Raw genomic sequence first — 144,179 nt, 5'->3', positions numbered from 1 at the left:
CAATTTGGGACATTACACAATCAGTTATGCAGGGATACATTTGGCAGACAGACAGTCCATCATTGACTAAGTCCAATCTGGCTTGAATGGAAAATTGATAAAGTTGGTATCAACCAGGAAGTGATAATGTGTACCCAGCTGTGCATGATATTGGAAGAATAAGCAGGAAGGGTGTTGGGAGACATCTCTTTCCTTCAGTATGCTAGGATCTTTCTCTTCTTGTCGGTTTTAATCTACCTTTCTCTTTAAGCCTCTGATCTCTAAGACAAAGCAGTCCTTTCATGATCACATGTTTCCTTGCTTTCTTTTGCTTCCCTATACTCATATCACACACTTGTTTCTTTTGGCAGTATTGGGGATTTTTATTTTTGTTTTCTGGAGTTGGAGTTTGAACCCAGGGCCTTCTGTATACTAAACATGTGCTCTACCATGGAGTTACATCCTAGTATTGGGGAATTTATAAAGTCCTGAAGCCTGTTGTGTCTTTCCCACAGAAATTCTGATATAGTTTGTCTGGATGTGGTCTGTGCATCCAAGATTTTCAATATGTTAGGTTGCTGATTCCAGTGTGCAGCTAAAGTAGCAAAATTCCTTGATTTACTCTCTGTAAATGAGAAAGCTGACTTCCAGAGAGCTTAACCTTTCCTATTGCTATGCATAGTGGAAAGAAATAAAGACTTGGATCTCCTGACACTGTTCTAACATACTTCCTATAAGAGTACTATCTGTCTTTGCTTCAAATGGACACCACCTCTCTCTGTCTTGGGCACTGAGGAGCAGCCCCCCAGTTCACAGGCACCATGAAGCCTTCTCACCTTCCAACTTTAGTACAAAGTATTTTAAAAGAGTTATAATTCTGTATCTAAAATATTACCAATTTGTGTGTTTGTGTGTACAAACAGTATCATATTCCTCTTTGTCATTTTATTAAAGGAAAGAATCTTACTTTTTATGATATTCTATTTCCCCTTGTGGGACTTAATACAAATAATTTCATTCTTAATGAAAACAAAGTGCCATCTGTAAACATTTTAATTTTAGACTGAATTGGCCTTTGTATGTCAAGAATATTTACCTGCAACCTAGAATACCAGTGGTTGCCTCTGCCTAGGTGAGGGAGACCAGTGTCATACACTCTCCAAATAGTTCTCTAAACCCCCAAAGCCCAGCTGAACACTCCTAACTCTTACCACTCTTCTAGATACTTAGTAACCATTAGGTTGACTCATTTACAGAAAGTAGAAGGAGCATGTCCTAGTTTTCTGTTGCTGTATGATGATTATTCCAAAACCTAGCAGCTCAAAATAGCAAGTATTTTAATATGTCTCATGATTTTGAGGGGCAAGCTGGGCTTACATAGGTGATTCTTCAGTCCCAAAAGACATCACTTGAGTCAACTCAGCCATAATCAGATGGAGGTTAGGCTTCTCTAGAGGGCCAAGACAGCCTCATTCACTGCTGGCCCCCATGTAGGCATGGTTTGAAGGCCAAGATTATCTGCAACTGCAACCAGACATGGCAACAGCATGTGATCTTTTTAGCATGCTGGTCTTAAAGTATTAGGATTTCTTTTTTCTTCTTCTTCTTCTTCTTCTTCTTTTCAAGAAATATGATATAGCTTGTTAATTTCTTCTTATTTTTTAATTGTGGGGTAAAATATACTATTTTTTGCCACTTTTAAGTTTCAGTTCAGTGGCAATAATTACATCACACAACCATCTATTTCAAAACTTTTTCATTATTCAAATAGAAATCCCATAACCATTAAGCAATTGCTCCCCATTCCCCAGCCCCCTACCCCAGCTCTTGGTAACCTCTAATCTCCTTTATGCCTCTATGAATTCACCTATCCTAGGTACTTCGTATAAGTGGAACTAAAAATTGTTATCCAAAGTGTCTGGCTTATACCCAGCATAATGTCTTCAAGGTTCATCCATGTTGTGGCATGTATCAGAACTTAATTCCTTTTTGTGGTTGAATAATATTCCATTATATGTATCTGTTATATTTTGCTTATTCACTAATCTGTTGGGGAACACAGGTGTTTCCACTTTTTGGCTATGCTATTGGTGATAATGTTGCCAAGAACATGAATGTACCTATAGGCTATAGTCCCTGCTGTCATTATTTTGGGTGTACATACCTATGAGTAGAATTGCTGGTAATTCTAAGTTTAGCTTTAATAGGAAACCCAAAACTGTTTTTCATAACAGCTGCATGATTTTACATTCCCACCAGCAATATGTGTTTCCCTACTGATTAGTAATGCCAAGCACCTTTTCATGTGCTTATTAGTATGCCTTCTTTAGACAAATATGAATTTAAAACTTTTTCCCATTTCTTATTTGGGTTTTGTTGTTGTTACTGTTGTTATTGCAGTTGTTTATTTATATTAAGCTGTATATTCAAGTTTCTTTCATGACAGTCCAGGGTTTTCAGAGAGATAGTTTCAGAAATCCAAGTAGAACTTGTAAGACTTCTTATGACTTTGCTCTGAAGTCCCAGGGCTTCACTTATGCCATATTTTACATAGGTAATGCAGCTCATGAGGTCAGCCTACATTCTAGGGAAGGAGTAGCAAAAAATTTGTGACCATTTTTAATCTATCAAAGTACTAATTTTAAAATTAACAAAAACAATTAGTTGTTTGAGTAGCAGTGACAGTAATAATGAATATTGCTACAATTCTGGATTAACACAGCTTCTTTTCTCTTGTAGTCTTAAAGTGTTTTCACCCCTAAGAGCCTTCACTACCTTGGGTGTGGTGGTGCATGCCTGTAATCCCAGCCACCCAGCAGCAGGCTAAATCAGGAGGACAGCCAGCCTCAGCAACTTAGTGAGGCCCTAACTAACTCAACAAGACCCTGTCTCTAAATAAAAAATAAAAAGGACTGGGGGTGTGACTCAGTGATTAAATGCCCCTGGGTTCAAACCATGGCACCAAAGGGGGGGGGGGCTTCACTATGGCATTCACACACATTTTAGAGATCTTTATGATGTGGAGAAAAGCACAGTTACATTATTTTTCAGAATCACCTAAACAGTCTACTTTATAATAATGGGGTGAGGCAGAAGGACTAGTTTTTAATCTTGGCTCTATTATAACTGCCTGAATACCCTCACCTGGGGGATAAGCTAGGTGGCGTCTAATTTCTCTTTGATATAATATTAAGAAGAATGATAAATTGACCATTAAGGTAGGTAAGAAGAAAAGAGATAAACTTTTAATCAAATTCTTAAGGACTAAACGTGGGCTAGAGTATCTGTTTACAATAAATGGGATCCCCAGACTTTTTCGAGGAACTTCAAGTCCTTATCCACCAGGTGATCACTAGATAGATCAAGGGAACAGTAGGAGACAGTTGAGAGCCTCCCTTGGGGTCCCAGGCCAATAGGCAACAATCCTCCTGTACTGTTAAAGGTGAAAAATTCATGCATCCCCTTTCTCCCTTGAGTCGGTTTGTTACTCTTGGGAATTTAGTTCATTTAGTTGCCTTTTGTCCTCAGACTCTGACGGGTTCAAGAAAATGGTGATTTTCGTAGACAATCTGACTTTCAGAAAGTATGTACATTATGGGTAGATCTCAAGGATATTATGCTGAGTGATGAAAGCTGATCCTGTATGATTATATGTATTTACAGCCTCAGAAAAATTATAAAGATAAGAACAAGTTTTTAGGATTAAGTGATGTCCTCTTGAAGTTTTCTGAATTCTAAGCAGAAGTGGAACTCTAAATGGTGTTTTATAAGTCCCCCCCCCCCTTTTTTTTTTTTTTCTTGCAGTGCTGGAAATTAAACCCAGGGCCTTGTGCTTGCAAGGCAAGCACTCTACCGACTGAGCTATCTCCCCAGCCCTATAAGTCCCCTTTTAATAGAAATTTTGAGACATTCAAAAAAGTGTGTGTGTATATATGTATACACACACACACACACACACACACACACACACACACACATATATATATATATATATTTTTTTTTTTTTTAAACAGTGCTGGGGATGGAACCCAGGGCCTTGCACATGTTAAGCAAGGACTCTAACCACTGACCTATGTCTCTAGTCTTGCATCAAACATGTACATATTTTCTTGTTATCTAATGTGAGTTTTTATTTGGAATGTATTTCTACATGTGGACTTAATGCATCAAAGGTTACACATAGTTTACATTTTGATAATATCAAGTTGTTCTTCAAATAGTTTGTACCACTTAAATTCTCACTAATGTTGTATAAATGGCATCAAAAATCTTAGCCTAACTAAAAAAGCTGATGCTACTAACTCTACAGAAAAATATAAACTAGTTATGTATCCAGTTGAATACACTGAAAGACATTTCCTATACAAGAGTCTATTTGCCATTTTAAAAGAGCATTTCAGGGGCTGGGGAGATAGCTCAGTCAGTAGAGTGCTTGCCTTGTAAGCACAAGGCCCTGGGTTCGATCCACAGCACAAAAAAAAAAAAAAAAAAAAAAAAGAGCATTTCATAAAGGGAAGTAAATATTGGTCTTCAGTGGTTTTTCAATCTAGTATTTACAGCTGAAGCTCTCTAAATGCAATTATGCAATTCACCAAAATTTAGTGCTTAACAACAGGAATAGCATTTCTGGTTTCCATTAGCTGGTATGTTAGTGACTGATGAGTGGCTCTGATGACTAATGTCTTGAGCAAAGAATGTGCTTAACTTTAGGCATTAAAGGAAAAGTGCCTAGATGGCATTCTATAGCTTCTTGGTTAAAAAAAAGAAAAACATAAGACAACATTTGCTTCAGTTCACATCCTGATTATTTTAAATACTTGCATCTTATGCATATTATTTTTCATTCAGTGAATTCATATGTAAGTTCCTACAATGTGCACCCTGTTTTATAGTAAGAGGACTTAAAAATTAGCTGTCATTCCTTTTTCATAAGAACTTAAATATATTTATATCTATAAATATTCATAAATATCGACTTCATCTATCTATCTATCTATCTACCTACCTACCTACCTATCTATTGGAATCTGTCCATCATCCATTCACCTATTCACTCACTTATTCATTTAATAAATATTTGTCTTTAATGTCCACTTTGTTATAGTCATGCTGTGGACACTTGAAGATGAATAAAAGATAGTCCCTGTTCTTAATTCAATACAACATAGTGGGAGATAAACATGCTGAGAGCCTACTGGGGAATTAGTAAAAACTTTTCCAGGGGAGGTGGCTTTATAGACACGTGAAGGTATGTAGGATTGACCAATGGTCTTTGCTTGGTCAGAATTTGGTTAAACTTCTGAAGCTTCTCCTAGGCCCATTTGTGCACCTCCTTGTAAAATTTAGTTTTAGGAAAAGAACCCTGCTAAGTCAGTTCAGCCAGAACCCCCCATCCTCAACATCTGACCATCCTTGATATCTCTGCTCAGGTTTCTCATCCTCCATCATCCCCCAGGTGATGTCTCATCATTCTGGTCAGTTCTCAGCAAGAATCCTGTTAGGTTGGTTTAACCAGAATCCCCCTCACCCCTGAGATTTCCTATTAGTAATTTTCTACTCACAACCCCCACACTTCTCCTTATTTATAAATTTTCTCTTGCTTATGGTGTATTCAATGTCGAGTCCAATCTCTTTCTCCATTGCAAGATCCTATTGCAATGGTCCCTATACATAATATGATGGACCTAAATAAAGTCTTCCTTGCCATGCTTTAACAAGTATCATTTAAAAATTGTTTCTTTAACAATGTCAGTTAATGACCCAGGTTCTAAGAAGTTCATTCCAGGCTGAGGAAGTATGCTCCAAAAAGGCATGTGGTAAAAGTTCACTGGAGAACAAGTTAGGGGGTGTTGAATGATAATAGCAGATGCTGAAATAGAAATTATTAAAAAAATCTACTACAGTTAATAATGAGAATGGGCATCCTTATAATAAGAGTTGTTAGAGAAGGCTTGTGGAGAAGGCAGAAGTACTTAAATAAGACTCTGAAGACTGGGTAGGAGTTGACAAGCAGACTGATGGTAGAAAAAATACCAGAGGCAGAGAGAGCAATATGCACACAGTTCTGGAGTTGGTCAGGAGCCCAGTATTGTTAGGAGGCCAAAGGAATGAATCTGTGTGGGGAACAAGTAGTGTCCAGCATTCTATTACATTCTTTTCTACTTAAAGATTTTTTACATAGGCTTGTTTCTCTGCCGAGGAACCTCTTTACCAATAACAGAATGCTTTTGGTGGCCATTAACAGAAAACTAAAGCTGGAAAGACCAGAGGGTGGCTCAGGTTTCAGTTCATATTGCCATCAGGATTCTATTTCATTGTGATTATTTCTGATTTGACCTTCTCCAGCAAGGTGGCTTTTCTCTTTGGTAGCAAGATGGATACTGCTGGCTTTCAGGATGCAAGTCCTTATTCACATCCAAGGAAGCAAAATAACTCTTTCTCTACCTTCAAACAGAATCTGAGTTTTACTCTGGTTGATACAGCTTGGGTCACATGCCCATTCATGAACCACCCAGTTACTATAACTTGTAAACACTGTCATGTCCAAATGACCGAGGTCATTCTGTCTTAGAACCAATTGCCACATTAAAGAGATTTAATTGGACCAATCAGGACCAAATTCATGAGATGAGGGCAGGCTCTGTACCAGATAAACCTGAAGATATACTATGTGTGTAAGGAATGTCTGGGCAAAGAGGAGCAGAGGGAGATAATGGCAAATTCTATAGCACTGTTCCACTTAGTGCCAAGTTGACTTATTTTCTTGAGTCCTCATCTTAGATGTCAGGTCTGCAGAGAGACTCTCCCAGATATCCCAATCTAGATTTTACAAGTCCTGTTCTAGCTAATGGCACTGTATAGTGTTCTTTCATAATGCTTATCACCTTTATACATTATTTTTAGGATTATTTGTTAAATGTCTGGTTCCTGCACTGGACTCTAAGCTATGTGAGAGCAGAGACCATGACTTTTCCTCAGCACAGGTCCTTTGCTAGCACATAATATGCATGCTATAAACATGTGGGAATGAATTAATGGATTTGTCTTGACTCCTATTCAATACTAAGAACTCTGGGCATGGGATGTAGCTCAGTGGTAGAGTGCTTGCCTAGAATTACACAAGGCCCTGTGTTTGATTCTCCAATACCCACTCCCCACCCACACACAAAAGAATAAATTAGCCAAGTGCAGTGGTACATGCCTGCAATCCCAGATAATGAAAAGGCTGAGGCAAGAGGATTGCAAGTTTGAGGACAGCCTAGGCAACTTAGGGAGATGCTGTCTTAAAATAAAAAAGGCTGTAGATGACTTGATGGTAAAGTGTGCCTGGATTCAATATCCAGTACACCCTCGACCCCCAAAAAAGAGAATTGTTAACTTCAACTAGCTTCAGAATTGACATGGTACTGGGGAGGCAGGAGATAAAAATGAATACTAAGCTTGGGGCTATGTTATAATGTGACCAAAAACTGGTAAGTGCAACAGAAAAGATACTCCAGGAATTACACGGATTAAGAGACTCAATGTTTTTGTAAATGATACTGTCAAATGCCAGTTCTGTGTAAAAAAATCTTGTCATTTGTAATGATATTCATCCCGGCTTTCTTATTATCAAGGTTATATCTCAGAGCAGAGAAAATTTTAAATGCACTTAAACAGTCCAGGACTATCTTGCTCTTCTTCTAATAAATTACATGTACCAGAAGTGCATAGTCAAAGAACTGAGGCAATAAAGAACTGAGGCAGATTTTTATCTGGTCTGAAGAAATTATCATCAAACAATGGAACTCAGGTCATTCAATATTTGCATTTTGACTCCTGGCTGTTTGAAATTTTATTTTCATATTGATTTTGGTTCAGTTTTCAAGTAAATGAATTTAGGAAAAATCAGGTTTCAACATTTCAAAATATTCATAACACTAAAATGTAGGTCTACTCCATCTCATCAAACCTCAGCATTTGGTTAAAGATATTTGGAGACTCCATTTATAGAACATCAATTAAAGTAGTTGAATTATTTGGTCAATTTTAACACAATTTCTTCCTGTTTTTCAGTGGGAAAAACTCTCATTATTTCATTGGTCCCAGATAGACAAAGAAGTGTTTATTGACCACTATTTATGATTTTTTAATCACATTTTAACATAGACATATTTTTGTGTTATTGTACATGACAAAGTATCATGCTTCAATTTTTATTAGAATATGTGAAGAAATTATATTTACTTTGATTTCATATAGTCTTTTATCTGTCATGTCATTTTGTATTTACAGAAACTGAAAATTTTAGTTCAGTAGTAGTGCTACAGTAATTAAAGATTTGAGTGATATTTTCTCCATAGGGAATCTTTTATTAATATTTGATATGGAGAGTGTGGGCTAATCTATTAAATATAATAATTTCACTTTGTTAGTCAATCTTCAGGCATAACTATTATTTGAGAAAATAATCAATCCAAAGGGCTCCTTTCTCCTTTTGTCCTTAACCATTATTTGTCCTTAGTATTGGTTAAAATTTATAAGGCTCCCATTATTTGAAGAAATAAAGACCATATGTACACTTAAAAAAATAAAAATACCAGGACATTACATTACAAAAGGTGTATATATATATATATATTTTTTTTTTTTTTTTTTGATTGTGTAAGACATAGGTAAAGCAAAGAGGTAGATTTCTGTGTATTTTAAGAATTTGTTGGACTGGGATATAGCTCAGTTGGCAGAATTTGTCAGCTTTTTGTATATATGGTGGGGATCACGTTTATATCTAAATTTTATTTTTTTCACAAAATACTACAGATATCTTTGAAATCATAACCTTTACAAAACCAAAGCAAGAAATTGGTGTTTCTTGAAAATATTTTATTTTATTTTATTTTATATATTTATTTATTTATTTTTGTGGTGCTGGGGATTGAACCCAGGGCCTTGTTGCAAGCCAACCACTCTACCAACTGAGCTTGTCCCCAGCCCAATATTTTATTTTTGAGATGCTCTTGGCTGTTTTCCAAATCCAAGTTGGGTCTTCAATATCTTGTTAAGAAAATGAGCTTAGTGTGGCAAGATAAAATTTAACTTTAGGACTGTGTCCCAGTCCTATGTTAGTGGTGACTTTGTGAAACTATGGGAATAACAAATTAAGTTGCTTCTATATTTGCATAACACAGAAATGCTTCTGTGATTTTTAAGTGTGTGGGGTTTCCCACAACACCAAGAAAGTAGTCCTTCATCAGTAAAGACCAACTGGGTATATTCTAGTTCAGTTCAGTTCTGATGCTGTTTACCTGGAGACAGCATCAGTTTCCACAAGTCAAAGGCCCCAAGACTACCCTCACCCCCACTTCAGATGCCAATTACAAGCCAAGGTTGTGGTTTGTTTTAATTGTGCTTCTGACTGACTCTAAATTGAGATTCTCATAACCCCCTTCTTGCCTCCAATTAACGTAATAGAGTGCCTCAAAGTACTCAGGGAAATACATTTCCCAGTTTATTATAAAGGATATTGCAAATGATCCAGATAAAGAGATGCATAAGCCAAGATATAGGAAAAGGGACACCGAGCTTCAATGCCATCTCCAGGCACATTACCTTCCAGGGACCTCCACATGTTTTGCTATCTAGAAGCTCTCTGGTTCAGGCTTTTTTTTTTTTTTTTTTTTTTTTTTTTAATACAAAAGCTTGATTATGCAGGCATTATTGGTTAAATCATTGGCTGTTAGTGATCAACTTAACCTTCAGTCTCTCTCCAGTTTAGAGTTGGGGGTTGGAGCTCGAAGTTCCAATCCTCTGATTGATTCTGCCTTAGTCTTTCTGATGACCACACTCTGAAGTCGTTTGTCAACTCATTAGTATACAGAAAGATGTTTGTCACTTTGAAGGTTCTAAGGATTTGGGGAGTTGTATTCCAGGAAATGGGGACAGGACCAAACAGATATTTCACAATATCATACTTCAGGTAACGGCCTAATATTCCTCCCTCCCTCCCTCCCTCCCTCCCCCATCCCTCCCTCCCTCCCTCCCTCCTTCCTTCCTTCCTTCCTTCCTTCCTTCCTTCACTTCCTTCCTTCCTTCCTTCCTTCCTTCCTTCCTTCCTTCCTTCCTTCCTTCCTTCCTTCCTTCCTTCCTTCCTTCCTTCCTTCCTTGTTTTTGTGGCACTGGGGATCAAACCCAGGGGTGCTCAACTACTGAGCTACATCCCTAGCACTCCCACCATTTTTTGAGACAAGGTCTTGCTAAGTTGCCCAGACTGGCCAAGAACTTGTGACTTCTTGCCTTTGCTTCTGGAATAGCTGGGTTTATAGGAGTGCACCACCACTGGCTTATTACCCAGTATTTCTGTGCCTCTGTTTTTGCATCCATAAAATGTTTTTTAGTAGGTGCTCAATGTTTGTTGAATGAGTGAGGGAATGGATGAATGAATAATAACAAAAACTTACTGAGCGCTTTATGTTCATTGTTTCATTTAAGCCCTATGAAGCAGATGTTGTTTTTAACTCTAATTTAGAATGGCTATTATCAAGAACACAAACAATAATAAATTGCTGGTGTGGATGTGGGGAAAAAGGCACATTCATACATTGCTGGTGGAGTTGCAAATTGGTGCAGCCACTCTGGAAAGCAGTGTGGAGAATTCTCAGGAAACTTGGAATGGACCCACCTTTTGACCCAGTTATCCCACTCCTCAGTTTATACCCAAAGGACTTAAAATCAGCATACTACAGTAACACAGCCACATCAATGCTTTTAGCAGCTCAGTTCACAATAGCTAGATTGTGGAACTGACCTAGATGCCCTTCAACAGATGAATGGATAAAGAAACTGTGGTATATATACACAATGGAATATTATTCAGCCACAAAGAAGAATAATATTATGGTATTTGCAAATAAATGGATGGAATTGGAGACTATCATGCTAAGTGAAATAAGCCAATCCCAAAAACCAAAGGCTGAATGTTTTCCCTGATAAGTGGAGAATGATATATAATGGGGGTGTGGGTGTTTGGAGTTAGAGAAGAATGGAGAAAGAAACTTTATATTATGTAGAAGGAAATGAGAGGGGTGGGGTATGAAAAATGATGGAATGAGACAGACATCATTACCCTATGTACATGTATGAGTACATGAATGGTATGAATCCACATTGTGTACAACCATAGAAACGAATGATGTACCTCATTTGTGTACAATGAATCAAAATGCAGTCTGTAAAAAATTAAAATATAAATAATTAAAAAAATAAAATAAAAAATTTTTTAAAAAAGAAGAAACTTGGGGCTGGGGATATAGCTCAGTTGGTAGAGTGCCTGCCTCGCAAGCACAAGGCCCTGGGTTCAATCCCCAGGACTGCAAAAAAAAAAAAAAAAAAGAAGAAGAAACTTGAATTTAATGAACTTGCCTCACATCATCAACTTGCAATGAATGAGATTTGAATCCAGGCTTTCTAAGGGGGAAAGTCAGATAAAGGCAACTGGCAATACTCCAGCGGTCCTTTGCCTGGTGAATTTGACTCTGCCTTGTAGTGTCACATCACACTGAAAAGGAACTCAGCAGGGCTGGAATCTCTCACTGTGTGGTCTCTAATCTTGGATGAGGAAAACTCTTACCTTTTGTATCTTGAAGAGTGCAAAACTAAAGTCCTTCTAAACCAAAGTGACAGGGTAATCTACCTCAAAGTATGTACTACCCTTTGACCCCTTTGGGGATAAATGAGGGGCATGGAGCTAAGTATTACTGCTCTCTTGTTCAGAAATCTAAATATAACACTCTCAAAGAGAAATTTGAGTCCTGGTGAAACCAATGGTCAATGGATGCTTCAGACTCAGACAGATGTCCATGCTCCACTGCTATTTATTGAAGCCACAGATGGTATTCTAATTAATATTTAGAAAGCATATGCATGGACATTGAGATTGAGTTTATATAACTCTGAAAACCTTCATTTCATTTTGCAAACAACCAGTGGCATTTGAAATGAGATTCTGTGTTTTTCTCTGATTTAGAAATGTTCCATATTTTTTAATCATATGGAAATCTTATTATATAACGAACACATTCTAGAACATAAACAGAACATTTTTATAAAGCTGCAGTTAAGCGAGAGTGACTCTAGTAACTCTGTGTCAGGGTACTTTGTGCATCTCCAACAAAATTGGAGCTTTGACTATGTGTGTGAAAGGTCAGGGGATCTCCCAACCTATGGGTCCAATGTGAGAAGCAGCACAACTGAGCCAGGTTGTATTTTCACTAATCTACCTTAAAAATACCTTTTAAAAGTGTGGGATGAGGGCTAGAGACATAGCTCAGTTGGTAGAATGCTTGCCTAGCATGTATAAGGCCCTAGGTTCAATTCCCAGCTACGCATGCACACACACACACACACACACACACAAGAGTTCCTATCCCAAGTGAGCAAACAGGTTGAGATAGTTAGGGAGTAGAGAACTGAAAAGAAGACAGAGGAACTCAATTTCTGAGCATTTTCTTTTCTTTTTCTTTCTTTCTTTCTTTCTTTTTTTTTTTTGCCTAAAATCATTCATCTAAAAGTGTTTAATGCATCATAAACTCTCACAAGTACTTATCAAAATACATAAGATATTTTTAGTCTCCTTTCCACCTTCCCTTCAAAAAATTATATTAAGACTGATGCTAGCCAGTAGGAAGTAAAATACTCTGTTAATTTTGGAAGCCAACCATATGTCATCTTATACAATAGAATGCTGTTTTAATGGCTCTCTTAATATCCTGTGGTGTCTGAGTATTGGATAACACACTATCTTTCTGGTTTAATTGTGCATTTCCTTGCTTCCTTTGATTTCTGCCTGTCAAAATAAATATTCTAATGTTGATGCCTATACATATTAAAAAGCTTAATGGTTAATAATGGAACAATTTAAGATGCATTAAATATTTTTAGAACTCCAAGCAAAGTATACACAAATTTTTAAAAATTCTCAATAGGAACTTCTAAAGTTTACTATGTAATAATTTATTTTTCAAATTAGATTTGAGAGAAGTTTTTGTTTGTTTCCAATAACAGGTATGGAACCTAGGGACACTCTATCAATGAGCTATATCCCCACCCCTTTTTATTTTATTTCTTATCTTGAGACAGAGTCTTGCTTCAGTTGCCCAGTCTGACCTCAAAGCTGCAATTTTTCTGCCTCAGCCTCCCAAGTAGCTGGGATTACAGGCATGTGCCATCATGCCTGGCTGAGATAGGTTTTAAGGTGGATTATAGGCATGTGCCTGCCACCATGCCTTGCTGAGAGATGTGGAAAAATGGAGAGAATGAGCTCTGAAGAAAAGTGTAAAACTGTTAAAAAACAATAAATGGAATTAAATTGTTAACTCATAAAACTGAGTGCCATAAATATGTACCAATGAACATTTATGATGTCTTGGCAAAATTACTTGCATTTACTCCTTAAATGGCATTCTGTTCTTTTCCGTGAAAAAGGCAAATACAAGTATTTACTCCTTACTGCCTTGTGCAAAATCTAAATAACGGCACTTTAATGGTTTAAAATACATTTAAAATGTACATATTTAAGATACTATGTTCATGGAATCAAAATCTAATGATGATGTCTAAATGTTTAATTATATTGCTGTTTATTAGGGAAAGTTGAAAAAGATGAGAAAATTTAAGCCAATATTAATACTAATACACTTAAGAATGAGGACAAACATAATTCTTCCTTGTAATACCAGATAGGCCAAGATCATCTTTCTTCCTCTCGACCAGCTTTCTCATTTCCTTGTTGAACTAAAAAGAAACTGTTTTATTGGGGGCAGGTACCAGGGACTGAACTCAGGGGCACTCAAACACTGAGCCACATCCCCAGCCCTATTTTTTATTTTATTTAGAAACAGGGTCTCACTGAGTTGCTTAGTGCCTCGCTTTTGCTGAATCTGTCTTTGAACTCATGATCCTTCTGTCACAGCCTCCCAGTTGCTGGGATTATAGGCAGCTGCCACTGTGCCCAGTTTAAAAGAAAATTTTTAAAGAATTTCAGGATAATGAAATGTTATGACTAATTGAACAGTCTGAGTAACAAAAAATCAATTGCCACACATATGAAACTTTTAGTTCTGAGTTACATTTCAAAGAAATAGAATTAAGATGATCTTAATATTAAGATTAAATCAAATGCTTGCTTCTAGCGGCACATATACTAAAATTGGAATTATACAAAAAGAAAGCCTAAATAAAACACAATTTTAACTGCTCTGTGGTTTAGAAGGCAGCTTCTTTGCGCAGATTCTTAGGTCATCCACAGGAACCTAAGTTGTTATTAATGACTGCAAATGATTTCGGTTATTTAGCTTATGGTATTGGCTTTGATTCTACTTTTGACTCCATATACCTTCAGTGAAATAATTTAGAAATTCTCAAGCTCTTCCTACAGTACAGTAGTTCCTTCTTTTGCCAAATATTTTCTTCAAAACTAAAAATCACAATAATTTATTTACTAATTTAATTCTGATTTAATACACTGTATTATTAACTAAAATCATGATATTTCATTTAATATATAATACTACTACATATATTAAACCAGAAGTAAAGATTTCTATCTGATCTAACTATATGTTTTGGAATCAGGTAAATCAATGTGAAATTACATTCATAATGCTTATGATTGGATTCTGCCTTGAAGTTAAGAGTCAAGTTTAACTGGAAGATCAGTGAGGTGAGCATATCCTCTTGAACTTTTCAATTTTTAAAAATATGTATCATGTATTACTTTTTTGAAAGAAAACAAAATAATTAGCATTTTATAATATTAGTTTTACCACAGGGAAGATGACTTATTTAGAAAAGTATCTTGCAGAGTTGAATTATAATTTTATTTAATTCTTTTATAGCTTTTTCCTTTTATAGTGACTTTCAGTTGCTAAAATTTAACTATATCTAAAAGAGATTAAAGTTGTGATCATCGATTGTATAAAAACATTATGACCAATATTAGAGAATCCTGAAAAAATTCTTTAATGTTTTGGAAAAGTACAAACATGTAAGTAATAAAAAACAAAAACAAAAATGAAAACTTATGTTTAGGAAAATATACATAGTTACCAGTTTCACAGGGGTCCTTTTAAGAGAGTTGACATTTCCCACATTGGAATACACAGAAAACAGGTGTATGCCTGCAGGGGAGTTTATTTTCCAAGTTGACTTAATAAAACCACAATGTATCCATTTATATTTTATTCATGGGAAGACACAGGACATGTATATTATTGTTAAGTTTAGGACAAAAGGGAAAACCAACAATTCAGTGGAATTAAAAAGGCTAAATTATTTTAGATACTTGATTTTTGTACCACAAGTTGAGATTTGGAAACGGATGACATTTTATTTTATTTATTTAAATTTTGCAGTACTGAGGAATGAATCCAGGGCCTTGCACATGCTAGGCAAGTCATCTACCACCAAGCTATATGCCCAGTCTTTTAATTTTAATTTTAGATAGGGTCTCACTGAATTGCCCAGGCTGCTTCAAACTTGCCATTCTCCTGCCTCAGCTTTCTGAACATCTGGGATTACAGGCGAGTGTAACAGTACCCAGCACATCAATCTTTTGTATTGGTGGATGGGCAGCCTAAGTAATGACAGTCATATAATTCTTACTTGGTTATGTCTCTAAATTTATTAGAGATTTTTGATACAGATATTACACTGACTTCACCAATGAGATGACTTTGTAAGAAAACTTCCTAGTGAATCTGGCTTACTTCTGAATGTTTAGTCAAGTACATGTATATCATTGAAGCAGTGTACTTTTTAACTGAGTGCTTACCACGAGCAAACATTTTGCATGAGTTATTTCACTCAATCTACATAAAAACTTTATTAAAAATCTCTAAATGCTCTACTATATTGAACAGTAGGTCACATTTTTTCAAGGGTTAGTTTTTCCTGTACATTGTTAATTCAGGTTTATTTTCTATATTTCCTTATATTTTTGCAGACTGGATTCCAATATGTACAGTGATACTCCAGATCTTCAAAAACAACTTATATAATAGAGCATTTCACATTTCTAGTTTCTTGTGGAGTTTTGTAATATCTATAGTCCTTACATCATCAGGATCCTAATAAGATCCTGATTTCATTTTTATGCCCTTTTTTGTAGAAAAGAACAGAATGCCAAGAAACACTGCTAATATACCACTCACTTAAAAAGAATTAAAATCAGAGTTTGTTTTTGTAATAAAACCATCAGCAACATGGAAAAACTGCTTCTGATGAAGGAAGTAATGAAGGGGAAAAATCAGCTAAGGTCTACAGATATATAATTACTCTATTTGATATGCCCTGGACACGTAACAATTTCTGTCATATTATTTTCTGTTTATTAATTTGTTGTTTTCCACTGTTCCACAATTTCAGACATTCCTCTTTTGTCATCTCGATTACTTTATATTCTTTCCAGGGAAGGAACTTATCTTTGAGGGTGTTTTTTTTTTTTTTTTTTCTTAAGAGTAAATCAGTACTTCATGAAAGTGGACTGAGGAATATCAAAATAAATAATTTCTGTGTTAAGGGAATTATTAACACCACAAAGAAACAGTAATTTAATTTTGAGCCAAAGTAACAAGATACAATTCTAAACTTATGATGTTCTTTAAAATGTGTGTCTCTTTAAGAGGAAGAACAAAAGGATTAAATTATCAACACACTTAGTTTTTCATGGAAAAATCATGAGGAAGAAAATGTTCATTAATTTTATAAAGGTAAATTCTGGTATGCTGTAGCAGGGTAAGATGACTATAACAGCAATGTGTTACATATGCCAAAACCTAGAAGAAAAGATTTCAAAAGTTTTCACCATAAAGAAATGATAAATATTGAGGAGATAAATATGTTTTACCCTGATTTAAACAGCACACAAGATAGACATAGCAAAATAGCATATGGTACGTGTTTATAATTTTTATAATTTTATGTATCAATTAAAAATAAATTTGAATTTAAAAAGTAAAAAGAAAAGAACATTTATATAGGTGAAGTCTCAGGTTGTGGGTAGTGAATATTTCATGGGTCTCAGATGTAGAGTTTTTAAAGTAGAAATATAACACAAACACCTTATTGTCATGTCTTGTGACCCAGAGTGTCACACTGGCTTCCTAGAAAGTCATTAGAGTGTTCATTTGTGGGTATGTTACTCATCAACACCCCAAGAACAATGGTTTTACTACATAATTTGTCTTTGTGTATTAGACTTATCTGTAATTATTTGCAATGACTGTAGATTCATTATTTGAATCTAGAAAATCTAGACTAAACCTTTTTTTACTAGAGGTAACCAAGGCATAGAAAGAGTGAGTGACTTGGGGCTGGGGTTGCAGCTTGATGGTGGAGCTCTTGCTTCGCATGCGCAAGGCACTGGGTTGGATCCTTCGGCGCCACATGAATAAATAAAATAAAGGTATTGTGTCCATCTACAACTAAAAGCAAAAAAAATTTAAAAAAAGAATGAGTGGCTCTCTGCAGCTGTCGAACTGTGAGTGGGACTCTATCAGATACAAATGTTACCTTTCTTATTCTTTGAATTATTTATAGGTATTATGCTTGTAAAATAGCAAAGTAAAGTTGTTTCCTGTGATATTAATTTCTGGTGACTTACAACTAGGTAAGTGGGAAGAAATTTAGCATTAGTCCCACATGGAAACAATTCAGAATAGAATTTCCACATGGCAGACAGATTTTAAAGATATTAACTGGAGGAAATTATTTTAAAGAAGAAGTAATTCTTTTTTTACCCTGATTTAAACATTACACAATATTTCCCTAGGTATAGCAATAGCCTACTCTGATTTAACAGTGATGCTTCTAGAAGAAAGTGATGTTACTTTCTCTATGGGAACAAGAAGATTCTGAAGAATGTGGTATCCACTCTTCTTGCTGAAGAAAGAAGTTGAAGTGACCTGGTTGTTGGAATTTCATTTGCCCACTGAAAATACAGACATTATAATGCCAATAAGACCAACTTAGGCATCCTTGGTCTTTTTTTTCCCTGGAAGAGAAAATGACTCATTTTCCTTGTCAATTTCTCTGAAACTTCCAGTAGCTTTTTTCTCTCTACTTAAATCTAATCTTTTAAGATAAACACCAGATTCAGCTAGCAATAAAACATGCCTCTCAAGACCGCAGAAAAGATGTATGGGTTCTATGGGTGGGTGTTTGATTTATAATTCAGACAGACTCTCTGGTGTGGATAATGATTGAAGTAAGGTCTTCTGATAATGGCTAGGATAGTCTTTCCTCTTTTAACAGTCCCCTACCCTACACTTTACCAAAGTACTTGCTGAATTTCCTGAAGCTGGGACAGCAATTAGGTCCATAAAAATGAAGTTCATTAATGAAAACTAATTGAAAATTAATTCACCATGACTCCAGGGAAGTGCTTGCATTTAAAATGTTGTGTTGTTAGCAAGCAAGTCTCTAATCATCAGAGCATGGCAAAATACTTCAGAATGACACACAGGTTAATGAGGTGGTGAAGCATCGGAAAAACAAAGTCTTGTAATATTAAAATACCCACCATGCTTAAAATGCTGCCATGCCCCTCCCTTCTGGCTTCCTTTTCTGCCTCATTCTACCTTCTTATTTTATTATCATGAGACAGAGCAGATGCCATATTATTATCCCTTCCCTCAATAAAACTTTCCCAGAGAAGAATTTTTATACTAATTCTCCAAGTTTTGATTACTAAATATGAACTTTGCAAATGCCAGTTTGTCTACTACACAGACCTTAAGGAATTTCTCTCTTTCTGTCTGTCTTTTAAACTTTTTATTGAGGAAAATTTCAAACATATACAAAAGAGCTAATGCTATAGTGAAAGCTCCCCACCTCCCAATTCAACAGTTATCTCCAGGAACTAGTTTAAATCACATTTCAGTAAAGTTGAAGGAACAAATATTTATTTAGGATACTTCCTTTCTCACATGATACATATTGCATCATGATCTTTCTCACTCAATTAAAAAATATTTATTAAAGGTATCATATGTCCAAGAGGGACCGTAAAGGATAGGCTATTTATCCTTTGAAAAATCTTTTTGTAGCTCTTCTGAGTACTCCTGTAGTGTTCTTTTGAGGACTCTTTTTATGCTAGTTTCTAATTTTATGTTTATATTTATAGATTTAAAATGTTTTTTAGAGTTTTAAAATTTTTTTAAATTTTACTTATTCTTTTTAGATATACATAACCATAGAATGTATTTTGGCATATTATACATACATGGAGTATAACTTATTCTAATTAGGATTCTATTCTTGTAGTTGTACATGATGCAACATAACACTGGTTGTGCATTCAAATATAAGGATAGGCAAGTTATGTCCAATTAATTCTACTGTCCTTCCTATTCTTCTCCCTCTCCCTTCCTTTCGTTCCCATTTGTCTAATCCAATGAACTTCCATTCTTCCCTTCCCCACCCTTCCTGGATTTAAAATTTTTATTATTAAAATTTTACTGTGCTTTTGGTCACTTCAAGTGTGATTGTTCTCCATGGAAACATTTGTTTTCATTTTCCTTTTAACATAATTCACAGTTATGTCTGATATTAAAGATATTTGTAAGTTGGTATATGAAAGAATCTGATGAATCACTCTTTCATATTTTATTATTTTTGAAAATAAGAAATTAAGAGAAGAATTTTGAAGACTTTTTTTTTTTTTCCATTTGGTTGTTATCAGAGTCAAGTTGCATTTGCTTTATTATCAATTCTTTTGGCAAATTTCAATGTCTTGACTTCTCCAAAATTTATTATTCAAGTATTTTAACTTCAATCTCAACCAAAAATAAAGAATAAATACACTCTCTTTGCTATATTTTTAAGAAAGTTTTAAAACATTTCTGAAAATCTTTTGTACTTTCAAGGTATAGAGCTTGTTTATTTTGTGTTGCTAGGGATTGAATCCACAAGGATAGAGTTTAGATAGATTTAATTTCAAGGCAGAGAAAGGTTGTATTAAAACACCTTTCTTCACATATTCCTTATGTATATGAATTTAATTCTTTACTTCTTACAAGTCATTGTGGAAGAATTCTGGTTTTTTTCGTATCTTATTTTTTAAATTTCTTGTTCATATAGAGTTCCATATTACATTATTCTGAAATGTTTGATAAAATGATTAGGCAAATATCTACCAAGGATATTGTTACAGTATTTTGAAACAAGATATTTAAAACAAAAGAAAATCTTGCAGAATAAAGAGTTAAACAGCTTATGAAAATACCTAGCACTGTGCCAGTTATATAGCAGATTGGTTTGGGGTTCCAAATTGTGAATTTTTTTTTGGTACTGGAATTGAACCCAAGGGTACTTTACTGCTAAGTCCCCAATCCTTTGAGATAGGGTCTAAGTTGCTGAGGCTGACCTTGAATTTGGAACCTCTTGCCTCAGTCTTCCAAGTAGATAGGTTTCAGGCATGTGCCACTGTACCTGGCTGTGACTTTTCTTTTTTAATTTAGTTGTTATGAAAAGTTCTTTTGAACTTCAACTTTTTCTTCTTTTGGTGGTGCTAGGGCTTGAACCCAGGGCCCCATGAACGCTAGGCAAATACTCTACCACTGAGTTATATCCCCCAGACCTGTGTACTTCAATTTTCAAAAGATTCTATATAATCCTAGCATCCATGATCTTGCAAGTACTAGAGTCAATTTCCAAAGGGAAATAGAGACATAAAAAAGACATCCAAGGAGGTTGCAGTTGTGGCTCAGTGGTGGAGCACTTGCCTAACATGTATGAGGCATTGGGTCCTTAGCGCCACATAAAAATAAATAAAGGTCAAAAATTTTTTTAAAAAGACACCCAAATTACTTCAATTAGGACTATGTGTATTAGAATTACATGATATGTTTGGTCAGATATTTTCTTTCCCTGACTGAATTTATTCTAACAGTTATTAAATTAATTAGTTTATTTATGTATTTATTTTGTAGGGATATGGGGGAGAGTACTGGGGATTGAACCCAGGGCACTTAACCACTGAGCTATAGCCCAGCAATGGTTATTGATTTTAAGGAATATTATGTGTCTATTTTGTTTCTTCCTTGTCCTGCTCTGGAATGTGTACATATGCCATACTTAGTAAAAAGCACAAAGCGATGAATTAGCAGGAAGCAGGAACAGGAAAGGAAGTATTCTGTTGAACTGTAGAGAGGAGTCCAAGACTGAAGGCAAGTAGCAGCACATAAAGTTGTCTTCTCCTTTACAGAAACATGAGCATATATATAGCATGTGTGGCATCTGAGCTTTTGCCAGATGAAATATATGTACACAGCATTTCTTGAATTTCTGCATGAATCTTTATGTCGTAAAAGTCATACCCATTTTTGCATATCAAAGTCCTTGGCATATGCCCATACAGGGAATTTTAGGATATAAGGAAAGCACTTGAATGACAGTATTAAAGAAAATGTGACTTTTCCTTTATTATTATTAACAAGTAGTCAATTAAATATCTCTAATTTTCCTTAGATAATTGACAATGGAACTTATAGTTGAGACTTGATCTCATAAAATTTTTTTTACTGGTAAAAATATGAAAAAAATCCTTGGCTTAATTTGAGTTTGAGCATTTCAAAGCTGGTATTTGCAAACTCTGAAAAAAAGAGCTTTTCATTAATCCACGATTTTGGAAACAGTTACTCTTAACCTACAACCACATACAAATACAAAAATCCTAATGGGACTATTTTCTTACTAAGCCCGTAACAGTTTACATTCACCTAATGGCCTCGGGTTATGAGCAAACTACTCAATTAGAGAATTTAGGCTGGTTGCCCACATATTTTAGAGCAAATTATCCCTTCACAAATGCAGAACCCTCTATATAAAACGCCTAACCAGTATTTCCTGTAAAAAAATACTATTCCCTAAATTCCCACCTTGAACCTACTAAGAATTTCTTTTTTTGCTAGGGCAAAGATTTTATGGAAATATTTGTTTTTATATCACATACCTTACTGTTGGTCTTCCTGCTGGCTTGTGTTTTGACCTTAAAGTGGCTAAGAAATTATAATCAAAACACTTCTAAATAAGACATTTCTTTTCTAAGTGCCTTTGCTAAGTACTTAAGCTGTGAATCTTAAATTGGAAGGTGTAGAATCTTGCCAAATCTTTGATAACAGATCTTCTGCTTGGGGGGTTAAATGAATTTCATGGTTATCCTTAACACATACTATTTCTTCTTATGCTTCTTTCATTTAAAAGGGGGCCGGTGCTTCCAATCTATAAACACCCATTAAAAGTTCTCCACCCTTTTATACTTGACTGCTGGTCTTAATTGTCTGCAGATGGGTGGATCACTGCATTTTTTTTTTTTTTTTTTTTTTTATTTCAAAGGTAGAGATTTGCAAAATTTTAAACGGGCCTAATAAAAGTTCTAAATCAAGACTCAACATCCATTAAAGGGATCCACGCGTAAATGGGAATAGAAGTCAGTGGAAAAGTATCTTTTGCTAACATTTTCACCCTTCTCTAGGAAAAAGTGTGTATCATTGCCAGTGTGCTATACGGAATCAACACATACATGCTTTATTAATGTGGGCTATTTTAAAAATTAATGTAAAACTTGGAAGTAAGGAAAATAAGTGTTTGTAAAACATTATTATTTTTTATTTTCTAATAGTGGATAGGTAGAGATGCTATGTAACTTATCCTACTTAGAATTTTTCACTGGTCATCACATTTTATTGTGTTTGATACAAAAATCTTAAAATCTATTTCCAGTTCACCTTCTGAATTATTATTTTCTGTCCTGGTAAAATTCCTTTTTCAAAAAATTAATCTCCATTCCCTCAATTTGTAGTATTGCTTGTGACTGAGAATAGAATCCAAGCTTGCTGTTCTTGGCCCTGTGGTATTCTTGCTTATCTTGCCTAAGGGACTGACAGTTTATCTCAGATTCTACAGTTTCTTCCATCCTTTTTTCACTAGCTTTCCCCCTCAGTCGTCCTTTTCATTAGCCCACCCGGATGGCTGACCACTTCCAATCCATAAATTAAGCAGATGGAAAACACAAAAGTGTGCTTCTTTTATCTCTGAAAATCAAACCCATCACAAACTTAATTTAGTTTGATTTTCTTGGATCTAAAATAAAACATTGCAAGTAGCACAGAATAGAGCTAGAATCCCTGCCCTTAAAAAAACAGCCTTATGTAGTCACCTTACAGTGGAGGATGGAATGGAATTGCTTTGGACTATTTTATTCACTTTGGCTTTGAGCTGCATAATCTGTACCCAGGAGTCAAATCAGGGTTTGAACATCTGACAAGTACATTTTCCTTATCTTTTCTCTAAGCACAATGAACAATTCATTTTATTTTGCAGGAATGGTGCTTCCCTCTTAAGTCCATTTTTAATATACTGTTTAAGATCACATCTTTTATTTTTTGCTTAACTTATTTATATGTGACAGAGAAGCAGAAATTGGGCATCTAAATAGAAAGCAAGCAAAAAAACAATTTGAGTTATTTTCCTTCAGCTTCCAAAAATACATTACAAGCTCTCAACAAAATTTTACTTTTTAAAAACCCATCTTAATATTTGTTATCTTTTTCAGAATAAAATACGCTGATGCTTTTACATGTGGATCATATTATGTGAATAGCTGTCTAAGCTTGCTATTGAACATAATCATATGAATTACGAACTGTGACTTTATTTCTTTTATAATCTTTGTAGTTCTTGCCATTGCTTTTACATGTCTATGTCTGGCATTATGTAGCTTTGAAACTATGCCAAAAATATTTATTGTCTTATATCTGGCATTCTCGTACTATGCTCTTGAGTTTGATTTCCAAGCTGGGTAAAACTTATTAGCAGATACAGTTTTTGACATTTGTGTGAAAAAAAATTCTAAATAATTTTAGTAACCCCCTAAACTATAGTCTTTGCACTCCTTTAAACATGTATGGAATTGAAATTTCAGTACTTGAGTTATCTCTTTTTCTAGCTTTAAGTAATTCTACTTCAGAGATAAAGTAGGAAAAGTGGAACAGATTAACAAAAACAAAAGGAAACAGAAAATGAAAGAATGAATTTAACTGCAAACTGATATATTCTGAAATCTTTGCATAGGTGGTCTGGGTGAAATATTTCCCTTGTATGCAAATCCCAGAGAGCTGGGGCAGGGTCCAACTGGCACTACATAGTGCTAATACTTTGTGGTTGCATGAACACAATAATGGTTAAAAGCAAAATAAACATGAATAATCTTGTTACTAATATCTTTGCAGCTTGACTAATAAAATTCTTTGTAAAAGTGTTATGAAGATACTCAGTTCTCACCCTTGGGTTTTATATCCCAGACTCCATCACTGTATTATTTTTTACTATGTTCAGGCATAGCACAGTGCTCTTCATGTAGTATTCTATCTAGGTATTTTTGTGTACTACAACTAGCATGATTTAATGTGTTATTAAAGTATTGTTAAACTGATAAAGATTATTTTCTAAAAGATAAAAATATGACTTTCATATAAGCATAAACACCTATCAAATAGTTTAAGGAATAATTAACTAGTGAACCAGTGAAATGTTATAACTAATTCAAAGAACCACATACAAGTGGGCAATAACAAATGCTGAAAATAGATGCAAATACATTTATAAACAGATGCAGAATTGATCTATGCATATAGTGATAATCAATTGCATACTACTGGATACAATTTACTTGCATTTCTATAGAAAATAATAATTTGGATTATCCATTTCCTATAATTTATAGAATACAAAGTAATAATACTTGCACCATATATTGAAAATTAATATAAAATTTCCTGTATTTATATATTCATTATTTTTTTTTCAGTCAACAGTTTTTTGAATACCTATTATGTGTCAGACACTGTCTTTAGTGCTGGGGATTTACAATGGTGATCAAAAACAGTCCTCATAGATCTATTGTTAGTAAGGGAGACTGATCAAATGATAGCAAAAATAAATGTATAATCGTAACTGTGATTGGGATTATAAAGAAATCTTCCGAACTCTGAGAATGTACGTATGCTGTAATTTCAAGGCAAGTTAATTTTACTTTAAGTAGCATCTGTATTTCTGATTTTTGTATTAATTAAAGGTGACACTTTAAACTAGAAATGTATTGTAATGGTTTGGATCTGGAATGTCTCCCAGAGTCTTGTTTTGAAAGCATGGTCCCCAATATTTCAGAATGTGGGGATTTTAGGCAACGATTGGATCCTGAGGGCTCTGACTTCTCTTATAGCTTAATAGACTACTGGGAGGTGGGACCTAGTTGGAGGAGGTGGGTTACTCAGGACATGTCCTGGAAGAGTTTGTCTTCTCCCTAGCCCTTCCCTCTCCTCTGCTTTTTGACTGCCTTGAATGGAGAAGTTTTCCTCTGCCACTATGATGTTCTGCCTCACATCAGGCCAAAAGCAAGGGAAACAGTCCACCATGAACTAAAACCTCTGACACCAGGAGCCAAAAAAAATTTCCTCCTCTAAGTTGTTCTCATCAGGTATTTTGTCATAGAAAAAAACCCCCAAACCATATTTATCTTTAAAATTCTATCTTACTGAGTTAATTACTTATATAAAACCTAGTAATTCTGCAACACACAAATGAGCCTAATATTGACATATTTTAGTATTACCGTAAAAATACTGTGGAACAGGTGTGATGGCATAGGCCTGTAGTCCCAGTTACTGGGGAGCTTGAGGCAGGAGGATCACGTTTGAGGCCAACCTGGGCAAGGTGGTGAGAACTGTCTCAAACAAACAAACTGTGAAACATAAGTTTCTGGCTAATTTAGTTAGGATCATTGAAAAGAATCATAAGAAAGTGGAAATTTAATTAGTTAATCTTTGCCAGTTGCCCCTTCCAGAGTTTTATCGTCCCTTTCCCATCTCCTGCTCCCAGATTTTATTATGGTTCTTCAGCCAGCTCCCTTGTACAAAACCATTGTGTGTGATGTATTGACCCTCAGGAGGACGCATTGTTCAGTGTCTTAGTTGCTTCCAAATCCACACTGTACTGTATTCTGACGTGTGCCATCTGTTGAGTTGTGTGTGGCATGAAGTGCTACTGAGCACTTTGGTTGCACATTGACTGCATTCGCTTAACTATACTACATTTATCTTAAAAGATTCAGTTAGAAGATATACTTTCATGAGAACTAAATTTGATAATACAGAATATGAAACCAATGCATTCACTTTTTGACTAGGTTGGAGATATCCAAATCACAAAAGCTGAATTTATATGCTATAAAAGAATGTGATTCTAGGAAAACAATGAAAATACATATTCTAGGGTTCTTTTCATAGTAGTAGTGATAGCTCTGAGCTGAGGCTTTCATATTTGTAAAAAACAAACTCCTTTTAATATTATGTGTAAAGTCACTAAAAATGATCTAGCACCTTCTGTCATACTTTAATCCTTTATATTGTGGTTTAGATTAGGTTTCCTAGAATTAGACCATCAGATGAGGATTTTGTGCTAGTGACCTATTAAGAAAGTTCTGAATATGGGTGTAGCTTAATGACAGAGTTTTTGCCAGCAAGTGGGAGACTCTGAGTTTTACTCTGAATACAATACGCACACATATACACACACACGCACACACATGCACACACACACACACACACACTCACACTCACAATGTTCTCCAGGGAGAACTTTCCAGTAAGGGAGTGTGTATGTGGAAAGCAAGCCCAGAAAGAGAAAAGAGCCAAGCAAGATGAATCTCAGGTTAGTGCCCCAGAGCCTGTGTCTACAGGGACTTCTGGAATTTCAGTTATGCCTCAGAGTTGTCCTGACCAGAGCCTAAGGGAGCTGGTCTTTCATACTCCTGTACCCATCAGTTCCCTTGCAGGTGATTTGAAATACCCCCAGGCTCTTTCCTGTGTTGGCAAAATGGGATACAATGTCCCAAGGGCATCCTAAGAAAAACAGCTTAATGTTTGCTGTTGGAAGCAGAAACACACAAAGAGGTAAAAAGGGATATAAGGTTATTGGGAAGAAATATTAATGGTGTTTCCAACATCCTGTCTGCTCCCCTCTACTCCTGCTCATTGTCCTTTTCTTCTGGGTAGTTAGACTGCATCCCAGCTTTCCTTGCCAAGTGTGGCCAAGCAACTGTTCTTTCTGGTAGAGTGGAGAGGAGGTGATGAATACCACTTCAAAGACTGAGGAAGCCCCATCCATACTGTCTTTCTGCTCTTTGCTGTCTGGAACTCAGGTTGACTCAGCTCTCTTGTAGAGATAATGACAATGAACTTAGGATCATGATGCAACATGATAGAAGAACTGGGGTCCCTGAATGATTTCATGGAGCAGAGCTTCTTGATGATCCAGGACATTCATTTTGGACAATTAGGTAAAGTAGACAAATCTTTTTTTCTAACCACTGAATTATTTTGTGTCTCATTATCAGAGGAGCCTAATCTTTTTTTCTAGTTACTACAAAATGTTTTATTTTTATCATAATATTATTTGGTATCATAGATCCATTTTTGTACTTTATTTTGATTTCTTCTACTAGAATATAAACATTATATGAGAGCAGGAGATTTTTGTTGTTGTAGGCATCCAATATGAAATTATTTAGTGAATAAATGAAAATGTAGGGCTGGGGCTGGGGGTATAGTTTAGTGGTAGAGTACTTGCCTTGGAATGCTTCAATCCCCAGGTTCAATCCCCAGTACTGGAAAAAAGAAAAAAAAAAAAAAAGGTAATTCTACCTTGCAACGTTGTTCTACAATAATGAAAATAAAATACATTACAAAATTAAATAACTTATTATAATTCCATGTTAGGAGTGATATATAATGAATAGAAAAGCTTACATGAAAAGTAATCCAAATAATTAATGAGATAAAATACTGATGTATTAAAAATGGAGAGAAGATAAATTATATACTCTGAAAAAACAAGGCTGAAAGACACCTTGGTAACTGTCTTTGTGTATTGGAAAGGTGATTATAAAGAGGTTGCTGAACAACTATTTTCCATGTCTGCAGAGGAAAAACTAGCAGGAAAGAGTTTAAACTGACCTGACAGTAATAGTGATTAAACATTAGAAAAGGCTCCAGAGTAATATTGTAGAATCACTGTCCCTGCTGAATTTTAAGGACAAACCATCTGTCTTCGACATTTTAGGCAGAGCCTTGCAGGAATAGAGAGACCTGGATTAAATGACTCCTTGAGCTAGCTTTCTTTCAATTCTAGGACTCTGTGTCACTACACAGGGCATTCAGAGCATCTGGTGAGCACATCTTTCACTGCATTGACCAGTCTGACTGATTACTTGGCAGGTATTATCTGTGACTTGAGAAAGTCATTTCTCTGGGTGACGCTGCTGAGTTGGGGAGTAAGGAGAAGAAAGACTATCCAAAATAATGATATTAAAAATATATTTTTGGGGGCAGGGGTTGTGTCTCACTGGTAGAGCACTTGCCTAGCATGTGTGAGGCACTGGGTTTGATCCTCAGCACCACATAAAAATAAATAAATAAATAAATATATAGGGTCCATCTATAACTAAAAATATTTTGTAAAAATATATTCTTTACCTCTAAGATACTAAATAATTCCCACACAATCAATAAAACCTGAAAAAGTCCTAAGAATTTTGATATATTTCAAGTGCTGTGTTTTATTTAGATTAACTTCTATATCAATGATGGAAATATAGCAACAATGTTGACAGTGAAATTCCACAGAACAAGAACAACAACAAACCAAAAAAAGTCAACAAATTGCTTCAGCAACTTAATAAGACTTTGTCTCAAAGGATGTAGCTCAGTAGTAAAGAGCCCCTGGGTTCAATCCCCAGTACAAAAAAAAAAAAAAAAGATTTATTTACATTGGTGTTGCAATACTAGCAACGATGTAACAATGTCATTTATGGATATTGCATTACATTTTATACTTTTTTTTTATTAGTCACTAATAATCATGTTAGAAGGTCCCTAAAGACAAACCTTTATTATAAGAGAGAACTCCTAAGTCTTAGAAGTTTGAAAGATTAACTTCTTTTTTCTGGTACCAGGTTTGAACCCAGGGTGCTTAACCACTTAGCCACATCCCCAGCCCTTTTTATTTTTTATTTTGAGACAGAGTCCAGCTAAGTTGCTGAGACTGGCTTTGAACTTGGGAGTCTTCCCAGCCACTGGGATTATAGGCTTGTGCCGCTGTGCTAGAAGGTAAACATTTTCTTGATTGGTACTGAGACAAACATATTTTGGGGATTACCAACTTTATTAATAAAAATTAATTTAGTGAAATTTTAAAGGTTTGTTATAAACCAAAGATGAAATTTTGAATTCTTCCAGAAGTGGTGGAAAAATCCAGATTTTATATTTTAAGCTGATCTACCATTTTATTTGTTTTAATAGTATATGCTACAAAGTTACAACTCAGTAGGAGGTTTTTATACATTGAGGAGGAAAAAATCTAGCCAAATTTAGAAGGAAATCATTGACTGTTCTTCAAGGAATAAAGCATGAAACTAAATATTGTTCTTTTAAACACACAAAGTGATATTCAACCTCACTCATAATTTTAAAAACACAAATTAAAATTATGGTATCCTTTTTGTTGTTTTTTCTGTGGTGCTGGGGATGGAACAAAGGGCCTTGTGCATGCTGGACAAGCACTCTACCAACTGAGCTATATCCTCAGTCCCTACAGTATCCTTTTTTTTTTTTTTAAACTATCATATTATTAAAAAAAAAAAATAACTGATCAGAAACTGTGTCACCCAGGTTGGGGAAAGAGGAACCTTTCTGGTGGGTGTGTAATTTAGTATGAGTTCTGTGGAGGGTAATTTGGCAATACCCATGAAAATTATGATTGCATGTATCATTTAACCCAGCAATTTTACTTCTAGCAATTCTTTAATACAAATGTATACTGACACATCAAGGAAATGGCATTCCTTGCACAAGGTCGCAGACTGCTGTGTTATTTGGAATAGTGAAAGAAATAACCTAAGTACCCATCAATAGGAGACTAGTTAAAAAAGACTATGTCCTTTCAATCAAATACAATACATCCACTAAAAAGAATGTGAAAAATTCTTAAGATATGCAGAATAGTGCACAGAATCAACTATTTTTTGTCTTAAAAAATAAAAGGGCTGGGGATGTAGCTCAGTGGTACAATGCTTTCCTAGCAGGTGAGAGGACCTGTGTTTGATCTCTAGCACCAAAGGAGGGGGAGGGATAAAGAGAGAAATAAATACATATATCTGAAAAGCTATATATATATATATGTATATATATATATATATATCTTAGATCTTATTTTGAGGAAGGAGTGGGAGAGTATTTCAATTTTCATTGTGCATGTAGTCTTTTGAACTTTTAAATTTTGTATCATATGCATGTATTACCCATTCAAAAAATAAACCAAATAATTAAAAAAGAAATATGGACAATACAACAACTCTTTTATTCTTTGAAGATTTATTTACATTTAATGTAAAATTATCTTCAATGTCAGAGTGTAAAATTAATAATTCCAAAGTAGACTCAGCTAACATTTTCAATATGGGTTATAACTGATATTTAAATACAAAACACATCAAAAAACATTAAATATTGCCTTGTATAAATCTCACAAATAATCTTTATCTTTTATTTTAAAGTGTGAGGTCTTTGAAGATAGGAATATTATACTTTTTCATCCAGGAGGACAGAACTGGAAAAAATGAATTCTTAAAAGAGTTGCTATTTTAATTATTAAAATAATATTTGTTATGCATATTTAAAATCTGATACATATTTACATATGACATAAATTATATATAAATGATAGATATAAATTTGATATATATATTTTGTTCTCTTTAATTATACATAACAGTAGAGTATAATTTGACTTATACAAAAATGAAGTACATCTTATTCTAATTAGGATCCCAGTCTTGTGGTAGTACATGATGTGGAGATTCAACGTGGTGTACTCACATATGTACATAGGAAAGTTATGTCAGAATCATTCCACTGTCTTTCCTATTTTGTCTTCCTTCCCTTCCCTTCATTCCCCTTAGTCTAATCCACTGAATTTCTATTCTTCCTCTCTCCCTCTTGTTGTGTGTTATCATCCAAATATCAGAGAGAACATTCAACTTTTGGTTTGGGGGGATCAGCTTATTTTGCTTAGCAGAATCATCTCTAGATCCATCCATTTTCTGGCAAATGTCATAAAGTCATTCTTTTTTATGACCGAGGAATATTCCATTGTGTATCTATATCACATTTTCTTTATCTATTCATCTGTTTAGGATACTTAGGTTGTTCCATAGAATAGCTATTGTGAATCGAGCTACTATAAACATTGAGGTGGCTGCTCAGTTGATTCCTGTGTCCCAAGGAAGGGATAACTGAGTAAAATGGTGGTTGGAATGCCAAGTTTTTTGAGCAATCTCCATACTGCTTTCCAGAGTGGTTGCACCAATTTGCAGTCCCCACATCCTTACCGACATTTATTGTTACTTGTATTCTTGATGGTTGACATTCTGATGGGAGTAAGATGGAAACTCAGTGTAGTTTTAATTTGCATTTATCTAATTGCTAGAGATCTTGAAGTTTTTTCTCATATATTTGTTGATTATTTGTATTTCTTCTTCTGTGAAGTGTCAGTTCAGTTCATTTGCTCATTTATTGATTGGGCTTTTTTTTTTTTTGGCATTAATTTTTTTTATTCTTTGTATATCCTGGAGATTAATGCTGTATCTGAGGTGCAGGTGGCAAAGATTTACTCCCATTCTGTAGGCTCTCTCTTTGCACTCTTGATTGTTTCCTTTGCTTTGAGGAAGCTTTTTAGTTTGATACCATTCAATTTATTGATTCACGATTGTACCTCTTGCACTTTAGAAATCTTGTTGAGGAAGTTGGTTCCTAAGCCAATATGATGATGTATTGGGCCTACATTTTCTTCTAGTAGGTACAGATTTTCTGGTCTAATGCCTAGGTCTTTGGTCCACTATGAGTTGAATTTTGTGCAGGGTGAGAGAGAGAGGTTAAATTTCATTCTGCTACATATGGATTTCCAGTTTTCTCAGCACCATTTGTTGAAGAGGCTATCTTTTCTCCAATGTATGTTTATGGTGCCTTTGTCTAGAATGAGATAACTTTATTTGTATGGGTTGTCTCTGTGTCTTTTATTCTGTTCATTGGTCTTCATGTCTGTTTTGGTGCCAGTACCATGCCATTTTTGCTACTATAGCTCTGTAATATAATTTAATGTCTGGTATTGTGATACCTCCTGTTTCACTTTTTCTCACTGAGGATTGCTTTGGCTATTCTGGGCCTCTTATTTTTCCAAATGAATTTCATGATTGCTTTTCCTATTTCTAGAAATAGAAACATCATTGGAATTGTATTAAATCTGTATAGCACTTTTGGTAGTGTGGCTATTTTGATAATATTAATTCTGCATATCCAAGAACATGGGAGATCTTTCCATCTTCTAAGGTCTTCTTCAGTTTCTTTCTTTAGTGTTCTGTAGTTTTCATTGTAGAGGTTTTTCACCTTTTTTGTTAGATTTATTCCCAGTTTTTTGGAGGTTATTGTGAATGGCATTGTTTTCCTAATTTATCTTTCAGCTGATTCATCATTAGTGTATAGGAATGCAATTGATTTATGGGTGTTAATTTTATATCCTATTACTTTGCTGAATTCATTTATGAGTTCTAGAATTTTTTTTTTTTTTTTTTTTTTTCAGTGCTGGGGTTCAAAGTCAGGGCCTCCTGTAGAGAAGGCAAGTACTAAAGCTGTACTCCCAGTCCTGATGTTCTTTTCTTCTTTCTTTCTCCCTTTCCTCCTCCTCTTCCTCCTCCTTCTCCTCTTCCTTCTCTTCTTCTTCTTCCCCTCCTCCTCCTTCTCCTTCTCCTCCTCCTCCTTCTCCTCCTCCTTCTTCTCTTTCTCTGTCTCGCCTTCTCCCCCCACCTTCTTTTTTGTTGTTACTGGGAACTGAACCTAAGGGCATTGTACCACTAGGCTACACCCCTAGTCCTTTTAATTTTTTTTTTTTTTTTAATTTTGAGACAGTCTAGCTAAGTTGCTGAGGCTGGCCTTAAATTGAGATTCTCCTGCTTCGGCCTCCCAAGTAACTGAGATTAAAGGTGTGTATGAGACAGACATTATTACCCTATGTACATGTATGATTACATGAATAGTATGAATCTACATCATGCACAACCATAGAAATGAAATGATGTACTCCATTTGTGTACAATGAATCAAAATGCAGTCTGTAAAGAAAAAATGGTGTATACTATCATGCCAGGCTGGTATTTATTTTCAAGTGATCTAAAGCAAGTATCAGTTAATGCATCCATCAACTGTGCATAAGAGTATTCCTTATAGAGCATATCTAAAGCAAAATATTTGAAGTGTTTTATTCCATTATCTCAGAAAGTCATAAATAAATTTTGGCTAAATAATTTAGATGGAAAATAAGAATGACTTATTGACATGTAGGTGACTGCCCATAAGAAATACAAAGCCTCTGGAATATGCTGAATGAGTCACCTTGCCAAATGGCTTCAGTGTAAGTGAAAACATAGTAGATAATTCTAGAGTGAAGTTATCACCAACAGAAATTTTTTAAGATTTTCAAAACAGTAAGCTATTTTTTAATACCACAAAAAATTTATGAGATAAAACAAAGAAAATTTGCTTTTATTAATGTGTTATGTAGAACCAACCTTAATCCTATGAAAATTAGTATTGGAGGTGTTGAAGATGGGATCTGTAAGAACAAATGAAAGTGAAAATAACAATTTAACTTTTTTCCAAAATAATTATAGAGAAAAATTAATCCAAATCCTCCCTTCAACTTTTGATCACCAGTACCAAACTGATCCATATTGAATACTGAGACAAAAGGAAAAATCAGTAATACTGATTCTGTGTCTTTACTTAAAACTTTGACATTTTGTTTCATAGATTTTTTTAGCATTGATTAAAAATATTGAATTAAAAAGTGATTCATATTGATTACTAATTTTTAAAATACCCCCTTATATTTTGTGCCTCAGTCATTTAATCCTACTTCATTTTAATCCTGTTTATCACTCAAATAATAAAATCATGTGAGGAGAGAAATAAATGATTTAAATAAGTCTCTCTTGAGTAGTCTCCAATATTGTCAATATTTTCAGTATATTATTGAGAGAAATTAAAATGACAAAATAATTGAATGAAATATTAAATTTAAAAAATTCTGTCAACTCAGCAAGGTATAATTCTTATGTTTTATAGATCAAGAAAATGAGACTCAGAGAAATTAGTAATTTGCTTATGACACAAACAACACTTCAACACAGCCAACATTGAAACCCAGACTATCTTACATAAGAGCCCCAGATATACTAGATCTTTTCTCAAGGAATTATTGGCATTGGAATCAAGCTTTGGAAGAAGTGTCTGAATTTGCCAGAAAGAGAACAAGGAACATAACATTCTAGGCAGTAGGAGAAATTATGAATTAAGCATGGAGGTAAAGTTCAGAGGCAGATTTACCCTGAAGTTAAATGGAAGTGGGAACTCTAATGTGTTTAAAACATCACATAATTTTGCAAAATTTGCCCATGAAAGACATTTTAACTCCAATTATTTGAGGATTGCTGAGTCTTTCCATCCTGGCTTTCCCTTCATCACACTTCCCTTGTATTGGGTGGTTTTGGAACTGCTCAGGTGTTTTAGGGATCCAGTTAAGAGGTAGTTGAGGACTGGGAATATAGCTCAGTGGCATAGTGCTTGCCTAGCATGCGCTAATGGCTCTGAACTCAATCCCCAGTATGGGGGAAGGTAGCTACTTGGAGATATGGTACTTTGGTACTAGTGGGACACATTTACATGTTTTACAATCACTTTTGTGGTTATTTAGCTTTCTCAGGGTAAGAAAAACTTCTAGGGATACTCTACTTGCTCAGTGTGTCAACTTACCTGGCATTGTGATATGTTATGATTGGTAGTTGGATAGTGGGAATAGCTTGGTAGCAGAGTAGAAACAAAGTTGCAATGTAGGGAACCAGATGCTAGTCTGCAGAAAATACCTCCATATTCTGAGTGAAATTTTAAGAGGTGGATTGGATTGAGTTTGTATTAGCATCTAGTAAAATTAAAAGTTCATTCCTATCAAGAATATACTTAATATGTAGCATATGCAATTACATGTCTTACATATTTTTTCTTTTTTGATAGGAATTATGTAAAATAAAGTTTATCAGAATTCCTGTGTTTGAAGGGCAAATACTTTTAGAAATACTAAAAAAATGAACATTCTGTGCAGGTAAATACATGTTTTATGTATCTTGATGTATTATAAGGTATCTTAGCCTGATATCTCTTACACGAAAAAGTTTGGTGGTTCAGGGGGCAAGGCACGCAAAATTGCCACCAACACAGTGAACAGGTACAGAAGAATTCTAGTGTAAAAATTTCTGCACAAATTTATCAATAAACTAATGCATGTGATATGGGTGATTTGATGACATAATTTTCCAGTTCATCACAAGTTTTTTAAAAAAGCAAGTTTAAAAAGGCATTTGAAGCTAGGTGTGTAATCTCAGCAATTTGGGAGGCTGAGGCAGGAGGATTGCAAGTTCAAAGCCAGCCTCAGCAATATAGCAAGGCCTTAAGTAACTCAACAAGACCCTGTCTCTAAATGAAATATAAGAAAGGGCTGGGAACCTGGCTCAGAGGCTAAGCGCCTCTGGGTTCAATCCCTGGTAAAAACAAAACAAAACAAAACAAAACCATTTGAAATGCTCCTTCATCACACTGTTTTAACTTCAAGCTTATTTTGTACATCTTTTCAGAATTATTGATTATACTAATATTTAAATATACTGGAAGAAACTATTCTTTTGGAAACCAAAATTTAAACTGAAATTCAGAAGATTTGCAAAAGCTTTAAAATATCAAAAATTTTCTGGTTACAATGGAATTATTTAGAGTATGCTAAATTCTGTCAAAATCATGACAAAAAGAAGGATTTCATGATGACCAAGACAATATAGATAATTAAAATAACAATAGAAGAAATAAAGATTAGGAGACTCGAGACACTCCCAAAGAAGAAATGAAAAAAAAAAAAAAAAAAAAAAAAAAAAAACTTAAGAACTATGAAGAGATAGTATAGCAATTTGTATGGTCAACAAAGGTAAGCAGCAGTTATGTGTTGATGATTTCATTGACTTTTATAAGGTTGTGGTCATTCATTATACCTATAACAAAAAGTATTATTGTCAGTTAAAGACAACTTTTTTTTTAAAAAAAAATTGATTTCAATTGTATACATACAGAATCAAACAATGTAAAATGGGTGTATTGGGCTGGGGATCTAGCTCAATGGTAGAGAGCACTTGCCTAGCATGTGTGAGGTCCTGAGTTCAATCCCCAGTACTGTAAAATAAAAACAAACAAAAACCAAGGTGTATTGGTCTGTTAGGGCTGTCCTAATGTAATACGGTGGGTGTTTTTAAAAGAGAAATTTATCTTCTCACATTATGGAGAAGTCCAAGATCATGGTGCTGGCAGGGGTGGTTTCTCCTGAGTCCTCTCTCCTTGCCTTGCAAAGGGTCATTTTCTCAATGTGTCATCATATGGCTTCTTTGTGTGCATTCACTTCTGGTGTCTTTTCTTCTAAGGATACTATTGAAATTGGGTTAGGGTCCCACCCTTAGGATCTCATTTAACATTAATTATCTCTTTGAATACCCTATCTCCTCAAGAGTTAGGGTTTCAACCAATGAATTTTTGAGGGACACAATTCAATCTATAACAATGGACAAACTAAAAAAAAAAAAAAAAAAAAAAATAGCCAGCCTTAAGAGATTCTAGCTATCTGATTCCAAAGTAAAAATGTTCACAAAAAACTGTTTTTTTAAATAAATTATTTTTAACAAGACAAACATTATATTTATATTTATATTGAGAGAGTTTATGTTGTGAGCTTTTGGACTGAAAGAATATAGTGGAAGAACTCAAAATCTTTGACTATTACATGGAGCACAGGAAGGCTGTTTTCTTATATTACCTATAAATCAAAGAACAGATAATAACATTTCTTATTATTTTGAAGTTTTGTAAAGAGTAGCTGAGGCTATTACATTTAAAAGGGAACTATCAGAGGTTATTGATGAAAATAATGATCACTATTCAAATAATAAAAGTTTAATGGAAAGTCTAGAAAAAATTAATTTAACTCATTTTTGTTTGAGAATTTGGAAAGATGTTCCAAAAGCAAAAACAACAGTTTATGAAGAATGAATTCAAATAAGGGGAAAATATGTGCATAATGAAAGAGTTAACAAAAAACAAGACCCCCAACTACTGCTTTATTATGATAGATCCTATGTCAGATGTGACCAACACTGATTACTTAGCCATTATTGTACTCTACTGCTGTGATCAAAAACTTTATGAGTGGTTTTTAATGTTTTCATCAACTGAAAACTGACCCATATCTTTATTCAAAGATGTAGAAAAAAATTTTTGGACACTAGTAACCTGCAGTTGAAAACATTCATGGATAATTGTCTAACAATGTGGCTGCTATGAAAGGGGAGGAAAAGAACTCCCAGCACTCTTTAAAGATATTAATAAGTGTGCAGGATGTACACCATGTGCAGCCCATTCCTTTAGTCTGGTGAGGGAAAAAGTTTCTCCACAGTTGTTAACCACATTGGTATTTTATGATAGTTACTTTCTTTTCAGGTTCCTCTCATAAATGGAGTATTTTAAATACACATGTCAACTTGGATTTTTGAAAAAGTTTAAGTGTAATAGAATGGGTTACCCATTATAAATCTGTTCAAGCCTTGTAATACAAGGGTCAAGAACACTTAAAGATTAAAAAATGTATTTTTAAAAAATGTGGAAGAAAACCTCAATACAAAAGAGTAAAATGCTTATTCAGAAAGTTAATAAATGTCAAATACATCATTTTAACTGCAATTCAGAAAGACATTTTGGAACATTTCAGTAAGACATTTAAAGAATTATAATCATCTTATTTGAATTATATGAAGGGGATGTTTTGTGGTCATTTAAAGTATATACTTAGAAAGAACCGAGAAAAATTCAACTAAAAATTAATGGAATATGAAACAAAAGCAGAAAAGATGAATAATGACATCAGTAGAAATTATCTGACAGACAGATGTACATTTTAACTAAAAATGGATTTCAAATCATACCTAATGCAGGACTTTACTAGAAGGGATACATTTCAAATAGAAGCAATGACGAGGCTCTTAGATAATTTGGTAATCCAATTAATGAGAGGAAGGAATCCTATGAACACATTGAAAAAGGAATGAAATTTCTTCTTGATTTGACATAAAATAGTTACAGTGAAAAAAAAGTGATATAAAACTCATGTTATTATAACAAGAACATCAAGCATGGGTAATAATTATCATTGGCTTAAAAACTATTTCAGATTAATTGCTGCACACAAATCGTAGAACCCTGAAGTCTTACAGTACATTTTAAAATCCCTGATTTCCCCCCCACAGTTGATAGCTATCAACATTTCCTAGTATTAACACAGAACTGACATATTTTCCTAAACTGTCAGTAATGCAAAACAATTTAATAAACCAAACGATTGCATGATATTTCTACTATTTATAGAAAATTATATTACAAAATCATTGTCAGATGACGAGGTGATCAAAAAGTATACTAGCTGGGGGCAGAGGGGATAGCCCAGTGGCAGAGCACATGCTTTGCATGTGTGAGGTCCTAGGTTCTATCCCCAGCCCCGCAACTCCCCAATAATAAAAGTATGCTGGATGAATTCTGATGAGGCTAAGATGGAGTAAGCTCACTAAGGCATACCTCTGATGATTATAACTAAAATCTCTAGACAAAATACATACAGTAGTGATCTGAAAAGTAAACAAAAGTGGATAGATAGGGGAGATGAGTCTGAACCAAGAAGTATTAGGTGAGATTTCCATTTTTTTCCTTCTTTTTGCTCATGGTTTAAACCAAAGGTGGGCCCCTGGTAGAGGTAGAGCCTCCACACTAGATGGCTACAACTCTGAAATACTAACTTTCTGTCCAGAAGGTCAGGAAAAGGGATCTCTGTGGGTCAGTGTAGAGGTATTCTTTTTTTTTTTTTTTTTTTTGTCTTTTTTGGCTTATTGAAGGCAGGCCAATAGTGGAGCCAAAGCAGTGTGCCCCCTGGCTTTATGTCCAGAGAGTTGAGGAAAGGGAACTTGATTGGCTAGAGTGTTTCTATTTTTAAACTCTCTTCCCCTCCACTCTGCCTTGCCCTGCAGGTGGGCTCAATTGTGGGAACTGCAACTTGGGCAGCTAGGAGTTAAAAAAGATATCTCATCTTTCTGGCCAGAAAATTAATTTCTGTGGACTAGAGAGTGTGGGAGGAAATCCTGGAAGGTATTCTATTGATAAATCAGGGTAATGCCAGGTCTCACCTGAGTTGCATATGTTTGGAACAAATCCAAAACTGCATAGCAAAGTCTTTGAGAAATGAGTTAGAAAGCTCCAAGCTCAAACAGTATGTAAGTACATAAGACAAACACAACATCCTAGCAAAACAAAACAAAACACCCGAACTCGTTGGACTGTAGAGGAGGAAAGATGAAACTTGCTTTCCTGAACTTAAACAGGTTGATGCTTGCTAATCAAACTGTGAGGTTTGGAGAATCAATTTGACCATGCAAACATTCAATCTGAGGGTGTAGTTCTCCAGAATGTCAACTTCACCTGAAACTTCTGGTATCAATTTCAAGCTCAGGGAATTCGCCAAACCAGACTCAGTTTTGATAATTCACTAGAAGGACTCACAAAACTCACCCTGAAGGCTGTAATGCTCATGGTTATGAGCATATAGGGAAAGAATATAAATTACTACCAGTCTAACAGAGAGATGGCAGACATGAAGTTCCAAACATGAAGCTTCTATTGTTCTCAGGTTGTGTTATCCTTCTTGCATCAATGTATGACAATATGCATGAAGTGTTACAAAACTGGGAAGCTCCCTGGAGCTTTGGTGTCTAGAGGTGTGTGTGTGTGTGTGTGTGTGTGTGTGTTTTGTGAGGGTGTGCTTTATTATGTAGGCATGATTGACTGACTGTCTACATGATTGAACTCTGTCTCCAGCCCTCCCCTTCTGTAGAGGTTGGGCTAATATTACTTGGCAGGCAGTGGGTTCACTATGACTCAACTTGTTAGCATGAACTATTCTTGTATCCCCAGCACTGAGTGGTGGGTGGGGACCCAAAAAGGTAAATAGATAAATTAAAATAGAATACTAAAAAAAAAAATCTAAATAATCAAAGTGATACACAAAAAGGTGAATAGGTAAATATAAAAAAAGAACAACATAAAATAATAAAATGGTAAATTTAAATCCAACATGCAAATAACAATCTAGAATGGAAATGGTATAAACCAGGGGTTATCACACTTTTTCTATAAAAGGATTAAATAATAAATATTGTAGATTTTGCAGGCCACATAAATATTTGTCCTCTTCTTCTTCCTCTTCCTTAAAAAGTTAAAACCACAAAGAGACCATAAGATGAATTTTGCCAACCTTATTCAATAGATCAGTTAAAAAATAGACATTGTATAATACATCACCTCAGACTTATTAGGATGGTTAATAAAAAAACAACCACCACCACCAAATGATAATGAGTATTGGTGAGGTTGTGGGGAAACTAGAACCCTTGTACATTGTAGGTCGGAACGTAAATGGTGCAGCTGCTATGGAAAAGTTTGGAGATGTCTCAAAAATTAAAAATAGAACACTGTATAATTCTAGCAATCCCACTTTCTGTGTACACTCAAAATAATTGAAATTAGGATCATAAAAAGTGGTATCTGAAGTCCTACATTTATTGAAGTGTTATTTTCACAATAGCCGAGGTATGGAAACAATTCCAAACATCTATTGACAAATGAATGGGTAAAATAAAAAAATATATACACATACGAAACCTAAAGAGAGGAGGAAAATCTATCATTTTTGACAACATGGATAGACTTGGAAGACATTAGGCCAAGAGAAATAAATCACAGAAAGAAAACAACTACCTGATTCCCCTGCGATAGCTAAAATAGTCAAACTTATAGAATGGTAATTACCTAGAGATGGAGGAGGGGGAAATGATGAGTTGATGAAGCTACATTTATGCAAGATGTATAAGTTCTAGAGATTTTCTGTACAATGTAGTGCCAATAATTAACAATATGGTATTATGCTCTTAAAAGTTTAAGAGAGTGCATATGTGGAAGCTGGACTAAAATAAGGGAAAAAAAAGGGGGTGGGAATCTCATGAAAATAGAAGAGAGATCTACAGAGCAGAGAAAGGGGATTGAGGGGGAAGGGAAAGGGATGGGAAAAGAGAGGAACAGTAGGATGAAATTGACCAAAATATACCATATACATAATATGATATGCTACAGAAAATTTCACCTTAAGTATATCTATACAGTGCTAATTAAAAAAATATAATTAAGTAGAAGAAAAAACAATAGAGCAGAGGGAGGGAATGGAGGAAGAAGAAGGGGAGGGAAAGGGAAGTACTAGGGACTTAAGTGGAGCAAATTATATTCCATGCAAGTATGATTATGCCCAAATGAACCCCAATACTATGTATAACTATAATGCACATATAAAAAAATTAACAGAGATTGGAAGTTTTCTATAACATAAGTATGTGTAAAGAAAACTAATACCTTTGAATATGTATCACATAAAATTTTTTTTTCCATATTATAGCTCAAAAATTCCTATTCACAATTCAGCTGCATATAGGTCTGTATGGAATTTAATTTATACATAAATGTTATAAATGGAATAATATAGGTTGGAAATGAGATTTCATGTCTATTATTTGGTGAAATCATTTCTTAAATTTTATAAGAAATCATTGGTACAGTGACAGCCTTGGTGGCACAGGACTGTAATTCCAGAGATGACTTGGAAGGCTGAAGCAGGAGGATCAAGTTAGAGGTCAGCCTGGGCTGTGAGACCCAGTATCCGGAAAAACAAAAAACAAAAAATAAAAAACCTCTGTGGTAGAATGATCCTTGGTTCAATCCCCAGCACCTGGAGAAGGGACAGGAAGAGCAAGTGGAGGAGAAGAAGGAGGAGGTGGAGGAGAAAAGTAAGAAAGAAGAAAAAGGAGATGGAGACACAGAAGGAGAGGAAGAAATGAATTGTATAGTTAGAATTTCCAGGTGTCTAATTTCAGAGATTTACCAAGTAAATCAATTCTACATTCTATAATTCATGTATTGATTCAACAATCTTTTCTCTATGTTTTCCATCAGTTTTCATCATTTATTAGAACTTTGTACTTTACTTCTCTCTTTTTCATTTTCCTTCAGACTTTTGCAATAGGAATCTTCAAATCCCAAGCATTTTCTAATACTTATATTTTCATGGTACTGGAAGTGAAACCTAGGACCTTGTACATGTAGAGTGTCATTAAGTTGCCCAGTTTGGTCTCAAACTTGCAGTCCTCTTGCCCCAGCCTCCCTAATCCGTAGGATTACAGGTGTGTGCCACTCTGCCTGCTTCCTGTTCTCTCCTTTTATAATATATCTTTCTTGTAACCAGTCTACCATTGGTGACCACTTTGTAAATCACAATGACTTAGTATTTTTCCTGTTAGCTACTGCCTGCACATGTTTTACTAAGCTCCTCAGGGCAGGAAACCTGTCTTCTATATTTTATGTTTTGTAAAACTCCATGCACTCTATGACTCTTATTAACAATAAATCTCATATGAGTTAGCTAATGCTACATCTTGTTTTATGTGTAAGTTTTACATGCATACTAGACAAGACTCAAGTTTCACCAACCACCTGATTTTCCATGTTTATCATAATTTTTTAGGTAGCCATTCAATGTTACCTTTTGGAGTTACTGGGCACCAAGCCAAGAATATATTTGGGAAACTTGCCTAGCTTATATATATTTTTTTCTTGGAATGATAGTTTTTTTAATTGTAAGAAGGAAATGTTCTTTTTCAGTAACTAGATTGAGATCACATGTTTTGAAACAGATCTGCATGCCAAGATACATTGTGTTAATTTTATTTTTCCATGTTTTTAATTGATACATTATAACTATACAATTTAGTGGAATTTGTTACATGTTCATATGTGCACATGATATAACAATGTAATTTGGTCAACATTCCCCAGTACTTCCCTTTTGATATAATTTTATTATGCATTTCAGGCACAGTGGTCTCTGAAATTATGCACTATTTATGATAACAAATCTTTGTTAGACTTCGTATATGTCAAAATCAAAATGCATTAGATATTTTCAGACTTATTTCACTGAAATCTAGACTTTATTTTTGTGCTTTCTAAGAATTGGAAAATGGGAAACATTTTCCACATATTTACTTCACAGAGTGTGATGGGCGAGTCCAAATCTAAAGGGAGCAAACAGAGACTGAGGAGCCACACTGGTGGTTCTGCTGCACAGGATGTAAGTAATGTTATTTTCCTGGTATCATTCTACTTTAAGGCCTACCTGACGAGCTACCAAGCAGTGATTGAACCCAGGAGTACACTACCATCAAGCTATATCCCATATCCCCATCCCATTTTAATTTTTTATTTTGAGATAGGATCTTGCTAAGTTGCCCAAGTTAATTTCAAACTTGTGATCCTCCTGCCTCAACCTCCCAAGTCACTGGGATTATAGGCATGTGACACCATGCCTGGCCCCACTAGTAAGAAAGGTACATATTAGTTTTCTTTTCCTTCCATAACACTTCTTCATGAGTGTAAGAGCTTACAACACCCACTCATTATCTTATAGCTCTTGTAGGTCAGACACAGTATGGATCAGCTGGTTCTTTCTGGAGCCTCTAAGGAAGGATTATTCAGTTTGTTAGCAGAATTGAATTTTATGTGCTTGCAGGACTGAGTTCTGCATTTGCTTGCTAGCTGGCAACTGACTGAGCTTCTAGAGGTTGCCGGTAATTCCTTTGCTCATGGTCCTTTTACTCTATTTTCAAAGTCAACAATGATGCATCAAATCCTTCTCACAATCTAAGTATCTCCAACCTCACTTTCTGTCTCATCTTTTCTCTTCAGCTACATTTCTCTGATGAACTTCAAGCTGGAGAAACTCCTCTTTTTGCAAGGGCTCAAGTGGTTAGATTGGGCCCACCCAGATTATTCGGGATAATTTCCTTTTCTAAGTCTATAACTTTCATTTCATCTGTAAATTTCCTTTGTACAGTACTTGGATTAGTGTTTTACTGACTAGCCAGGGGTGGGAATTTTAGAGGGACATCTTTAGAATTCTCTCTATGTTAAGGCATGAGATGAAAATGAGAAAAAATTTTGGAGAACATATGAAGACACTTGAACGAATGTAGTATGCCATATTCCAGAAAAGTAAGGTTCATGTGGAATAATATTACTGTTCCTGAAATTAACATACGTGAAGAAATTTTAGTAAAAATTCAAATGCGTTTTTTGGGGGAGGGTCTTAAAAACTGATTCCAAAGGTAAGAAAAATAAATGAGTAAGAATAATGACAACTGATCAGAAAAAAACAAAGCATATTCCCAACTCATTTTATGATATTAATGAGCATAACTTGGACACAAAACCCAGAGAAAGACATTACCAGAAAGAAAAATGACAAGTCAAACTCATTTGTGAAAGCCCTCCCAATCTTAAACAAAATATTAGTATATCAATCTAGCAATATATAAAAAGGATAATAGATCATAGAAAAGAATACCAAAGTCAGAAAAAAATCCACAATGTATGACTACTTGTTTTATGACCATGTGCTGTGGTTTGGATAAGTGTTCCCCAGAGTTGTAAGATTTGGTCACCAGTCTATGTCTATATTGGGAGGTGGGGCCTAGTGGAAGAAAGTTAGGTCATTGAAGCTATGCCCTTCAGGATATTGGGACCCTGGTCCCTCTTTTTCTTCTTTCTTTTGCTTCCTAGTCACCATGAGGTGAAGAGTTCCTCTGCTACACATTCTCACCATGATGTATTCCATTGCCACAGGCCCAAAAGTTATGAGCCAACTAACTAAGGAGTGAAATCTCCAAATAAACCAATGAAGTCAAAATAAACCTTTCTATTTTAAGCAGATTATCTCAGTTATTTTATTATAGTAATGCAAAGCTAAGACATCTTGATAGTAGGGTGGAGAGCATCTTTAAATTAATGGTACTGTTTTAATTTTCCACATGGAAGGGATAAGGAACTATAGATACCTCCCTTTCTCCATGCACAGAAAACAAAAATTCTAGAACAAAATTTAGAAAGCAAAACAATAAAATTTTAGAAAACAATATAAATGTCTTAGTGACATAGGTATAGGAAGAGATTTCTTAAGTAGGATACAGATAACACTTATCATAAAGGGAAAGAGTGGTAAGTTGATTCCACTGAGAACTTTTTTCATCAAAAGACATTATTAAGAGAATGAAAAAATAAACTGCAAAGTGGGAAAAACAAATATATTATCTATAATCAACAAAGGATTTGTTTCCACATTACATAACAAAAGAAAACAAATCAATAAGAAAAATACAAACAACCCAATGTGTGAATGGGAACAGACTTGAATCATGACACAATGCTTATATGAAAAGATGGTTTTCTTCATTACAAATCAGGAAAATGCAAACCAGAGCCCCAATACACTGGTATTACATATCTATTAGACTGCCAATCATTAAAATGTGTGAAAATATCAAGTGTTAGTGAGAATGTGGAGCAACAGAAATTTTTATGTTGTTACTGGTTATATAAATTGGTACAGTCATTTTGGAAAATTTTGGTATGATCTTATAGCATTAAAGATCTACATGTTCTACAAACCTAGAATATATAAGAAGGTAAACACAGATTTCTGTGTTTATGTGCTTTAGAATGTGTGTGTATGTGTATATGTGTGTGTGTGTGTGTGTGTGTGTGTGTTGCTTATGATAGCTGAAAGCAAGAAATAGCCTATATGCCATGAACAGTAGAATAAATTATGCTATATCTATGTAATAAAGTAACATCCAACAATGCACATCAATAAACTGCAGACATATCAATATGACTAAATCTTAAAGACATAAGGTTGAGCAGCAAAAAATTCAAGACATAGTAAAACATACTTATTCTATAATTGTATTTACATAGAACTCAAAACCAGACATAATTAACTATATTGTTTAAGGCAGAGTAATTAGGCAGTAATACTGTAAACAAAAGCAAGCAAGCAAATATGGTAATAACATGATAATGGCTATGTCTAGGCACTTGAAAGTTATGAGGGGGTACACTGGAGCTTTTGAGGTGTTGATAATGTTCTAATTATTGGTGTAGCTGGGTTATTATAGTGTGGAATAGTACACTTCTGTCTTATGAACTTTTCTGTTTGCCATCACCAAAAAATAATTCTGATCTTCTTCCTCCATACTTCTCATTCTTCCCCTAGTAAGAAGAATCTACAATACCTCACACAGACAGAGTCATTACAGCAAGACTATCAAGAACAACTGAAGGGATGCAGAGTAAGCCACTGTGGCATAAACATTATTTCGTGTTGAAGGTGTTTGAATTCCTGAAATCCCTATCTGCCTAAAAGCAAAGCCTCCTAAAAGAACTCAATCGTCATAAATCCCCTCCTGGAAGTAACTCTAATATTATTCTCTTCTCAGAAATTGGTATCATGCCCAGACATTGTTACAAAAATATCATATCTTTCATCTTTTCTCCTAATGGCCCATTTATCATTCCAAAAAGCCATTTGTTTTTCCATAGGTGTCCTTTCTCTTCCTCCCCCTCCTTTGAAGAAGTTGTTTTCTTAGAAGTGCCTCCTCTGCCCCTCTCCATCCCTTATTAAGATGGTGTGTAAGCCCAAATTCTAACCACCTCTTTTGTGTCACATTTCTTTGTGAATTCCTATGTGTGTACATATCTAATTAGAATTCTTTCTTTGCTAGTCTTTTGTTAGTTTAATTTTGCAAGTCCCTAAAGAAAGAACCGAAGAGAACATAGGAAAAAAAATCTCCCTGACAGAGCTCAGTCTTTAAAAACATTTCCAAAGTAGGTTCTCAAGAATAAAAAAGCCTTGTCAAGATGAGACAGCATTTGACCCCATTTCCCTTCCAGCCCTGGCAAGCGTTTTCCCTTGAAAAACACTTGAATTAAAGAAGAATGGAAAGATAAGGTGCTGGAGCATAATAGTGAATAAAATTCTGGAGTTAAGGAGTGAAGGGTGGGCCTTGATGGAGTAGGGGAAAAAAGACAGTTTGAGTGGTTGAGTGTCACTTCAGTGATCAAGGCAGGAGCGCTGGACTAAGAGCCTGGAAAACCTTTATCAATTCAGGACTGCCTGCTGCCTAAATATAGTACCTACCCAGCAAAGGACATCCACTTTCTTCCTAGCTGCTTGGTGTGGAGGGCCTAGGACACCTCTGCCAAAGATGAAGAATAAAGATATCAACTTTCTTTCTCCATTCCTCCTATCCCTTCTATCTCTATAAATTTTAGTTCACAGGGCCCAAGAGTCTATATTTCAAAAAGCACCTTGGTGACTCTCATGTTATTAGCTTCTGGCACTGGAATGCCACTGCCAAGAGAAACCTGGCAATAAGAATCACCAGTGGCACTAGTTAAAATACAGATTTCTAGATCCCACACCAGACAAGAAGAACCAGAATCTCTGGGGTGGGGGAGGCTTAGAATTTGAATTTTTAATAAGGATCCCTGGTGATTCTCAGGGAAGTCTGGGAAGGTGCTCTAGAGACTTTTAATTTTTCTGTTCTTCCAAAATATTGAAAAATAAACATCTTACAGTAAAGATAGTTGATTTGGAAAAGAATAATTACCCCAAACAGGTATTTACCTCTAACATATTGGTTTTCTCCAGTCCAATATTTTAGTGTTGCAGATCCATAAATCCAACTGTTTGCATCTTCCCTGGAAGCCACAAAAACATCTTAAACTCATTGTCTTCCAGTTGAAATCATTTATCCCCAAACCTGGCTCTTCTTCAGTGTTCCCCATTTCTCAGGGATTACATTAGAGCCCATTTACTGAGCCCACCAAAAACCTGAGTCATCTCTGACTCCACTCTCTTCAATCACTATCTCATCCTACCATATTTAAATCTGTCACAAAGACCTTCCATTTACTTCCTGAATTCTTCCATTTCTCCTGCTTGTCTCAATTTCCTTGTTTCTATCCCAATTCACTTGAACTACATCCAAACCATTCACCACTCATAGATCCTAATCAGTCCAACATTGGACTTTCTTGTGTTCTCACGCTGCTGCTGAGATGTTTTAAAAAACACAGATTTGATCATGTCAAACTCCCTTCTAACCTGTGCTCTTTTGAAAAACAGATTTTTAAAATATATGACCTTGCTTAACCCTCATACTGAAGCTCTCTTTCCCTGAAATCTGTACGGGTCACAATGACTTCCTTTCAGTCCCTTAGGCTTGCAGTGTTCTCTTTTGACAAAAAGCTTTCAAGTGATATTTCCTTCCTCCATTCTTCAGTTTCTTATCCTTCAAACCACCACTTAAATGTGCCTTCTCAAGGAAGCCTTCCCTAACCCCTCTAACCAGATCAGTGAGTGCCCCACATCTCATAATACCCAAACTGAACTAATTTGTTGAATTAGACCACTTAGTACTCCATTGACCAGGGCAATTTGCTTCCTCTCTCAAACTGTTCTCTGGTGTTCTTTAGATTTCACTTCTTTATTCTAGAATGATTTTAGACTTAGTGGGGAATAATTAACATTTAGACTCTGCTAAAGCAGCACAATCATTGGCTGCTTTTGTCTTTTTCTGATACCTTGGACTTTAATCTCTGCTATAGCATTTATTTACTGTGTAATTTTTTTTAAAGGTCTCTCCCACTGTGTCCAATACTTTAGGACAATTGTTTTATGTCTGTCTCTTTAGCGCTTAACACAGGGACTTGTCCATGAATGTCTGGAACCACCCTGTAGCCTGTACTCCAGTCATATGGTTCATATGTTGATTTCTCTGCCTATAATTAGTGGCTTTTCCTCAGTATTTATTTGGCAAATTCTTACCTCTCTCCTTTGTGTGTATGAGCTGGAGATGGAACTTAGGGCTTTGGGCATCCTAGGCAAGTGCTCTACCACTGAGCTATATATTCTTAGACCAGATTCTTATCTCTTGATATAAGAGGCAGTGGTGTGTGTAGTGTTACCTTTAACAATGTACATAATCTACTTTTCAGTTTCCTCTTTTGAAAAATGATACTTACCTTGAGGTGTTTGAAAAGATCAAGAAAGTTAATATTTCTCTCTCGTCCCTGGCCAAGCTAAAGGCCTTCTTTCCTGAGAGCAGTTCCCTAGAGAATTTTGCCTCGGGATTGAATTTTTGCATCCAACTAGCTCTTCTCTGTCTTCCCCATTATATCCCTCCACTCCCTTTACAATAGAGCTTGATGGCTGAATTAAAACTAGAGGACAAAACATTAACAGTGTAAAAAACATCCTTCTTAGGAAAGGAGATCTTCCTGTGGTGAGAGATATCTACAGAGCAGCACAAAGTTTTAACATTTGAAACCAAAAAGAAAAACAAAATGGTTAAATTTCCAGGGCAAAACTTTCTTCTACATTTGTAAAGCGACTGACCAAGTGGGTTCTCTCAATCCTTTTAAACTTAGGTGACTAAAGATCTTAGTGTTGGGACTGGGGTTGTGGCTCAGTGGTAGAGTCCTGGGTTCAATCCTCACATAAAAATAAAGGTATTGTGTCCATCTACAACTAAAACAAACAAACAAAAAGAATAAAAACTTGGATCTTAGTGTTAAGGCAAACAACCACCCTGAATCATCTGGTAGCTTCCAGAATAATTATTCTTACTAACTAGATACAATGTTCAGTTTTCTTACTTAACCCTTTTGTGTTATCAGAGTATAAACGTAGAACATGTAAACGATTATGCTCTTTGAAAATCACAGAAACTATTTTATAACATATGTAACTAAAGTAGAAAAACAACATGAAAAATGTTTGCACACAGGGTAAAACATCATAGGGGTAAAACATAACAGCTTTCGCTGAAGATTCCCTACTCTTATCCGCCTATCTCTGGATTTCGGCTCCTCCTCATTCAATTATCATTTGTTATTGAGACTTGTCTTTCCCAGTTAGCAGGAAGCATAACACTCTTTAGGAACGAATGTTTAAAATCTGAGTCCAATACATCCTAGGTGATTTTTTGCGGGCCTCGTACTAAGGCCTCTGTAGACTTTTTTTTTTTTTTTTTTTTTAGTATTAAGATGAAAAACTCAACTTTGTTGTTACCCACGGGTTTGAAATTGCCACCTCACACCGGTGAGGCAAGCATCATCAAATGACCCTTTTCGACGTTCATGAGTGACAAAAACCTCAAGCAATCCTGGGGGTCTAGTATGCATTTTCTCCATTTGCTCGTTTGGGAATTGGCCTCTTTAAAGTTGCGTAGTGTTAACTTGCTCTGCTGTCGGTTGGATGGCTGTTGATACGGGCCTCTTCAGGACCAGACTTTTCCAGACGCACTCATCTCCACTCCCTTTTGTCCTCCCCATTCTTGTTTTACGTAGCCCTCTGGACCACAAATATCAGTTTCATGGTTTTGATTCTCCAGCGAGACTCGGCAGAACACGCTTTAAAAGAAAAGGGAGCAGAGGAAGAGTAGGAATTAAATACATTGGTAAGAGTCGCGATAAATGGCAGTACACCCCTGTGATGCGACGACGAGCAGCCTACTGCTCTCGGAAGCCACAGGGCAAAGCGCCGCAGGCCAAACGCCCGACCCCTCCGCCCCAACCGCCCGCCCAGGCTGGTCACGTGACGGGGAGCGGCGCGCGTCGGCTGCGGCGCCGATTGGCTGGCTGCGGGAGCGCGGGGTTTGATGGGAAGGATTGGCCGGGCCCAGTGCTCTGTCAGTGGCGGCTGTCTGCTCCGGAGGCTGGCTGCGCGGTGGCGGCCAAGGTTGGCAGGGGTGGACCCCAAGGCCGGGCTGAGCTCGTTTCACGCAGGTAGAGCACTAAGGATGAGGGCAATTGGGAGGGCTCAGCAGAGGGGAGGCGCGCTGGTCGTTTCCCAGGGGACATAAGCCCCGGGTTCTCCCGCTTGTTTTCCCAGGTGCCCCCGCCCCATGCCGAGTGGCCTAAGAGCTCTGCGGCTGCGGCTCTTCCCCCGCTGTGGTTCGCGCCAACCCAGTGTAGTCGCCTCGCCCCCTTTGATTTCCCAGCACAGTGGCAGGGGTAGCCCTGGAGTGCTCGAGACCCGGTTCTCCCCAGGCTGGTTTCGTTAGCACTATTCTCGGAGATCCCAGGTAGTGACTGACTTGAGCCTCAGCTTTTGGCCCACCTGTATTGAGAAGAGCCAAAAGGTCCTCACACTAGCCCATCCTACGCTAAACTATCCGCTTTGAGTGTTCTAAATCACCTTTTCTTTTTCTGGACTTGTGCGGAGGCCCCACGAATTGGAAAGATCGAAAGGGATTGAAAACTGTCAGTGTCATGCTGCTTAGCTCGCTTGTGGGCGTGGATTATGTGCTACTTAGAGAAGCGGCTCTACAAACCATTGTCATTGTTTGAGGGACAGCGGCCGGGTGGAGGGAGAGGACGAAGAAGCGTAGGTGTCATAGGCGTGGCCGAAAGAGAAATCAAATTTAAAGTACATGAATAGGTTAAATTTTTCAATGCTGTGTTTGCAAATTAGAGAGAAAAAAAAATAGAGAAGAGAGGAGAGAGAGAGAGGTTTGGTGAAGTCAGTTTTGCTCATGGTATTCACACAGTGCTAAGTAAGACTTGTGACTCACTAAGTTTTCCATGTTCCGCTTTACCCTTTTGGCTTCTGGTTTGTGGTGTTTAGAGTCTACTATTTTCTCCTTTCTCTGTGGCCTGGGTCTCACCATTGACAAAACTGTTAAACAGCAGTGTAGTGGATGTAAGTTGACTTAGTGTCAGGCATATATATTCAGACTGGCAGGGGACCCTAATCCCTTGCCCTTAGCCATCCCTATAGTGTCTTCTTAGGAGAACCAAATTGATTTCGAATACACTTTCTTAAACAAGATTGATTGTGTTGAAAGTTAGAATTTTAAAGTTTTGTCATTTATTGAGATCAGTTCAGTAATGCTATTCATCAACTTAAGTGTTTATTATTAATTTGAAAGATTGTAAGAAAAGGGAGAAGTTATGTGGCTATCAACAAGGTATGTTTTCATATATAAATATCTCTAAAAGTATTTTTTTGGTAGTATTTAGTTCACAATGAAAATTTACTTAACCATAAAAGCAATACTTAATAACTATATACTAAAAGTACTTTCAGAGATGTGCTTCTTTTCATTAGTTGTTTTGGGGGGGTGATAAATGTGGTGGTTTCAGAATTATGTTTTCTATTAAGACATTTGAGAGTTAGAGTTTTAGAACAAATCACCATTAAAATTTTTGTGTTTGTCTTTTAAAAATTTGTTCTTTTTAGATATACATGACAATATATTTTGGCATTATACATACACACCATTAATCTTAAATCGTAAGATGTTATGGAAGTGCTGTTGAGGGTGTCTGTATAGTTTATATTGAAGTCTGGAACTTGCTAAATCAAACCTGAAACTAGACTTTACTTGCTATTTTCTCCAAAGGTCTATAAGGTTATTTTAAGGGAAGTGTTTGTGGAATATTTTGCTTGAGTTTTTCATACTAGAGTAAATGAGAACATAATACAATGTCAGGAAAAATACAAACTAATTTTATTTTTCAATTTTTGAATTATTAAATAGGTGCTTTTTAAAATAAGCTAATAGAAAATGTGTTCCATTTAAGTATCACATGTGTTTTCTGGTATTGGCAATGATAATGACTAAAATTTATTATACTCTTACTAAGTGTTAAACACTGTGCCAAGTGATAAATGATTTCATGTAATCTGTACATTAATTCTATGAAGTGTTGATATTTTCACCATTTTACAAACTGAGAATTAAAGAGTTTAAGTAATTTTCCCCAGATCAATTAACTAGTATGTAGTTGAGCTGTATTTTGAGTCCAGATCTATTTTAGTACATGTTTTAATGTGGTTTGAAGTGAGCTGAAAATTGAAGAAAAAATGTTTCTTAAGATTTTAAATAATGATACTCAAACCTGAGTACCTGTTAGAAGAAAACATTCAATTAATGCTGTGAACATTGTTATCATTAAAAAACACATTTAGTTGCATCCAGCCTTAAGGTTCTATTGTGATATATGAGTGGAAAGAGACTACATGTCTTGGGGAGTTCTTGGGGACAAACCACTTGAGGTTGAGCCATTTGTCCACTTGAGGGCAAGGGAATTGATTTATGTTTCACAAGGAAACACTAGGACTTATTTGGTTTCCATGTATTTTCTAAGTATTGGAAAGAAAGCAGAGTGGATTAGAAAACAGCAGTGACCATGGCAATAAAAAGTTTCTACCAAGTTTTGACTTTTTGTCAGGCACTGTTGTAAATAGTTGAGATATGTTATTTAAGCCTTTGACTAAGAGGATGACTTTATCCTTCTTTTGCCGATGAGAAAATTGAGTAACAGAGGTTAAATAATTTATTTGCCCATTGTTTCATAGGAAGTGATGTGCCATTGGAATTAGAGTTAAGGTGTTTGGGTGGAAGGAAGAGAACCAGTGGTTGAAAATAGAAGAATGAAATCAAAGGGACTGGGGTTATGGTTCAGGGTAGAGGGCTTGCCTGGCACGTGTGAGCCACTGGGTTTGATTCTCAGCACCACATATAAATAAATAAATAAGTAAATAAATAAATAAATAAATAAGAATAAAGGTCCATTGACAACTAAATTTTTTTTAAAGTTGTGCTTTTTTAATTTTTTTTTTTTTTTTGGTTGTAGATGGAAACGATACCTTTGTTTATTTGTATGTGGTACTGAGGCACACCACACATATTAGGCAAGTGCTCTACCACTGAACTACAACCCCAGCCCTAAAAATTTTTTTAAAAAGTAAAAAAAGAAATAAACTAGACAAAATATTTAATTATTTAATTTTGTTACACCTTTATGTCTGTTGGAAAGTACCACCACACGTACGTTATAGTAAATCAACTTCTTTAACAAATACCAAAATTTGATAGAAACATTGCTGGAATAATGAGGGTTGACTGTTTCTTTGATTACGATTGTGAAAGCATGGAAATGGCATTTAATCACTCCCTCTAATATTGTTTTAATGTTCATATTTAAAAGCACAAAAATAAAAGCACAATCCCCTGCCTTAGGAATTTTTGGAGCTAAGCCATAGTTTGTTTTATTAACACCAAAACAATTCTCCAAGCAAATAATTGATATCAAAATTGGTATTAATTGTGATATTATTATGCATATACTTCAAATTATCATCATTTAAAAAGTGATATGCCGTGCAGTAAAAGCTACACTTTAACTTTCTAGTACCAGTTCTGTTTGTAGCTAGAGCTATGTGACTTTGGTAAGTTATTTAGCTTCTCTTTAATACACATAGATCTGCAGTAAAGCATTAAAATTGAATCAAATAAAGGAATTGAGCTGCATGATACACTGTATTAAAAGGATCTCTTAAATTTTTAAAACACACACACACACAAAAGGGTCTCTTGTGCTGATAAGTTACTTTGCACATCAGTACTTTTTACCAATCATTTGAGAATGTTAGAAGTGCTCTCATATTTCACATATAAATATTTTAAATCTACATAAAGCTGCCTTTGTTTCTGATTTTGTATTATTGGGAATAATTGAAGACTTTTTTAAAAATTCAAAACTACAATGCTATGTCTGACCCTGCTACTTAATAGCTTTAAGATGCTACTTATTACTTCACTTCTGTGGGCTCAGGTTCTTCATTTGTAATATCTAAATGATAGAATTCATATAAAGCATGTTACATGTGGTTTGTAGATTAAAAATTATAGAGACAAAATCCTGATGAAGTGATAGTGATGCTGGCATTCTTTTCTTTTCTTTTTCTTTTTTTTGCATTATTTTCAAATACCAAAAATTCAATCTCAGGGTGATTGCTATAAACTTAAACTGGAAGAATAGAATTCTTCTACAAACCAAAATATATAGGTCAGTTGTGTACAAAACACTGTGCTAGATACCAGACACAATTCCAAAATAATGGGATGATGTATAATTTGAGAATATCTAGTTAAGTGGTTTGTCCAAATCTCCCCTCTTTTACCTTTCTTAGTGATTATTTTTAGCATCTTAAGAAGGTTGTGAGATTTATTTAATATCTTGACCCAGAAAGTTTTACTTTTGTTACGTTTCTGGGTTTCCCACAACCACATTTTAGAAATTTGAATATTGGGCTAATATTTAAGGATTAATAATAACTCTTGAGATCAATGCGGATTGTAATAGTCATTATATTTATATATTTTTAATCTTCAGAGTTTTTCAGTACAGGATATGGGTTCTTTTTTCTTTTTTTGGTGTACCAGGGATTGAACCCAGCGGTGCTTAGACACTGAGCTACATTCCCAGTCCTTTTAATTTTTTATTTTGGGACAGAGTCTTGCTAAATTGCTTAGGACCTTTGCTAAATTGCTGAGACTTGTTTAGCCTCCCAAATTGCTGGGATTACAGGCATGTGCCACTTTTGCCCAGCAGATTACTGGTATTTTTGTCCTTAAAAATCACTTTGTAATAAACATATTTTATAAATGGGCTCTTTGTTACTTTTCTGAGAAACTCTTGAGATAGACATGTCTTATACTAGTTCCAATATATAAATAGTGTTGTAGTTCTTACTTGGTACTGATATTATTTTATGGTTAAGAAATTTGTCCTCAGTAACTCTGTGTGAGTGTGTGTGTGTGTGTGTGTGTGTGTGTGTGTGTGTGTGTAAATGTGTTAGTTTCACACATTGGCAATTATATACCTCTAACCTGGTAAAAATTTATCAGTTTGAAAGTAGATTTTTACCATTTCAACTTAAAAGAATAAAAATTTATATAATTATGTACTGATAAATTGACTTGGAAAGGTCAACTAGATTGAGGAACTTATTTAAATTTCAGACAGAAATGTTTATTTGGGGTTGTTGAATAGTAGTGTTTAGTGGTAGGGACCAAAAGTCTGAAGATAGAGAGACTTTAGGCCATGTTTCTTTGCTTATTTGGTGAATCACTAAACCTATAAGGTGATAATATTAAAGGATATCCTGTGAGAAAGTTTTGATGTTATGAACTCCAGTTTACAGAAAAAAATTAGATTCGACATCATTAAATGATTTGCTTAAAGACACAGATAGCTTTGTAATCCTTATTTTCTTATTCAAAATCCAGTTGTCTTTAGCTGGGTATGGTGACCACAGGCCTATTGTCTCAGCAACTTGGGAGGCTGAGTCAGGACAGTGGTAAGTTTGAGGCAGTGAGATCCTGTCTCAAAGTAAGAAAATAAATAAATAAATAAAAAGGGCTGAGTATGAAGCTTAATGGTAGAGTGCCCCGGGTTAAGTCTCTAGTATAGAAACAAAACAAACCAAACAAACACAAAAAAACCCCACTAGTTGACTTTCTGTAATTATAAAGTGATGTTACTCTGAACATTATAAAACACCTGGAATTCCAAATAACTAATTTGGTTGGAAGATAGTTGATTGATAGAAATGGTTTCACTTAAGTATATAGAATGAAAGTAATATAGTAAAACTTTGGTTGCAAGAACAACATAAGGAACCTAGATTAAAGAGCAGAAAAATCATAGTCATATGAATACACTTCTGACATGCTTTGTCACTTAAAAATCCTTTCTAGCTCTATTTTTATCTTTAAATATGTCCTCACTTTTGAAGAATGGATTTTAAAAAGGTGGACTTTATCCCAATGACTATCTGAATTCAAGTTCCATGTAAGTGGAGGCCAAAAAAATTAATATTTTATCGTATTTTTAGGTGGTATTCCAACATCTAAATTTTATAGTTATATTTTATGGTATAAAATACGGTATTTTTTTGGGTATGCTGTATGTTTAACTTAAAATTGTAAAACACATGCTTTATTTCTAGGTGTGACTTCCTGTAGACAACTGATGATATTTATCATTGTGCCAAATTTCTACAAATAAAAGATGGGTGGATTATTTTCTAGATGGAGGGTAAGTTGCTTTTCTTTATTACTACTTCTTAAGTCTGACCTAAGTGTTACATCAAGCTACTTATGAAAGTCTTTGTGATGTAGCCTTCAGTTTGATATTATCTATTCAATTTCTTTTAACTTTCTTTTTGTCTTCTGAATTACTTTTTAATTTGGACTTATAGTTTTATAGGTGTTTAATGTCTCTAACAATTATTTCACTTTGACTTATGAATTTATTTCTATATTTGTGTGCAAATGGTTATCTTTTCTTGTTTATTTTCCCTACTGCCTAAATTTCAAACTTATTTCAAAGTTAGTCGAAATGAAGTATTCTATACCACACTTATGTTTTTTATAGACTATATCTTTTTACTTAAAACTTGTAACAAATATGTATTAAAAGCATACTTTTAGGAATTATGGGTTAAACAAAATTAGAAAGGTAGTTTGAGTTTATTGAATAAGCCTTCAGAGTAAGTGTCTCAATTTTAGAGCTAGGAAATATGTTACATTGAAAAGTGCTCTTTTCAAATGGAAGAGAATAAACTACTTATTTCTAATAATGGGATCCTGCAATAACTTGGTATGTAATTTAATTTTTGACTATTGCTGGAACAATCTGTGTTTTATATTGGTGTTAGCTGATCCCCGGTGTATGTTTCTTTATTTTTCCAGCTGTCAGATAAAATTATATGTTTGCTGTTTTGAAGTAGATACCTATTATGAAATGGTTAAATATAGCTAATTAATATATGCATTGTTTGACACACAGTGATCTTTTTTTGTGGTGAGACCCTAACCTCCATTCTCCTAGCATTTTTTCTATAGTATATCATCATTAGCTATAGTCATTATGCTGTATAACTGATCTCCTGAACTTATTCTCCTTGTAATTCTCTTGCAATTTTGTATGTTTTGACTCCCACAAACAAATTCTCCAAACTCTCTCTCCACCAATTTCCCTAACCTCTGGTAATTATGATTCTGCTCTCTACTTCTACGAAATCAACTTTTTAAATTCCAAATATGAATGAGATGACCCCCTTCTTTAAAATCTTACGATAGTTCTGAGGATCAAATTTATCCTTTGTTTTTTTTTTTTTTTTTTTAGAAGGTCGAACCATATGAAATTGCTAATTCTACTACTTTGGCTTACCCAAAATGACATTTTCATATGATTCAACCTAATGTTATCAGCTCTGATAGGAACTGCAATGAGTGTGATACACTGTGTTCTGTTCAGCTGTTGAGTATGTAATTGGTAAATATTTTCTCAAGTGTTGTATGAACCTTTTGTCTTGTTTTTATTCTATGTGGTGTAAACATATCTTTGTTAAATAAGCTCTGCCATAATGAAGTATTCTTACATGCCCTTTAAAAATTTGATATTTCAAAATAAGTCTATTCTTTAGGAATCGGAATGAATGTAGCCTATTGTTTTTGACCTAAGTACTAAGTGAACTTTTAGCAATAGTGAATTAGACAGTCCTTGGTCCACATTTTTTTTTTTTTTTTTTTTGAGGTACTGGGGACTGACCCAGGGTCTCAGACTAGGCAAGTTCTCTACCACTGAGCAATAACCCCAGCTCAGTGGGGTTTTAAATATGTGAATGCTTTTGAATAATATTTATGTAAGAAAATTTTTCTTGGCTAAAAATGTATTTCCCTTTGAAAGTATGTTTTGTTGAGTTAAGAATGGTAAAAGTTGAGCTATCAGTTGAAAGTCCTCTGACTAAAAAGAAAGTAGAAAAACGCTTATATTTTAAATCTTACATAGTTCTATTTATAATTATAATTTTCATTTAAATAAATCTCAGTTATAAATAAATAAAAATACATATAGCTTAACAAGATTTGAGAAAACCCTCATTTTTGAATTAGCATTAGAATAAATTTTTTTTTTTTTTTTTTTTTTTTTTTATTTTTGGTGGTATTGGGGATTGAGCCTAACACCTTGAGCTAGTCACATGTTCCACAACTGAACTATATCCTGAGCTTTTTAAAATTTTATTTCAAGATGTCTTGCTAAGTTGCTCAGGTTGGTCTTGAACTTTTGATCTTCCTGCTTCGTGGATTTGCTGGGATTACTGGCATGTACTGCCACATCCAACTAATATGTTCTTTATTTTTTATTTTTATTATTCTAATTAGTTACGTGACAGCAGAAAGCATTTTGACTCATTGTACACAAATGGAGCACAATTTTTCATTTCTCTGGTTGTACATAATGCAGTCACACCATTCGTGCAATCGTACATGTACATAGGGTAATAATGTCTGTCTCATTCCACCATCTTTCACACCCCAATATCCCTTCATTTCCCCTCACTCCCTTCTGCCCAATCCAAAGTTCCTCCATTCTTCCCTTGCCTCCCCCTCCCCGTTATGTATCAACACCCATATAGTAGAGAAAACATTTGACCTTTGGGTTTTTGGGATTGACTTATTTTGCTTAGCCTGATATTCTCCAACTCCATCCATTTACCTGCAAATGCCATAATTTCATTCCTCTTTGAAAATGAGTAATATTCCATTGTGTATACATACCACTTTCTTTATCCATTCATCTATTGAAGGGCATCTTCAATAATTGGTTCCACAGTTTAGATATGTGAATTGAGCTGCTATAACATTGACGTGACTGTGTCACTGTAGTATGTTGATTTTAAGTCCTTTGGATATAGATTGAGGAGTGGGTCAAATGGTATTTCCATTCCAAGTTTTCTAAGGAATTTCCATACTCCTTTCCAGAGTGGTTACACCAATTTGCAGTTCCACCAGGAATGTATGAGTGTACCTTTTCCCCCACATCCTTGCCAACACTCATTGTTGCTTGTATGATAATTCATTCTGACTGGAGTGAGAGGAAACAACATGTTCTTTTGTGATTGTATAAATTAAAGTGTTTCTAAGTTTACAATAGTAAGTTTTATTATTTTTTTCAATAATAAGTTTTAATGCTGTCTCATTTCTGTTTTTCTATAACAGACAAAACCTTCAACTGTAGAAGTTCTAGAAAGTATAGATAAGGTATGTTCTTTAGCTCTGAGGCATTTTAATTCATTTTAGATGTTAAGTATTTAGTATGTTATTTTGTAGACTGAATCTAGTATGGGATTTTAGAGATGATGTCCAGTAAGCCTGAGAACTTAAATGTTCTTTCAAGAAGAATCCAAAGTTTCTCAGTGACTTATGAAGTCTCTATCAAGTAATAGAGATGTTAGAATGAAATTAAATCTACAGCATGGTATATCAGTAAAATGAAAGAGGTCTGCAAGAATTTCAGTCTGCAAAATTTTTATAACTTTTTATATTTTTTATCATTACAAAAAATGTTTATTCCCTTGGAATATTAGGAGTGATAAATAGAAATAATCTAGTATGGGTTACTATTTTAATTTTTATCAATTTTTTTATTGCTAGATTATTTTAAGGCCTTATATATGAAGTGTTAATACTTGTTTGACTCAACAAATATTTACTGATGTCAATTTCATTCTTCTAATGTTTACCAGTTATGTTCAAGATAGTCTTTAATTTTTCATTTTAAAAAAGTAATTTGTCAGAATAGACAAATTTTAAACTTCATTTTTAGTTTTTTCATATTGTTTTAAAATATCAGGGTATTATAATTCATTGACTTCTAATAGCTCATTCTAAAACACCTTTCATGTTAATTTTTAACAATTTAATTTTATATTGAAGTTTGAGATTTAATAATATGGAATAATTTTCTTTTAACAGGAAATTCAAGCATTGGAAGAATTTAGGGAAAAAAATCAGAGATTACAAAAATTATGGGTTGGAAGATTAATTCTCTATTCTTCAATTCTTTATCTGTTTACATGCTTAATTGTATACTTGTGGTATCTTCCTGATGAATTTACAGCAAGACTTGCCATGACACTCCCATTTTTTGCTTTTCCATTGATGTAAGTAAATTGTTCTTTTTGTTGACCTTTCTGTAGTCTAATGAGATAGTTTTAATATATTTAGTCTTTATTATGAAATGGTAGTGTCTCAGGTTGAATAAATTTGGATTATTTGCAATTGGAAAAATATTTCTTTAAAAAGTAGAACAATTGTCTTGAAGCTTTATTTGTAATCCAGCGTATCTGAGGGGTATCACCTACTGTTACTGATAATTATAACTCTATATGACAGTGTTTTATGATTCTCTAATAGATAGCTGTGATCCCCTAGAGGCTTTGAGCATGGAGAAGGTTTATAAAAACAAAATAGCAACTGCACATATGAATCTAATTACATTCCATTCTTCCCAGCTATCCTCCTTTCTTCAGTCACTTCTTTAAGGCAGTTGCCTCTGAAATATTTTATAATATAATACTTTACAGGAAATGTATTGTGATTAAGAATTTTGAGAGACAATTGAATAAAAAGCAAATTAAATCAACAAACATGGGTATCAATTTTGTAGACATTGGATTATAATGGTGTTTGGTGCACAGAATACAATATTTCTTGACTATAGATTTTAGACTCAGTACATTAAATCAGAAGTATGACAAATGCTATGAAAGAGAAGTACAGAATGCTATGGAGTTTTGACAGGGCTCTAACCCAGTCTGGAGTGGAGAGAAGGATCAAAGAAGTTGGTATTATTAGTTTTCCATTGCTGCCACTAATTGAGTAGCTTAAAACAACAACCAATTATTATATCAGACCTCTGTGGGTTAGAAGCCCGGGCAGTTTGACTGGGTCTTTGCTTATAGTCCATGTATCAGCTGGCTGGGGTCCTGTCTGGCGTCTTTGGGGGAAGAGTCTGCTTTTCAGGCTCAGTCAGGTTGTTGACCAACTCTGCTGTCTTTGAGTTCCTGTTTTGCCCTGAGCTGGGAGAAAGCTCTCTGCTTTTAACAGTTTAAGTGCTTATATCAGACCCATCAGGATAATCCAGGATAATCTTCCTATTTTAAAATCAACCAAGTAATGATCTTAATTACATCTGCAAAGTCTCTTCACAGCAGTTTCTACATTACTGTGTGACCATGGGACTTGAGAGATTGGAAATCATTGGTATGTGGGGAAAGATATCTTTAAAATTCTGCTATAGATCCTCTGAGGAAGTGACATTCCCCCCACCCCCCGAGCATACTGGAGATTGAACCCAGATCCTTGTGCATGCTAGGCAGGCATTTTACCCCTGAACTGAATCCCCAGCTTTAGGAAGTGATGTTTGAGATCGAGACCTGAGGATGAGTTTGTATATATAGGGTGGTGTGACATGATAGGTAGAGTGTTTTAGGCCAAAGAAGGCTCTGAGGTCAGCCAGAATATAGTAGGTTTAAAGAACTGAAAGAAGGCCAAAGAATGGAATATAGAAAAAAGGCTGAGTAGTTAGGCAAACAGTATTTCATGGGGGTCTTAGAGTTCATGATAAAGATTTTACCCTATATTCTAAAACTAATGGGAAGCCATTATAGCTACTAAGGGTACAATATAGAGAATAAATTAGAAATGATTAAGAATGGATCTGGAGTGGTTATTATAGTTGATAAGTAAAGAAATAATAGATGATAATTTTACAAGAGTGGTAGGGTCGAAGAGAAGCAGATGGATTAAAAAAGATTGAAGAGATTTAGGAGGTTGGATTGATGTAATATGGAGAGGCTTTTGGTAATTGGTTGGATATGGGAGAGATCAAAGATAAAACTCAAGTTTATGTCTTGGGAAATTTGGTTGATGTAATGTTACTCATCTGAATAGGAAACAACATGAGAAGGACATGTTTGGTGACTCACTGAGAATAAAATACTGCATATTTTCCATATGGAGTTGTCAAGTGGATGGTTGGGTATTAGTATGAAGTTTAGGAGAGAAAATTGAATGGGAATATAAATTTAGGATCTGGTAGCTTATAAATGTTAATCAAAGCCATCATTTTTCCATCCTTAAATATTAGACATCTGCATTGTGTTAGATATTGAGCTAGACCCTGATGATGGAAAAAGTAGTAATAAGATTTTTGCTCTTGCTGGGTGGGTGCAGTGGTGCAAGTCTGTAATCTCAGGAACTTGGGAGGCTGATGCTGGAGAGGCCAGTCCCAGCAATTTAGTGAGACCCTGTCTCCAAAATAAATAATAAATAAAGAACTGGGGATGTAGCTCAGTTGTAAGGCAAATCCCAAAATGATTTTTGCTCTCATGTAGCTTGCATTCTTTTGGGGTTGGAAAGACAAAAATAAAGAGAAGCAAATAAAGAAACAGCTAATTTAGAAAGAGAAATGCAGCGAAGCAAATAAACAGGGTGATATGATAGAAATAGGCTACTTTGATAGTTCTGGAAGATCTCTTTTGAGGAAGTGGTATTTGAGTTGAGAACTAAAGCACGAGGAAGAAAGAACCAGGACAAAGTTGGAATTTATGAAGATTATTTATATCCATTATATAATGACATATATAGCCATAGATACATGAAAGTCTTATCCCCAAAATATTAATGGCAGTTCTCTGTAGCTGGTAGAATTTTAAGTAGTTATTTCTCTCTATGTATTTTTAGGTAGTGTTTGAATTTTTTATATCATTATGTTTCTCATTTCCTAAAAACAAAAACCCAGGAGATTAGAGAAAATCTTTCCAGGGACAGAGAACCAAAAATGCAAAGGCTGTGAACCTGAAACAAATATGACTTATTTGAAGGGCAAAAGATAGACATATTTGGAATGTATGATGGAGAGGAAAAATAATTTGAACTGAGCTTGTTTAATTAGGTAGGATCCACATCATAGTAGGTTAGGGTTAGGAGTTAGAATTTAATTTTAGATGAAACAGGAAGCTTATATAGTGGAAGAATAGCATAATGAAATTTGAGTGAAGAGAATCATGCATACTGCCATGTGGGGATTGGATAAGAGGAGGACAAGAGTAGAAATACCTATGAAACTATTATAGAAGTTTAGAGACGGCAATAGATCAGACTTCCATTAACTTTGGAAGTCAGCAGATCATCTGAAAATATTTTGGAGGTAAAACTGATAGAATGATTTTTCTTTTTTGGGTACCAGGATTTAACTCAGGAGTACTTTACCACTGAACTGCACCTCCGGCCTGTTGATTGGTTGACTGATTGATTGATTAAGGATAGCTAAGTTGGTGAGGCTAGCCTTGAATTTGTGATCCTCCTGCCTCAGCCTCCTCACTGGGATTATAGTTGTGTGCCACCATGCCCAGCAAAATTGATAGAATTTGATGGGAGTAAATGGGAGGTAAAGGAAAAGAAGGAATCAAGGCAGATACTCAGGTGTTTGCTTTGAGATTTAGTGGGGGTAGGAGCTTTTCTTTGGGATGACTGTAGTAAAAAAAAAAAAAAAAAAAAGATTCATCTTGAGTGCTGGGAATATTTTAAAATGGGAGCTCCTGAAATCTGTACAAAGTTGAAAATAGATTTGTCTGTTCGAATGGGAGAGCTGAAATTGAGTGCATGCATAATATTGCAGAATAATTGTCTCTGCTAGTCCCCCCACCTCTTTTTTCTTTTTGTTTGTTTGTTTGTTTTGTTCTGTTTAGATGTTGGGCGTTGAACCCAGAGCTTCATACATTTTAGGCAAGTTCTCTATCACTGAACCATATCACCAGTCCCTCTGCTAGTTTCTTCATTTTCTTAATTTTTAGAAATCTTTTAGAATTTTTTATTTTTATCATCCCAGGCATAGTAGTGATTTTGTAATGCTGAACTCCTTTCCTTTGTTTCTTTTCATTTATTTTTTAATAAAAAGAGAAATTCTACTTGACATCCATTTCTATATAGGAATTGATTTCTAATTCTAAAGGATTTGTTTCAGTTGCAGAAGAATGTCTGTTAGGGATCTCTACTCTGCTAATCCTAATGACTGTGTACAAGTTGTGAGCCATTGATCTGGTATTGATTTATAAGAATTTTTTTATTGGCAAATCACATACTAATTTTTTATTTTTTTTAAAACGGTGCTAGGATTTAACTCAAGGCGTCATGCATGTTAAGCACCACTGAGCTACATCCTTAAACCTAATTATTTTTTAAAAGTAGAAAAATTTCATTTTTTTAAAAGCATAACTTTTAAAATTTGACCTATTTTGAGTATGAAGCTTTTTAAAAATTTTACCATGTCCCCGTGACTTGTGTGTCACCTGCAGCTACAATTTCTCAACTCGTTAAGCTTCAGGGCCATTTCTCACTTTATCTCATTCACATTTATGACCTTGTTTTCAACTGTTGGAGCTTTTATTTCAGTAAGCTCTTCACTTTTGGAAGCACAGAGTAGTTATCAAACAAAGAATAGAATTGTCCTCCTGATTGATGATAATCAAAAAAGCATGAAATAGAATACAATAATGTGAAAGTGGATGTTGTATAACCACAAAATTGTTTTGGCTGTGTATAAGGTAAGTGTTGACCCATCTTGGCCCTGTATTTTTTTTTTTTCTTTTGAAATAGTTTGAGAGCTGAACTAGAATTTACTTAAAGTATTGGAGGCAGAAGAATTAACAAAATGTATTGCTTTACTCTTCATATTTTACATGGATTATGTAGCTTAGAAATCTGTCTGATCCTCTCCAAAATGGGAGAGCTGTTTATGCTTTCCCACTTTCCCAAATGCTTTCCTTGAGAGGTCATGGATCAGGACTAAGCTATTCTGAAATTGTCTTTTATGGTAGAATATTAATATTCTACATAAGATACTTTGAAATTTTATTGTATCTTCTATTCAGTATGTGATATGAAAGAACGTGGTATGTTTCTGTTGTTTTTCTACCTTTCAGTTTGAAAGTTTGAATAGTCTATTTGTATTTTTCTTATATTTTTAACTTTTACTGAAATTTAAATTATAATCTAAATGCCAGATTTATGTCATAGGATCATAAAGACTATAAATCATAGTGGGGGAAAGTTTGGGTTACAATTAGTTTTGTATTTATGCATTATATTGGCAGATACACATTACTTTAGGAGTTGGTTGATTTTAAAATCTAAGTAAATGACCATCAAGTTTTATCTCTACCATTAATTTTTTTTTTTTTTTTTTTTTTTTTTGATGGACTGGGGATTGGAACCCAGTTCTTTGTGCATGTTAGGCAAGAGCTCTACCACTGAGCTCTACCCAAACTTACAAACTTTTACTCCTGGATACCTTATTTTCATAAATTTTAACCTTTTTAGGTATTCCATTAACTATAATTTCAGAGATCAAGTTCCATAAAATGTCGACTTTCCCAGAGGACTCATTGTATTTTTCCTTAAAATTGGACTTGAAGGGAGAAAATTTAAGCAAGGGAATTAAGGTAGAATTAAGTTTTTCTATTTCTTTTCTGGTATCTCTATTTAAATTGAAAAAACCTTAAGGATAGGGCTTTGCTCTTGCATGGTTTTAGACTTCTGAGCCCCCAGAACCACAAGAAATAAAATTCCATTGTTTATAAACTATCCTGTCTCAGCTATTCTGTTATAGCAACACAAAACAGACTGAGACAATAAGTTGGTACCAGGATTGAGGTTGTTGCTATTACCAATACCTGAATTTGTGGGAGCAGCTTTGAAATTATTAATAGGTAGAAAGAAACTGGAATAGTTTTGAGGCAAATAAAGAAATAGGCCCATATTGCTATGAATGGAGTGTTAAGGCCTATTCTGGTGAGGGCTCAAAAGAAGAGAATACCTGTAGATAAAGTCTAAAACTTGAGATTATTTAAGTGGTTGTGAATAGAATGTTGGTAGAAATGTGATTGGTAAAGGTAATTCTGATGAGGTTGCAAATGGAAATGAGTAAGAAGGTACAGGAAACTGGAATAAAGGCCATTCTTGTTACAGCGCCAAAGAATTTGGCAGAATTGTTTCCATATCTTGGGCTTTATGGAAGGCAGAATTTAAGAGTGATAAACTTGAATATCCAGGGGAAGCTAAATAGATTACATTAAATATTGAGTCACTCTTGAATTCCAGAAAAAATTTCTACTTTCATTATTGTGATCATTTAAACAAACACCTAAAAGCCTTTTTTTTTTTAATATTCTTTAATGCTCTAAAATAGTTTAATATTGACATGATCTGTTCTCTATAGTTTTGGTAGATACTGTGATTTATTTATTTGGTTTGTTTTTTTTTAGAGAGAGGTTATAATATAAAAGTTATTTTCTAGTGGCAAGTATGTGTTTGTATGTTTTTGTTTTATTTACTATTTCTAGTTTTATTGTATCACTTTCAGAGAATGTTGAGTAATATATCTATTTTCAACTTACTGGATTTTTTTTGATGGCATGCTTTTGGTTACTTTTTGTGAGTGTTTCATAAACACTTGATGTATTCTGTTTATTCAGGTATGTAGTATTATTACTGAAAGTACCTTATATTATAAAACTTTCTGTATCCTAATAGCAATCTACTTCTACTTTTCCATTTATTTCTTTTTATTTTTTTAGAGTTGATTCTTTTTTATTTGATGTTTAGATACTTCCATTATATCTTCATTGTAAACACATCCTTTTAAAACAATTTTACTTCATTGTATTTTATTTTTGCAGTACTGAGGACAGAACTGAGGGCTGCACACATGCCATGGAAATGCTTTAACATTGAGCTGCACCCCTAGTGTTGAAATAATTTTTAATTTAAAAATAATTATAGACTTCATGATAAGTTACAAAAAAAAATACAAGCAGCTGTGAATCATCCTTTTGTCCACATTGTATATACTATCCGCTTAATTATCATTTTGTAGTCCTCTTGATTATCAGAGCAATTGTCAGTCATAGTCCTTGTGTTAGGTAACCTGTATATTTCTTATTGGCTCTAAAGTGTAGGAGTGGTGTTTAAAAGGAGGGGCACTGTGGCATAAAATATGGAAGGGTAGATTAACACTGATACTGTGTGGCAACTCTATAGAAGATATAAGAAAAAACAGTGTACATAGTTTGTTACCTCTGTGGTTTCAGACATCCACTTGGGGTCCTAGAACATATTCTCTGTGATTAAGAGTATAGTACTTTATGGGACTTTTCTATTTTAGGAGGCTTGATGAAGGGTGTGCTTAACTTTTTTGTCTTTAACTCCTTTTCCATCGATAAGGGCAATGTTCAGTATCTTTTTTATTGTTTGGGTAGTTTTCCAGGTACCATATAGGAATCCACTACTTACTTGGTATTTTCATATAAAAGTAAATCATCACAATATAAGAAATGTGTATTAGTTATCTATTACTGTGTAATAAATTCTCTCAGAATTTAGCTTAAAACAACAAATGTTTATTATATCTCAATTCCTGAAGGGCAAGAATGTTGGGAGTAGCTTAACTGGGTGGTTCTAGCTCATAGTCATTTTATATGAATTGGAGTTAAGCTGTTAACTGGGGCTGCAATAATCTCAAGGTTTAGCTAATTTGCACAATCACAGTAGATAAAGTTATCGCAGAAACTTTTTTTCTTCTGTTGGTATCCAATCTCCAGTTATATTGCTAGATACTGTTTTCTTTTTTCTTTTGCCAGCATCAACATTGTCTTTTGCCTGATTTTCTTTATTCTGAGCTTTGACTATTTCCTTGAGATCTTTTTCTTTTCATCAGGTCATATTTTGTAAGTCTGTGTTTAGGTTCATTTTTCTTTGCATTATCCAAAGAATCCTAAATTATGGTTGTTTTGCCATCTCCAAAATGGGTTCTGAATTCAAATACAAAGATAATATCTGGTGTAGTCTTATATACATTTTGACTAATTTTTCCTGTGTTTTCTTCTCAGCTCTCACATATACACAGTTGTTAGCTGCTTAGTTTCTTTGCTGGGTGTCTAGCACACCTTTGGTCTTCACCATACAGGCTGTTCTATAGACTTCCTTGACTCCCTCCCAACCCCCCACTTTTTGTGGGGATTGAACCTGGGGGTGCTCATCTACTGAGCTACATCCCTGGTCTTTTTTATTTTTAATTTTGAGACATGATCTCAAGCTAAATTGCCAACATTGGCCTCCAACTGGGGATCCTCCTGCCTCAGCCTCCCCAGTACCTGGGATTCCAGCTTCCCTGACTATTCTCATGGTAACACTCTTTTATTAGAGCAAGTAATCCAAGAGAGAAATAAGAATGAATGAAAGAGGAGGCCTCATGTGGAAGCTACAAGACTTTTATAAATTTATCTTGAAGTGACATATTATTACCTCTGCCATATGCTGTTGGTTACACAGACTGGCACTGGTAGGAGAAGACTATACTAAGGTCTGAATATAAGGAGACAGGGATCACTGGTGACCAGAAGATCTGATGAGAACAATTTTTGTGAGCAAAGGTTTATTTTGGGTCTCACTGTTTCAGAGGTCCCAGTCAATAGAAGGCCAGCCCCATTCCTTGGGGCTGAACATCATGGTGGAAAGGTGTGGCCGAGGGAAGCGCGCGTGTGAGTGCACATGTGTGCGTGTGCTCAAGCACTCCTCTCAACAAGGACCAAATATATACCCCCAAAGGCATAACCCAAGGGACCCACCTCCTCCAGCTGCACACTACCTACCTATAGTTCCCATTTAATCCCCATCAGAGGATTATTAATTCACTGATTAGGTTAAGGCTCTCATAACTCAATCATTTCACATCTAAACTTTCATTGTCTCACACATGGGCTTTTGGGGGGGATACCTCATATCTAAACCATAATACTCCCCAAAATAACAATAGTGTGTTTTAGAGTGGAAAATAATTTTCATACTTATATTCTGAATGTATATCCAGATGTATTTTTGTTTAAAATGAGTAATGTTTGTATATATTCTATAGAGAGAAAGTTTTTTTTTTTTTTTTTTTTTTTTGCTGTATTTATATTGAATTTAAGAGAGGACCTTGACTAGTTTATGATTAGGATTATTTTTGAGTTTCTTTTAATTCTTTTAATATCACTTGATATCTTACTCTAATGCAAGGCCTCACTTATTCTTATACCATCTTTAGTAGAAGGAGGTATTTAGCTAGATTTTCTTAGCAAGTTCTTATTTGAAGGTGAGTTTTTTTTGTTGTGTATCTTTCCCCAGATAGCTTACTCTATTGAATAGAGAAGATTCCTCCAATTTTAAATAGTAGGAAAGGAATAGCAACTTACATTAATGTAATGCTGTTAACATTTGTAAATGCAAAACATGCTTGCCCTAATACATGAGAAAAAGATGGAAAAATATTTTGGAATGATACTTGGTATGAAAAGATTTTATAATATTGTTCTTATTCTTTTAGGGGTTTCATGGACCCCTTTGGAATTGATGAAAGCAATGATTTCTCTAGAGAAATGCATTCAGGCACACCAATGCAGTTTTGCAATTCAGGGGCCCCTTTAAAATGTCCATGAGTGTCAGGTTGAGACCCCCTTCTTTTAAAGCTCAGGTACACTTCTAATGCTACATGACAGAAAGCAGCACATTTTGATTTTTATTATATAAAGGGAAATAGTATACCTAACTGTGGAAATACATGTTTTTATTTTATATGGTTTCTAATTCACCTAATGATTTTTGTTTCTGAATTTTGCTTCTCCTTTAGCATCTGGAGCATAAGAACCGTGCTTATTTTCTTCTTTTCCAAGAGAACAGAAAGAAATAGTAAGTTTAAATTCCAAGATTTTATTAAAAAAAAAAAAAAAAACTATTAATAGGTACCTATGGTTTGTAAGGCAGGTTGTGAAATGATATATTGAAATGTTAATGTGGTAAACATTGAAGAATTTTTACCAAAAAGCATAAGCAATGTTAAGAATGATCTGGATGGTTCTATTGTTAATTTGTGTTATTTCTTATTCATTCAGAATTTTTTTGAACAAAACATTTCTTTAAATTGAGACATTATATTTACTAAATTCATCTTTATAGGAAACATTGGTATAGAGTAAATTATACTATACATCTTTTGACTTGTTCTGTCAATTGCACCTCTCTATTTCACTTCACAGCCCCTTGACTTTTGTTTTAATTGAAATATACAAAGAGTGATAAAATCTGCTTCTGTTTATGTCCTATAAATATATTAAATTTGAAAGATTTTTCAGGTCTCAAATGCATGAATTACAAGTAACCAGAGGTAAACATGTTTCATTTTAAGTTAACTTTCTATATGATGTGCTTTTCATTTTTTTTTAATTTTAACTTTTCACTACCCAAAAATAGACTTAATAGTATCTTGAACCCTCATATACCTATAACTCATCCTAAATAGTTATCAGCTCATGGTTGATCTTGTTTCTTTTTTATCTTTACCCACTTCATCACCTGTATTATTTTGAAGTATATTCCAGATATATCTATCTACAATGGACTCTTAAAAATATTAAGTACAATGCATTATCACACTTAGAAAAGAATTCTTAATATCATAAAGTATTAAATTAAAAATATTAAATTTCTAATTGTTTCATGAACATCATTTGCTGTAGAAAATATTTTGTCTGTTTGAGCTAGGATCCTAATAAGGTTTGTACAAATACAAGACTCTGAAACTACCCTCCTTGCTCATGATCTCTCTTCTACCCAGTTTACGGCCTGTGGTGTAAGCCAAATGACATTTTTTCTTTTTTTTTTGCAGACACCCTTGACTCTTTTGTCCCTTTCCACATCCTATTTATCTGGCAAACCCCATCCTGTTTACATATAATTATATGCTTAATTCATATTACAACTACTACTTAATCGTGTCAGAACAGCTAAACTTGTTAGAGGAAAATCACACAGCATACTGACCAGACTCATTTTAAATAGACTGTAGATAACAAGTATACAACACTGGTTCTATTATAGTTCCCTAGTAAATTCACTTTTTCCTATTGAATCACTTCTGCTGACAAATAATCCTACTTCAGTACAACCATGGGAAGGAAGGGACCTATCCTGACCCCATATTCCTTTTAAATTATCACCTATTTCTCTCCTTCAAAGTAAACTTCCTTAAACAGTTTATAGTTGGTAGCTCTTTTCTCACCACACCTATTGCTTCTTGACCTGTTTTGTTGAGGTTTTGTTTTCCCCACTTTTTACTGCAGTGGCTTATTTCAAGGTTGCTAATGCTCTGTTTCTTGTCAAAGTTAGTTGTCAGTTTTCTTTTCTCATTCAACTTGATATCTTAATAGTAGTCAAATTAATTCGGTTATCATCTCTTATTCTTAAAACATTTGTATCTTTAAGCTTTTTTTTGACACTTCACTAATCATTTCTTTCTTAGTTTTATTTGCTTGTATGCATCTCCTATGCTGAATTTCTATCTTTGGCGTTTTCTTTTTGGTAATTTGTTTAAATACATGTTATCCAATAGATTATTCTATAAAAGTAGTCTGTATTTACTGTTCAGTATGGTGTCTGCTAGTTATTTCTCTTGAATTGTGGCTAATGCAGCTGTTCAGCCTGTAGCTGAAGGCTTTTATACCTAGTTGTGTAATTGACAGTTCCACTTGGGTATCTAGTAGTCATCTCATACTTAACATAGCCAAAACAGAATTATTATTGCTTCTCCCCTTTACTCCCTCTTTCCCATATGTGTTCCTCCCTCATCTTCCCCATTTCAGTAAACAGTTACACTACACAATTTTTTGTTAATATCTCCATTAATTAGGCTCTCCAGAGAAACAGAACCAATAGAGGATCTATTTGTCTCTGCCTGCCTACCTATCTACCTATCTATAATAAGGAATTGCTTTATGTGATTATGGAGGCTGAAGTTCCAAGATTTTTAGTTAGCAAGCTGGAGATCCAGGAGAACTAATGATTTATTTCCAGTCTAAGTCTGAGAATCAAGAGTACCAATTTTATAAGTTGTAGTCTGAAAGCTGGCAGGTTTGAGATCCAGGAAGAGCCAGAGTTTCATGTTTAAGTCTGAAAGCAGGAAGAAATGGATTTCCCAATTCAAGGTAGCTAAGCATAGGGAGTTTCCTTTTACTTTGGGAGAATCAGCCTTTTTGTTTTATTTAAGCTTTCAACTGGATGAGGAATACCTCATTTTAGGGAAGGTAATCTGCTTTACTAAGTCTCCCAAATGTTAATCTTGCTTCAGAACACCCTCAAAAATATCTAGAATTGTGTTTGACCAAATATCTGGACACCCTGTAGCTCAGTCAATAAACATATAAAATTATCATACTTTATTTTTCTTTCATATTCATTTATATTACTAGCAAGTTGCTTCAGAACACCCTCAAAAATATCTAGAATTGTGTTTGACCAAATATCTGGACACCCTGTAGCTCAGTCAATAAACATATAAAATTATCATACTTTATTTTTCTTTTATATTTGTTTATATTACTAGCAAGTTGCATCATCTTTACCGCCCAAATTATCTTGAATCTGACCAATTCTCACTGCTACTATTACAGTTCTAGTTTAAGCCATTGTCCTCTCTTCTTTGTGCTATTGCAGTAGCATCTTCACTAGTTTACCTTTTTTTTTTTTTTTTTTTTTTGCCAATACTGGGATTGATCATAGGGCCTTGCATATACTAGGCCAGTCCTCTACCACTGAGCTACATGCTCAGCCCTTTTAAAATTTATTTTTGAAACAGGGTCTAGCTAAATTGCCCAAACTGACTTTGAACTTGTGATTCTCCTGCCTCAGCTTCCTGAGTAGCTAGGATTACAGGTGTATACAACTGTGCCTAGTCCTTAACTGGTCTATTTTTTTTTTTTAATATTTATTTTTAGATGTTGATGGACTTTTGATTTATTCATTCATTTATATGTGATGCTAAGAATCAAACCCCCTCACACATGCTAGGCAAGTGCTCTACCACTGAGCTACAGCCCCAGTCCAACTAGTCTATTTTTAAGGTGTAAAGCAGATCTTGTGTTTCTTTTGCTTAGAGTTCTCTAATGACTTTTTGGTTATAATCAGAATAAAATCTGAATTCTTCCCCTGACTCTATGATTTATACTCTTTTTTCTGACTTTATGTTCTTTCACTTTCTTTTTTTTCACTTTTGCTTCAGTTATACTGATCATTTTCTGTTCTACAAACAAGTTTTCTGAACCTCAATTTCCTAATTTATAAAATGGGAACAGAAATACTGATTTTGACAAGACTGTTACAAGTATCAAATGTAACTATGTGAAAGCCCATAAAAATTGCAAGATGTCATACAGATATGAACTGATGGTACTGAGTCTTCTTTTCCAATCTTCATTCTTTTAGTTTTTTGCACTGAGTTAGGACCCAGTACAATATTGATTTGAAATGGAAATAAAAGCTGTCTTTATCTTGTTCCTGATTTCTGTGGAAACACCTTTAATACTTTATAATAACTATGACATTTACCCTAATATTTTAAAATACTGCTAATTTTATCAGATTAAGAAAATTAATCTTATACTGCTTTCAGTGATATTTAGTGTTATAGTAGATGATGATAGGATAGGAAGAAGTTTAAAGCAAATATGCTCTCTGACTTTCAGAAATAACAAAATAGCAAATGATATGAAAAAATTTATTTCTAAAGAGTCCTCAGGAATACTTCATTATGGAAAATACATATTTGAATATTTTAACTTATAAACAGTCAAATCTGAACATGGTTATTATATAAAAGAGTCACACACATGTATTTTTTTTTTTTTTGCTTCAAAAATTTATTTCCAGGGTCCTTTATAATTTTTAAAACCTCACTAATTCATTAGAATAGGCATTGCATGTACACTTAAAGCAGGTTTATAAAAGATTATCTTATATTCTTACACATTTTTTAAAAACAATGTCAGGTACCTGGTATATTTTTTAAAAACTGAGGTTATTAGTTGTATATTGTTTATTAGTTTTAGTTGAACCCAGTGTAGATTAAAAGCAGGGATTGGCAAAATTATAGCCTGTGAGCCAAATTCTGTCCACCACTGTGTATAGCTTGTGATCTAAGAGTGGTTTTTACATTTTAAAATCTTTGGAATAATTAAAAAGAACTATAATATTTTGTGATTGTGATTCAATTTTATGAAATTCAAATTTTAGTTTTTATTGGAACATAACCATGACATTCATTTATGTGTTGTTTATAGAACTCATTCATTCTACAGAGGCAGAATTGAATAATTATGATAGACTGTGTAGTTCTTATCACATTATACTGTTGTAGAGCAAATCATATCTCATTTCAGATTATTCTATGACAAATCACAGTGGTACACTTATAACTTGACAGTATTTTAAGTGCCACATGTATTTGGTGTACTATGATAATTTTATTTATTTTAATTACCATGCATATTTACCATGTGAAAACAAGAAAAGAAAAGTAGACTTTGAGTGTTTTTTAGGACACAATGGAATGTGGACTGTTATCAAAATGCAGAGGCATTATAGTTGTGCTAAAAGAATATAGTATGTATTGATACTACCATACTAAGTATTCATCATGATATTCCCAACTCACAGAAAAGCAATGCTCATAAAAATTAGAAAATTGAAAATGAAGTATCTCATTATAGTAGAATTTATTCATAAAAATAAAAAGTGAAAATGTGGTTCAACTAAAGTAAGTTTCTAATTGGCTTGTTTCTGAAGCATGGAGAGCCATTTACCATTGGTGAGTTATATTGGTTTGATTGCAGAAGAAATGTATTCTGAAAAAATCTACTTAAAACTAGTAGCCTTTTGGCAAGCACAGTTGCTTGGAGAATTGAGAAAATTGGGAACTGTGTGAATAGTCAATTAAAAAATGAGGCAAATGATTTCAAGTGGTCTTCCTTGGCTCTTTATGAGTTGGCAGATAATACTGATATAGATCACTTGTAATTTATTTGAGGAATCATCTCTGACCTTGAAGTGGCTTCTATAAAAGTTCTGTATAGACCAACTTCAAGTGAGAATATTTTCAAAGAAATTAAGAAGACAGTAATTCAATCTGAAGTGGAATTTGCTAAGATGTGTTACAACTATTGATGGTAAAAATATGTATGAAGCAGAAACAAGCTTAGCTGGACAAATTTTCCAAGACTCACAAAACTGAAAGGCATTTAAATTCTGTGTTTATTCATTGTCTTACTTTGCAGAACCTATTTGAATCAGTCATTGTGTTACAGTAGTTCATTTGTTAAAGATTTATCTTTGTTTAGATCAGAATGAAGGCTGAATAATTTGACTTGCCCTACCACACAGCAATTTGATAACAAAGCAGTAGTAATATTTTATTGTGAGATTTTGAACTTAGAGCTTACTAATTTTGGAATGAGATCTGTTTTTGGCTATTGTGTTTGAATAGTGAATGGCTTTGGAAATTAGCTTTTACTGCAGACTTGATAATGGTTCTTTTTTGTTGTTGTGATGGTGCTGGGAGCAAACATGGCTATGCACGTGTGGTTTGATCAAATTTTTTGCTGTTGTGACTAAAAGATCTGACCAGAACAATTATAGAGGAGGAAAAGTTTATTTGAAGGCTCATGGTTTCAGAGGTCTTAGTCTATAGAAGGCTGGCTCCATTCCTCAGGGCTGGAGGTGAGGCTGAACAGCATGGGAGAGTTCGGCATAATGATCAGGAAACAAAGAGGAACTCCACTGGCCAGATATAAATATATACCCCAAAGTCACTCCCCAATTCCCGCCTCCTCCAGACACACCCTAGTACTTCAGTTACCATTCGGTTAATCCCTGTCAGAGGATTAATTTCACTGATTGGGTTAAGACTCTTACAACCCAGTTGTTTCTCCTCAGAACCTTCTTGCCTGTGTCACACATAAGCTTTTGAGGAATACCTCATATCCAAACCATAACAGCATGTTAAGCAAGCATTTTGCAGAACTACAACCCCATCCCTGTTTATTTTGAGACTGAGTCTCCAAAGTTGCACAGGCTGACCTTGAGCTTGAATCCTCCTGCTTCAGCATCTCAAGTAGTTGGGTTTTCAGGCATGCCCTACCATGTCCAGGTTGATAATGGTTCTTAATAAATTCAACCTAAGATTGCAAGGCAAGAGAATGCATACATGCAAAACCTGTGCCGAGACAAGTCACTTCAAAAATAATAACATTGTAATGACAAAAAGTAACTTTTAAAAAAATGCTATGAAAAGTTAAGAAAAGAACCAGGTTTTCCATTCTTATACAGATTTGCAGCAGATGCATTTTCTGTGCATTATCTGGTGTTTTTCAGATCTCAGTGAAAGTGCAAAGGAAATTTCTATATTTATAAATCCATTTAATTGTCTGTCTGAGCTTCTACTAGTCTTTGATCGGAAGTCATTAATTTGCATTGTGATGACGTGCTGAAAGACAAATATTAAGTGTAATAGACTTTTATATATGTATTCTATATGATGAATATGCTCAATCAAGATCATATATTCCTGGAGTGATATCCATATTTGGCAGTACCTAGCTATGTGAAATTTTTAAAAATCAAATTTGTAAAATCTCATTATAGATCAGCATTACAGATCAACATATGTAATCAATTATGATGATAGAGAACACTGACTTTGAATCTCAATTAAGTGAATGGTTATTTCCCATGTCCCAAAATTCTATTCTTATATTGATCTATTTTACAAAAAATTGTTATATTTGAATATTGTTAAAATATTTGTGGATTTTTTTTTTTTGTTGTTGTTGTCTCTTTTGCTTTAAAAATACTCAAATTTGCCTTTTGGCCCATACGGCCTAAAATATATACTGTCTGAACATTTAAGGAAAAAGTTTGCTGACCCCTGAATTAAAGGATAGATACTTGTGTTGGTCTTATCTAACTAAAAATTGATGTTTTATTTAAAGATATTGGCAGATTTTTCCCCTTTAGTAATATCTGTTAGGACATGAATATATTTTGAAAGAATCATGTAGTAAAATCATCTTTTTATGTTTGTGTTTCTTTGAATTTGTATATACTTTGAATTATTTTGGTGTTTGCTCCCCAAAATTTTAGTGAAAGGATAATAATTTTATTTATGCATTTAATTAGAAATTAGGAACAATTACTTAGATCCCATTTGATAAAATGTTTAAATCAAGTCATAACTTTTCTTTCCATGTTTATATATGTTAAATATTTCTAGAGGAAAAATTAGAAAATTAATTTGTTTCTTAAAAATTTTTTTCATTTGTTCTTGTTAGATATACATAACAATGGAGTATTTTGACATATTATACATACATGGAGTCTAACTTATTTTAATTAGGATCCCATTCTTGTGGTTGTACATGATGTGGAATTTTACTGGTCGTGTGTTCATACATAGGAACATAGGAACATAGGAAAGTTGTGTCTGATTCACTTTACTATCTTTTCTGTTTCCATCTCCCCTCCCTTCCCTTCATTCCCCTTTGTCTAATCCAGTGAACTTCTCTTCTTTCCTCTCCCTTCCTTATTATGTGTTAGCAATCAAATATCAGAGAGAACATTCAGCCTTTGGTTTTTTGGGATTGGCTTACTTCAGTTAGCATGATAGTGTCCAGTTCCATCCCTTTACCTGTATGGCTGAGTAATATTCTGTTGTGTATATATACCACATTTTCTTTACTCATTCATCAGTTCTTTGGGTATAAACCGAGGAGTGGGATAGCTGGGTCAAATGGTAGTTCCATTCCAGGTTTCCTAAGGAATCTCCATACTGCTTTCCAGAGTGGTTGCACCAATTTGCAGTCCCACCAGCAACATATGAGTGAACTTTTCCCTCACATCCTCACCAACACTTATTTATTTATTTAAAAAGATTTTTAAATTGTCAATGGATCTTTTATTTTTATTTATTTATATGTGGTACTGAGTATTAAACCTGGGGCCTTACACATGCCAGGCAAGTGCTCTACCACTGAGCTACAACTCAAGCTCCACCAACATTTATTGTTACTTGTATTCTTGATAATTGATTGGAGTGAGATGGAATCTTCAGTGTAGCTTTAATTTCCATTTCTTTAATTGCTAGAGATGTTGAACCTTTTTCAACCATTTGTATTTCTTCTGTGAAGTGTCTGTTCAGTTCCTTTGCCCATTTATTGATTGGGTTATTTGTTTTTTTGGTGTTAAGTTTTTTGAGTTCTTTGTATATTAATGCTGTATCTGAGGTAGATTTTCTCCCATTGTAGACTATGTTCATATTCTTAATTGTTTCCTTTGCTGTGAAGAATCTTTTTAGTTTGATACTGTTCCATTTGTTGATTCTTGATTTTATTTCTTGTGCTTTAGGAGTCTTTTTGAGGAAGTTGGTTCCTAAGTGGACATGATGGAGAATTGGGCCTACTTTTTCTTCTAGTTGGTGCAGGGTTTTTGGTCTAATGCCTAGGTCTGTGATCCACTTTGGGTTGAGTTTTGTGCAGGGTAAGAGGGGTTAAGTTTCATTCTGCTACATATGAATTTCCAGCACCATTTGTTGAAGATGCTTTTCTCCATTGTGTTTATGGTGCCTTTGTGTCTAGTATGAGGTAACTATATATATGTGGGTATATCTCTGTGTCTTTTATTCTGTTCCATTGCTCTTTATGTCTGTTTTTGAGCCAATACCATGCTGTTTTAGTTACTATAGCTCTGTAGTATAATTTAATGTCTCATATTGTGATGCCTCTTGCATCACTTTGGAAAATTAATTTATAAAACAGACGCTTATAAGTATCTTTGAAATGATTCTTCCTGTTCCATCATGCCAACCTAAATAAGTAGGCATATCTTAAAATGTTTAATTTGGAGAAGTTGTTAGTATTCCTTTCAGTCCCTCTTCAGGTGTAGTAATAAAAATTTACAAAACTGGACTTTGTGTCACATGCCTGTAATCCTAGCTACTCAGGAGGCTACAACTGGAGGATTCAAATTCAAGGCCAGCCTGTGCAACTTATTGAAAGCCTGTCTTAAAAAAAGAAAAAGGGATTGTGGGTTGCTGGGGATATATCTCAGTAGTGGGCACTTGCGTAGCGTGTGTTAGACTCTGGGTTCAGTTCCCTTATCAGGGGGGATAAAAAGATTTACAAAAGTTTTTTTTATTAGTGCTTAGCATTTTGAAGTTTTACTAACTTATTGAAATCTGTTATGCACTTCTTTCCTCATAAACAAAATAGTTTATCAGTATAAAAAAGATTTGGCATTTTATAAATTAATGTGGGTGGAATATTGAAATAGAAATGATAGGAAGTGTATTTCAGAAAACATTTAAATATATATGTACATCTTGCCGCCACCCTCTAGTCCACCATCTTGAAACCCCTATATGTACATCTTTTTAAATTTTGAAAGGTGCTTCTTGTTACATAAAGTCTATTAATTTTTTTCATAAGTGGCTTGTAATTTATAATGTAGGCAAAAATATGAAATATGTATGGGTAAATTTTTGAAATATGAATGAAATATGTATGAGGTAATTTTTGTCTCTACACATTAGGTCCATATAGAGAAATCCTAAAACAGAAAAGTTTTCTTGATTACTTAACATATCATTTGGCATGGTTTTTTCTCATATCTAAGTATCTTAATATCTAATTTAACTTTGATTTAAATCTTTTTTTCTAGATGAAGCACTGGATGATTTAAAGTCCCAGAAGAAAAAAATAGTAAGTTAATTTTTATTTAAAATTAATTTATTTAAACTAATAAGTTAGAACTGGATAATTAATGTTTATATGTTGTAACTTAATGACTCTCCAAGGAACAAGTGTGCTTTTAGATAGCATTTTAATGATGAAGTTAAATTATGAATATTTTTTTCTAGTTAGATGGACTTTTGAGATTCTGAGAATCTGTGTCAGTTGGAAGCTGAGAAGTAAGTAAATAAATCATATTGAAGAACTAAATGAGGCAGAGAAGGTAAAGAGTTGGCTGTCCACATAGTTTATTACAACCCAAAATGAACTAAATAGCTACATATGTCAGTTCTTCAATTTTCTTAACACCATAAGATCAAGAGAGAGGAATGAAGATTGGTCATAAGAAACACATTCAACATGAAGTCTAAAATAAGGAGGAAGAAAAAAATAAATTTTTTTCTTTAGCATTTTCTACTTTCTCATAGCAGTACTGATCACAAGGAAATCTATTGTAGGCAGTTAAATGCCTCCTTTGGATGGTTTACAAAGAAGACCAAGAGTAAGAGGAAGGGCTGTATGTATTTAGAAATTGATTTAGAATAGTCACTAATAATGAATTGTTCTTGGTATTTGACTTGGTGATTTCACCTGCTTTTTTAAATGTTATTTTTGAATTATGTAAGTGATAATTGATGATAGTATTATGTCATGTGGAAGCTTATTTAATCAAATTTAATTGGGTATAAATACATTGTTGTATGTAACAAGTTGTGTTAACTAGCTTTCCATCATTATGAAAAAATACCTGAAATAACCAACTTACAAGGAGGAAAGTTTTATTTTGGCTTATGGTTTCAGAGGTTATAGTCCATGGTCACTTGACTCTGTTGGTTTGGGCCTCTGGTGGCACAGAATGTAATGGTGGGAATACATCATGGTGGAGGTCTGTTTACCTCATTGTGGCCCGGAAGCAAAGAGAATGAGACGAAGGGACTGGAGTTCTAATATCGCCTTTACAGGCATGCCACCAGTGACCTAACTTCCTTCTAGTTGGCCCTTTCTCCTAGAGGTGCCACTACTTCCCAGTAGCGTCACAGACTTAGTGGTCACCAACTCTTAACACGTGAGCATTGGGGATACACTCCAGATCCAAACAAGTAATCATTTTGTATGAAACAAAAATTATGAAGGTTAACTTTAGCATTAAAAATTATGAATTGGTAATAAAAGACACTAGTTGAGAATATTAAACAATTGAAAAGTAAAGGAATTTCAATACTGAAAGGATTCCTTATGTTTATCTAATTCTTTTTAATGTTTTGTGAGCTATTTATCACAATTGCATTGACAGTTTTGGTGGTCCTACTTTAAATTATAGAAGTATGTATTAACAAATTAAATTTTATCATAGTTATGTATGTATGTATCGGTCACACATAGAATACAATATTCTCTGAAGTTTCAGCCATTCGCTCGGAGTTTTGGAACATATCCCTTGTGGTAAAGGGGGAACTACTCTAGAAAAAAACAAGGAGAATGAAAAAAAAAAAAGAGAGAGAGAGAGAGAGAATGTCTTAGTGATGAAAAACAACCCAATGTCACTAGTATCCCATGACCAGAAAACACAATTTTGAAGAACATGTGATTGACAGAAATCTCTTAAGAGTAACAGAGCTGACTTATAGGATTCTGTGAAAGGGCAAGCCAAAGCCAAGCTATTTACTACTTCTTTAATAGCCCTTGAAGGAATCATGGCATAATAGATAACTTGTAAGTCCGGCAATAGTTGGGAAATTCAGGGTTCAGTACCTCTGTATATTTACATGATTCTAGAAGCATCAGCATTACAGAATAGTTCAGTATGACATTTATCTTGCACTATGACTAAAAAATAGGTTGGCTCTAACTCACTGTATTAATAAGAGAACATAATTTGCATTGACTTACTTGACTGTTGGTTATAATACTGTTGCTATTGGGAGCTAATCCCTGGTCTTACTGCTGAAACCCTTAACAGAGATACTTTGTTGGTGTAGCTTTCGTTATACTTTAGAACAATAGTTGTTCAGGTTGAATTAGCAAACTAGTGATCATGCTAGCAGTAAGAAGCAAAAGAAGGACATTGTTTTTCAGCAAAAGATTTTATTGATGTTTGGTTTTAAATATTATACTTTTGGTTTTAAAAATACTTCTATTGTAAGAAATACCTGCAGGAAATATAACATCAGTCTAAAATTATTGAAGTCCCAATCCTTCTTTTTCATTAATTAAATTAATACAAATTTACATTGTTACTTGGTACTTTATTAAGGTGATTTCCTAAGGAATGCACTTTTTTTGTATTTTTTTTAGTTGTCAATGGACCTTTATTTTATTTATTTATATGTAGTGCTGAGAATTGAACCCAGTTCTTCACACATGCTAGGCAAGCACTCTACCACTGAGCTACAACTCCAGCTCTAGGAATGCATCTTTTTAATCTGAGTAGATATATGATAAAATTAGAAATTTATGAAAGTGTAATTTGTGATGATGAATATGAATTATCAGTTGATTAAAAAGTTAAATTACTTAGAAAAGTGAGTAGTATTTTAATATCTTAAATTTTAAGAACTTAATGTTATTATTTACTAATGAAAATAAGGCTAGGAATTAATCTTGAGTTATTTTAAAAGTTCCCAAGTCTGGGTATGTACATTTTTGCTACTCCCCTATTTGGTGGTCCTTTAAAACTTTTTTGTATTTTTCCTTTTGAATCACTAAGTAATCTGTGGAATATATAATCCTTCTGTATCCATGATTATTCCTTCAAAAGAGTCTAAAGTCAAGATCCATTAGTGCATGAATCAGAATTAACCTCTTTAAGTGACTTCATCAGTGTTCTGTGCTTTTTCTAGAATAGTGTTTCTATGTGATAATTCCTCTCTGGCATTTGTCAGGAAATTTATGTTGTGAATTTGAGAAAAATCGGTTGAGAAATGTGGGGAAAAATGCTGTAGTTATAATTCTCTGAGAATTTAAGTTTTATCAAGTAAATACAGATGTTACATGTTCAAAGGAATCTGCAAATGTCATTTAAAAGCAAGAACAAAAAATGTTGTAGGCTAATGTTAAAATTTCTGGGTGTAGAACAGGAGCATGTCAAAGGAAGTAGCATAATTTAGTAGTTATTCTGGCTTTTGTGGCCATATTGTAACATGCTTTTATGACCCTTTCTCTTCTTAATGAAGAGTCATTCTTGCAAATAATTCTTAATAAGTTTATAAACATAGTAAAATTTAAGTAAATCTTATGAATGATATTCCATGAAATAAGTTTGGAAGCAAAAAGAAATTCATAAATTGGTGGTTTCAACCCGTGATTATGTGTAGGTCTGTTAACCTCACTAGACCTTGTTTCAGATATTAAGTTTTGTATTATTCAATAATATTTGCTGGTGTTTTGAGTGTTCATTGTAGACTACAAATTAACAGAAGAGAATACGAAGAGAAAAGAATGTGGAATACTCATGACATTAGAAAGTGATATAAAATCTGAATTAGTAAAAACATCAGTTTCTACAGCAAATCAAAATCAGAGTAAGCAGATGCTATTTTTATCATTATAATGAGTTTATATGATATAACGTGTTCCCTGATACTCAGAGTTGAAGATGCTTTTGGATGCACTCTTAATTTGACCAATGTAAAGTGAAAGATATCTGGCATATTTGTCATGAATCAAAGATTTAGAATATTGGATAGGGCAATTAACACTTTGTGTGTTTTAAAATTTCAAGAGTTCTAATGTCAAGAACTAGATATCCTAGTTGCAGAATTATCTTTCAAGATTTACATTTTTTTTTTTTGATACCAGGGATTGAACTCAGGGTTGCTTAACTAATGAACTACATCCCCTGCCTGTTTTTATATTTTATTTTGAGTCTGGCTTTTACTGAGTTGCTTAGGGCCTTGCTAAGTTGCTGGGGCTGACTGTGAACTATCCTCCTGCCTCAGCTTCCTGAGCTGCTGGTATTACAGATGTGTGCCACCATGCCCAACCTTAGAAAAGTTTTTGACATTTATTTTGTGTTAGTATTCCTTTCTTTTAATGTTTTCTATGATGATGTGACTATATCAGGTATAAGTAATTTTTTTGTGTTATTGAAATATATAATCTTGTCCTAATAATGATGATTCATAATAATCTACAATGCATTTGTTCTGTCTTTTAAAATAAAAAAATCCATGAAACTTTAAGTATAATTGTATCAAAGAAAAAGGATTTACTCTTTGTTATCCCATTCATTATGTTTAAAGTAAAATAATATGAAAAGTACAGAATAACTCATGATTAAAGAAATTTCTATGAATTCCAATTTCTAATTCCCAAATCCTTGGATTAATATGTTGGGTACTTAGAAACAGTGTTTCAGATCCATTCTGAATAACTGATGTTTCACTGAAAATTATGTCAGTGTTTTATACACTGTTACAGACTCTTTCTGTTACCTTATTTAAATTGTATGACAGTGCCATGAAGAGAGTATAAGTATATCTGTTATACAAAAGGAGAAACAGACTCACCAACTTGCTCACAATCTAAGAAAGAACAGAAATGTGCTTTGAATCCAAATCCTGTTTTACAAGGAGGGAGGGTGCTGGGGATTGAAGCCACTGAACTACATCTCTAGCCCATGATCTAGATGGTTCTGACTTCTAAATTTCAAGTTCATATTCTTTTCACTGATCAGCGTCTTTGTATTTAAAAATCTTAAAAACTTAAAATATGGTGTGTGTGAATTAAAGTATTATACGTTTTTGTAGGAAGTAAAATGCAAAAGAATGAATTTTTACCTTTTAATACTTTTAAAAATGATTTAATATAAATAACACACACACACACACACACACACACAGATACTCATTGAGTAATCCACCAAAAATTGCAGCCATTTGTTGAAATAGCATTTGGTCTTGAATTTTGTATGTAAATTTAAATACCACAGTTGTATCTAATTTTCTTTTTAAATCTAATAGTAGTCTTAGTCTGGAGTTGTGCCGCCAAAATCAGTAGCCATTTGCTACATGTGACTATTTAAATTTATGTTATTTAAAATGAAATAAAACTACAAATTCAGTTCCTTGGTCACACGAGCAACATTTTAAGTGCTCATTTATCATATATAGCTTAGTGGCTTCTATTATGCCAATACATCATTCCATAAATCTCTACTGCATAGCACTAGTCTAAAACATCAGGAATTTAGTTCTTTTATATTCCATGTAGATTATGTTGATTTTGGGATATATTTTATGATACCATCTCTCTACTTCCATTCCTAGTTTCTTCCCAACTCTAAAGTGAAATTACAAACATTTCTTTTACGTGAGAAAATTCAATTTGCTTATCTTGAATTTATCATAGTTTTCAAGTAATTAGGAAAATATTTTAGTTTCACTAAACAGGTTAATAAATCATTCATGTAAGTATTTAGCTTTTTAAATGTTGAATTGAGTGTTTAATGAGAAATCTATTAACAGCTATTGTGGCAGCCTATTTTTAACTGTGTTTTAACTGTCTCGGTTGCATTTTAAAATAAGCGTCCTTTTGAATGAATATGACGTTTTATGATTCTCAGTGGTTAACAGTGGTCCCTGAGAAGGAAAAGGTCCTGTTCTAATTGTTCCACAAGAATTTTATCTTACACATTGGGTATTTGACATAACTATGTATGTCTTGTACTAAAGATCAGCTTTTTTCTGATGTTGGGCTAAAATGATACTTTACTAGTGAGTACTTTTAAAATTAAACCATTCATTAAGATATAAAGAACTGGAATGCATTGTATATAACATTCTATAACAATGAAGTTATTTCAGTTATAGATCATGTGGTGAACATGGAATTCAGTACAGTTTTTACTTAAATTGTGTTCAATTTTTTCCTCTAATGTTTGAATCTTAAAAAAAAAAAAGCAGGGGAATGGGGGCGGGTTTTAGCTTTTAAAGTCATTTGAGTAAATTCCATGGCTGTTCTCCCAGTTAGTAAGTTTTCACTGCATTTGCAGCAAGTTAATTGCTTCTGCTAATAAATAATCTAAAATCGATGCTGACAGCAGTTAATTGGCACAGAGATTTTATTTTGTAAAGCTCTTGGCTAACGACCTTCTTTAAATTAATAGCATTAAGTGCTTTGAGGAAATAAATCTGAGGAATTGCCTGTCATTTGCTTGTCATGTCTAATAACTTCCAATAATGATGGCTGATAGATTTTTGCACATTCCATTATTGAAGTTGGTGCATGTAATTATTCTCCTCATTATATGTAAACAATTAGCAATATTTGGTATTTCCTTGCAGTAAAGCTGTTAAATACAAGTAACATATTAGAGATTAGAAGCCATTTTAAAATCTAGATTTTAATTATTTTCGGGAAGTCTTTAATTCTGTCTGGATATATTATGTGCTGGGTGTAAGTAAAAATAGAGTAGGGGTTTAGCTCCTTCATTTTAAGACTAGTACTTGAATTTTTTTGAATAGAACTTTTAAAAAATCGTACTGGGTGTGTTTTAAAATGTGACAATTTATGGAAAATTTTGTTTGTAGCTTGAAGAAGTCATGGAAAAAGAAACTTACAAGACAGCTAAATTAATTCTCGAAAGGTTTGACCCAGATTCAAAGAAAGCAAAGGTAAGACTGTGATATCATTAATATTTTACTATAAATTATACATTATGATAGATGTACTATAATAACATTATTATAATTGATAGGAGTTTGAGCCGCCATCTGCTGGAGCAGCTGTAACTGCAAGACCTGGACAAGGTAAATAGCTTTGTAGAAACTGCTGCTGCTGTTGGAAAGATCCCTGTTTACCCAAGTGAGTTCACAAGTGTGTTGGTGGTGTGTAAAAACTCATGTAGAATGCTTTTATGTTAATTTACACTTTGTAATTTGAGATACGACTTAGGACAGAGGGCAATCATTTTATTTCATTTTGATTTTTGTGGGAATATGTTGGTAAGTTAGGATTTTGAATATCTGTTGAAATTAAAATATATAATTGATTTTAACCTTTTGAAATTTAATAATTTCGTCAACTATTTGTAAGATTTCTCCCTTTTCAGATAATACTCTCTTGAAATGTGTTATGAAAACCCTAACAATTTAATTCTTTAATTAATTGATAAATTATTTTTGTGGTACTGGGAAGTGAACCCAGGACCTGGCATATGGTAGGCAAATGCTCTACCACTGAACTACACCCCTAGCACTATTATTTATTTTTGAAGAATATAATGAGGATCTTGTCAAATTTGGAATTTCTTCTAAGATAGCCCTTTTATTTAGAAAAAGAAAATAATTTACAAATGGAAAAAGAAAAGTTATATTCTACATAATGTGGCTCTTCCTTTTTGAGGTTTTATTACCATGGTATTAGTCATTACTATTACCTTAGTAAGTGTTTTATAATATTTTAGAAGTCATTTTAAGTGGTTCCATAAAATATTTCTAAGACTGGTATGTGAAAAGATATTTTTGAGTTTTTATCGGTTTTCATCTTTGTTCTTTTTTCAAGAATCTATTCAGTAGAGTTTGTAAGGCTTTTGTTGCAATGTAAGAATATATTACTTTAAAATATTTAACTGCCATTCTTATTTTTAATAAGAATTTTAATAAAAATTTAGTTACAATTCATTAGCATTGTACCCATTTGTAATGTTATAATGGCATTTAGAACTTTGAAAAGTAAATCTCTTTATAAATATCCACAAGACCATGGTTATTAGATAAGCCATAGTTTTAGGGTTTCTAATTGACATGAATATGTGGAAAGAATTCTACCCTCCCTTTCCATCTTCCATAAGTAGGATTTTGTTTTATACAAATATTAGCCTGTTTTCTTTTTTATTTTAGACTCTCTTTTGACAAAAAATTGACATGTAATTAAAATAAATTATGTGTATACTTGCAGTGAAATTACTACTTTCATACTTTAAATTTTTCTACAATTTATACTTTCAAGAAATTTTCAAAACCTGGCCTACAGACCAGGTTTCCATAACTTCTGAGGAATTTTTGTATATCTAGTTTTAATTTTTCAAAAATATTTTTTGATTGAATTCCTAGAAGCAGAGAATTGTTTCCAAGGGTGGGAAAGGAATGGGGGAGATGGGGAGAAAGGTTCAAAGGATAGAACTATAATTTCAGGTGAATATAATTTAGAGCTTTAATGTATAGCACAGTGACTATAGTTAGCAATACTGTATTGTATACTTGAAATTTCCAAGGAGAGTATATCTTAAGTGTTCTAATTACACACAGGGAAAAAGATAACTGTGAGATAATGAACATGTTAATTAACTTGACTATAGTAATGATTTCACAATATGTAAAATATACTTTGAGTAAATAAAAGTAACCTTGATGAACGTGTTTTGAAAATATGATATTTGCAGAAACCTACTGATACTTTGTTTAAAAGTCTGTTAATATTAAAAAAGAATAGAATTATGACTTCCTTTACTAACATTTTGTAAGTATTTATTAGTATTTAGGCACCTAAGTTATTTCAAGAATCTAAATTCATCTTTCCGTAGAAACTTTTGAAACCCAAATACATGTTTTCCTTTTGATGTCCTATTGTAATTATGGAAAAATCATTGCTGGTCTGACTGGTTTGGAGTCCTGTGGCACTGTTGGCTTTTAGATATTCTTTTAGGGAGAATTAATATTAGTTATAATATGGATGAATTATTCATTGAAAATTCAATTAACTCATATGTGTAGACAGCCAGGGGAATATAGAGATGAATATAACATGTTTCTTGACCTTAAGAAGGTTATGATCTTTTTTTTTTTTTTTAATATTTCTTCTGTGGTGTATTATTCTAGTGTCCTTCACTCTTCCAGGGGTATAGTAATAAATTGCTGTTTTGAATTTTTTCTTAGCTTTTAAAAATTTCTAAATTTGGGGTTGTAGGTCAGTGGTAGAATGCTTACCTAGCACGTGTGAACACTGAGTTTGATCCTCAGCACCACGTTATTAAAAAAAAAAAAATTTTTTTTAAAATTTTATCACAATTCCATTCTTTTAAAGAATTACACCTAAGTTTTATTGTTTAATAGCTTTTAATTTCCTTTTGTTTTTATAGGTGACTTAGTCATTGATTTTATGTTGAAGTCTGGGTTTCTGTGAGTTTAAAGTGAAGTTTGTCTTTGCTGAATTGTGCATTCTCTAATTTTTAAAAAAAATTTTAGTCCATTTTTGAACTTAACAAAGTGGAAAAAAGTACTAAAAAGATGTATATATGTACACATGTAGACCTTGAAAAGCTCTGCTTTTCAAAACGAATCTAATAGTGGTATCCTTATTTTACTAGCTCTTTTGCATGATTATTGAACCAGAACTGATTCATGTGTAGTAGGCATCTTTTGTTTATTTTTTATCACTGACTTGTTAATGATATATACTATGCTTAGATTGATTATAAAATCTGAGACTAGTATTCTTTGATTTGCTTAGGTTTTATACATTAAAAGGAATATCATGTTTACTGGACAACAACCCATTTCTTCCAACCCCCATCCTTTAAGTAGATTTTATAATTTTTAGATTTACAGACAAATTACAAAGATAGTGCCAAATTCCTATTTATTTTTATTCCAAGTTTTCCCATTGACATCTTATATCATGGTGGTATATTTGTAGCAGTGTGATATATTATTGTTAACTAAATCCATAGCTTATTCAGATTTCCTTAGTTTTACCTAATATCCATCTCTGTTCCAGGATTCTATCTACATACAACATTATATTTAGTTGTACTGCTCAGACCTCTTTTGGATATGGCTGTATGAACACATATTAAATAGAATTATTTGCTGCTTAGATGCTTCATATTTATTCTAGTTCTGCAAAAATAGTAGACTAAAAGATGGAAAGATTTTATGTCTCATTAGATTAAGAAGTAATAAAGTTTGTATTTAAATGAAAAATGAAATTTGCCACAGTGTAAATTCCTGAGTAGCTTCCATAGAATAAATATAGATATTTGGGGATGATGAAAATTTATTAATTTCTTTTCAAGGTTTCAGTTGAATATAGGACTAAACTTGATTTTTATGTACTAATTTTCTAAAATTTTGATTTTTTTTTTAGTTTTACAGATTGCATTTTGATTCATTGTACACAAATGGGGTACATCATTTCATTTCTGTGGTTGTGCATGATGTAGATTCATACCATTCATGTAATTATACATGTACATAGGGTAATGATGTCTGTCTCATTCCACCATTTTTCATACCCCCTTCCCTCTCATTGCTCTCTATGTAATCTAAAGTTCCTCTTCTCTTCTCTCACCCCCTTTTGATTTATCATTTTTTCCCAATAAATGTTTCCCAAGTGTCTGCTATCTGCCAGAGGACCTGGGGATACATTAGTGAACTATTCTTTATCATCTCAATTTGATTCCCTTCCAAAAAGTGCTCCTCTTGTAGTTTCTAAAAATCCATCTTTCTAGTTACTTAGGCCAAAGTCCTTTAGGTCTGTGGCTCCTTCTCAGATTATGTCCAGTCCATCTCAAAATCTTTTGGGTTCTACTTTCCACATATATGTAGAATCTGACTTTTTAATCTACTTTAAACTGGCATTAGGGGGATTAAAATAAGTTTTGAAATAAGAAAATTTGATTTTTTAAAAGAAAATATGTTGTGTTACTAACCACGATCCAAGCTATCTTCAGTGCTTCCTACGTTACTCCAATAGCTTCCTAGTCTTACTGCCTCCACCTTTGCTCTCTTTGGAGCTTCTTCTCAAACATTAAATTTCCTTTAAGACATATATTAGATCATGTCAATCCTCTGCTCAGAACAAAACACTTCCAAAGTTAAATGCTATTGATAATGTAGAGGCCCTTGGTGACTTTAGAATAGGCAGTTTAGTGCAGTAATAGGAACAAAAAACTGATTAGAAAGGATGGGAGTAGAAAAGTTCAAGACAGTGAGAAGAAATGAGTTCTTTGAGTGAAAGGGAGTGAAGAAATGGGTGACTAGAGAGGGATGCATTTTGTGTGCATGGGTGAGCATACTGTGTGAAAGAATTAATAGCATATTTATGTGCTACCAGGAATGGCCCAGAACATATGAAATAATCTGTGACATAAGAGGGAATGGGGACAGTTAATTGAGACCTCTCCATGAGTAGGTGAAAGGAAGTGTGATCTAGTTTACAAATAGAGAAGTTAGATTTTAATAGGAATGTGGCAGTTATTCTTGAGTAATAAGGGCAGACTGAGAAGATGGGCAGCTATGGTTAGGTAGAGGGAATTGTTTTCAGAGTGTATCTGATTTCTTAGGAAAGTTGAGGTTGCGGGTGATGTAGTTTGGGAGCTTGGAGAAACAGTATGAAATAGTTCTCTAGGAAAGTGAGAGACTAATTGGATTTGAGAGATGTAGGAATGCCAGAGTGCCCTAAAGACTGCTTCAAATCAGTGGTCATGAATTTAAAGCATGACTGTGTGTGTTTTTTATGTTCTTTTTATGGGTGCAGGCATGGTGTAGGCAGGCGGTTGGTTTTAACCAGGGTTGAGATTTTGACTAATGAATTAGATAAAGTGATAAAGTGGCAGGGCAGGGAGGAGAAGTTCTATGCAAAGTAGTGATTATAACAGTGAATTATGGAATCCAAAAAGATCATGAGGGAAGGAAGGAAATGAGAGGGGGAGGATGAACAATTAAAAGGTGTTCATAATATTAATATAGGAACCTGAAAACTGCATCTGCAAATGTGGGCCAAAGTTGTTTGTGGGTTTTTTTTTCCCCTCCCAATGGCTCTTAAGCTTAAAAATGCTATTTTTAAGCATTCTTAAAAATAGCAAAGAAGCAAATGCCATAGTTAGACCTTTTATGGTCTGGAAAGCCTAAAATCCTAAAACCTTCACCCCTTAGGCCTTTTTATAATAAGTTTGCTGAACCCTTAATAATGCATAACTAATGAAAACAGATCCTTTTGGAAATGTAGAAAGTAAGCTGGAAAGACAAGAGTGGTTTGAGAATGGAATACTTAAGATATGAATAGTTATTGTTAGTGCCAAGGTTCTAGGACTAATAGGAACAGAGGAATGAATGGAGGAGGAGAATGGTCAGATTATTGGAGTTTGCCATTGCAAGCTAAAAATGAATACTTAACAGACCATCTTTCATGGTCAAAAAAGGAAGCCATTCTCTTCTCTTTATATGTAGCCTGTACCTTTAATAAATGAAATTAGCAGAAGTCATTTGTATTCTGCCATAGCTGTATCTGAAGTCAATTAGTTTAGTATTATAGAAAAATTTAATGATTTTGGCAAATGGATTACAACTTCTTATATAAATAGGTGTTTAAACTTTATTCACCTGTGTTCCATAGCTATATGGAAAGTTAAAGAAGAAATCATAAAACTTTTTATTTATTTATTTTTTTTTTGTACCAGGGATTGAATCCAGAGGCACTGAGCCACATCCCTAGCCTTTTTTATATTTTATTTACAGACAGGATCTTGCCAAGTTACTTAGGGCATCACTAAATTTCTGAGGCTGACGTGGAACTCGTGATCCTCCTGCCTCAGCCTCCTGAGCCTGTGGGATTATAGGTGTGTGCCACTGCGCCTGGCACTCTTTTGTTCTTTATGACAAGTGGAAGAATGCTTAATGTTTTGCTGTTTTTCTCGGATTTATGTTTGAAAAGAGATTCTGGAAAACACCTTATAATAAATTCACTTCTTGGATGTTCTAAGTGTCAAGTCTATACTATTATAATTATTTATTGTGTAACAAACTATCCCAAAACATAGTGTCTTAAAATAGCATTAATTAATTTTACTCATGAATTTACAGTTTTTTCAGGATTCGGTGGAAGCAGCTTATCTTCGTAAGTGTGGCTATTTTATTGGAAGATTTACTATGTGTTACTCACATGGCTGGCAAGTTGGTGCTAGATGTTGTTCCTCCATATGAACCTTTCTTTGGGTTCACTTGGGCTTCATCACATAGTGACCAGATTCTCAGACCAAGCAACTCAATATATAATATATAATTCTAGAAATTGTCACAGTTGGATTTTCTTAGTCAAGCAGTCACAGAGCATAAATTGAAGGGAAAGGCATGTAGACACTCTCCATCCCAATTTTTTGGGAGATAAATCAAGTTTTGGAGTCTTATTTTAAAATTACCACATGGATCTTAATACAAATAACAAAAGCATTTCTTTTTTTTTTAAATTCTGTTTTAAAAAGTTTGTCCTAATTAGTTATATGTGACAGGACAATGCATTTTGGCATAACTTCTCATTCTTCTGATTTTACATGATGTAGGATCACACCGGTAATATAGTCAGATATGCATGTAGGGTACTCATGTCCAATTTGTTCTGCCATTCTTACCCCCATCCCCACTTCACTCCCTTCACTTCCTTCTGCCTAATCCAGAGTACCTCTATTCTTCCCTCCATGCTCCTTATTGTGAATTAGCATCCCATAACAGAGAAAACATTTGGCCTTTGGTTTTTTGGGATTGGCTTATTTCACTTAGGGTGATATTCTCTAGCTCCTTCTATTTACTGACAAATGCCATAATTTCATTCTTCTTTAAGGCTGAGTAATATTGTATTGTGTATATATACCACATTTTATTTATCCATTCATCTGTTGAGGGGCACCTAGGTTTGTTCCATAGTTTAGCTATTGTGAGGTTGAGCTGCTGTTAGTAGTGATGTGACTATGTCAGTGTAGTATGCTGATTTTAAGTCCTTTGGGTATAGACCCAGAAGTGGAATAACTGGGTCAAGTAATGATTCTATTCCAAGTTTTCTGAGGAATCTCCATACTGCTTTCGATAATGGTTGCACCATTTTGCATTCCCATAAGTAATGTATAATGTACTTTTTCTCTACATCCTTGTGAACATTTATTGTTTGTATTCTTGATAATTGCCATTCTGATTGGAGTGAGATGAAATCTTATAAATAGTTTTGATTTGCATTTCTCTAATTGTTAGAGATGTTGAACATTTTTTCATCATAAATTTGTTGATTGATTGTATATCTTCTTCTGTGATGTGTCTGTTCAGTTCCTTAACCCACTTATTGATTGGGGTTTTTTTTGGTGTTAAGTTTTTTGAGTTCTTTATATACCCTAGAGATTAATGCTTTATCTTAGGTGCATGTGGTAAAGATTTTCTCCCAATCTGTAGACTCCTCTTCACATTATTGATTATTTCTTTTGCTGAGAAGAAGCTTTTTAGTTTAAGTCCATCCCATTTATTGATTCTTGATTTAACTTCTTGGCACTTTAGGGGTTGTTAAGGAAGTCAGATCCTAGGCTGACATGGTGAAGATTTGGGCCTACTTTTTCTTCTAGCAGTCACAGGGTGCATAAGTCTTTGAACCACTTTGAGTTGAGTTTTGTGCAGGGAGAAAGAGAAAGGTTTAATTTCATTTTCTTACAGGTGGCTTTCCATTTTTCCCAGCACCATTTGTTAAATAGGCTATCTTTTCTCTAGTGAATGTTTTTGGCACCTTTGTCTATTTATGTGGGTTTGTCTCTGTGTCTTCGTGTCTGTTTTTGGTACCAATACCATACTGTTTTTTTTACGATAGCTCTGTAGTACAGCTTGAGGTCTGGTATTGTGATGCCTCCTGCTTCTTTTTCTTGCTAAGGATTGCTTTAGCTATTCTGGGTCTCTTATTTTTCCAAATGAATTTCATAATTGCTTTTTCTGGTTCTATGAAGAATGTCATTGGGATTACTGATTTTAAGTCCTTTGGTATAGACCCAGGAGTAGGATAGCTGGGTCATAGGGTGGTCCCATTCCAGTTTTCCGAGGATCTCCATACTGCTTTCCATAACAGTGGCACCAATTTGCAGTCCCACCAGCAATGTATTAGTGTACCTTTTCCCCCACATCCTCACCAACATTTATTGTTCCTTGTATTCTTGAAAATTGCCATTCTGTAACAAAGGCATTTCTATTCCCATTTTTCAATTTTCATCTCATGACATCATCACCATGAATCCTTTCTTTGTCTCATCATTGGATTTAATCCTTCTCTTCTTGGATTCTCTCTAGTACTTTGTTGACTCTTTTTTGACACTTACTTGTATTAAAGTTTTTAGTGACTTTGTCTTTTCTTACTGTCTGTATTTACAACTCTGTATCCCCTTTCAGTGGTGCTTATCATAGTATTTTAGTAATAGTGGTTGCTTAATGTGTTGAGTTGAAGGAAAGAAAAGAATTTTTTAGAATTCTTAAATTTTGTTTAAATGTTGTAAATGGAACCTTGATGAACTGCAGGGTGCAAGTTGTTTAAAGTTGGTAGGTAAGAAGATAACCCAGACCTCAAGTGATAAAAAAGGAAAAATTGAGACAGAACTGTAAAGTAAAATGTGTTATTCTTTTTTTGAAATACAGAACAAACAACAAAAAGGTAAACTCAACTAAAGCTTGGCAAGTGGCATGTATTAGCAGATTTTCTTTCTTTCTTTCTTTCTTTTTTTTGGTGGGTACTGATGGTTAAATCAGGGCCTTGATCACGGTAGGCAAATACTATATCACTGAACTATATTCCTAGCCCTTTATTTTGAGACAGGGTCTTGCCAGATCTTGGGACTGACCTATGACTTCCTGCTCAACTTCCTGAGTACCTGTGATTATAGACCAGTGTCACTGTGCCCTGATAATAGCAGATTATCTGCTTAAAGTTAGCCTTTTTTTTAATTAAATTTTTTTAAATTTTTACAGACTGCATTTTGATTCATTGTACACAAATGGGGTACAACTTTTCATTTCTATGGTTGTACACAATGTAGATTCACACCATTCATGTAATCATACATATACATTAGGTAATACTGTCTGTTTCATTCTACTATCTTTCCGTTCCCCACCCCCCCACCCCATTTTCCTGTACACCATCCAAAGTTCCTTCATTCTTCTCTTCCCTGCCCTGCTACCCCCCATCATTATATATTATCATCCACTTATCAGAGAAAACATTCAGTCTTTGGTTTTTTGGGCTTGGCCTGTTTCACTTAGCATGATATTTTTCAACTTCATCCATTTACCAGCAGATGTCATAATTTTATTATTCCTTATGACTGAGTAATATTCCATTGTGTATATATACCACAGTTTCTGTATCCATTCATCAATTGAAGGGCATCTCAGTTGGTTCCACAATCTAGCTACTGTGAATTGAGCTGCTATGAACATTGATGTGGCTGCATCACTATAGTGTGCTGATTTTAAGTCCTTTGAGTATAAACCAAGGAGTGGGATATAAGTCCTGGGTCAAATGGTGGGTTCATTCCAAGTTTTCTGAGGAATCTCCATACTGCTTTCCAGAGTGGCTGCACCAGTTTGCAACTCCACCAGCAATGTATGAGTGTGCCTTTTTCCCCACGACCACGTCAACACTTATTATTGCTTGTGTTCTTGATAATAGCCATTCTAATTGGAGTTAGATGAAATCTCAAGGTGGTTTTAATTTGCATTTCTGTAATTACTAGGGATGATGAGCACTTTTTCATGTATTTGTTGATCACCTGTATATCTTCTTCTGTGAAGTATCTGTCCAATTCCTTAGCTCATTTATTGATTTGGTTCTTTGTATTTTTGGTGTTAAGTTTTTTAAGTTCTTTATAAACTTTGGAGAGTAGTACTCTGGCTGAGGTATATGTGGAAAAGATTTTCTCCCACTCTGTAGGCTCTTTTTTTCACATTATTGATTGTTTCCTTTGTTGAGAAAAAGCTTTTTAGTTTGAATCTATCCCATTTATTGATTCTTGCTTTTATTTCTTGTCCTATGGGGGCCTTGTAAAGGAAGTCTGGTCCTAAGCCAATGTGATGTAATTTCGGGCCTACTTTTTCTTCTATTTGGTGAAGGGTGTCAGGTCTAATTCTTAGATCCTTGATCCATTTTGAGTTGAGTTTTGTACAGGGTGAAAGGTGAGGGTTTAATTTCATTTTACTACATATGGATTTCCTGTTTTGCCAGCACCCTTTGTTAAAGAGGCTATCTTTTCTCCATTGTAAGTTTTTGGCACCTTTGTCTACTACGAGATAACTGTACTTATGTGGGTATGTCTCTGTGTCTTCTATCCTGTACCATTGGCCTATCTGTCTATTTTGGTGCCAATACCATGCCAGTTTTGTTACTATTGCTCTATAGTAGAGTTTAAGGTCTGGTATTATACCTCCTGCATCACTCTTCCTGCCCAGGATTGCTTTGGCTATTCTGGGCCTTGTTCTTCCAGATGAATTACATGATTGCTTTCTCTATTCCTGTGAGGATTGTCATTGGGATTTTAATTGGAATTGTGTTAAATCTCTATAGCACCTTTGGAAGTGTGGCCATTTTGATAATATTAACTCTGTCTATCGAAGAACATGGGAGATCTTTCCATCTTCTAAGGTCTTCTTCAATTTCTTTAATGCTCTATAGTTTTCATTGTAGAGATCTTTCACCTCATTGGTTAGATTGATTCCCAAGTATTTTATTTTTTTTGAGGCAGTTGTGAATGGAGTAGTTTTCCTCATTTCCCTTTCAGATGTTTTATTGCTTATGAATAAAAATGCTTTAGATTTATGTGTGTTGATTTTACATCCTGCTATTTTGCTGAATTCATTTATGAGGTCTAGAAGTTTTCTGGTGGAGTTTTTTGGATCCTCTAAATATAGAATCATGTCATCAGCAAATAGTGACAGCTTGAGTTTTCTTTTCCTATTCATCCTTTAATTTCTTTGGTCTGTCTAACTACTCTGGCTAGTATTTCAAGGAGAATGTTGAATAGAAGTGATGAAAGAGGGCATCCCTGTCTAGTTCCAGTTTTTAAAGGGAATGCTTTTAGATTTTCTCCATTAAGAATGATGTTGGCCATGGGCTTAGCATAAATAGCCATTACAATGTTGAGGTATGTTCCTACTATCCCTATTTTTTCTAGTGTTTTGAGCATGAAGGGATGTTGTATTTTGTTGAACATTTTCTCTGCATCAATTGAAATAATCATGATTCTTAACCTTAAGTCTATTGATGTGATGAATTACATTTATTGATTTGCGAATGTTGAACCAACCTTGTATCCCCAGGATGAACCCCACTTGATTGTGGTACACTATCTTCTTAATATGTTTTTGAATGTGATGTGCCAGAATTTTGTTAAAGATTTTTGCATCTATTTTCATCTATAGATATCGTTTTAAAATTTTCTTTGCTTGATGTATCTTTGTCTGGTTTGGGTAAGAGGGTGATACTAGCTTATAGAATGAGTTTGGAAGGATTCCTTCCTTTTCTGTTTCCTGTAATACTTTGAGGAGTATTAGAATGAGTTCTTTTTTGAAGGTCTTGTAGAACTCAGATGAGAATCCTTCTGGTCCTGGACTTTTCTTGGTTAGTAGACTTTTGATGGCTTTTTCTATTTCATTGCTTGAAATTGATCTGTTTAAATTGTATATGTCTTCCTGGTTCAGTTTGGGAGGATCATATGTCTCAAGAAATTTGTTGATGTCTTCGATATTTTCTGTTTTGTTGGAGTACAGATTTTCAAAGTAGCTTCTCATTATGTTATGTATTTTAGTGGTGTCTATCATGATATTTCCTTTTTTATCATGAATTTTAGTAATTTGAGTTTTCTCTCTCCTTCTCTTTGTTAGTGTGGCTAAGGGTTTGTCTATTTTGTTTACTTTTTCATAGAACCAACCTTTTGTCAATTTTTTGCATTGTTTCTTTTGTTTCAATTTCATTGATTTCAGCTCTTATTTTAATTATTTCCTGTCTTCTACTACTTTTGGTATTGTTCTGTTCTTCTTTTTCTAGGGCTCTGAGCTGTAATATTAGGTCATTTAGTTGTTAACTTTTTATTCTTTTCTTGAATGTGCTCCATGCAATGAATTTCCTCTTAGTACTACTTTCATAGTGTCCCAGAGATTTTGATATGTTGTATTGTCATTCTCATTTACCTCTAAGAATGTTTTTATCTCCTCCCTGATGTTTTCTGTTATACATGCTTCACTCAGTAGCTTATTATTTAGTCTCCAGATTAAAAGCAGTAACTTTTGCTTTTTATTTTGTCATTGATTTCTTATTTAATTCCATTATGATCTGATAGAGCAGAAGGAAGTATCTCTATTTTTTTGCATTTACTAAGGGTTGCTTTGTGTTATAACATATGGTCTGTTTTAGAGAAGGATCCATTTGCTGCTGAGAAAAAAGTGTATTTACTCATTGATGGATGGAATATTCTGTATATTTCTGTTAGATCTAAGTTATTGATTGTGTTATTGAGATCTGTGGTTTCTTTGTTTAATTTTTGTTTGGAAGATCTATTTGTTGACATTGGTGTGTTAAAGTCACCCAGAATTATTGTGTTGTGGTCTATTTGATTCCTGGAACTGAGAAGGATTTGTTTGATGAACATGGATGCACCATTGTGAGGGGCATAAATATTTACAATTGGTATGTCTTCCTGATTTATGGTTCCCTTAAGCAGTATGAAATATCCTTCTCTATCCCTTCTGACTAACTTTGGCTTGAAGTCCACTTTATCTGAATAAGGATGAAAATTCCCATTTTTTTACTGAGTCCATGTGCATGGTCGGTTTTTTTCCTATCCTTTCACCTTTAATCTGTGGATTTTCTATGAGATGAGTCTCTTGAAGGCAGCATATTGTTGGGTCTTTCTTTTTAATCCATTCTGCCAGTCTATGTCTTTTGATTGATGAGTTTAGGCTGTTAGCATTCAGGGTTATTATTGAGATATGATTTGTATTCCCAGTCATTTTGGCTTAATTTTGGTTTTTAAGTTGACTTGGTTTCTCCTTTGATTGGTTTTTCCTTTAAGGTAGTTCCTCCCTTTGCTAACCTACATTGACCATTCCTCCTCATGGGATATTCTGTAGCACAGGCTTTCTATTTGTAAATTCTTTTAACTTTTGTTTATCATGAAAGGATTTTATTTCATCTTCAAATCTGAAGGTTTTGCTGGGCATAGGATTCTTGGTTGGCAACCGTGTTCTTTCAGAGCTTGAAATATGTTGTTCTAGGCCCTTCTAGCTTTTAGGGTCTGGAATGAGAAATCTGCTGATATCTGTATTGGTTTCCCCCTATATGTAATATGATGCTTTTCTCTTGCAGCCTTCAAAATGCTATGTTTATTTTGTATGTTAGGCATTTTCATTATAATGTGCCTTCATGTGGATCTGTTGTAATTTTGTGCATTTTTTGTTCTGTAAGCCTCTTGTATTTGATTTTCCATTTCATTCTTCAGATTTGGGAAATTTTCTGATATCATTCCATTGAATAGGTTGTTCATTCCTTTGTTTGTATCTCTGTGCCTTCCTCAATCCCAATAATTCTTAAATTTGGTCTTTTCATGATGTCCCATAATTCTTGGAGGTTTTGTTCATGATTTCTTACCATCTTCTCTGTTTAGTCAACTTTATTTTCAAGATTAAATATTTTGTCTTCATTGTCTGAGGTTCTGTCTTCCAAGTGATCTAGTCTATTAGTGATGCTTTCCATTGAGGTTTTTTTTTTTTTTTTTTTTTTTAGAATCTCTTTGTTGAAATGATCTTTTGCTTCCTGCAGTTGCTCCTTCAACTACTTATTGGAGTGAACATTCATTGCCTGCATTTGCTCTCTTATTTCATCCTTTGCTTCATGAATCATTTTAATTATGTATATTCTGAACTCCTTTTCTGACATTTCTTCTACCATGCTGTCACTGGATTCTATTAATATAGAATCTAGGTTTGTTTGGATCATTTTCTTCCCTTGTGTTTTCATGTTGTTCACGTATCTTCCCCTCTAGCAGTGCAGATCTGGGGTATTTGTTTTCCCTCGTAGGTTTAGTGACTCTATAGTTTTCCAAAACCTCTTCTTTAAGGGGGAGATCAATATTAGCTGCATCCAGTACAGAAAATATGCAGCCCTAAGTCAAATAACCCCTATAAAGATGTTAACAATATTGTCATAATAAACAGAATGAGTTCAATTATTATCTGTAGTATAACAAATAGATTTGCAATAAGGTTTGCAGTTTCTAATGGAGGACAAAGAGGATGGGGAGAGGTATAGGATGTAATTGTTAATGGGATAAGAAAAGAGTTTATAGAAGTTGTAGATCATAGAAAGAGTGAAAGTGTAATGAAAAGAAGTTGGTTGTTAGCATGAGAAAAGGGAGAAAGAGACTCTGAGGAAACAGGTAAATAAAAGGAAAATAAATCAAGAAAAGTAAAGAAAACTTAAAATTTTTCAAAAAGGAGAGAAAAAAAAAAGAAAAACAATCTATACTATAACAGTCATATAGTATTCAAAACTCCGTCTTCTGTAGTCTGATGCATGAGAGGTACCTGACAATGAGCTTCCAGTCTCCAGCAGGCATCTCAGGATGGATTTGCCCCACCTAAAGATGGGTGCTTCTGCTTCTAGGATAATCCAAGATGGCTGGTCTGGGTTCCAAATGTGTTGACAAATGTGGAGCTGCAGCTCCTGGTGTGGGCGTGGTTGGCTGGGGTTCCTGGAGGCAGGGTGCAGTTGTTTGGGCAGGGGTCCTGAAGACGGGGCTTGGTCAGTCTGTTGGGGGGTCCTACAGGTCCTGGCTGTTGTCTCAAGATGGTGGCAGTCATGTGTAACCAAACCCGCAGGTACTGTGACAGTGGACTTCCAGGCAACAGCAGGCAGCTGGCGATCTACTGGCGGTCTGAGGTTGTTATGCTGGCTGCTGGTGAACAATACCAGAAAGCACCCAGAAACCTCTTTGGACGCAGGAACTCATGCAGGAGATTTTATTAAATGAACAGGCGGAGTGTCTCCCTGCAGGGTGAGAGAGAGAGAGACCGTGCGAGAGTGAGAGAGAGTCAGAGAGGGAGCAAGAGTAAGGAGGAGAGAGAGAAAGAAAATGGCGGGGGAGCTATTCTTAAATAGTGGAATTTTGCTGGCTAATAACAACCGACCAATGACTGACTTGGGAGTTCGCAGGCTAACAATCTGGACCAATGACTGAGCAGGAGGTTCCAGGGCTAACAATCTGGGTTGTAAAGTGGTGTGGGGAAGGCAGAATAATGGAGGCAGCAAAATAGCAGCTCAGATGCCAATAGACCTCAAGTTAGCCTTTTTAATTGAAGTTAGGCTGAGATTCTCAATGCAGCAGGCAACACAGATTCAACTGATTCACAATCTCAATTCCATTCGATTTCTTTTGACTGTAACAGCATATTTACAAGTTCTGGGAATAAGTGTGTGGATGTCTTTGGGAGACCATTATTTTGTTTTTCATACCATGGAAGTTGGGTAACATGCAGTTAGAAATTTAAAATTGAAAAGCAGGAGAAAAGTAGATTAATTTCATAGACCTTTTTAAAATTCATACTGTGCCAGTTACCTTGCACAGGTCCTGTAAAGATGCAGTTTCTGCCTGTTAGTTCTTGGTTAAAAGGGGTATAAACGTAAGTAAAACAGTCTTCAGGGTTACCAAGAACCACGCTAAGGTAGAAGGTAAATCATTATAATTTTCTATTAGAACAGAGTTGGGAAAGTACTCTTTAGCTACCCAGGATCACTACCTGGGCAATAACAGAAAAACAACTCAGTACCTTGAGGGACTGCAAATAGATCCTTGTCCTTGAAAAAGGGAGGTGTAGGGTTCATGTGAAGGAGCAATCAAACAATTAAAGACATTATTTGTTGTTTGTATACAACATTATGTGATGGGACTTTATCCTATATGCAGCATGGAAAGCCACTGGAGACTTTAATTTTATTTTTTGTTGGTGCTAGGGATCAAACCTAGGGCCTTGTACATGCAAGCAAGTGCTGCGCCACTGAACTGCACCCCCAACTCCAGGTTTTGAGTTTTAGAATGAACACTTTTTCTTGGTAACATGGAGAATGGATTGAAAAGAGAAGAAAGCTGAGACATGGATATCAGTTAGAATGTCATTTAATATGGACAAGAGATAAAGGCCTGCACTAAAATTGCAGCAATGTAGTTGAGTGGGAAAAATGATTTAAGAGATAACTCAGGAGTAGATTGATAGGACTTGAAGGCAATTAGATTTGGAAAGTGGTGTGTGGGAGGAGTCAGGATATCATCTAAATGCTTAACAAGACTTTGAGACTTACTGCAAGAAAAAATGCTTTGTGGAATCATTTCCAGGTGAGAATCCACAAGTGACTCATTGACTTGGTCCTTCTGAAATTGTTAAGCAGATTATTTGTAAAAGTGTTAAGCCAGGAATTGATGTTGAAGTCACAATTGCATATGCCTAGATCAGTATTTTAAGAAAAAAAGGAAAAGAAAAAAAAATAATTATACGGTAGAACATTCATTTCAAGAATTATTTAATAGTAAACTAGAGTTTTATACACTTCAATCTTAATCATTTTTACACTTTTAACAAGGTCACAAATAACTTTTGGAAAACATTTAGTGTTTAAATTAATGTATTTATATAGATTTTTATTTTTAATTTTTTGTGGTATTGGGTATAGAGCCTGGGGCACCCTAACACTGAGCTACATCCCCAGCCCTTTATTTTGAGACAAAGTCTTTCTAAGTTGCGGAGGCTGGTCTCCAACTTGCAATCCTCCTGCCTCAATCTCCTGAATACTGAGATTGCAGGTATGTGTGCCACTGTGCTCGGCTCTATGTATTTTATTTATTTTTTTGCTTTTTTAATTGTAGATGGACACAGTGTCTATATTTTATTTATGCAGTGCTGAGGATTGAACCCAGTGACCCATACACTACCAAGCACTCTACCACTGAACCACAACCCCAGCTATATGTATTTTTAAATAATTGCTTTAGAAATTGTAGATTGCTTAGCTTTTGATCTATTGTAATGTCTGGAACATTTAGATTTACACTACTGATACTAATAGTTACACTTATCAAGTACTTTTCATGTGCTCTGCCTAAGCTCTTATGTTTTGATTATCTCATTTACTGTTTGCAAAATCCATAAGAGGTAAGCATTCTCATTAGGAGGAAGCTGAACTGAGAGATGTCATTAATTTGGAAAAGACTGCATGCTCAAGAACTACAGCAGAGTGGAGCTAAAATTAAGAAAGTTTCAACAAGTCTACTTTTCATAACAAAGCTACTTTATCATTATTTTAAACTTCGTTGCTGTTGTAGTCAGCTTTTTTTCTGCTGCAACAAAAGGACCTGACTAGAACAACTGTAAAGGAGGAAAGATTATTTAGGGGCTCATAAGGTTTCAGAGGTTTTAGTCCATAGAAGGCCAACTCTATTCCTCTCGGCTCAAGGTGGGGCTTGAGGTGAGGCAGAAGAGTGTGACTGAGGGGAAGCGGCTCACATGCTGATCAGGAAGCAAGGGTTGCGAGGGAAGGGAAAGGGGAGAAGGGGGAGGGGAGGGGAGGGAGGAGGGAGGGAGACTTTCCTCTCCAGATGCAAAATATATATCCCATAGCCACACCCCCAATGGGCCACTTTTCCAGCCACACCATGCCTGCCTCCACTTACCACTCAGTTAATCCCATATCAGAGATTAATTCACTGATTAAGTTAAGGCTATGACCTAATTATTTCTACTCCATACCTTCTTTCATTGTCTCACACGTGAGCTTTTGGGGGAATACCACATCTAAACCTTAACAGTTGCCTTCCTTTTTTTTTTCTATAGCCTAGTTTTAAAAAATAATCTCATTTTTTTTCTTTTGCTTAATTTTGAATTTAAAACCAATGTAGACATGTCCTCATACTTGGCAAGTATGATTTTTGTTGAATTGTTGATTGATCATTGATGAGAATGTTCAGACATTCTCTAGTCACAAATTGACCTTATAGAATACTCCTTATGATATTTTGCCCGATTGATGTGGAATGCTTAATAATTTTCTTTTGGAGGATTGTATTTTACATTTTAATATAGGAAATACTGAATATAAACAATAGTCTGCTTTGTTAAGAATTTTGTTTTTAATATAAGAACATTTGTGAATGACAGGTAGCTAAAAGTAGATGAATCTTAGCTGTCTAAATTGAGACTACAGAATGTTTCATATATTACTGAGTATAGATTTGTCACTGTATTTCTAGCTATTTAAAACTATTGATAATTGCAATCCTTTGTTACTGGTGTTTCTTTTGAAAATGATGACATTGTTTTCCCTTTCATAACTCTTCTATAATGTTTTTTCTCTTTACCTAAATTTAGTTTTAGAAATATTAAACTAAATCTCTTTTATGGACCACTAGATATGATATCTAGATATGATATTATTTGTTAATTAGTTATAGACCTCACCTTGACAATTGATATTAAAAGAATATCTCTGCTAATTTTCACAGGGTAAGTGTTCATTCAGAGGAAACAGTCTTAAGTCTTTATTCAAGAAGTGAAAGGATAACAGCTACTTTTAGTATAATTTGATATATGCTAAATTTTTATTTGTCTAAATAAAAGTGTACATTTTAGAGGTATGCTTTACCCGAAAATTAGCTGAAAATTATTTATAGTATTTGATGGCTTATTTTTTTACAATTTAAATGATCAAATGTGATTTCAGTAACTTGTGCACATTTAATGTTTTTCTTAATGTGTAACTGCCTGTTAAGGTATTCCTTGTGATTGAAAATAACTAATGTACAGGAGATGATAGGATATGATTAGTGCAGGTAATATCTAATATTTTCTGCATAAACTACATGGCAAAATAGCAAAGTATAAAGATGGTTCCAGTATATAATGATAATGTGCTTATAATTTATTATTGCAGTGTCTTGGTTAGAAACTGAATTATGAACCAATTGAAAATTTGTTGGTTCTAGTAATTACAGCTGAAATAATGTGAAAATGACTTAGTGTAGGTGCTGAGGGTAGAGTGTTAGCTTTGGATGGGCAAGGTCCAGGGTTCATTCCAGCTCTGCAAAAAATGAAAAAAGAAAAAAGAAAATTCTTAGTTGTGTGAAAACACTGAGTATTCAGTAAATGTGAACTATCAGTGAATGGATATTATCTTATTTAATCCTCAAAATAATTTTATGGTTTAGCTATATCCTAATTTTACAGATAAAGAAATAGGTTTAGGAAAGTAATCCATCTGAGGTCACGTAGCTAGAGCCAGGTCTTAAGCAAACCCTAATTGTTAAGGTCCTTAACTAGTAAGTAGACTAGTTTGTTGTGGACTGAGTACATGGGAGCTGTACTTTTCAGTGAACTTTCCATGAAAGTCTTTGTCAGAATCCAAATCTAAAGTGTTCATCTTTTTGAAGTGTACATGTTTACTCTTCATGCCAAATAAAACATAACTTCTTTAGTTTTAGCTCACTAATTCAGTTTGTAAAGATTTAATGTGATATATAGAATTTAAAAGTTATAAAGGGCTTCTTTGAGATCTTACTACTGATATTCAAATAAGGTATTAGATGGAATGGGGAATGTTAGAATTTAGTTTTATGTTATTGAGTCATGAAATATTTTCTGTAAAAGACCAGGTAGTGAATGACTTAGAGAATCATATAGTCTCTTTTGTAACTACTCTACTCTTTGAAAGTAGCTGTAGACAGTATGTAAACAAGAGAGTAGAACTGTGTTTCAATAAAACTACAAAAGCAGGCGGCAGCCTGAATTTGACACATTTGCAGACCTGTACACAGAATCTTATAATTTTTACAATTAAAAGTTAAGATTTTATTTATGATTAAACTTTATATGAAATACAAGTGTTCCTATATTAAAGTATTAGCAAAAAGAAATTTGCCAAAAAGTTAGCAATGTATAAAGGAGAATAGGAATGGTACCTAAGTAGTAAAGAATACATTTATTTTTTTTTTTTACCATTTCTGTGACTACTTAGATATTCTTTTATAATTCCATAATATATGTAGTCACACTTCTTAAGATTTTTATTTTTGAATCTTAACAAACAAATTGCTACTTGGAATTTTTACTTATTCTGATATACTTTTATTATAGGTAGGAAGGTTTACTGTAAAAAGACACGACACAATTCGTTGGTGATTTTAAGTAGATAGATCAAGGTTTGTTGTGTAAATGTCCAGTTGTAGGTTCAGAATGTGGTACTATATTTTCAGTTTACATTTTATGAATTTCTCATTACAAGTAGTTTTGATCCTAGAATGCCTTTTGGTGCCAAATAATTTTAATAAGTGTCATTCGTGGTGTTGGCTAATATGGTATATTGAATATTCAATATAGTATATACTTATGCTTCTCAGAGATTCGCCAGCGAACTGCAGTACAAAGAAACCTTTCTCCAACACCAGCAACCTCTAATCAGGGTCCTCCTCCACAAGTTCCGGTATCTCCTGGACCATCAAAGGATACTTCAGCCCCTGGTGGACCACCAGAAAGAACTGCTACTCCAGCCCTATCATCAAATGTGTTACCCAGACGTCTTGGATCCCCTGTTACTTCAGTGCCTGGAATGGGTAAACAGAGCACTTAATGTTATTTACAGTTTATATTGTTTTCTCTGGTTACCAATAAAACGGGCCATTTTCAGACAGTATGGAAATGGCATTTCATTTGGAAATAGCAGAGCAGTTATCTGATTAAGCAGGAGTTCCATATTCAATTAGCCATAACTCTTTACAGCTGGCACCTTGTGATACTGAAACCTATTTCTTGAGCTCATTTAACTGTTATGGCTTCTTTGTTTAAATGGCAATAAAACTTTGTAGTATTCTGTAGTCAATAGTTTAGCATATCTTTTTATATTCAACTTTAGAATGACTTCAGATTTATATGTAATAGAGAAGAGAATACTTTGGAAAGTATTTATGTTCTTTGCTAGTTCTTGCAATACATTTTTAAATATGACAACCTATTTCAGGAAGAATATTCCTGCATTTTGTTTCCCAATGTTACTTTTGTTAGAATGGACTAGTAGATTTTTTTCACTCTTTTTCTAAGTCATGGAACCTTAGTATTTTCTGGTATACTCTTTATAGAGTTCTATTAATGTTGCCTTTACTATTTTCTTGCATAGATTCTCTTTTTTCAGTGTGGTGGACCTGTCGAAGATTCCATTCTGGAGCATAACATATAACATATTACCCTGTGATTATTTTTGGAGTGTGGTTGGGACATGGAAGTCCATGACTTTATTCAGCACGTTACATTATTTTATACAGAGTTGCATATTAGATTTTTGAATATGATAGTAAATTATTTTAAGATATTCAATTCTAATTTAGATTACTTTGGTATTTCATGGCTAATTATGAACATATAATTTGTGATAATGTTAGGCATGGCAGTATTTGGTATCAGATAATCAGAGCATTTATGTAATAAAATCAATAAAAAAACTAAATATTACTTGTTATAATAGAGTTCTTTGCCTTTTTTCCTTTAAAAACTATAGCATAAGATTTTAGAATAGAAAACTTATTTATTTATGGTATTTATAATATATTAATTTGTATTATATTAATATATGTGCATATTATGTGTCCATATTTATTATAATATGAACATATCCTATAATATTAACTTTACATTAATATATAGGCATTTTAATCAATAATATTATAACATTTATAATTTATATATTATGTTTTATATCAGCAATTTATATTTATGATTTTTATATCAATTATATTTATATTATAAACAATTATTTATAATTTATGTTTTTATTTTCAATTTTTCTATTGGTTGTTTTTAGAGATACGTAACAATAGAATTTATTTTGACATAATTATAAAAGCACGGAATATAATTTGTCCTAATTCAGAGCCCAGCACTTTCCCTTCCTCTGATTCCAACCCTCTACTCTAGTTACCATTTGGCTCTTTACTTATAGTTTTTTTACTTTAATTAGTGTCTTGTGGATATACATGATGGTGAGATTCACTGTGGTATATTCATATAAATACATAGGAATATTAGGTCAGATTCATTCCACTGTCTTTCTCTATCCCATTTCTTCTCCCTTGCCTTCATTCCCCTTTGTCTTCTCCACTTATCTTTCTTCTAGTCTTCTAATTTATTAATTCCACCACCTTAATTTGGATTAGCTTCTACATATCAGAGAAAGCATTTAACCTTTGACTTTTTGGAACTGGCTTATTTCACTTAGCATGATAGTCTCCAGTTCCATTTACCAGCAAATGCTATAAAATCATTATTCTTTATGACTGAGTAACTCCATTGTGTATGTGTATATATATACATATATATATAAAATTCATAATATTTATGTGGTTATTTATAACAATTACATATTTATAACATTTATAAATATTATTATAATTTATAAATAAATTTGTTTCTTAATTTTTAAACAAGATGATTACAAATGAAATGTATACAAATCATAGGTTTTAAAGTAATTAAAATATAACTTAAATTTGACATATGACATCACTATGAGGCAGACATGTGTTTTGTGAAATTGAGAAAGGTTAAATTGATTGAAAATCACTCTTCTTCCAGTTATTGGTTTGTAGTTTGAGATACCCATGATTTATAAATTAAAATTCTGGTTGCTTAATGAACTTTTTTTTTTTTTTTTTTTTTTTTTGGTGTGAGTGTATGAATTATATACATTTGTGTATTTAGTTTTAAAGAAATAAAAATTCAGCTATTTATATAATCATAAAAACTGCATTTTATATGTGAGGATAGGGCTATTGATGGAACAATGGCCTAAATTTCATGTAGATGTAAATAAAACATGTTTGCTAAAGTTTCTAATTAGTTTCTTTGTGAAAGACTGTTTATATTGTACATTGCCAAAAATACGAATGTTAGATGATTTATTATAGAGAAGATTAATAATTCATTTTTTTTCTTTATTCCATATTTGTGGAAGAGAATCAATTTAATGTGTATTACCACAGGGCTCCCATATGTTTGAAAATTAATAACCAGCAGGTACTTGATAATTTGCCAACCTGTGTAAAAATGACCAGTATTCCTACAATGATTGCTTTTGATGTTTTATTAATTACTCTTGTCCATAATAGCTTGAATATGAAGATACATTATTTTAAAAGTTATTAGTATGTAAGGACGTTAAGATATTTTTATGAAATCTGTTGGCTTATATATCCAGATTGCTTTGTGGACATGTTCACTGAAATAATCTATCAAATTAAGTTGGTTTAAATGCTTTCAAAATCTAATGTGGGGGTTGGGGTTGTACCTCACTGTAGAGTGCTTGCCTAGCATGTGTAAGACTCTTGGTTTAATCCCCAGCACTGAGGGAAGAATCTATTTTGTTTGCTTTTTAAGTTGAAATTTTGATAATGAAAGATGACAGTATCTACATTCAAAGTTATTTTTCAATGACAATCTTATTCCTTTAATATATTAATATAGTATCACTACTCTAAAGTCAGTATGAAATACATTATAGTTTTTGTCACAGCCATTTTGAAAACCTTGTATTCTTGTATCACAAGACTTATTCCAAGAAGGTCCCATTTTGTTTCCGAGTTTTCTATGAGGTCTCTGCATCAACCTCCATTGCTACCTACCTTACTCTTATGTTCATCATGTCTTGTTTTACAAAGGCAAATATCACATTTTATTTATTTTATTCTCTCATTTTCTTTTCAGTATTTTCTGTGTTGTCTCTCAACTCAGAGTATCTCCTATAAATAATTGTTTTCAGAGATCATAGAGTCATTTTTTATAAAGTTTGAATGTTTAACTATTCTTTTTTTTTTTTTTTTTTTGTGGTACTGGGGTATTGTTTGTTTTTTAAACAGGAAAAAGCCAAACAATTTATTTGTCTACAGACATGGGAGCCACAGACAAAATATAGGATTCCTATTACTTTTATGTAATATAAACTATTACATAAACTCTCAGTCTTCTCTCCACTCCCCATTAGGTTCTTCTAATATTACCTCATTTATTGCATAAATACAGCATGTATCTCTTCTTTTGTTTAGGTCTTTAATTTCTCTTAGCAGTATTTTATAGTTTTGTGTATAGGTTTTGCCCATTTGGGGGCCCAGTTTGCATCTGATCATTTTGTATTTTTGGTGCCTTTGTAAATACTATTATTTTATTAAGTATTTCTAATTGTTCACCGTTAATATATAAATACTCAATTGATTTTTGTATGTTGTTCTTATATCCTGTAACCTTCCTAAACTCACTTATTGGTTGTAGTAGCTTTTGTATAGATAACAGTATTTTCTACTTAGTCACATTGTCAGTGAATAAAGAAAGTTCTACTTTCTCTTTCCAATCTAGCCTTCCTTTTATTAATTTCTCTTAGCCTGTTACTCTATCTAGAGCCTTCAACACGATCTTGAATATAAATGACCAGAGCAGACATCCTTGTCTTAGTCCCATCTTATTCTTGGGGGAAAGGCAATTACTCTTTCACCATTCAACATGATGTTAGTTCTGGGTTTATTTGTGTTTGTTTTTAAATAAATAACCGTTTATCAGGTAGAGGAAGTGACTCTCCAGTTATTAGTAATAAATGATGGAATTTTTCTGCATTTATTGAGATGTTCATATTTTGTTTGTTTTGTTTTAATATCTGTTCATGTAGTGAATTATATTGATCATTAAATATTCAACCACCTTGCTTTCCTAGGATAGATCTCACTTGGTCCTGATGTTTTCAATTTGCTAACATTTGGTTAAAAATGTTTATGTCAATGCTCATTAGATATATAGGTCTATAATATGTTTTTTATTGTTTCCTCCTATCTTTGTCTGGTATAGGCATCAGAGTAATACTGGCCTTACAGTTAGTTCTTCTTTATTTTTCTGGATAAGTTTGTTTGGAGTTGGTATTCTTCCTTAAATGTTTGGTAGACTTTACCAGTTGAAGCATCTGGGCCTAGTGTTTTCTTTGTGGAAAGGGTTCTTCTTTGTTTTCGATTGAAAATTCAGTTTTTAAAAGAAAAGCTATAGAATAATATCACATGATAATATAAGATGCAACAGTTATTTTTAAAAAATATTTTTAGTTGTAGATGGACACAATATCTGTATTTTATTTATTTTTATGTGGTGCTGAGAATCGAACTCAGTGCTTCACACATGGTAGGCAAGTGCTACCCCTGAGCTACAACCCTAGCCCAAGATGCAACAATTCTTGTTGCTTTTTTTTTTTTTTTTTTTTTTTTTTTTTTTTTTAAGATGCAACAATTCTTGACAAAATTTTAGTAAGTCAAATAGACTTGAGTGAGATCTGGTAGTTTGGTAGTCTTTCAAGGAATGTTTCATCTAACTTTAGAATTTATTGCCATCCCTTGTTCTTAATATTCCTTTTAATATTAATCTAGTTAGAAGTTTGTCAATTTTATTGATCTTTTCAAGGAACCAGCTTTTCTCTATTATTTTTATGTATTTCATTTTATTAATTTTCTCCCTGATCTTCCTTCTATTCTGTTTACTTTGGGTTTCATTTGCTCTCCCTTTTTAGTTTCATTCTTTTCTTTTGCTTTTTTTTTTGTTTTTGTACAGGGAATTGAACATAGGGACCCTTAACCACGGAGTTACACCACAGCCCCTTTTATTTTGAGGCAGGGTCTTTTTTTGTTTATTTGTTGCCTGAGACAGGGTCTTGCTAAGTTGCTTAGGGCCTCACTAAGTTGCGTAGGCTGGCTTTGAACTTGCAATCTTATTGCCTTAACCTCCTGAGTCACTGGGATTATAGGAATGTCCTACCATGTCTGGCTCTTCTTTTTTAATTTCTTAAGATAGAAACTGAAGTCATGGATGAAGCCAAAGTCATAGATTTTGAACCTATCTTCTTAAAATAGGTCCTTAGTGTTAGAAATTTTCCTCTAAATACTACTTTAACTAAAATTTTGTATATCAAAAATTTTGATTTTTTTCATTTTTATTCAGTTAAAATACTTTATAACTTCCCTTTAATTTTTGCTTTGATTCCTGGGTTACTTTAGATGTATATTATTTAGCCTCCAAATATTTAATGATTTTTCAGATGTTTTTCTGTTGCTTATTCCTAATTTCTGTTGTGGCCAGAAAACATATTTTGTGTGCTTTGAATCTTAATAAATGTACTGAGACTTGTTTTATGTCCAAAACATCATGTATTAGAAATGTTTTCTGTTTTCTTGAAAAGACCATATAGTTTGTCCCTGTTAGGTAGAGCAGCCAGGTATAAATGTCAGTTAGGTGAAGTAAGTAGTTGTTCAAGTCTTCTGTGTGATTCCTGATTTTTTTTTTCTATTTGCTTATTTTATCAATTATTGAATAAGGCATTAATCTTCAAGTAAAATTGTGTATTTGTCTATTTCTTTTTTATTTTACTCATTCTTATAATCTATTCATTAAGAGTATATTCAGATCACATAAATTTAATATAATTGTTTATATGTTTGGGTTTGAGTTAAAATATCCATCTGACTTTTTTTTCTATTTTTCCCTTCTGTTTTCTGTTACCCTTTTCTCATTTTCAGCCTTCTTTTGGGTTATCTTTTATGATTCCATTTAATCTTTTTTGCTGTCTTATTGGCTCTAAGACTTTTTTGTGTTCTATTAATGGTCGTTTTGAGGTTTGTAGTGTATGGTGTATGTCTTTAATTTATCACAAACCTCCTTCAAATGATACAATACCATTTCACATATAGTTTTGAGAATCTAACAATTTGTTTGTGCTTCTTTTCTGGCCTTTGTGCTTTTATTGTTGTACGTTTTACTTCTATATATATTATAAACCCCACAATGAATTATTATTTTTCCTTTAACTTAGTAAATTATCTTTTAAATGAATTCAAATAATAAAAAGTGTTCCTTGTCTGTCCACATAGTAACCATTTCAGATGCTTCTCATTCCTTTGCATACCAGCTTTGTGTTTCCTTCTGCCTGAAACTTTTATTTCTTTTAAAGTAGTTTTTACTATGATAAATTATTTCATTTTGAGTGTATATTTTATATCTATGTCTGCTTGAGGTTGTCCCACAACTTGCTAATGTTTTTTCCCTTAAAATTCTTTGTCTTTTTCTCTGTATTTCATTTTGTATGGCTTCTATTGCTACGTCTTCAAGTTCACCAATATTTTTTTCTGCAATATCTAAATTGCTGTTCACCTCTTCTGTAAATTTTTCATCCTCGACATTTTAGTTTTCATCTGTAGAAGTTGAATTTGGATGTTTTTAATTTTTTCCATGTCTACTTAACATACTGAATCTTTCCTCTAGATTCTCAAACATTTGAGAGATAAACATAATAAGTTTGTTAGTATTTTTGCTGACAAATGACCAATCAGCTCTCAATTTCTGGGCCAGTTTTGGTTAGTTTTTCTTATTAATGAGTGGTATTTTCTTGCTATGCATGGCTAGTAATTTTTGATCTGATGCTAGACCCTGTAAATTTTGCTTCATTGTATATTTTTTCATTCCTCCTCAATACAAAACTTCCGAATACTTTGCCCAATGACCTAGCTATTTTAAACAGGCAAATTTTTTGGCCTGTGTGAGTACTACTTTCTTTCATCTTTTTGGTTGGTTCTTCTAGTCTGAGGTAGTTTCCTCACATGCATGAGGTGATCAGTGATCTACCAAATACTCTGGGAGACCCTCTGAAGACCTTTAAGTGCTTTGTCTCTGTGTCATCTCCTTTCTTTGGTACTCTTTCACATGAACCTGAGGCTGCCCTGGCCTCCCCAGAGTTCCAGTACTCTTTTCTCAACTCTCGGAACTGCTGTATTTCCCCTCGTTGTACCTTCCTTGCTCCAGTTCCTGGAAACCCTATAGGCAGTAAGCTGAGGCAATTGTGTTGGGCCGATCTTGTTTTAGTCTCTAAGGAAACATTAACCTACATTGCCCGATATCCTGTGTCTTTAATAAAGTCTGTTGGTTCTTATATTTTGCATGGTTTTTTTAGGTGGGGAGTTTAATCTTATCCTTGTTACTCCATTAGAATCAAAGTGAAGTCTCCTAATTTATTTTTATAGGCTTTTTAAGAGTTGGGGAGTTTTAAAAATTAGTTTGTACAGAACCTTACATAGTGTTATCTCTTAACTATGTTGCTGGTTTTGATATAGCACACATTTAAATAGTTTTTTGGTAGTGTATTATTTTTAATAATTTAAGTGTTTTATGGAGATTTATAATAATATTTTAAAATTTTAAAATTTTCTCAAAAGAGTTCTAGCAAGCATACATAGTTCTTGGTAATTGAATTAAATTTTATTTTTATCTTTTACGTATAAATTTTGTTTGTAAATATTTATTTATTTAATAGGACTTCATCCTCCAGGTCCACCCTTGGCAAGACCCATTCTTCCCCGAGAACGAGGTGCTCTGGATAGGATTGTTGAATATTTAGTTGGTGATGGTCCACAGAACAGGTAATGTTTGCTAGGGTGGTAGATAAAGGAAGATGAAAACATCAGTCTATATGTTATACTTTTGTGGCTTCCATTTCCTGATTTTTAGACATAATGGAGTTTTGTATAACCCTGCAAAATAATACGTGTTCAGCTGTGTTTTCCTAGGAGTTTGAACAAAGTAGTATAAATAAAACCCATTTGAAAAACTCTGAAATTAGCTCTCTCATAAGATTAATATTATAGAACCTGGAATTCTTTCTTTGAAATGTTTAAACTTTGGAGAGCACAAAAATAATGAAAACCTGGTAGGTCGTAAAAGATGGAAATTTGTAGATGTCAGCACTAGACATGGTGATGGTAATTCTTTTAGTAACAATGAAAATCATTTACATGTACTTAGCACTTAAAGTTATCAAAATGTTTTTCCAATTATCTTACCTATAACTCTAGGAAAATATGTGAGCAGAGCAGTTGTTTTAGTATAGATTTAAAACTATTCATTGGATAGTAGAGTAGATGTTTGACAACTTTATGAGTTAATATCATTTTAATAAAAGGGACCAGAGTTTAATGTTAACTTAGTAAGTTATATGTTACTTAGAACAGAATGACTTTTGGACCAAGCCAAGTATTTGTTGAGTAGATAGATGTACAGAGAACAGAGAATAATTATAGTAGAAAATGAGGAAGATTTTTAAGTATAACAGAAAGGCATAGGTATCATGATGTCTAGAAATTAACTTTGGATTAAATGACACAAAATTAAATGTATTTCTTTACTGCAAGATTTTTCAGAGGGCTGAAAATATTTATTGTTAATCTCAATGAGGGTTCCATCTTTTCCAAACATATTTAACCACAGATTTGAAAACTATCATCCCCAAGAATATTCATTGGGAAACGTTGAAATTTAAGTGTTCTGTTATCAGATATGTTTCTGCTGATTTAGTAAGGATATCTTCAGTTTATTTTTAATTTGATATTTGAATTGAGATTTTGGCTTAGGTTAACTTTGGCTTTTAAGGAGTATTGTTTATGATTTTCTAAGTAGTATCTAATCTATTATAGCACATTTAGCTGTTTTAATATAAATTAGCCATAATGGCTAAAATAGCCTCTCCCATGAACTTTGTCTGCTTTTGACTGATATTCATTTTTCCTTTTGGTGTAGGTATGCCCTTATATGTCAGCAGTGTTTTTCTCATAATGGCATGGCTTTGAAGGAAGAATTTGAATACATTGGTAAGAATTATAGGGCAGTGAGACATAAATATTTTACTCTATGCCACTTCTTATGCAGTGCCATTTTATTTTACATTTTGTCTTTGTATACGTTGGTTGGGCATATTGTCCTTATTTAATAGCCAGAGCAAAGCAGGAAAGGCAACTGAGGTTTATTCTTCATATAATGTATAGTGACTAGGCCCGTTGTTTGCAAACTGTGTTTCAGAATCACCCAAAGGTTTTTAAGAAAATTATGATACCTGGAACCCACATGCAAAAGAGTCTGATTTAATTGATGTGGAGTCAGGTCTAAGCATCAGTATTTTCTTTCAAGCTCCCAGGTGACACTTATGTGCAGATAAATGTATCAAATACTTGTGATAAATTATTCTTCTGAAATATGACATACTGTATTTTGGGGCGCAAATAAGCAGGTTCTAGATTTTAAAATATCTAATGATTCTCTTGAGTAGAAATACAAATTCAATAATATATTTAAATCATTAGTAGTATAGTTTTGCTGTTAGTTAACCTGCTATTTAATTTGTTATGCCTTTTCTGCTTTGAGATTAACATTCTCATTCTAATAATAATAGGAAGTATGCTTTAAAATTAACTTTGGTTAGAAAACTTACCATGATATTATTAAAATAGCATGAATTTGCTGGATGTGGTGGTACGAGCCTGTAATCTTAGCAGCTCAGGAGGCTGAGACAGAAGGATCACAAGTTTAGAGCCAACCTCAGCAACTTAGTGAGACCCAAGCAACTCTGCCAAGACCCTGTCTCAAAAAATAAGAAGGGTTGGGGATGTGGCTTAGTGGTAGAGCACTCTTGGGTTCAATCCTTAGTACCCATAAGAAAAATAATAACATGAATTTCACATGGTATAAATAGCTTTTGATAGGTTCTTTGATAATTTGCAAAAGTAATCTTGTTAATTATCTGATTAGTCTTTGAACTTTCTTTGGTTTGTGATTTTGCAGCTTTTCGATGTGCCTACTGTTTTTTCCTGAATCCTGCAAGAAAAACTAGACCCCAGGCTCCAAGACTTCCAGAGTTTAGTTTTGAGAAGCGTCAGGGAGTGGAAAGTTCAAGTTCACTTGGTCCCTTGCCATCAGGAAGTATGCTTTCATCAGAGAACCAACTCAGTGAAGGTATGAATATGTGAATTAAATTTTTTTGTCTCTTACTAATGTATGCTATTTAACAATATTAAAAGCATATTGCTTATAGATAACAATGGATTAATTTACCAGATTTTGCCGCATGCATATGTCAGTTATTGCTCTCATGGCCTCCTATGTAAATGGTATGATGTGTTTCAGTTTTAAAATTGAGGTTATATTGTAATATGCAGCATGTAGCACCAATTAGATAAATGTTTTTTATCTAATTAGATAAATATTATTTCTCTAAAAACTGATTTGACTACTAATGTGTTTATGGAATCACTGAAAATTTTATCTGAGTAAATTAGATTAGTAGAATTATGAAACAGTTGTTTGTAATTACAAAATAATTAGAAAATTTGTGATTAGATAAAGTAGATAGGTGTCTATCACTTGAATTGGTAGATTACTGGAAAACAGGAAACTGTGGAAGTGAAAAGTTGCATTTGTATTTTTTTTGAATGACTATGTCAACAGAACTGTGTTCCATTGAAACAGTTTATAGAGGTCCGTGAGATTAACAGTCTTTGATATAAATTCAACCTTATTTTATAGAAACAGACTTTATCAGAACTTGTATTTTAGAATCCATCTTGCAATTCTGCTTTAGGAATTCTTGAAGTTTTGTGAAAAATTATAAAGATGAGATAGAAGATCTGACAGTTAATTTGCCAACATTTAAAAAAAATTTTTTTAGTTGTATACGGACACAATATCTTTACTTAATTTTTATGTGGTGCTGAGGATCGAACCCAATACCTCCCATGTGCGAGGCAAGCGCTCTATCACCGAGCTACAATCCCAGCTCCTGCCAACTGTTTTTTGCTATCAATACTTTGTTAGGAGTTCTTTGTCAGCTAAAAGTTGTGAAAATGCTGAAATTATGACACAGACCATGATACTTTGGTACAATGCAAACTGTAGAAAAAAATGTATATTAGTTCAGTTCACACAATTTATTTAGCAGTCAGTATTCATCCTTTTAATTTCTAGGAATTACAATTTACATGTATTTGATATCTTCTTCATTAAAGCATTAAGTATTGCAAAAATTGCCATAACTTAGAATATTATATGAAGCAGTGAATTTTTAGATAATTAGAAGTTTTGTATAAGATTCAAGGATATTTTTAGACTTCAAAGAATGAACCTAAAATATATGTGTTGAATTAGGCTTGGCTTTTGGCTTACTCTCAAATATCTAAACAAATTTCAATACAGATAGTTATGACAGAGACTTGTATACTTCCAACATTGAATCAATGCATTCATCTTCTCCAAGTCTACAACATCAGCTCCAAACACACTGTCACTGTCAATTTCTTTTTTTTTTTTTTTTTTTTTTTGCTTAAAAGTCATGCTCTGAGCTGCATGCTGTTACAAACAAATCATCAGCCTTGCCATTGCAATTTCTTGGAACTGAAAATTAAAGGATTTCATACTGAAGATGCCTAGAGGAAAAAAATGAAGTCTTTTCCAAGAGTAACCTTGCTTATGAAAGCTAAAGTGAATATTCAAAAGCCAGTAGTTGGGATTAAGAAAAGGAAGATAAGAAAAACCAGCCTGCGAAATAAAAATCTTGGTAATGGGTCCCATGCGTTATCTTCTCTGCTAAGGTCAAGATAGTTAGCAAACAACATCCAGCTATACCTTTCCTTCTCATCTAATCTAGGAGGAACAATACCCCAGATGTCTCATTTTCTGTCTGAAATCTCCGGAATGAAGTCTAAATGGCTCAATTTCAACCCCAATAAGGTAATGTTAATAGTTGAAGATCAAACTTGAGGCAGGGTCTGAGTAGTAATACTTCTCTTTGGATTCATCAAAGTGGCCACAAGCATCTTTTTCTTCTTTGGCTTTCGGAAGACTGAAACTTTTCTCCAAGAGTCTTATTGCCACACTATGATAACAGTTACAAGTTCCAAGCTGGATTTCTTAAGTAATGGACTGGAAGTATTTCTGGTGAACAAGTGAAGCCGCATTTGTTTTGAATGCCAGTGGTGTACCCTTATAATTCAATTGAACTTTTAAAATAAGGCCATGTCATCTCAATTATTTGCTCTATAGCAACAGCCAATGTTAGTTGGAAGCTTAGATTTTTTTATTTCTAAATTCTTCAATGATGTATAAAATTGAGGAATGAAAAAAACTTTCCTGCTTTAATTTCTACAATTGTAAAATATTGAAATAGCTTCTTGTAAGCAGCAGGAGCTGGAGAGGTTAGATTATCAAATTTACAGATGGACTCAAAAGGTAACTTTCTTCTGTTTGAATTCCTCTTTCAAAAATATCAATAACCATTTGTATGAATGATCTAGAATTAATAGAAGAACCTTTTTTTTTCTCCCAGTGTGTGATACAAGAGTTTGAAATTAAGTTTTGTCTGGATTCTGATATTAGAAGATTTTTGCATTTAGGATAAGTCACAGGCTTTTACAATCTCTGGACCACTCTTTAGAACAACATATGGAATTTTGGAAAGCTTTCATCAAAGAGACCTAGAAGAAATTTCTTGCATTAATTGCTCATTTAAATTACTAGATTTTTTTTTTTTCCTTTCTAGAACTGTGTATCCAGATATTTTGGTAACAGATAAGAAGAACACAAGAAATTAGGGATATGGATTATCTTTTTATCTGAGAGCATACTAGATATGGTATGCCAAAAATGAACTGCTTTTAGATTCCTCAGTTTTTTTATGATTAAATGGTAGTAAAGTAATAGTTAAATTTCTGCTAAGTATCATTAATGTGTTTTTTTATAAAGTTTTGCCTTTGTTAAGAAAATGTGTTTCTAAAATACTTAATATGTAGCATTCTTTTTGTTAGATGTGGTAATCATTAGAGTACTCTGTTAGTATGCTATTTCAGTGATTTTTATTTTTTTGACTAACGTGTTTACAGTTTTTTAATATTGGGTTTTCATTGCTCTGTTGTGTTTGTGTAGGTCTCATGTAATTATTTGAGAAGTCTTCATGTAATTACTTTAGTGGAAAATAGCTTTTATTCAATTGGATTAACTCACTAATAATAAAACTCATGGCATCTAATCAATACTATTAAAAATAGTAAAATTTATACAAAATGAAATTCATCTTGATAATCTGACTTGTTTTTCTTTCTTTTATGCAAAATACTATTATCATTAGGTTATGTCGAATGAGGGAAATTCTGTTCCTAGTTTTGTTATGATGCTATAGGAAATAGAACTATTTGATAATGAAAATTTTATTGAATTCTGTGTATTTATCAGATCCTAAAAGCTTATGTCTTTGTTTATATTTAATTATGTTCAGTTTTCTAACATGTAAACTTGCCTATAATATATTCTTGTTCATTTGTTTAAGATATAGAGATCTTTGAGCCTTCTGACTCCTTTTTTCCCCTAAAACACCTTCACCTAATAGTTTAGATTGAGATCACAGCTTAATAATAAAACTTTTAACTTGAATACTAGCTGTTTTCTCATAAGTGGTTATGATTTGGTTAAATTTTATTCACTGAGTCATTGGATTGAACTGGGTTGAAATTCATGCCTTTCTTCCTTCAATATAAGTCGATGGTTTTCCTGAAGGCAGGAGAGTCTTATAAAAGCTGTCTTGTTCAAAGATAATTGTCAATTTTAATTTAAAATGTTCTTTGGGTAAGATTATATTCTACACATATAGTGGCACTAATATTTCAAAAATATATCAAGGCAAAAATAAATATTTATATCTAAGATATATATGAGATTTATTTATATAAGAAAATTGTTTTACTATAAAGCTCTCTGAAGTTTAATTATTAAATTTATATGTAATTTTAATGTGTTAGGCAAAAATAAATGAGTATTATTTAATTTTCTTACAAAATTATTATTTTAAGTACGGGGATAAAAACCTAAAGGCATTATGATGTTTGTACCTGTTTTTGCATGGTTTATAGGTAAAGCAGTGTTATTTGTTATAAAATTTTACATTTAGCTTTATAAATTTGAGTTGTCTAGCTGAGCTGAGGCTTTGTCCAAAGAACTGGTTGCTAGTTGTAACCATTTGGTAGGAAAAAACCTTCTCTTTCAGGAATATTGGGGTGGGGGCAAAGGACAAGAGTAGAGAAAGAAATTCTGTGGATCATATTGTGGTATAATATTTACTTGGCATTATAGATGTTGAAGTTTATTTAAACATTTCTTATAGATAGAATTAGGTCATTAAGGTAATTGTTACCAGCTCTTAGTCTTAAACTGGGTCACACAAAGAAACGTAGGCCTGTTTATTTAATATTTTAGTATTTTACTGCCAAATATAACATCTTTTGTAATGTATTTTATACTACTAAGCTATTTTAAACTACAACTTCATAAAAAAAATTATTCTTTGTATTAGACTAGGTGAATGATGCCCTCCTATAGAAATAAGTAGTTTGGCACATAAAATAATCTTACTGTTAAGCTCTGAGGTTAATTATTAAATTGATATGAAATTCTTTGTCAATATATTATACCTAGTTCATTTAGATATTGTTTGTATGAGTTCTTACAAAATGGAATTGACTTCTAAACATCAAATACCTATCTCATTTAGAATAACTGAAGTCTGCATTATAAGGCTTGTCACATACCAGTTTTTTGTAACATTATTATCTTAAGACTGTTTTCCTGCAAATCAACCTGTATTGTCAGCTCTTTGTCGCTTTGACCAAAACACTGTACAAAACAACTTAGGAGAGATTTATTTTGGCTCACTATTTCAGAGGGTTGAGTTTATGGTTAGCCAGTTCTATTTCTGAGGTGAGGCAGAATATCATGGTGGAGGGGCACAGCAGAGGAAAGCGTCTCAGCTCATGGCAGCTGTGAAGCAGAGAGGTAGAGGGACTGGGAGAAGATAAATCCTTCAAGACAAGCACCCAGTGACCTGTTTCCTCCAGCTAGATCCCACCTCCCAGTAGTTTATTCAGCGGTCAGTCTTCATGATCTAATCACTTTCCCAAAACCCAGCTATGAACCTTGCTTCCTTGGGGACCATGATTTCAACACATGAGCTTTTGGGGGACATTTCAATTCCAAACTATAATATAACCCCAGGGAAGAAAAGTAGTCATTAATGGGCTCTTTGATATTCTCAAACCCCTCCCTTATTTCACTAAATTTTTAGTGTTCTGTATGTTCTCTGAAATACAATATTGCCTGGAAACTTTGTCATGTTTTCTAATTGTGACAGCTCATTGTATTTCTTAGATTTCATGTGTTAGAGACGTTTAAATTTTTCAGTATCACAGTTCCCCTTTTTGTATTAACTGCTTTTTTTATGAACCTAGAATTTTTAAATTGACTGACTAGTAGAGAATGTCTCTGAAAATAGTAATATCAACACTCTAATATAATAAACCTTGAACTTTGATACCATTCCCATTTCAGTACAGTATTGACGCAGTTTGTCAGCATATGATTTTGTGGGTCATATGTTTACTTACACATGTTTATTGATGAACTACATCCTAGATTCTTTTCCTTTTTTCATTTTGAGTGACTTTATTAGTTTATTTCAGAAGGCTTACTAAACATACTGGAAAGTTCTTGCCAAATGGGTATTGCTCTACAGTCAGAGAGTTGAGGAAAACCATGACTCTTAAAATTCTACCCTGGATAATTTCTGTGAGGGTGGAATTATACATGGTTGGCAATTCCTGGAGTTTTCTACAGAAGAACTTGCTTGTCTTTGTAGCAAAAATAATTTGTACATGTCCATAGAGTTTCATTTGCTATTTCTGCATGTTTCTTTTCTGCTTTGGAGCATTCAAAAAACAAAATTTGAATGACTTACTGCTTTTCTACATTGGAGTTTTGTTAAGATTCCCAATGGTACAGTGATATTATTTTAAGTTTCATATTAAAATACAAGCAGGATTTTTATGATATTTGTCATGAGTATGATTTATGAACATTCCCCACCACTTTTTGTGATGATATGAAATTATTATTATTATTTTTTAATTATTTTTTATTTTTTACAGTCTGCATTTTGATTCATTGTACACAAATGGAGTACATAATTTAGTTTCTATGGTTGTACACGATGTAGATTCATACCATTCGTGTAATCATCCATGTACATAGGGTAATGATGTCTGTCTCATTCCACCATTTTTCATATCCCCCTTCCCTCTCATTTCCCTCTACATAATCTAAAGATATATGAAATTATTGTACATTAAGACCTCATTAAGTTGTATGTCAATAACTTTGGAATTTAGACCTTTTATTCCATATATTAAAAAGGAAGAAGTTGGTTATAATTAATTCTGTAAACCAGAATCCAGTGTCCATGTGTTTAAGAAAATAATACTTTTTAAAAATATTTTTTAAAGTCCTAGCATAGAGCATGTGAAAAGGAATAATTGGTCTTTATTGGAACTGTTATGGTAAAACCATGAATTTTTAAGACTTCCAGGTTAATGTGAGTACATATAACATAATTTATTTGCAGAACTATTTTATTTATTTATTTTGCAAACTTTGGTTCATACCATTCAAGGAATTTAACTAGGACTTTTTACCAAGTAGACTGGCCTTCCCACCAGATTTTTTGAATTGGTAATAATTATAGTACATCATAAGGAATCTTCAGTAAAGTAGAAAAACTACTTTTTTTGCTTAGTTTATATGGTTTAATTGTATTTCTCTTAGCAAGAATATTAATTACTGTTTATTTAAAAACAAAAAAGAACACTTCGAAGCTAGATTTTTATCTTTGACTTAGAAATTGGGTAGCCCAAAGCTTGTCTGCTCCTGTTATTCCTTTCCTCCAGCCTGTTTTTTAAACTTTAAAGAGTTACAATTTAATTAATAAAATTATTATTATTAAATTATTATTAAGAGATTTAAATTAAATAACACTAAAAAAGAGAGTTTAAAAGGAATACATTTTCAGGTAGAGACCAAGACAGTTCATGCTATGGAGACAAGATTGAAGAAACAAAACAAAACAAATAACCACCTTATATTTTCTCTCCCTAGCATGCTAGAGAGGTAGTGTAGCCCAGAAGTTTCAATACTAAAGACTTTGCTGAGAGAGATGGGGAGACTTGGCATGACTTTGGAGAAAAACATTGCCTGAACACATACATGCATGTATGCACATACACAAAAGTACACATTTATACATTGCTTACAGAGTTTCTTGGGTACAGGGGAAACAGTGTTTTCAGGAAACATAACTCATAACCTGGGAATTCATACATTTGCTTGCTGGACTGTTGTCTTACACCCACATAATTCTGTTGGAACTTTGAATTTTAGACATTTAACTTAAAAATGTATCTTTAGGAGTTTATTTTGTATAAAAATATGTGAAGTATGATTATGGACTTATTCAAATTTTATTTTCCTTTAGTTATATTAATTCAAATTGTATCCTATAGAGAGTTAAGTACCTCTTTTAAAAGATTTTAAGGGTAACATTAGACCACTCTGTTTTCCGTGTGTGTATGTGTACACACCTTTTAATTACTTAGAAGTTTTAACATTTGGGTATTCTGAAATCTTGAATCTTTATCTTTTCAGAACCTTTAGAAGAACAAGATGTTCTAGATAATAATACAGAGCAACCAGATGACAAAATATCAGCTGTAGAGCAGACAGACCAAGTGATTGAAAATGCATCTGGCTCAGAGGAACCAGAGGAGAAAGAAGAGACTGAGAATGAAGAAACCTCAATAAATGAAGCCAAATCAACAGTTACCAGAGCTGATTCTATTTCTAATCTTGAACTAAGTGAAGAATCTTTGATAACAAAGTAGTAAATGCTTCCACGTGCCTTCAACTGGATGTTTGTGGTCTTATTGATGTCAGTTATTGCTTTTTTGGTGGTACTTCTTAAAAATTGTTTTGCCCCTTTAACTATATGCTTGATATAATTTGAATTCAGATTGCTTAGCAATTTCAGTGTGTCAGAGTTTAATACTGGATATTAAAATTAAAAGCAACTGATATCAGTTAGATTCTTCTGAATATTTAAAGGTCCACACTCTTTAGACAGCTTTTAGATATTTTTTTTTGTCTATTCTAAAAGTAAAAAAACATAGCATTCTTGTTTTCTATATGTATAACCTATAAATAATATCTATTTTGACATAGGAAGAACTTTGATTAGGAATAAGTTCTCTAATAGTGTTTGTTTTAAGGAATGAAACACAAGATTTTGAGTCCTTTATCATTAACAACAGAAATAATTTTAACTTGAGATATTTGCCAGTGGGGAGGAAATGTCTACTTGGGTTGTTTACATTAAGTGATATGAAAGTTATAACTGTAACTACATAGGCATTGGTACGAATTCTCAGATAAGAATGCAATTGAACAGTCAAGTGCAGTGTTTCTTTTAATGTCTTTTATTTTGCAGCTGGGCCAAAGGCACATGATGTATATAATTAGTTTATGTTTACATATTAACATATAGGAAATAATGTCTGCACTTGACTGTACTTGAATTCTTAGTATTATTTATACTTGTAAAATAATGATGATATATAAGTGAATTTTGTGCTCTTGTGTGTATTTTGTTAAGGAAAATAAAGATGATCTGGCAGCAGTTTCTTTTTGTTAAGTATCTGGACTTCAAATAGTATCTTGGTGGATGACTTGGCTATCTGAAAAATCTTATTTGGAAGAGCTCACAGTATGATGTCTATATTCTGCTTAGAACAAGTTATTAAGCATTTATTCAGACTTGTTGCCATTCAGGTTCAGAGAAATAAAGACATTTAGAGTTTCTAATCAGAGGTTAGGTTTTTCTGATTCAAGACACATTAGGTCATTCGTAGATTTTAACTTTGAGAGACAAGAATGTTTTGTGAGAAGAGCAATTAACTAATTGCTGATAGTTCATTCAATGAAATATGTGTACTAAGCATCAAGTGAGAACAAATTTTGACCCAGAATGAAAATACTTGGGCCTTAAATACAGTGATTATCTGTTATAGCTTCCTTTTAGCCTCTCTTCTCCAGTATATAAAAAAATTTGAAAATCAAATTATTATGCCAAAGGGAAGAATATAAGAAGATATGTGTATGGGTAATGTTTTGGGTGTATACGGTTTATCGAAATTGAATAAAACTTTTTGTATCATTTAAAATTCATTTTTATGATTTAATATTGCATATCTGACAGGTATTTCTAATGAACCTAATCTGTTAATTATCCAAGGCATCTTAGTATAATGGCCACAGTTTTCAGGCACATGGAATTAGACTTAAATTCTGGCTTTGTAATCTTGGGCAAGTCACCTAAACTCTCTGCAACGGTTTTCTCACCTTTAAAATGGGGAGAATAATATCTATTTTTCAAAATAATTTATATTACGTGCTTAGCTTACTGCCTGATAACTAACCGGGATTGAATGAACCCAGGTACTCTTATCACTGAGCTACATCTCCATCCCCATTTATTTTTTATTTTGAGATAGAGTCTCACTGTGTTGCCCAGGCTGGCCTTGAATTTGCAATCCTTCTGCCTTGGCCTACTGAGTAACTGAGATTATAGATGAGCACCACCTTGCCCAGTTAATTAATAGGTATTAAGTAAATGGTAGCATTCGTTATTATTGATAACCTTGTAAACTATGAAAGGAGGGGCTGTAAATTCTTCCTCTGGCAGATAAGGAGATTAGAAAATAATATACTTTAACAGCTCAGAATGAAGTCAGTTTCTGCATTAACTTTTCTTCATTCTGTGTGTGTATAAATACCGATTAAAAAAATAGGAAACCAAAACTATACAATATACTCTTTTAAAAAACGAATTTCACCAGTTTTTTGGTATGTTACTGGCCCATTTGCATTTTATTAGCACCTTGCAGTCTTGTTATAAAATATTCAAATTCTGATGTACATCGCTTGCAAATAAATACCACAGAGAAATGCAGTTTAATGATGAACCAAGCAGATATTTTGAGAAATATCTTTGAAAGAAATATGGAAGAAAGTTAAAAAAGGGGCATTAGAAAAGTAAATGCAGCATATAATGAGCTTATGATTGTGTATCTTTTAAAATATAAAAGATTATTTTGATATTGCAATAAACAATGTTTGAAAGATTAGTGTAATATCCCACTTCTGGTTATTAAGACTAGTATATAAGTGAGGAAAACCAAGCCATTAAGTACTGTCAGCCAGAATGATCTTAACCTCCTTATTTATAAATGTCCAACAGGTCGTTGTCTAAACTCTTCTTACCATGTCCTCTGTGCTCTCAACAAACATGGTCTGGCTTCTCTCTCCTTCCCAGCCCCATCCTTGTACTGTAGCCACATTGCCTCCTCCTTTCAATTTTCTGGACATGCTCAAATCTTCCCTTTAAATCTCAACCTAATTTTCACTCCTCAGCCAGCCTCCTAAACTCCCTATCTGAAAACTCTCTCTGCCTTTTACTGACATATCATGTCATTCTGTCTCTACTCACTGTCCATATCACAATTTCTAACTATTTTATTTGATGCTCCTTTACTCTTTTATCTTCACATCATAAGGTCAGTGTATGCAAGGATCTTTTCTTACTCATATCTATATCTTCAGAGCCTGGCATAACTCTTGACACATTTATTATGTGAAATGAATAACTTTGTTGCTAAATCCAGTGAAATCTCTCAATTCTTAACTAATTTTCCTGCTTGGCAGATATATTGTAGAGCACTCCCTCTTCTTTGAAACACTTTTTTGCCTTTGGATTTTGACATATCTTACTGCCGTTTTACTTCTCTGGTCTTTTACTCTCAGTGTCTCCTTGTTGTTCCCTAGGTTCTACCTTTTGTCATTACTTCACTGCATATCTTTCTGTAGGAGCTTTCATCGGTGTCATGGATTTAATTCCTGTGTCAGAGCTCTAATGTGGTCTATTGCCTTCACTTCATAGTCTGCATTCACCCATCTACCAGCAATGCCTCTAATAATCAATAGGTTAAAAAATGAACACTCTTCTTCACACCTTCTGTGTTTCTCATCTTTTAGCACCGCTATCCAAGCCAGAAACTAGAGTAGTTACACTCATCCCTATTTCCTATATCCAAACAATTCCTGTTCCTGAACATCAGACATCCATATAATAAACATCATTTCTCCATACCATTCACATTGCATTAATAATTCTAATAAACATTTGCATTCCCATTCAGCCTGGCAATATGCCAACTGCTCTCTGTATTATTTTATTTGTTCTTTGGCAACAAACCTATGAAGATTTTTGTCTCTGGATTATAGAAAACAGGTGTATAGAGAATAACTTGCTCAAAATTATACACCTGGTAAGTGGACAATCTGGGATTTGAATACTGGCAAATGACTTGAGAGGGATTTTTTTAAAAAATTTGATACTGGGGATCAAACGGAGGGTGTTGCACATGGCAAGCACATGCTCTGCCATGGAGCCACCCTGAGCCCTTGGAGGCCTTACTCTTAAGGAGCATTGTATTGCCTTCTAATTCATGCTCCCCTCGTCTCAGGTTACTAAAAGCTGCTTCTTAACAGGTTTCCCTGTCTCCAACCTTGCCCACTTGCTGTCTGTTCTGTGCACAGTAGCCTAAATGAGTTTCCAGAAATGGAAAATGAATCCTGCTGCATCATTGCTTAGACTCTTTGATTCCTCATGTTTTTGGGATGAGGTCCAAACTTACTAATATAGCCTACAAAGCACTGGGTAATTTTGCTTCTAGTTACCTCTACGACCACTGCCATCATCATCTCCCACCACACACACACACACTTTGTATTTAACTATAATAGTGCTTTGCAAAATTTTCCTATCTTTCAACCTTTATTCATCTCTTTCTTGGCCTGAGATATATTCCTACCCACATAGATACTGGGGGCATTCAATAAATAGTTGTTGAATTTGAATTGTTTCAGTTAGAAATCAAGTTTAAAAGGGCTGGAGTTGCGGCTCAGTGGTAAAGTGCTTGCCTGGCACATGTGAGACAATGGGTTTGATCCTCAGCACCACATAAACATAAATAAAGGTGCCTAGCTACAACTAAAAAAAAGGTTATTTTTTCAGTACCTTAGCCAACATTTATTTTTCTTTATTTTATTGTTTGTTCTACTTAGTTATACAGGACAGCAGAATGCATTTTGATTCATTGTACACAAATGGAATGCAACTTTTCATTTCTCTGGTTTGTAAAATCACACCATTCATATAATCATACATGTACATAGGGGAATGATGTCTGTCTCATTCCACTATCTTTACTTCCCCCTGCCCCCTCCCCTCATTTCCCTCTACACAATCCACAGTTCCTCCATTCTTCCCTTACCCACCCCTCCCCCCTCCCCCCCTGTTATGTATCAGCATCCACTTATCAGAGAAAACATTTGGCCTTTGGTTTAGAAATTTTTTTTTTTTTTAAAGAAATCATCATCCACTTATCAGGGAAGACATTCATACCCAAGAATTAACTCAGATTTTACTTCCCTGTTTTGGGCAACACTGAACAGTAGTTGGACCTCTCCTCTCCTCGGGTGGCCTGGTGCAGAATTCCTTCTTCCTGGACCAGCCAGCCCTAGAGAAACAAAGAGGGTGAATCTGAAGAAAAATGAGTTTGCTTTTTCTGAGTTCTCCAATGAGAGAAGCCACCCTTACTTGCCAAAGTGTAGAAAGATGCAGAGATATTGGGATCATAATACTAATCAGATTCTCCCTACAGCTATGTCTGTTAGATGTAATGGTACAGGAAAATGAGCATGGGCATTCTTTCCTATCTAGCAGTGTCTGCAAGTGCTGTATGAAAAATAACTGCTACTCCTTTATTGTAATAAATATTGCCTCATATTACAAATAATAGAATAATAAGATTTTGATAAATCTGTTGATCTAAGATTTTAGTAAATGGAAAAAAAAGATTGTACATAGAAGATGAATTATAGGGCAGATAAAAGAAACTTTAGGGAATCACACCTGTCTTTGGAAAATTAAATATCAGTTTGCTTATTTCTACTAAAAAAAAAAAAAGACAAGTTCGGAAATTTTGTGACTGATTAAACTATGCTTTTATGCTAGAAATTGGTATTTCTCATCATGCATTTATTGTATGCATTAGACATTCACTATTGTTATGGAGAACATAATTGAATCAGGACTGGTAGCTTTTAGGGTGTGCATGTGTGAGAGAGGGACAGAATGAGGATTATGGTTTTTATTAAATATTGTATGCTGTTTTAGAAATGTTAAATGACTTGTACAGTGGCCACCTCAACCAAGCCAGAACTCAGATCTCAACTCAGTGCAGCGTGTTTTATATTGAATGACTATTTTATTTGGGGTTTGGACCCAGGGCTTCATATATGCCAGGCAAGAGCTCTACCACGGAGCTATATCCTGCCCCTTTTTATTTTATTTCGGGAGATGGTCTCACTAAATTGCTCAGGCTGGCCTCAAACTTGAGATCCTCCTGTCTCACACTCCAGAGTAGCTGGGATTATAGGTGTGCACCACCACACCTAACTTGAATCATTAATTTTATACTGCCTCTCAATATTGGTGTTAGAATTTAAAATTGCCTTAAATAAGATATATCCAGTTTACTTCTCTACGTCTAGCTGATGGTAACTGCTTAGCTAAGTTAAAACTTTTTTCTTGCAATGGTAATTTACAGTATTACATTATTAGTTGGATTTATGTCAAGATCAATTAAAGGGTCAAAGAACAGGGATAATTTATGTATTGTGGGTAGAAATTTTGAAATGTTCATGAACAGAGCTCCTTTTGAAAATTGGGAGAAAATAAAATAGTTATTATCTGACTTAACTTTAACTCATTGTAAAAATTTGATGAGATGTACTTTATAAATTCTCAATGGGCATTAAAAATAATTCAAATACCAAGATGAACCAAGGTATAGATGGTTGTGAATTGATCTGTTAAATCTTAACAGTTTTGTAATTTGAATTGTTTTAAATTTATTAAATCTCAAAATACATGAATTTTATTAGTCAATAAGAAAATATATTCAGGCTCTGAATTTAGACAAATATATAAATATAGAAAAGTATATTTGTTAGGAAACAAAAATTAAAATGAATACAGAATTAAAATTTTATTAAATTGTTTCAATCCACAATTATTAATTTGTCTCAGTATAATTTCTTTCCTCCTCAGAAATTAATGTACATTTTCCTTAATCCTATTTAAAAATATTTTTAAAAATTTTCTGAATTGATTGGATAAAAGGTGTTCCCCTCAATTGCTCTTTGTCAGTTTGCCTTTGTGTGAAATTTTGATTCCTTTTAATTTTCCATTCTTTCCCCTTTATAGCTCCTGTTATATTATGGTTTAATTTATAATCTGAACTTTCAGAAAATACTACCTACTTATATAGTTCTATATTATTTAATCCTTTTTAAAGCAAATTTTCTGCTTTATGCATTTAAAAGTATTCTTACCTTCCCTTTTTTCTTTGGCTTCAAAATTGATAGAAGTTGGAAGTACACTGGAAAGATTAAAAAGCATTCTCAAAAATCTCACTCATGAATTAAATTTTTAAATTCTTAGACCAGGATTCTGTGAGAATAGGCCAAATTTTCAGCTGCCAAAGACTTTTACCAGATCCCTGGCAGTTGATTTAGGAAAACTGGGAAAAATCATTTATTTTCATGAAAACATTTCTATTTTAGTCTGATTTTGAAAGAAAGTGGGGAATGGACATTTTTTGAATACCTATTCTTGGTCAGGCACTGTGCTCTAGGTACTATCACACATTCTCTGACAGTTTTCCCAACGACTCTGTGAGAAAGAATTTGATGAGGCAGAGAATGACTTCATTTTCCAAGACTAATTTGTGGATGTTGAAAGTAGAATTAGAACTTAGAATCCTTAAGTTTTTGCTCTTTTCACTACCAATGAGCACCTTCTTATTTGGTAGCTGAAAGAAATAGGCTAATGCTCTTTTTGGTTTCTCAGATTTCTGTGATAACTCAAATGTCATTACTTCAGGGCAGTCTTTTTTCTTAATCTCATACTTGTCAGACATCCCATTCCCACACTGGCACCTTGAAATTCCTTGGTACTGTTATCTCCCAGACCAGACGGAATTTCTTGGAGCTGGAGCCATATCTGTTGGTGCAGGTATATAAAGGATACTAATTATCTGCTGAATAGGTAGCATATACATACTCAGACCACATCAATGTAAGTGCAGATTTTATAGTGGAGAATTTTGAAAATCTCATTTAAAAAAAAAAAATTACTGAGTAGGGAAAGGCCCAATAACTTGTTCCTCACAATTTAGGCAAATTCCAGTTTCTCTTCTTTGGGGATTCATTGACCACATTGATGTTGGAGTTTTCTAAAACACAAATCTTTAAAAATATTGATTTGTGTAATAATAGACTCCTTATGCAGCTTGCAAGAATGTCTTTCAGAATTTTAATCACTTTTCCAGACTCTTTCCCACTATTCTCCCTTGAGCTCTGGCCACAGACAAGTATTTCATACTTCTGAGAGATATCATGTGCTGTTCTTTATTATGCTATTCTGGTTACACTTTCATTTCTTTAAGACTCAACTTTGTCTGTAACCTTCTAAGTGGCATCTTGCTCAGCCTTCCTAATTGGTAATGTGCTTTTTTGTTCCATTATACTTTACAAGTAACGCATAGTCTCCCAATCTCCTGTTACTTCTATCTGCCTCCATTATTTCACTGTGAACTTTGAAGATAGGCCTTGTTTCTCAATTTATATCTTCTTTCTCTTGATCTCTTCAAGCAAAACAACACAAGTCAAACTAAATCAAAGCCTGGTATGGTGCCTACAACATGAAAGAGCGGATTCATGTAAATAAGTGATGGACTTGTCTTTGTCAACACCATTGGTGTGCTACTTCAGAGACTCCTACAACTAATGGAACTGGAACTATAAAGTCAGAAGAGAAATAGGTCAAAATACGAGAATGTGGAACCATGAACACATTGTGGAGGATTCATTTGTTTTTGTGTTCTCAATGTCTAATAGATGCTCAATGACACAAACAAACTGAGTTGGCGATGACCTAAGCCCATGTGATTGGGTGGGATTTCAGTTCAAGAGCTTGCCCCATCTTCACATGAGCCCATTACTTGAGTAGGGTTTCTAAATTGTGCATACAATAATTTGGCTTAACACACTCTTTTTTGAAGATTCCTACATGCCCTTTCTCTGCTTCCATATTTTGCTTACCATGATATGGATGTTTTAAAATGTTTAATTTTTAAATTTTTACAGAATGCATTTTGATTCATTGTACACAAGTGGAGTGCAACTTTTCATTTCTCTGGTTGTATACAATGTAAAGTCACACCATTCATATAATCATACAGGTATATAGGGTAATGGTGTCTGCCTCATTCCACCATCTTTCATTACCCCCCCCCCCACTTCCCTCAATTACGTAGAGGAAAACTATCTTTTTATAATGGTTTTTATTCACTATTTTATTTCTAACACATATGATATTATGACCAACATTAATTTTGGAATTTTATGGCTTAAGATGCTACCTTTCTCACATCTGGATCGAATGGGGCTTGCATACGAATATACACAACCATGTAAATTTTGAATATTTGTTTTTTCAGTACATAGGTCATAAAAACTCAGATTTTAATGTTGGTTACTTGCCTCAAAAAGACAAAAGGAAATGTGTACTGTACATGACAAATACAATTAAAACTTACTAATGTGGTATATTTTATGAACTATAAACTGTTATTAATTTTTTTTCCTAAATGAAACTAGCTACTCATGTCTTATGGTCCAGAGCAAGATTCTAAATGTTTTGCCTACCTACCAGAAGTTGACACATTTTAAAAAATTACAGTGGCTTATTTTGTAAAAAATATTTTCCCTAGAATCAAAAAATAATCAAGTATATTTGAAATGAAATTTTATTCTCAATTTTGTGTCTGTGTTGCCAAAGAATACATGGATCTTCAGAACTAGATGCTTTGGATTTTATAAAGTAAACAATACAGATGGAAATAAAATTTATATGCTTGAGACATGTTTTGGGTGGATGTTATAGGTTCCACCTCTTGTTTTTAAAGAAAAATTTTAATACAGTTTTATTCCACCTCTTTCTGTATATCTTTTTTCTTTTGTGTTTTGCAGACCTGAATTTTTTTTTTTTTTTTTTTTGCATGTTTACATGACCTTTCTTCTCTTCAATGGGCAATCTCCTATAGTTTGGTTTGATGAAATTAAATCATATTTATTTCAAAAACAACCATAGTTGGTCCAGTGTGGTGGTGCATCCCTGTAATCTCAGCTAGTTTAAGGCCAGGAGGCAGGAGGATTGCAAGATTAAGGCCAATCTGGGCAATTCAGCAAGATGGTCTTAAAATAAAATTTTAAAACGAACAATAAGAAAACCAATCATGATTCTACTGAAAAAGAGTGGAAATTTTCTTTTTCCTGCTGTCTTCCCACCCTCCTTTCCTCCCCCTTAACCACCAAAGGAGAGAGCAGCAGCTGTTCAGTTTTAGTGGATTCTGATAAGACCAATTTATACCCCCAGCAAACAATTGTAATCATCAGTTTGAATCTAGCATGACTGCCCAGCGCTCCTTTTAGACCAGGATGGCACAAGACTTACCAGATTGTGTGTCAGCGCAGTAGTGCTGTGTATTTGGAGTGGGAAGAGAAGGGTGGAAAGCGGAAGACTTGCCTTCTAATGAAGAAACTGAATTTCAAGCCACTCATTCCAGATGAGTAGCAGGAGATATGGTGTCTGACACTTCTGTTTTTAAGACTGCATTCAGTAGACACGTAAACAATTCAATTTGTGCATTATAGGTTTTATTGTCTTTAAAGAGTGATTTATGCCCTTATTTCTGCATTATCATCCACCAGGTACTGCCCTCTGTAAGAAGGCCTGTGCTATTTAATTTTTTAGACCTTTGTCTTCATTAGTACAGCAATTTTCGCTTGTAATCATTGCACTAGACCTCATTGATAAGCTAGGACAGTATGAGATTCATAGTGCTGACATCTAACCTTGCCACTGGCTTCTTGACCCTTCTGCTTCCGAAACATGGGTTCATTTTTTTTTTTAAACCCAAGGTAAAAGTCCATCTATTTTTCACACACATTGTGGGCAGTTTAAAGGTTGGTCAGAATCAAATATTGTGCTTTCAAATTTGATAATGTATGAGTACAGAAGGATGACCTTTGATGCATAGTCATACATCAACATGACATGAGCAGTAAATGCAGCAATTACCTTTACTACATTGAAATGGAGCCTTAGTTTTCATCTTCAGTGCAATTAATGCAAAACCAAAAGTGAAAAAAATGCATTTAAGTTTTGTTTTGAAATGTGTAATGGTAAGAATCTTTGGAAATAGCCCTAATTTATACATTTATTTTCAACACATTTGGTTCATAGAAGATTCAATTGTTCACCAACAAAGACTGTTAATTGTTGCTCTGATGATATTAGGCAGATTGATGTAAAGCTATGGTGGTGTTTTATGAATAGGTTACTTTTGAAGAGGATTAAACATTGAGTAAAAAGAGTTTTACCATTTAAAAATCTATTAATATCTGTGCATACTGTCATCTAAAGGACTATTTAATGATTACAAGGACCTTTATGTTGTGGGAACACACAACAGCATGTATGCCATGGTCTATGGGACTGTTGCCGCGGGTGTGTTCCTTTAGTTATTCATCTCTCCTTCCTTGAGTGCCTTCCACGTGGCAGATGCTGGCAATACAACATGAAGAGACATGGAGCCTTCTCTTGGGGAGTTAATAGTGACATACTTAGTCTAATATGTCAGTTTGATCTTGAAAAGTCCCAAGATGAAAATGCAGTAACTTCACTAAGTGCTAAGTGAAATGTACTTTGGATTTAAAAGCCAGAAGATAGGTTTGCATTTTAGCTCTGTATTTTCCAGCAGTATGAACTTGTGAGGAAGTTATACAACCTCTCTGAAGTTTCCCTTTCCTTGACTTTAAAACAGAAGAAGACACACAGATGATTAATAAATATATGAAAAAGTGTTCAACATCTCTAGTAATTAGAGAAATGCAAATTAAAACAGCTCTAAGATTTCATCTTACTTCAATTAGAATGACTGTTATCAAGAACACAAACAATAATAGATGTTGGCATGGATGTAGGGAAAAGGCACACTTTTACATTGCTGGTGGAGTTGCAAATTGGTGCAGCCGCTCTGGAAAGCAGTGTACAGAATCCTCAGAAAACTTGGAATGAGCCCACCTGTTATTCCACTCCTCAGTTTATACCCAAAGGACTTAAAATTAGCATACTACAGTAGTGCAGTCACATGAATGTTTATAGGAGCTCAATTCACAATAGCTAGATTGTGGAACCAACCTAGCTGCCCTTCAACAAATGAATGGATAACAAAACTGTGGTGTATATATACACAATGGAATATTACTCAGCATTTGCAGATAAATGAATGGAATTGGAGAATATCATGCTAAGTGAAATAAGCCAATCCCAAAAACCAAAGACCAAATGTTTTCCCTGATAAGTGGATGATGGTATTTTAATGGGGGGGCGGTGAGAGAAGAATGAAGGAACTTTAGATTATGTAGAGGGAAATGAGAGTGAGGGGGATATGAAAAATGGTGGAATGAGACAGACATCATTACCCTGTGTACACGTATGATTACACGAATGGCATGAATCTACATCATGCACAACCATAGAAATGAAATTATGTACCCCATTTGTGTACAATGAATCAAAATGCAGTCTGTAAAAAAATAAAAAAAAAATATGTAGTTCACAGAACTGCTTTGAAAAGTGAGAGAAGCATCTAGACCAAATGGGGCCCAGAATGATAAAGCTCTTTTTCTGCTTCCCATCCTTGTTCTCTCTCTCTCAGTTTGCCAGTTTACTTTCTCTATAAATTTCTCTTTTTTCTGATATAGATGTTGTTAATAGAAATTCAAGGAGCCCAGGGGTCTCTGGAAATTTTCTGCAGAATTTTGTGTGTGAATGCACATTTATCCAGAAAGATAATATATTGCTGTCATCTAATTTTCCATGAGACCCATGAGTCAGTAGAGGAGGAATGTTGTAGCTACTTCTAGGAGAATAACCAAATATGAAAGATATTACTTAGCATTACTATAATGTTTGGATTAATGATTCAAAAAACAACAATTGAATCTCAAGTATCCTGTTTTCAGGCATTACAGAATCCTTTGAAGTACAGGCAGAAGCCTAACTACCAGGTACAAAAGAAGCAATGCCACACTAGTGGTAAAAAGTAGTATAAAAATGTGTTCAGTGAGGGTCTTCAGCGTTTTTAGATTTTTGATAGCTTTGCCAGTGATCACTTTCAGATGTGAGAATAGCTCAAAACTTGTCATTTGTGAAAGTGAATTTTGAAAATATGGGAGTATTGTAAGGAATCAAAAAGTATCATACTGGATCTGATATTACAAATATTATATTTCTACCCCTAACTTGTTCTTTAATTGTCCCCAAATCTTTTTCTCCCTGGAAGCTCCTGCTTATGCAATGATGCCATCAATTTGTTTTTCTCACCAGTATCTGTCAATTATTCTTTGTCCTGGTTTTTAATATTTGAAAACTAAAGCACAATGAGAGAGTTATTTGACTGTATTCTATCATTGCAACACATTGTTTTCCTTTCATTCTTTATGTTTATAGATTGATATGTATACAGTTTCTTCTTAAACCCAAACCATTTGAGCGAGGCACTCTGAGTGCGATCACACTTGCTTCCTTTCAGTGGCTCCTTTCACATGTTACCAAACTTGAGAGACCATTACAGATACTTGGAATCATCTGAAGCTAAGCTGACATCTGCCATTGGGAAGAGATTGGAGCCCTTTAATTTACTTCTTACAGGCACTGAGTAACTGTCAACTGGTAATAACTTTCTCCTCAGACTCAGGCAGGCTGAGGGCTTGGATACCTAGTCTCACCCCTTTCCCTAATATCTTCTCATTAATTTCTTCCTCAGCTTACGTTTTGAGCTAGAGTTTGTATGTTTGCTCTGTAGGTTGAAGCCCATTGCATTGTAAAATGAAGTTCATAGAGGTGGGGTAGGTGATCAAAATGCCCAGGAATGGATGGGGATGATGTTTAATGCATTTACAATATTTTTGAAGTTTTAAAAAATAATGAAAGAACACTCATGTTTAATATTAAGAGAAAAGTATACATAAGGTTACACAGTCTGTCTAGTTTTATATGTGAGAATACAGAAAAAGGTGTGTGCATGTGTGTGTGTGTACTTGTACATACATGTAAGAAACTAGAAAGAAATAGTGTTTTCACTGCTTATATTTCAGTTGTAGATATGCATTACCTTTATTCTTATTGTTTTCAACTATCAGAATTTACTGTTTATTATTTATTGGTTTATTTTGAATTGATCCTAAATTTACTATTTTAAAATAAAAATTTCAAACTAGAATAATAATCTACAACAAATTGCTGTGTTACAAAAAGATTTCTAAATTCCAGTTAATAGTTCAGCTAGTTCCAAATTCAGAACATCTGTATGTGTATGAAATCTTTTGGAAAAGAGTTGATTTAAGTTCAGCTTTAACATAGATAATGATGCTGAGCATGGTGGTGCACAACTGTAATCCCAGCAGCTCAGGAGGCTGAGGCAGGAGGATTGCAAGTTCAAAGCCAACCTCAGCAACTAAGTGAGGCCCTAAACAATTTAATGAGACTCCTGTTTCAAAATAAAAAATGAAAAGGGTTGGGGATGTGGCCCAGTGGTTAAACACCCTTGAGTTTAATACCTAGTACCAAAGGGGTTGGGGGAAGGAGAGAGAATGAGTCCGAGAAGGAAAAAAAAAAAAAAGTTTTTCTGAGCAATAAAAACATAGGGACCATGGTTACCTTGGAAATAAAGAGAAAGGAACAGTTTATGAATGATATGCACCTAAAAATTAAGAATCATTCTTTTTCTTCTAACAGTTTAAATAAAGCACTCAACTTGTAGAGTAGGATGAAAACCCCCACACACATTTACATATTTTCTCCACCTCCCTTTATATGCACACATATAGACATGTACAGGTCATTAATTCCTTTAATTAAGAGAAATGAATCAAAGCTCTTGTCTTCTAATAAGTACTTGCTTTGTTATACTCAATATGGCACCATAATCTTTGATCTTCCCTTAATATATTTCTTTGGAAATCTCACTGCTGAATTCATATTGAGACGGCTTCTTGGGATGGTCAGATAATTTCCTAATCTTAGTTTCTGATACGAATGTAAAAATGATCACAATACATGATGCATAATGTATGTAAATGCAGTTTGGTCTAGAATTGTAATAAACAGCAATTACGGCAAAGTGTGATTCAAACTTTACAAATTGAGAACTTGTGTTAATTTGTAGTAGAGAATGATTTTCACTGTTTAGAAGATGAAACTTCAGGTAGATTTGTAGTATATTAAGATTTTATAGAAATATTTACTTAAGAGGTAGATATTTTAAATGTTTAATTATGTGTAGCAGTGTGAGTGGTAGCTTTCTGTTATGCTGGTGTCTTGTGGGGGGAACCATAATTGACTGAACACTTCATATATACCCATGTGGATGTATAATCTTTTATATGCACAGTGTCATCTGATCCTTAGAAGGAGTCTTTGAAATACATGATTTTCCTCTCCATCTTGTAGATAAGGAAACTGAAGTTCAAAGTTCAGTAACTCATCTAAGTTTACTAACTAAGTGGCAAAGGCAGGATTTGAATTTAGGTTGATCTGATTATCATGCCATATTTCACTATATCATACACCTTCCATTCTTAACCATTTGTTAAAGTTGACTTTTACCAGAGATATTTTCTTTGCCTTATGTACTTTAAAGAGAACAAAATTCAATGTAATAAAGATTTATAGTCATATTTTTGTTCAATATTTTGAAACAGCAAAGCATATCCTTTGACTTTTTTTTTTTTTTTTTCTTGTGGTTGTTTATTTTGGGACAGAGTTTCTGTAAGTTGCCCAGGTGGGCCTTGAACTTCCAATCCTCCTGCCTCAGCCTCCTGAGTGGCTGGCCACTGTGCTGCCACGAGTTCACATTAAAGGCTGATTCGTTTATACAAAGGATGCAGACGTCTTCCTTGACTGGATGTTCACTGAGGGACTAATTGTTTCCTAGGTACCTTCAACCTAGGATAGTGCTTAGCAATATTATATGCACTTACCAAGATAAAACAATGAAACTCACCATTCTATACAATTAATATGCGCCAATTAAAAAAAAGATGAAGAGTGCTGGGCAAACAGCCAAGCATGTTTGTTGAATTGAATTGTTTTTTAACAGGACACTGCACCTGATATCAGATGTTCACGTCTGGAGAGATTTAAGGTTCTTGACTGAAATGAAGAAATCTTAATTTTGGATCTTCTTGGTCTTCTTTCCTATGGCACATTGGAAGAAGCCAGGAAGGGTAGGATAGGGACTGCTGCTACCCATGGCTCCCATCCCCTTGAATTTGACCTACAGGTACAGGTACTGAAGACAGCTGCCTTGCTTCACTTACTCTTTGGGTAGAAGTACTGGTCCCACAAAGGACCTATAAAAGTGTCCTTGTCTGGCCCCTGTCCCCATCCTTCCTCACATTCCTGAATAATCATCTTGTGCTCACCTGGCACCTTAGTACCTTACATGTCCTTCTGTTGAACTTGGGGTGACTGTCAATATCCCCTTTAGTTCTTTTGGGCTTTTCCATATGGTTTTCATGATTCCTGCTTATCCTGCTTTGTGAGGGTTTTATTCACAAAGAACATGCTTTCTATAAACATCTGCAAGCACATCTTACTGTCCAACAGTATTGGCAGATGTTAGATAAGATAGATAAGGAAGGAATTCAGTTCTGTGAGACTCAGGCCCTGCCAGGAACACACAGAGGAGAGTGATGAGAATGTGGGCCATTGCAATAGCCCCCACCTCTGCTGACACCTCTCAGGAGAAGTCTGGGGCCATCTTTGTGGGTCTTTGCAGGGTTTTGCATCTTTCCTAGCAGGTTAGGAACTCTCTTTTTCATGGGCATGTTATTTCTTAAACATTTGACTCAATTTTAAGGTGGATATGTAGTAACCCTAAATGATGCACACACAAGTAAGTGTATTTTATAACAAATCTGAACACCCAGAGGTCACTAGTTGGCATTTTTACTGGTGGATACATTTCACAGTACACACTGTTTTGAATTCAAATTTGTAAAATAAACTTCTTTGCCTCCTAGTGCTTGCTATCTCTATAGGAAACCTCTATTCTCACTCCATTTTGTCTAGACATGGGTTCAGTTTTTCTTTCAGATCCAAGTCCCTCTCTGTCGTCTGGGTTATTGCATCAGGTATGCAACTGGTTTCCTCATAGTACTTTCTCAAGAGCAGCCAGAGTGACCCTGCTCACAGGATCTGAGCATATCCTCCTATTCAAAAATCCTTCTCAGTGTCTCCCATCTTATTGAAAATAAAGGCTGTCATTGCAATGGCCTACAAGGGCCTACACTTCTCATCCTCAGCCCCTGCTTGCTACTCCCGTTCCCACTATCTAATCTCTTTTGGCCTCACTAGCCTCCTTGCTGTTCCTCCAACAGGCCAGGCACATACCTGCCTCAGACCCTTTTCTCTTGATGGCCCCTCTGTCTTAAGAATAGCTGCTTGTCTTGACCCTACCCTAGATTTAACTCAGATATCAACTTGCCTTCTCACCTGATTGTACCCTCTTTAAAATATCCCTTCAATCTCCTCTCCTTTTTTAACACTGCTTAACATTTCACAGTCTAACTTTTCAATCATCACCAGCTTGCATTATTGTATCTAGCATACTGCATATTTTACTTATTTTCATCATTGTTTCCTGTCTCTCTGCCAGTAGAAATTAAAATTCATGTTGCCAGCTATTTCTGAATGTTTTATTCCCTGCTATAGTCCCAGTACCTAGAAAGTAGTAGGTTATCAATAAATATTTAAACTTCCTAGAAATAATCTATGAGCTCCTGAGCATAGATAGGCTAGATTTTCCTGAGACTTCTGCAGGAGAGATGGACAAAATGGTTTATGTACAGAGGGGAGACAGAGTCTTCTTTCAATTACTCCATTCCTGAGAATTGTAACCAAACTATTTTAACTTAAGAGAGTTGCTCTCCAGGGCCTTGGATCTCACTATAAACAGATCCTTTTTGGGTCAGTATAACATTTAATCAAACAGACTAAGTGATTATGAGAATCTAAGAGTAAGATGTGCAAAAGTTAACTGGACTTTAGGGAACAAGAAATTTATAAAATGTATTTTAATATTACCTTCAAGTGCAATGACTTATATAAACCTAGATAAGTAACTGGAAAAAATTCCTTATTTTCCCTAGCCTCCAACTGCCAACCATCTATATCGACCACCATACTATCAATAAATAAAGTCCAAATGATGTCCAAATCTAAGCTATTCATTTCTTTCTCATCCCTTTTATGCTTCTAGACTTTTGGACATTTCTCAGCTTGTTATTGTTTGCCACCAGGGTAACAATATAATAAAATGAAATTAAGGTTGTCAACATTATGACAATTGATAGTGGATTGGGTGGAAGGAGATAAAACATTATTGGTCAAAATGAGAGAGCCCAAATGGATAGCAATAGCAAACATAATTGATAATGTTTAATGCATTAAAATGATTATTATTTAATGCCCAGTTTGCATTATTAACACTCATGTATTTCATTAACATACATAAGCAAGAGCAATATACACATAGTAACTAATGAGTTTGCTTTATTAGCCATTTTGTAAAGTTAGTGAGTGGGTGTTTGTAAGGTTGATCTACTAGTATATGTAAATGTAAACACCTCTGTACGCTACGGTGACATCTATAAGTAATTGAAAGCTCAGGTGCAAAAGTTGTGTCCAGTCTTAAGACCACTATCAGTTAAAAGGTTATACCTTTTAATAGCTGAGTGGGCTGCCCT

The 144,179-nt window shown here is 34.0% G+C and overlaps 1 protein-coding gene across 5 annotated transcripts; it reads left to right on the top strand.

Annotated features, from left to right (window-relative positions):
* Positions 1-50,917: 50,917 nt before the first annotated feature.
* On the top strand, positions 50,918-129,792 carry LNPK (lunapark, ER junction formation factor). 5 transcript variants are annotated; one of them, XR_013762663.1, is made up of 15 exons: positions 50,918-51,035; positions 57,052-57,140; positions 60,110-60,151; positions 60,866-61,053; positions 70,620-70,678; positions 80,528-80,568; positions 87,129-87,212; positions 87,296-87,347; positions 107,765-107,977; positions 115,741-115,846; positions 117,000-117,070; positions 118,038-118,208; positions 119,579-119,805; positions 119,896-119,978; positions 125,766-125,804. XR_013762663.1 is itself a non-coding variant. In XM_079132494.1 (14 exons), the coding sequence occupies exons 2-14, from the start codon at positions 57,114-57,116 to the stop codon at positions 125,772-125,774; spliced, it is 1,146 nt and encodes a 381-aa protein (XP_078988620.1). In that variant the 5' UTR covers positions 50,918-51,035; positions 57,052-57,113; the 3' UTR covers positions 125,775-125,909. The 5 variants fall into 5 exon arrangements, 4 of the variants coding, with proteins under 4 accessions (XP_078988620.1, XP_078988619.1, XP_078988618.1 ...); XM_079132494.1 differs by lacking the exon at positions 119,579-119,805 and having other exon boundaries at positions 125,766-125,909; XM_079132493.1 differs by lacking the exons at positions 119,579-119,805; positions 125,766-125,804 and adding an exon at positions 120,787-121,006.
* Positions 129,793-144,179: the final 14,387 nt, after the last annotated feature.

The sequence above is a fragment of the Sciurus vulgaris genome, assembly GCF_902686455.1.
Source record: "Sciurus vulgaris genome assembly, chromosome: 3".
NCBI lineage: Eukaryota > Metazoa > Chordata > Mammalia > Rodentia > Sciuridae > Sciurus > Sciurus vulgaris.
Note: the sequence above shows the minus strand (reverse complement) of the source record. Positions and strands in the feature narration are given on the sequence as shown.

Excerpts from the sequence above, each read along its gene's own strand:
- LNPK (XM_079132492.1), top strand. The coding sequence starts at position 57,114 with ATGGGTGGATTATTTTCTAGATGGAGG. Across the intron at positions 70,679-80,527 it reads CAAGAGAACAGAAAGAAATA|ATGAAGCACTGGATGATTTA; the intron begins GTAAGTTTAAAT and ends CTTTTTTTCTAG. Across the intron at positions 115,847-116,999 it reads GGTGATGGTCCACAGAACAG|GTATGCCCTTATATGTCAGC; the intron begins GTAATGTTTGCT and ends CTTTTGGTGTAG.